At 42.9% G+C, this 132805-nt stretch overlaps 1 protein-coding gene across 5 annotated transcripts; it reads right to left on the bottom strand.

The window, feature by feature from the left end:
- Nucleotides 1-12074: 12074 nt before the first annotated feature.
- On the bottom strand, nt 12075-107151 carry BICD2 (BICD cargo adaptor 2). Of its 5 annotated transcripts, none has more exons than XM_075762608.1 (9): nt 106676-107151; nt 57163-57375; nt 35867-36019; nt 32983-33435; nt 30419-31438; nt 29174-29325; nt 17420-17630; nt 15738-15813; nt 12075-14215 (listed from the first exon to the last, which is right to left on the bottom strand). In XM_075762608.1, exons 1-8 carry the CDS (start codon nt 106913-106915, stop codon nt 15766-15768), a joined length of 2490 nt encoding a protein of 829 aa, XP_075618723.1. In that variant the 5' UTR covers nt 106916-107151; the 3' UTR covers nt 12075-14215; nt 15738-15765. The 5 variants fall into 5 exon arrangements, with proteins under 5 accessions (XP_075618723.1, XP_075618724.1, XP_075618726.1 ...); XM_075762610.1 differs by having other exon boundaries at nt 12808-14215; nt 17465-17630; XM_075762609.1 differs by lacking the exon at nt 15738-15813.
- Between the last annotated feature and the right edge of the window lie 25654 nt (nt 107152-132805).

Raw genomic sequence — 132805 nt, 5'->3', positions numbered from 1 at the left:
CCAAAATGGTTAGTACAATGTCTATGTAATCTATTACTAAATCATCCAGAATACAAACATACATCCTTTAAAAACAGATTCTCTTCCTGAGACTGCTAAAAGGATCTCATACGATAGCATTCTTGAATGATCATTTATAAACATTTCAAACCAGCCATTGTCCATTGCTCTTCTCACAGACCTAGTCTATGTGTTATCAGAATCTTGATGAATGCAACGGTATCGAGAATTACCCACAACTTACTCCGGCGGCCCTCAGAGCTGCCCTTACAACCACATCTGAATATGGTGATAATTACAGATCTGCCCGGCTCCTGACGTGGCTTAGCTAAGTCAGAAAGCAGAGAGAAAGGTCTGCATAGAGCTCCTGCCATGCAATGATGTGCCTGTTTTCTGGCACACGGAAGATCTTGTGCTGCATCTGTCCCCAGGAAAGCAGGTAAGTAAACCTGATTTATTAAAGCACAGTCAATTTGCATTTCCTGTCTCGAAGGAGTCGGATAGCCAGCCCTCTCATAGAATTTATTGGGTAGGCTGAATCGGCATAAGAATCTTACGTGACCTCGTCAAAAACAGTTTTTAAAATCTAATCTAATTTATATACTTGTGTAAAGCCTGAACTTCCTTGGAAGTCAGAATCTGTGAGTGGATTTTTAGCCTGAGGACTTTTATTGTCTAGATCTTTATTTACTGAATTATAAATTTTCACCTGTGCATACATTGTTGGATATACTTAATAGATAAGAGATGTTAGACTATCTGTTTTTCTTTATACCTGTATTTTCTTAGATGTCACTGTAATGAGAATAGGCAGGCTTTAAACAGCGTGGTCTTAACTAGGCTTAAATACACCAACTATTCTACCACATGACTTTGCTCATGAGGGAAAAAATACAATTGAAAATGAACTACAGACTCAAGAGTGGAGTTTCTGGTGGAGTTTCTTTATATCTCTGAGAGAAACCAAGTCTTTCCTGGGGCGCTATTAGCCTTTAATTGTTGATTAATTAATAGAATTATTTACTACTTTTGATGTAGCAGGTCCATCTCCTGTTGAGAAATGACACCAATTTTAGCAGGTATGCCACTGGAATTAGTTACTGTAGTTTCTGTATTAGCACTAGGCAGCAAAACTTCATGATCTAATGAAACTAGGCTTGTCATTTTGGTACTTAGAATTCAGTTACCTAGACCTCAATTTGCTCAATGTTGTTTTTCTTCCCATTATTATGAATAACTGAGTAACCCATCTCAGACTTTTCTCCACCGGTGTCCAGAAAAGAGCAAAACATGTCTGTGTGTAAATCCTTTCTGCAAAAGAGAGGAAGACTCCACCTCTGTGAAGACTGAACCACTAAAAAAGGAAGACGTGGCGGTGTTAGTGCAAGCCATTAAATTTATGTCCTTTCTGTGTATTTATCAAATTCCCTTGAAACATTATCTGGCCAATTTTTGCTAACATCTCTATGGACATCCAGATCTTACCATGATTCAGTAGCAAAGTTCCATCCTCTTTTTCTTGCCTTCATACCTTAATGCTCCTCATGGAAGTCTAGGTTTTCATTCAGTCTTATCACAGAGACAGGCTGTTTGGCACTGGGGGCTGGTTTTTACCAGATGGTAAAAGCATCTATAGCATTATTTCACTTTTGTGAAGAGCGATAGTAACCAAAAAGGTACACCATGAGTTCAAGTCCAGTGCAGAAGAGAGCAATCAGCTAGACACATCTTTCTTCAGAACCTTTCAGACTAGTTGATCATGTTGAGACCGGACACTGGATTTTCCTGCAGTCATTGAAAAAAGGGAAAAAAAGATCCGTAAGGAAATTGCCATTAAAGGCATCATAAGTCAGACACACAACCAAACCACCAAAGCACGTAACATTCCATAAGCAAAGCTATCCTGCCTCTGAGTGACTCGGTGCAGGGCAGAGCCCTGAGCTGACAGGTACACCCTTCCCAGTCTGTACGTTGAAGCAAGCTAGGACAGAAACAGCAAGAAGCGACCAACGAGGAGACGAGAGATGCAGGAATTCACCATCACTCCTTAACAGAAAGTAGCTCGGGGGTGGCCGGAAGCCCAACGTACTTCTCCCATCAGTTCTAAAACTTTTCCTGATCAGTTGCAAAGCAAGAGCAGATTCCTGGTTCTCTGACTCCTAAAAATAGCGTGATATCCCAAACAGTGATGGCATGACAAGGAAGAGAGCCAAAGCACAACACAGCTTCTATAAAATTCCCTCTTTAAGTTTCTTCTGTCTGCCATGCATGTGTGGCCGTGCTATCCATTAGATAATGAGATTTAGGATTTATTTCAATAGTTTTAGCTTTGTTCCTCTCTGTACAAAGGGACTCGATGTCTGCTGCAAGACCCTCTGCAGTGCTTGCCTAGCTTCTTACCTTTCACAAAGACCCTGCACAAATGGGTAAAGCCGGTAAGCGATGAGCTGGAAGTACGTAGAAGTACTCACTTACTTGCAGCCACCTCCCCCAGAGCTGGCCACTGCCTGCTGTACTCACCCGGGATGAAATCTTGGCCATGCTGCTTTGTAACGGTGCTCTCAAACTCGGGACAAGGTCGGGGAAAGTGGAAGATGCAGACTGTGCTCTTGCTGGTTGCCAACCACTCTGCCAAGCCTGGTGTCCTAACGTGCAGCTGGAAACACAGCTTTTGCTGGCCCACAACCCATTCCTACTAGACATTAAAATTAACAGGCAGGGCAGGTTCCTGGTCACGGCAGGTCCAGCGCGAGCCCAGAATAGTTGATTACGTGGCATACCGACAAATGGCACTGACTCAAGAACCAAGCCGAGTTGCCAGAGACATCAAAAAAAAAAAAAAAAAAAAAAAAGAAAAATTGCTTCGCGCTTGTGGTTCCATTTATTGTCTGTCACGTGATTCTTAGGGTAATCAGTCGCAGCAATGGTAACCATTCGTAAAGCTTTATGTTCCAAACCTGCCGAGCTAGCAGCTTGTCAGCAGAGCAAGAAATACATTCAAGATGAGCTGTGAACAGCCGTGGGGAACACTGGCAAAGCTCAACAGAGATGGAAGCAGGGCCGGTGGGGGGGGAGGCGGCAAGCGGCAGAAGAATTCTTGAGACAAAAGTCCAATCTTTTAGCGTGGAAGAAATGTGACGACGTTTGCTGTGCCCGCGGGTCCCGTTGGCTCAGCAGCCGGAGCCCTGCGCCGCCATCTCGCGTGTGCTGGGCAGAACTGCTCCACGCGGAACCGTCCGGCACCGGCCAGCGCTGACACCACGCGTTGGAGCACAACGAGCCCACCCCTTCTACGGTTTTTTTTACCATTTCGTTATGAATGGACGTACGTCACATGGAGCTGCGAACTGGATCCAAAGCTTTTGAAAGTGCTCGTTGCAGGAACGTAATCTTAACCTGGAATTAAAGAGTTAACGAGGGTGAAACAACCCTTTACAGGACTGCCAAAAGCCAGAGAGAAGGAAAGAATTACCAGGGCATCCAGTCTTTTCCCAGCGAGCTTCAGTGAACTTATTCATGGTTTTAGCCTTTCAAAATATTTTAATGTTCTATAGGCAAGATCTCAAAACCGGCCACTGGCACTAAATTGCAGGATTGGCATTTGGGCTTCTATAGTTTTTTGTTGGTTTTGGGGGTTTTATTTTTTTCTGTATCCTGATACCTGGAAAAGAGTTCTTGGAAAGATAGGAACAAGATTTATCTCCCATTCTGGATTCTCCTCCCTTATTTTAAACTATAGTCAATCTTATTTCACAGAGCTGAGATTAAAGAGAGCGAGCTGTTCCAGACGGTTAGCAGTCCCGTAATTAACAGAGCATGAGGGGGCTGAAGTGGAAATTTGGCGCTTTCAGCACAAATGCCACGTAGAAGGAAAAAAAAAACAAACCCCTGTTCAGATCTTCAGTGGTGGCCAGACTTGTAAAGAATACAATTTAACAGGCACCTTCATATTGGCCAGATCCTCCAGCCGTGCTGCATTAACTGAGCTGCTAGTACAAATTTTAACTCATCTGTCCAAATTTATGCCTTGATTTGCTGGGCACTAGGAATAAAACCCACAGCCAGTAAGGTCAAAGAACAAGCATTCCTGTCAAGTCTTCAGCAGGCAGGTGTCCTGCCTCTTGCCTCCCCTCTAGCCTCTTGAAGCTCACTTGGAAAAATTTTCTTCACACTACTTACTTAAACCAGTTTTAGACTGTCCAGAATAAAATGAGAATAGTTTTGTTTTGATTCAGGAGCCCTAGTAGTCTGTAATTCCACAAACCCTGCAACCTTTTTTTGTAAACCACCACAGCAGACTTACAACAGCATCCGCACTCCCACGTTTTAGCTGTGCACCGAACGCAGGCCAACGGAGGGACTTCTAGCGCGGATGTTGCAGAGGTGCAAGCTCTAAATGAGTAAGGTAGAGCTGGGCACTATGTGGTTATCGCGGTGATACCACAGCTGTGAATATTAAGCTCTAAAACACTCGGGGACCGACTGCCACGTCACCCAAACCCGTTCTGCACTGCCTGGCTTTCTTGCCTCTCCGCCAAATTGCCTGTTTCTTTCTATCCGTGACTTTCTGCACAATTTCCAGAGGGTGCTAAAGGTCGCAGGTCCCCCAGCCCTCCCCAGACTGTGTCCATCACTAGGATAAGGTATCACAGTGTTTGGGCTATTTTAGCTTTGGAAGACGCTGACTTGGCTGGTAGCTTTCCATAGGCAGCTGGGGCAGCAAACTCAGCTCTCTAAATAAAACAACAAAGAAACTAATTTAGTTAAAACCACACTTAAAAGCAACCTAACACAAGGCTAGTCGAGTCTAGCTGCGTACACCTGATATTGACATCCAAGTAAGTAGAGCTGTACTCAGATTGGCTCAGATATTAATTAGAAGAAATATCTTAATATACTTTGATAGGAAATCATTCTAAGAACTGAAGCTTAAAGAAAGAAGATTGCTGCAACCCAGGAGCCTTGGATGAGACATTCTGAAACTACACAAACGCATTCAAATATGCCAGGGAACATATTCCTCTCCCACAGATTCTCCTCATTTTCTTGCACTGTTCTCCCTTCTGTAGTCTCATGTGCCTCTTCCTAGCCCCTGCTGGCTAATAAATGTGCTAGCCGATCCCTTTAAGATGGAGAAATGCACACTACGCAGTCTGTACTACCAGACTACACTAAATTGCCAGCTGCTTTTTTGGAATTGAGTTGTTCCTAGGCTTTATGCCAAACAATCCCTGCCCACGGCAGATCCAGCTGCTCCAAGCTGCTCAAGAGTCCATCCTAATCCATTGCTGCCATTTTTTCCGTGCTGCCTCTTTCATATTCATAGAATCATAGAATCACAGAAGAGTTTGTGTTGGAAGGGACCCCACAGCCCACCCAGTGCCACCCCTGCCATGGGCAGGGACACCCTCCACCAGCCCAGGTTGCCCAAAGCCCCATCCAACCTGGCCTTGAACACTGCCAGGGAGCCAGGGGCAGCCACAGCTTCTCTGGGCAACCTGTGCCAGGGCCTCAGCACCCTCACAGGGAAGAATTTCTGCCTCAGATCCCATCTCCATCTCCCCTCCTGCAGCTTCAGGCCATTCCCCTTGGCCTGTCACTCCCTGCCCTTGGCACCAGTCCCTCTCCAGCTTTCCTAGAGCCCCTGTAGGGACTAGAAGGTGCTCTAAGGTCTCCCCGGACCCTTGTCTTCTCCAGGCTGAACAACCCCACCTCCCTCAGCCTGTCTCCATAGCAGAGGTGCTCCAGCCCTCGCATCATCTCCGTGGCCTCCTCTGGACTCACTCCAACAGCTGTGTGTCCTTCTTGTCCTGGGGACCCCCGAGGTGGACGCAGCACTGCAGGGGGGGGGGTCTCACCAGAGCGGAGCAGAGGGGCAGGATCACCTCCCTTGACCTGCTGGTCACGCTGCTGGGGATGCAGCCCAGGACATGGTTGGCTTTCTGGGCTGCAAGCGCACATTGTCCCCCAACACCCCAAGTCCTTCTCCTCGGGGCTGCTTTCAATCTGTTCTCCACCCAGCCTGTAGTTGTGCTTGGGATTGCGCTGACCCACATGCAGGACCTTGCCCTTGGCCTTGTTGAACTTCATGCGGTTCGCAGGGACCCACCTCTCCAGGTCCCTCTGGATGGCATCCCTTCCCTCCAGCGTGTCGACCCCACCACACAGCTTGGTGTCGTCGGCAAACTTGCTGAGGGTGCACTCGATCCCATTGTCCGTGTCACCGACAAAGATGTTGAACAGTGCTGGTCCCAGTACCGACCCCTGAGGGACGCCACTCGCCACCGTTCTCCACTTGGACATTGAGCCGTTGATCACAACTCTTTGAGTGCGACCATCCAGCCTATTCCTTATCCACCGAGTGGTCCATCCATCGAATCCCTGTCTCTCCAATTTAGAGACAAGGATGTCACGTGGGACAGTGTCACATGCTTTGCGCAAGTCCAGGTAGATGACGTCAGCTGCCCTTCCCTTCCCCACCAGTGCTGTAACTCCATCGTAGAAGGCCACCAAATTTGTCAGGCACAATTTGTGCTTAGTGGAGCCATGTTGGCTGTCACCATTCACCTTTTTGTTTTGTTTTGTTCTGGGGTTTTTTGTTTGGGTTTTTTTAAATCTGCCTCATGCTTACACCCTTTCCTGCCCCTCCCTCATTTCTCCTCCTGCCACTTCCCCTTCTCTTCACCCTTACAGAAACACATCGGTTTTTCTACGAATATGTATTTGGGATTAGACCAGCTGCTTTTCCTAGCCTTCTTCTGCCTCCATGAAGGTAACATCCCTTATGAAACAGAACACCGGTGAAAGCCGGCCTTCAGGGGAATGGGAAAAGCAGCAATGGCAATTTTGCCTCCTACAAGTGACACAGAGATGGAAGGAGATGTATTTGTTGCCCCTTTGCTTGCAGATGTTCTGTTAGGTTTCTCAACAGTCCTGAGCTCCGTAGATATGAAGCAGCAGCAAAAGGGACGGTCTCACTTTGCACCTCTGGGAAGAGCCGTCCAGATGAGAATGAAGAGTCTAAGCCCAGTCGGAAAAGGACTCAGGAAAGCTCATGATAACAATGACTCTAAGGGTAATAAACAAAGGGAAGGAGAAAAAGGCATGTATTCTTACCATACTTTCCACCCCCCAACCAGCTTCTGCAACTAGATTAGAAAGGCAGAACACGAGCATCATCTTTAGCTCTCAGCCCCTCTCTGGGCTGGAATTCCAGTTCTGCTGTGGACTGTTGATAACTTACGGGGGTTGCGAACGGAGAGCCCAACTGCCTATTTTACTGAGTCGATGAAAGATACTTTAGCCTCTGCATAACAGCTCTTAGAAGAAATGTTCTCAGCTATTCCACACCCTCACTGTTCCAATTAAAGGCTCACCAAGCTTTTAACAAATTTTTTTTTCACAGAAAGTAAACATTCAATCACGAAAGATAGGTTATTTCACGAAAACACAATACCCAGGCTTTCATCCATATTGCACAAAGGAAAAAAAGTAAAAGCCAAAGATGCAACCTTTTTCTCTTCCCCTACCATTCTAGTATTGTACCTAACAGCAGGAACTTGAGAAAGCCACAAACCCTACAAACCACTCTCAGTGATGCAGTCAGGCACGCAGTCTCACTGGCAGCCTACAGGAAGGTGCAATTCAGAGACATCGAGAAGGCGCCACCGTCTCTGACGAATTGCTGGCAGAAGGTGAAGTGAAGTAACAGAAGGTGCTGGCCGCAGTGAAGTGCACTGTGAAACAGCCAACAGGTCTTACAGAGTAAGATGGCTTTGCTTCTGCAACTACAAACCAAATTACATGGTGCCTGAAGAATCAGATTCATTCTTATTCCAGCAGGTTCCTAAAGTAATGTCAGCAAAGGCCCAAGCTGGCACCCAACGGCTGCTCAGCAGCTTGCACAAACCCAACAGCAGGACAAGAACCTGCAAGAGAAAAGCAGCGCTCACGGTCGCAGCGAGGTCTGAAGGCGTCAGACTTGAAGGCCAAGGACTCCCTAACCAGGGAGAACAGACGGAGGGCAGGGAGCCTGGTCTGGCACTTAACAGCGGTGGCACAGTGTGGTCAGTTTTCTTTTGACCCAGCTCTTTGAGCGTGGTGAGATGCACCACTTCATCTCCAGCTCACTTGGGTAGCCGCTTCATCCTCCAGCATGACAACTTCTTCAGATACACTGAGAGAGTCGCACACTATTCCGAATCTGCTCCGTTATCTGATTTGTTATTCAGATTAAAGCATCTGGAGTCAGGGAGGAGTAAACACCAGCTTTTACCCCAGCAGAGGCGAAGCACAGCAAACCGCTGGCATGGCAGGCTGCAGTGGTGAGTAACTATCGGTGCTGCACCAACCAGCAGCACCTGCAGCTAAAACCATGCAGGTGGCTCTGCCAGCAGGTGCTGGGTGTTGGCTGTCCTGGTCACGTTGGAGCTTCCTGTTTGACTCAAGTATTTGCACTAACAAAAAAAAAAACTTGCCACCCCAAGCATGAAAAGCATGCGCGTGCCGGCTGGAGCCGATAGCTGGGAACTCTGTCCTTATGGAGAAAGACAAAACTACAAGGAACTTGCTTTTACAAACTGAATCTTATTTTTGAGAGCTGTTGCTAAATAACCACACGACTACCAGGTAAAAAGAATACTTTCCGCATCCTAGTAAGGCACAAGTTCAGACTATTCTTTAGCTCCAGGTAGGATCACACTTCAAAAACCTCCTCCCAAAGCTGCCAGCAGCAGAGGCTCAACAGTCTTCTCCCTGACGGAGATGTCGGTCTTCTAAATGGAGAGACATCAATGCTCAGTCTCCAAGGCTTTGATAATTGGGTTAATAAAGGCTCCTTGTTCATTTGGCGATAACAAGATGCTAATGTTCTACTGCTGGATCAAATACTTTACTCTTTATCCCTTGATAAATCCTCGAGCTGCATTAATTTGAATTCCAGGGTAGAAGCCATACAAGAAAACAAGCTAAATAACATTTCGGATTAGTAGAAGCTGCCTGAATGTTTACTCAATATAATTTGGAATTAGGATACAAACTTGTCCTAGTTAGGACCAGTCTTATCACCAGAAATTAAAAGAAAAATGTTTGATTATGAAATTGCCAAATGGAGTATTTTCCCTAGCTTTGAGTTAGCATGCACCTGAATGCTGGGAGATGTTTTAGCCTAAAACTTCTGTGTAAAAAACAGGGAGCAAGGTTTCAAGGAGAAGATAAAGGAGAAATTATCTTTTTAATGTACTAAAACAAAAGTTGTTTTTCCTTCTCTCCTGAAATATGGCGATTTGTAATTTCTCAAATACATTACTGTTTGAAAAGCAGAAATAATCAGTTTCAAATAATATAAGAAATACTGTTATTGACAATAATGGATTATTTTAATAATTCTGCTCTTTTAACATGTATGATCTCTTTAAATCTGTATACTAAATCATCAGTTTTCAAGTTTCTCCCGCCTGTTAAGCATGTTACCTATTTTAGCACAGGACATTCACAACTCAAATGTCCATCTGCTGGAATTTTAAAAGTAAAATCACAGAGATATTTTAAAAATATAAAGTTGTTCAAAATTCTTGCAACATAAAGAGAATTGGGCAGATACCTCTTTGGCCCTTGCAGAGTGTCCTTTGAACCCGACACGTGATTCAGTAAAACCCCAGTTAGTATTGGTGGGTCCTGCCCATAAAGTCATTTGCAGCTTAGTTAACCAACTTCAACTCTTATTGCTAAGCTGGTGGAAATCTGGGTGTGCATACTTAGAACTCACTTCAGCCTAGCTCCAATTCACTTCGTCTATATGTAGCTAACCCAAGCTTTGCTTATATATGTAGCCTTAATCAGCAAGTAGTACATTACATAGATCATCCTTGTTAAATATCAGTATATATTAGGTTTTAAGAAAATTTTAAACTTTCTCTCAGCATAATCACAAAAAAAAAATCAGCTTTCATTTTCCTGCTCCCACTTGGTGTTTTATTTTTACTTCAGAAATAGTCTACTTTAGTATCTAGAACCAGATCCACCTCATTTGTTTGTTGAGGGTTTTGGGTTTTGTGTTTTTTTTTTTTTTTTAAAACACAGTTACTGGATCTAAGACATTTTACAACCACTTCACTTGATAATTCTCATCAAATCTGTTGATTTAGTTACGAGCAGCCTGTCCCAAAGTCACAGGGCTGGATAAGGTAAGGCTGGCTGAAGTAGATTCAACGGATGAGGATCAGGTCTCAGAACACTTCAGAGATACTGTGCTCAGTGTACAAGGGAAGAAAGTTCACTCTGCAGCTGCGATATCTCCCTTCTTCTGGGAATTTGCCTTTGCAAATTCCTCCTCCTTTACTGGGAAAGGACATTGACTCTCTTGGAAGAAAAGAAAGGAACGGGATGAAGTCATCTTTTGAGTAGTTCGTACATGAGTGTTTTTCCCAGTAACCACTAAGGAATGTTTGCGTGAAGCTTTTATATATAAACATTCAATACAATGCACAAAATAATCACGTGCTCAAAATAATCATATTAACTGGCCACTTTGCTTAGTTTTGAGTTCACAGAAGTGATATTTATAGTTTTTCATTGTTTTTGCTAAGTTGTTGGGTGGAAAAATACCTTTTCCTGGTCCTGTAGTTCAGTCTACATCATCAGCCTTTCAAAAACACAAGAATGTGAATATATTTTTGAAACTGTAACTGCCATAAATATCGTGTAGCTGAATTTTACCATCTTATCCCGGTGGGATCTCCAAAAAGCACCTGTGTCTTAATTTTCTTCACCTTCATCTCACAAAACTAGGTACATGGGGACCTTCAGGTCTGATTATCTTTAGGCATCTGAGTACAAGTAAAAATCCGCCCTGTTCGTCCTTTGGGGAGTTAGGACCTTGTTTCCAAGCCTTACTCGCAGGACACAAACGATCACTGCTGAATTACTGACCCCGTGGCGAGCAGGAGTGTTCTATTAGCTGGCAGATTCCTTTCCCGAGACTCAGTACAGCAACATCTGCAGCCTGGAATGTGGCTGGTGACCCACCCTCCCAGCTCAGCACCCGCCACGTTCCCTCCAGGCACTGGATTTTTTCTACACAGAAGAGAGTCAAAGAAATTCACGTTTTAATTAATAGCCATTCACTAGACAAGCTTTTAAGCTAAATAGTCTCCTCTTTTCTTATTTTCTTACTAAAGTATTTTTGAATCACGCTGGTTTATATTTCAACAGGTCTGTTCTTGTTCTTCTGTCATTTGCATGCATATGTATTTATAAAATGTTTCTCCCTGAGATCACCCTGCAGAAAAGGCTCCCATTATAGCGAATGCAGAACTATCCATCAGGGCAAGTCTCCTAGCAAATATGTTCTGCTAGTTTACCGCACACAATTCTACAAGTATTTTCAATGCCCGAGTAAAACCTGTCATATTGCTCTCCAGTTATATTATAAATTGATTAGCTGGTGTAGTGGAACTGACTGCTACCAGGTATATAAACGATAAGCAGAATGGTTCTAGGAATCCTACCTGGGGACATAAGAGTTGTTAAACTATAGTATAAAACCCTATTTAGTATTTCTAGGGGACAATATCAATTCAACAATCCAGGAATATCCTTGTATTGATGGAGCAAACCTTAGCCTCACCCTCAGACTTTAAGTGTACTCCTTCAGGGTGGTTTTTTGTGAGTTTATTTGTTAGTGCTACTGGATAAACATCATCTTAAGGCATTTTGGAGAGTATATGAGAAATTAAGATGTCATTTCAGGAAGACTTGTCACCACTGCCTCCAAAAGCACTAGTCCTACCCTCCCCGTTCCTGCACTGGCTCTTTGGTGATAGAGATTAAACCAGTCTGGGCAAGGCTAAACTGCTCCGGGAAAATCTCGTGGAAAAGCACAGAGGATGGTTCTCCCCAAATATGAGCACAAAATTCATTTTCTAGTTCTGCAGCAAACTTAAGTTTTAAGTTTTCAGTTTCTCTCAGATAAAAATTAGTATTTATTTAGCCCCCGCAGTTAAAACCGCTTAGGAAGAACGACTAATTGAAATGGCGCCTTCTTAAAACACAAAAACATCAAGCAGAAAACACGATTCCTTTTATCTTTTATTGATACTGCCAATGTGACTACCTTTACGCAGGCAGATTGCTTTCCTACATTAAACACTTCTTTATTAATTTGGAAGTAATGCTTTGCCCTCTATGCCTCCTAAGGTTACCCAATTAACAAACAGTTATACTTTTAAAGAAGTTTCCGCATTTTCTCTTTAACGTTCCCCCCCGCCCCCCGATCTGTGTAAAGGTTACTTGGCAAGAACACATGCATATGACGTTAAATGGAGACCAATCCACCACTAAAAGGTAATGCACATAAAACATAATACAGTACTTCGACATCATTTCAAATAAATACCCACATACAAATGTAGTAATTTTAAATGCAACAATATTTCTTATGAATCAATACTGTAACAGAAGATGGAAATATAAGTCCCCACATCTAGGAATAATAATGCTTTTTTCCAGCAAACAGAAATCTTTTCCCCGCCGTCAATATTATTTCAATTTGTACTTTTTTTGAGGAGTGGGAAGGCTCCCCCCCAGCAAGTACCAATTTAATCATCCGTGTGAGCCTCAACAAACAGTGGAGAGATCGGTACAGCTTGTTGATGCGCTTCGCCGTTTCTGTTTCCTGAAATTACACTGATTAGATACAACATGCATGAGAAGATATCAATGTTTTGTTGTTCACATTTGCAAACAATACTAAGGTTAACTGCATCCACCACCATACAAAGCTAACGTAACGTCAATATTCCTGATATGTCCTCTGTACTGTTACCACAAATGTGTTAATACGTCTTGCTCATTTGTTCAACATGAGTCCATTTGGTTCCCAAAGTGTATTCAGGTTTGTTTAGGTTTGTTGTTTTTTTTTTTCTCTGTACCCCTGAATTTGCAAGGATTTGCACGATGAAATATCATTGACTAACAGAATTTTTTACAATTCCTTGAATATATAATCTCTATAGTAAGACTACCCATTAAAAATGTGCGAAAGGGGAGTTCACTTTGCACTTATTGCTCCATGTCTTTACTAAATTCCAAACAGCCATTCCACTTCTCCTAAGTTACAGGACTTAGACTAAACTATCCTAAGAGTCTCCCTTAAAATTATTAAAGGCACTACTGGCAATAATTAATGACAGAAAGGCGCTGATATATAACACCCTATCATTGACAACTTTAGAATTTTTCTTTCTAAATGTACCATAATTTGGCACAATAAAATGAAAAAGTAACAAAACAATTCCAATTTGGAATTTAACTGGTATAGTTGTATAAAATTCTGTTAATCAATAATACTTCAACTTCCTAAAACCCAGGAATTCTGGAATTCATAGGTAATACTACTTATTTAATATTTTTCAAGTGCCTATTACTGTTTTAACCAGAGCAAAGTCAAGTTTTCTTCTTGTTACATTGAACTATTCCTAAGAATAATAATACAATATGAAAAAAACCCCAGAATTTGAATACCCTGGATTTCTTAATGAACATGGCAGTTTAAAAAAAAAAAAAAAAAAAGAAAATCAGTAATTTAAACATATAAAGCTTAACATTTTATAATAAAAAAGCTGCTGAAGCACAGCACACAGTTTAGCAGAGCTCCTGTTTTTTGTTGAAACTCTTTTCTAATCACAATCTAGAGCTCCCCCCCCCAAAAAAAATCTCTGCCACATGCTGATGTAGAATTCAAAAATCACAAGCCCGAACTGGAGAGAGACTATGAGCACAAACCACTGCATTTATATAAACTCTTCTACATAAGGAATTAAAGAAGCTAAAGAAAAATATGAAAATATCAAAAGTGCACAAGTTTAACAATCAGATAAAAAATGAGCATCTGCAATGAAATAAGAAATTCCCCCATCTGAACATTTCTAGTCGATCATAAACTAATACGGTGATCATTACATTTGAAGTAGGTTTCTTCAGCACTTGTAAGTTTTCTTACTGCAGCAGCACTTATAGGTAAAGCTTGTTTGTTTTATAGCTTCAGACATAAAGGAAAGTTTCAGGTAGTATATAGGAAAAGGTGTTTTCAAAAATTAGGATCGGGTCAGTGGTTTCCATTCTTTGTGCAATGGGCTACCACTTCTAACCACAATGAAAGAGGCTAAGAAATGCTGATGCACTGTTGGAAAGGCCTTCTCCAGGGACTACTCTACAGCTGAAAAATGGAAAATAAAATAGCATTAGAAAAAAAAAACAAACCAAAAAACCAGTGTTTATTTCTCAATTAAAGAACTGAAAACTTAAAACAATATGCTGCAAAAGCAGGTTAGTTGCTCGAGGGTGTCTGTTAGGTCACTGGGGTAGAAGCAGCCATCCATTATAGCTCAGAGACGCTTCCCATGCCGATGAAACGCTTTATGGGTTTAACCTGGAAGCAATAGCTTTGCAGAAAGAAGGTTTCTTACAAGTACTGAATAAAGCTTTGCTGTTCAAGCACAAGTTAACAGCAATGAATGTGCAAGAAACGTTTTCAGTGAAGCTGTAGGTTCCCCAGAAACATGCAGGTCAGTATATCATGCAGGCCAATGCAGAGAGTATCGTTCACAAGAGCCTGCTTGCGCAGAGGTAGGTGACGGCTTAGGGAATTTTCCATGCTTTATCCCAACCCATTTAAAGTGATGTGAAAAACGCCCAGCACGTGTACATTTCAAGAAATTGTTAATCCAGAATTACAAGACTCAATCTGAAATATTATCTAAAAATGCAAACAGCAGGATCAAGTCACCTTACCACCATTCCTCATTTCTTTTTATAACAGGTGCTAAAAGAAGTTAAACCATAACCTTGACAAGCTCACGTAGCAGTCAGGTTTCTTGGCTTTTTTGCTTTTTAAAGATCCACAGAAATGAATGAAGATGGAAATGACTACCAAGACTATTGGGCTAATTGCAAAATGGTTCATACGTGGAACTGAAAGTGTGAGCCAAGACTGATAGTAATAGTCACCGTCTGGTAACATTGAAATCTTTATAGAAAGTTCCAGTTAATTTGAAAAAAAAACCTAACAATGCATTCAATTATTTTCTCCAATTTACCTTTTTGCTATTAGTATTTTGCAAAAATACTGCCATTACAGACACGGAAGCAGTGAAAACTGTTATTAAAGCTCCCTACCATAGTGGAAGCAAAATTGTAACTGTTTCTATTGGAGCAAAGAAAGTTAGCACTCAAATGCCTGCTTTTACAAAGTATTTTTAAATTACACTTAACGCAGGAATGAGAAGAATAAAGGCCTTCTGGAAGATTGTGCAGCAAAGAAGAGAAAGCAGGATTGAAAATTGTTAAAAGATGTCTCGCTTCTAAAATATCAAACCTGCTAGTTAGCAATATTAAAGCTCAAATTCAGGAGAATTCAGTGTTTTCTAAAAAAAGTAATAACAGATGCACAGGGCCTAGTTTCTAAAGCCAGAATTACTACTTGCTTAAACTTCTTGAGCAGTGATGTTTGAGCAACAGATTAGATTAAATCACTCGGAGTTTTTTCCTCCTCTCAATCGGTAAATGCAATTCTGCCACTGGACTGCGGTATTCTGACCTTCTCCAGCTCTGCAGCAAGGTTTCTACAATTCCATGTGTTTAGTCTCATTGTATGAATTTAGAAGTCTTTTCTTCCCCTCCCTCTAATATCTGGGAAGCCAAAATCCCACGTGGTTTCCCCTCACTGTGCTCCTCATTACCTTATATTAGTACTGTGATATCTCCTGACTACTTATAGGCAGAGCGGCAATGCACAGGAAGCAAGCTGCTGATCATCTATAAGAAATGGTAGTGAGATGAGGCAGTACCACACCAGGAATATCAGAATGGCTTTATAAAACATCACTATCAAGCCGACAACTGTGCAGTCTCGCATTGCTTTTAGTAATACTATAGGCATACAAAATTATTTGAAAGAGTACAAAATGAACAGGGCTTTACATTAAAATAAAGTTTGAGGCTAGGCACTTTAAAACTCTGGTTCAAAGAAAAAAAGTGTGCCTCTCTGTGCTCCACAAATTTTCCACAATTTTAGAAGCAACATTTTCAATCTTTGTCTCTTTTTAGGCACCAATTATGAAGTACACTTTCATATTATCAAACATATTGTAATTAAGTGGCTAAAAAGGCCCCTTAAAAGTTCAGTAGCAGACAACAGTTTATTTGTTTTTAAGGATTAATATGTATACTAAGCTACTTCATAAATAATTATTAGTAGGATGATCTGATTCAATTTCCTGTGCCTAGAATGTAGAGCCCTGTGAAACATGTGCTTGCATAAGGAATGCAACATCTTTTGTGTATTTAAAAAAAGTGATCAGAGCTCTGAAATACTATCCTATTTAGGTTAATACTGAAAGCTGAGAAAAACTGGTTTGTGACTGACAATACTAGACCATAGTCACGTTAATTCTACACATATACGTTGTGTGGCTACAGTAATATATAAAACAGATTCTTTCCAAAGTGTTACGCTTGCAAGGAGCAACATGAGACCACAAAGATCCTTTCAGGACATGACACTTTTCCACAGCGTAACTTCTTAAAGTGGAACTGTCTACCAGGTAGGATCCAAATTCTTAAGATTTTTTTAAGTTTTATATCAGATGGGGTAAATATTGCATATTTCTAATAAAAATGTGCAATTTTCTTCTGGTTAACCCTCTGAAGAGAGGGAAGCAGAGAGTAAATAGTGTACCCTACCGAGTTTTTTTTTCCTAGCTTTTATAACCTATAAAAGCTTTAAGGACTTTGGTCAGTGGTGATGTGACAGCAAGTTCTTACTATCTGCCCCAATAGGCAAATTAATTTTGGTTCCAGTTTCAAAATGCTCTGCACTTTCAAGACATACCTCTAATTTTAACATTTGCTTTTCACCACTTCTTAAGCCACAATAAGAAGGTTTACTGTTTGTTTCTGCCTGTGAAAGCATTTATTGAAGTATGCTGCAACCCTGGAGAAAGGATCACATTTGTGCTATACAAACTACTATTAGTAGCACCAGATATACTATATCAGGTGTACTCTTTTAACACTTACCATAAACAGCAAAACCCATACGTGTTAATTGTGGAAAAAGCTAATTCCTTTCCACTATTAACTTGTTAATAGCATCCCCGTCCTTATGAATTAGTTACAGTTAAGACCACCATAATACAATTTGTATTACCTGGTTCAACAACATACTAGTACAAGTCAACTCACCGCGACATTAGATAGTGGGGATTTACGCTGACAGTTACAGCATAAGATAAGATGCATAATATGATTTTTCTACACGTCTGTCCTAGTCACAATAGATTTTGTATTTCTCACTACAAAAAACCTGGTTGTTCAGGACAGATCCTTCAGACCTGTCTCCGCAGGACCGAATATGACTTACACTAGGGTTACTGCTCTTGGCTTTGGAAGCAGATTTTGTGCGCACCCTTTTGGACTGCTCATGGTCTAGCTCCAGATGTTCCAGGCGCTGGGTCAGTGCCAGTTTCTGCTGGATAGCCATCCGAAGCAAGGAGTTCAGAGTCTTCTTCTCATCCTCAGCTGCTGCGAGCTGCCGCTGCATTTCATCCAGCTGTGTGACATATTCGTCACATCTGCAACGAAATACATCAATCTTTAGCAATCCTGTTTCCATCTATAAAAAATGAATCCCTTGTGTCTGGCCGACGTTAGCAGAGTGACAGCTTTGCAGTTGCTTGTGTACACACTCTTTTAAATAAGAACTTCAACCAAACCTGCAGAAAATCACCATTACTTTTCACTGGGGCTCTTACAATCCCACACTCAGGACTGATGTTCACACCTTTCAAGATGTAGTATAATTAACAGCATCCTTAGATAATGAAAGTATGGAGTCTGACATAAAAGTACTCATGCCTAAAGATTAGTAAGATGTCCTTCTGTAGTGAGTAGACACAATGCAGTCAAATTACTGTTGTCTGTACTTACACAGAGACTACAACAGTTCTTAAGCTTTAGGCTGGAAAGGGAGCCTGGGCGAGCAGCAGGAGTGCTGGGAAATGACCATCAGTAAAACAGCTGCTAGTGCTGTTTGATGAACACCTGAACTTTGTAGTTTGTTACTTTACACATGGAGCCCAAATAACAAATTTCCAGTGGTGACTGAAAAGCATTGTTAAAAATAAGCATCTTTCATAACTCTACTTTAATTTACTCCAATTCTGGATGTAAAAATTCTATAAATAGTTTTTTATTACTGTTTTCCCTATAGCAAGTGGTCATTATATAACTGCTTTCGCTATCGAAATTAATTTTAAAACAATTAAACAAAGGAGCTGAGCATACTGGTAACCCTGCAGGGGAAGACGTATGAATGCCTGCAAGCTGCTTGTCTACAGTCGTTTTCACTGAGCTCAGAAGCTACTTAACTTGCATAGTGCATCTTGAACAATTACAAAAATTAACATCTTTACATGTCGATGCATATTTACTGCACATAGAAGACCAATTATGAGCATGGGTAGAAAAATAAATATTCATAGGTACCAGCTGGCATTTACAATGGCCACATCTGTAAAATACAACTTTTTCATAAAAGCAAAAAATACAGCAGAGAAGTTCCTTTTAACATCAAAATGGAAAAGCCCCTGACTTTAAGGGACATTTATCATCATTAAGTCATATAAAGCAGACTGGAAAAAAACCACCACGGAACAAAACTGCATTCACATGCAGATTCATCAGCTGTGCTTATACTATAAAGTCCTGAATTCTGCTCTCCTTGACTTCAAATGCCAGGATTAGACCTATATTCCTAATCATATTTGCTTGGGAAGAAAAAAATGGAGAGACAAAAATAGAATTTTATTTTTGAATTCATACGGAGATTAAACAAAACCCCAGAAACATCCATATAAAACCTGCATGAACCACAACCACAATGTAGGTTAGCACACCAGAGGGTTTTGAGTTTAGGGCCACCACGTGAGCGGGAATCTGTCTGCTCAAACCTCTGTGCATCCTGCTCTCGAGGTCATCCCAGTCTCTCTCATACTGTGGAGCACAGTGTCCGAGGGGTTTCTCTTTTTTAAAAAACAAACCCAGGAACCTTAAGCGTGCCAGAAGCCTAGCACCTGCCCTCTTCTCCTCATAGCTACATGGACCTTACCAGGCAAAACCAACCCATACGCCTCAGTGAGTGGAAGCAGACCAAGGGCCCAATCTTACCCCATTTACCATCAGCGCTAGAGAGGAACACAGACTGAAATGACCCTAGAAGTCCAAAAACCCAAAAATAAATATTGTGGGCATTACCGTCCTCCCCTCTTATGGAAGGCGGCACCAGCCCCGAAATGAAGGCATGGCTACAGGAAGGAATAGCTCCCAGCATCGCTGTAACCCTGTGCCCTGCTGCTCCAGGTTGTCAGAGATGCGTTTTCTTCACTCGGGGGTGGCAGCCAGGCAGGGACTAAAGATTGCCAGGAGGCCTGAGGGCCATGGGGGTTTCCCTCCAGTGTTCAAACGCACTCGTGGCATTTGAGGTGAAAAGCACAAGTCTGGTTATATCACATGTTACCTTCCTGCTTTCTTTTCTACCCACGCCTCAAACCTGATTCCTTCAAAAGTCCTCTACTGCTAACCAGGGGAATGTCCAGAAAGCGTTACCAATTCCTCCAGGAATGTAACGCAATCGCTTCAGCAAAACATGACCTGACACTGGAGTGACCTGTCTCCATCACCCTTGTTCCATTCTCAGTTATCACCCTGCCAAGAGATTTGGGCAAAGTGAAATTATGGGGAGGTTTTCCCCCCTTTCCCAGCTCCCTTCTTTTGGGAAGGAAAAAAAAAAAAAAAAAAAAAAAGAGATGATGAAAAGAAAACAAAACCATTGCAGTGGAGCAGAGCAGGGACTTCCCACACGGTCTTCCTAATGTCCCTTAATCCTCTTCTCTAAACGTTTTTGGTATTACTGAAATGCCTCTTGATCGCACAGTCAGTTGTGCCAAACCTGACAGCTGACTGGTACCACAGTGAACGCTGCAGAGCCCAGAAGACAGTCAAGTCATTTGCACGTGAGCCAAGCTACAATTAAAGCCACGATTTTTGACTCCAGAAGGTTATTGTATCAAGTCATTATCTCATCAAGCTTTCTGTTAGTGCAAAGGTTTGAAACATGACTGTCCTTAGAAATTACAAGGCATTTACTATTTCAAATATCTAAACACGCCCACCCCCCCCCCCCCCAACTCTATGCAGGGAGTTTTTCCTTCCTTTCCAACAAAAAGGAAGCGTTATCAGTAGCACCCACGCAGCTGCAGTTTTTATTGTACCTGTTCTCACATACAGGAGAGGACTGGGGAGAGGCAGGAGGGTTAACTACCATGACTACACGCCATCACGCATCCCCAACCTGTTCTCCTGACCTTTAAGTCACATGAAGTGATAAAGCCTCAAACCCAAAAGGTCTTTCCGTTGTACGATTTCGTTTGCCACGTGCTGAGCTGCTTCCCAGCTGGATATTCAACGCAAAAAATCATTAGAAGGTCAGAACAGACGATGTCTTTGTTTTAAAAACACCTTTGAAAGAAAATAATCGAGCTTTCATGCTTTAAAGAAGAACATGAAATTAGCATAAGCCTGTTGTACATCTACACTTTTGCAGTTTTAAGTGGATAGTGAACAGAAAGCTTTGATGTTGCCTATTTTCTTATGACTGGTGAGTAACAACAAGAAAAGGAGCTTAAGGAAACATCAACTAGATTTTTAAAACCACCACCAGCTAAACCAAACATCTACACAGAGGAAATAGTTATTCTGAATGTTAAATATGAGAAATAAAAATGAAATCCTCTAAAACAATATCTGAAGCCAAATTATGGAAAACAATGGGTTGTCTTGTTTTCAAAAGCTGCGTACCACTACTTCTCACAAATGCCAGTTGTGCCTTATTTCTACATACTGTTTCATTTAAGCTTTAGCGTGTACTATATTTAATAACATTTAAAGCTAAATTCACTACTGAATCAAGATCTGTTCTGGGAAAAAAAAAAGTGACATAACCAAATGCACCTGGGTATAATTATATTTCTCCCCCCTCCCCTGCAATCAATGAGGACCATACCACAACTTCCAAGAAAGCAAGACAGATATGACTGAAGGAAGCCTCTTGAGAGAAACATCAATCTCAAGAGATTAAATTGTCAACCTACATAAGAAATTAAAACATGGAGGATTAAAACTACAATTTTTCAGCTTTATTAAAAACTGGGAATCATATTAGCAGAGCAGCAGTTAAAATGACATGTAAATGAGCACTGACTGTGTTCGGCTAGAAGATATATTAGCCACCTATTTCAAAATGAATCTTTATATTAGAAGTTAATATTAAAGACTAAATTTTAACACCTTCCCCCCACCTCCCCTTTAGCCCAACCCCTGGTGAAAACCAGCTCATCTGTGGAGAGAGTGACGATTCTGCGTTACCAAAGGAGGGACGCCGGGAAGGTGATTACGGCAGTAACGAAGCTACTGATCCTTTCACAGGGTGGGCGCTGTGCAGCAAATGAGATGAGCCCCTGATGTACCGCAGAGCTGTGCTCCTCCGCACCGGGGTCAGAGTCAGAGCCAGTCTATACACAGTTGGGGTGTTTAAGTGGAAGAACACAGAAGGTTGTTACTAGGGACTGACAGCAGAAAACAGCCATGCCTTCACAAACTAGATCGTCACTATTGTCTAACCCAATCTGTCTGAGCTGGCCTCCTCTGCAGGAACTCACACTGGGTAGAGTTTTGCACCCCCATAAAACCAAATACCTTTGTTGAAGCGGCAGCATTCAAAAGCCTAACCCCAGATACGTGTGCTCCAGGCAGGCGACTCTGCCGTGTGTCACGCAGCCCTGACGGCAGCACCAAGGCCCTCTGCCCCGTCAGCATCTCTGGGCGTTGGTAGGAAGCGTGCTAAACTCATCTCTCGCCTTGCTTTGCACACTTTACAACTGAGTTGTATATTTGAAAGGAATAAATGCTGGGGCCTTTATTTGTATAAATCACTGTGATTTTCACGAAAAACGGAGAACAGTTTACAACCAGCTATAGTTTTCCAGAACTTTTATAATCAGCCATGTGTAATCAATGTCTGTTAGCAATAGCTATTAAAGAAAGTCATCAGACCACAAATCTCTCTTGTAGTTTGAAACATATGGGAAGAATTATCTCCTGCACTGAGAGGGAACAATCAGCCCCACATTGCTGGACACAACAGTTCTTCTAGATTTCCACCCATGAAAACTGTCAAGGAGAGATCAAACTTTTATAGCAAATTCCCTCCTCCTAGAATTCAAAAGAAAACTCCTTTTTTTATATTTAAAGGTTGAAGTCAACAATCTTATGCCACTAAATCAGAAGTAATTTTAAAGCAATTGCATGGGCAGGACATCTTTCCCAGTTCTTCACTGAAGGGGGGTGGCAAGGGGTGGAGGATCTAATCCTGAACTCTCTCCATCCCTCTCGACCCTATACTGCTGAAGCCATGCACACGCTTTGGTTTTTTACGGACTATGAGCACTGACACTTGCTATTAATTCTCAAACAAAACCAAGACTCACCTATCTAAAACACTACAGATACAAATAACCGCTGCTGCAGTAGTCTCCCATATCATGTATTTTAAAGTAACTCACTCTCCGTTTTGATTAAAAGGCCAGACAATTTACATAACAAGAGCTGGTATTGTCTTTACTCTGAATATTTCTAACGCACCGCTATTATATTACAGGAACGCCTCCTGTGTTTTACTCTCCTTAACAGTAGGCATTCGAACAAAGCACCAAGGCGCACAGGAACTAGTGACGTGGACGCAGCTACTTCAGAAAATATCTGGGAGAAAAGCACAAACTCATTGTTGCAACCCAAGTCCAGGGTCTGTCTACAAAGGGCACCTCCACCAAGGTTGAGTCTCAGCGTATCCAGTATTACTTGTAGCAGACATTTTAACTGCCAGGCACATTTAGAGTCTAGAGCAGGCACATCAGTGCTGCAAACAAGACCCTGTGCAAGACCTCACTCATGTTGTTTTGCAGCGCGTCTGTGAGACAGTCAAATGCCTTTGTCTGCCTGATGTCTCCCTGCTTTCACGTGGGTGCTGGCAGCCCAGACATTTTTCTCTGCAGACATCATTCATCACTTCTAGATCTAGCACCAAGAATAGGAGGCAAATGCTGTTACTCCTGTCTGTGAATCCCATTCTGGAAATTTTCAAAGTCACATTTTCTGTGTCTGGCTCCTCTGAGCATTTATCCTATGGGGTATTTTTAGAGAAGTTGAATACTTCCACTGTGTGGAGTCCAGGATGAAGACCTTTCAGCTACAGTTCTCAGTCCTGTAAGGACTGCACTGTTCTCTGCATGAATTTAAACTCCTTTATATTCTGCAGACCTTTGATGTCCACAAACACAACAATATTTTCCCAAATGCTTTGGATACTTGGAAAACAGACAGAGCTTGTATGATTCTGACCTGACGTATGTATTCCTTTGAAACACCTTTTTTCCACTAATGAACAACAGCTAGCTGCTAGTTTCTTGAGTGTAATCATGGTTTTGTCTCTTTATGATAAGCACCATCTTGTAATTTTAATCTCATGTTAACATGCTGTCAGTCTTTCCAGTGTTCTAACGCTTGCCACTCGTCCCCTCACTGACTTGTTGCAGGTTTGTCTCTTCCTTTATTTACAGTTTATGGAACACTGGAACATGGGGATAGCCATTACTTACACCTAGACATAGTTGTTCTCTGCTTTTCAAAGTCACCTGCTTCTGCTAGATTTCTTAATTATTGTTCTATCTTTATTTTAGAGGGATGAGAAATGTCTGTTCTCTTACTATCCTCGCTTCTTCTTAGACTCTGGAAAAGAAACTGAAAATACACGAGCAGCAAAGTTGAGAAACCTATGTCTTTAATCAGAGGAGTGAAGATGTATCTTAGGTCATTTGTCAGAGCCAGTTTAAGTTTGTCAGGGTTTATTAGGACAAATGCAACTTCATGTAATTGTTTGGTTTTGTTGCCTGACCCTAAGCAAATAAGCTATCAAGGAGCCACCTCGGCTGTTTTTAGCCTGCTTTACTCATCCATGGCAAGAGTTTGGCTGTAATCTGTCACACAGGAGGTGCTTCCAGAGAGAAGAGATTACGGTGTCCTTCTGTGACTGCGCGTAGTACTTAACATGCAAGCTGAAGAGACAAGAGACTTGCAGGCTACATCAAAAGGCAGAAAACCAGCAGAAAAACAACACAGGAGAAAGGTGAAAAAACCCACGCTGTACTTTCATTGTGTATGGTTTCTGCCATTTTCTATATTTAGTAGAATTTTTGGAAGGATGCTTACTCAAATTCTAGCAAACCAAACTCAAGGTTTGGACTAGCATAACATTGTGTTTAAACTCTCTTCCTGTCCAATCCATGATAGGCTTTTCTCAGTGCATTCTTTTCTTGGCCGTGAAGTGATGGCCATACTGGCGTCCTGCTCTTCACCTAACCATCCTTTAAGGACTTTATGCTGAATTGCTAGTTTATGAATCTGCGTAGCTGTGCTTCATTATCACTTGCAGTGTATGCTGGAAACTGCAGATTCAGAGGTCTTCTCCAAACAACTAGCAGAAACCTACGGTCTTCTCACTCCCTCCTTCCTTATTGAAAAGTTAAGCTCAACAAGCCTCAGGCTTTAATTCCAACCTGCATTTTTCTCATCTGTTTTGATACAGCACTTTTTCCCCCCGTAATTAATTTTAAGAAACCTCAGCTCTAATGCACTTGCAAGTTTGAATGACAAACTGCTTACAGGCAATCTAGAAACATACCTTGACCTACAAGACAGGAAACCATGCTTCATTCCCACCCCAAATCATTAGCGGGGAGTTTCATTAGGGTTTTCATTAAAAAACAGGACATATGCCCTTCAAGTTCCTTCAAAGCACCTGGGAGAAGCTCTTTGTCCGCAAAGGAAGGAATCAGTCTTTCTTCTGACAATATTTTAGAGGAAGATGAATTCATTTATCTCAAATTTGCTACTAACACCCCCTCCTCACACTTAACTAGGGATTTATATTGTTCTGTATTAAAAAAAAATAAAAATCTTTCAATTTTCTTAACCTACTAGATGAGAGTTAAGAAAAAATTAAGCCTACCATAAAATATTTTTGGAGGTGAAATATCGTTGCCAGGAAAAACCAGCAGCGGCTCCTGGCTCTGTACTCCCGATGCACCACTTTGAAGTGACCTGACCACCACCAGCGGTACCTGCCTCTAGCCTGGGAATTCCTGTTCTCACTCTGCATTTTTCCTTACTTGGTGCTGTTAACGCAGGGCACTGGTCACAAAAATACTCAACAAACACTTTGAAAGTAGCCCCTTGGTTCATATATGCTCGAACAAAGACCCGAGTGAAATGAGTTGACTACAAATATGTGCTCTTTGTACGTTTTTGTTACAGAAATACAGTTAAAAGTCAGAGACAGTTAAATCTGAGAGTAAACACCGCATTTTAAAGACTTATTCTGCCTTTTGGAAATTTCCATTGAAGATTTTATTTGAAACCAAACTAGTTATTAGTTTATACTGTCTAAGGTAAAAAAAAGTTCTAACATGAGTGGTTTGTGGGCAGCCATATTTTCTTTTGCCAATTTGCAAGGATTTATTCTTTACAATACAGAACATACCTACCCCAGATATTATTGTAGCTCAATGTTGCAAGTATACTGTAAAAGCGACTGCTTGCTTTACGGTGGTCATTGCTCATCATGTGAATACAAGATATTATGTTTTAAATTCCTAAGTTAAATACATTCATAACCCCCTCAAAACAGTAACCACAGCAGTACATTTTGTACAATGAATTTTGAGAAAGATTATCTTGGGAAATCTTCTTTCAAACAGCTACTCCAGATAGCAGGTAAAGTATAGGAGCCAGATGGTATCCATAAAGGGAAAGAAGTACCACTTCACATCTTGTAAAACAGCTGAAGGCTGCACCTAATTAACAGTCACTGCGTCATTATCAGTCCTTGTTTATTTACATTTTGCAGCACCCAAGGTGCCTGTTAGCAAGTGCAAACCTTCTTCAGAAAGTAAAACAATAAAGATGTTCAGCTTCTTTTCGGATTTTAAATGTAAAAGTGATTGCTTTTTTTTTTTCTGGTGATGAGATCATTTACTCATGAAACATCAAAATGTTTCTTTGTAATACAGTGATACATAAATAGCTATTACAGTCTAATTAAGCAGATAAATTCCATTTTCAGCTCTACAGGGCAGAATGTTTGTACACACAACAGGGATATGTGTGTTGATTAAGAAAATCTGGACTTTACCAGGACAGCTATTGCATGTACATCTATAGTACATTATGCATATATATGCATATTCCTTTGTACAACAGCTTAATTTTAGGCGTACAGCGTTGTCTAGAGTGCTGCAGCAGTCCCTCAGTGCTGGAAGCTGTTAATCTGTGTTTTGCAAGCCTGCCTTTGTCTCCAGGCTGAGGTCTTATTATATTTTCATTACTTATTAAAAATAGCTGGTAGTATTGTCAAATTAGTGGGATTAACCTACTTTAAAAAGGAAATTAGGTCAGTTACTATATTCATGCCCAGCCTTCAACTCACATGTATTGTTACAGCTCTCTTGCATCCTACAAAATGGGCGGTTTCCTGTGGAAAACACAGGTCTGCGTGCGGCAGTCTGCCTCACCCCACGCTCGGACACAACACTGAAACAAACATGGTGGGGTAAAGGCCCCGTCACTTGTTCTTCAGCTCTGCTGATACAAACCTGTTGGCCAGAAAAGAAACGCGACTTACTGTAGACTGTTAGAGGTGCTCCATTAGTAGGTTGTTTGCGACGGTGAAGACAAACTGGGCTGTTACATACTTCTGATATGTGAAACGCACCTAAAAATCAGACTTCAAAATTTTTTTGAGGTTATCTTCACCAACGCACCTAGGAACACCCCTTCCAAACCTACCTTACCTGACACGGAGGCTTAGATGAAACCACCACTGACAGAAGAAAGGTCTCTGCCAACCACCAAGCCACCGATCCTCTCTGGCCGGAGATCTGGCGGGGGGGGATGGGACGGGTGACAGTACCCTACCTGCAGTAACAGGTCTCGATAGCTACCCTGGCATCCGAAACACTGGGCACACCAGGAGAAAGAAGCAATTTCATGCTGTGTGCAGCTGCCACTGTCTCAGGCTAGATGCTTATCTGCCATGCAGCAATCAGGAATGCAAGTACTCACAAGACGAAAGGCTCAGCAGATCCTGTCTCCACTCACTCCATCCTTACTTTGCTCTTGGCCCCTTACTTTTTTCACTACGGTTACTAAGTTCAGGAATTAAAATTGTTCACTGAGGCCGGGGAGTCTGTTGTGCATCCCCAAACAGATGGCTCCTGCCTCTGATCAACCACAGCTCCCCGAGAGCTCCAGGACAGAGCTCTTAAGTCTGTTGCTTTCAGAAAAGCTTTTATTCTGCCCCCAATTTCCCCATGCCAAGGAATCCTCATAATTGTCTCCCCAGTAAAAGGACAAGATTGACCTCTAGACAATACACCCACAGAAAGGCAGAGAGAGAATTATCCCTCTGGTGTTTTCTCTGACAACTCCTCCTCTCCAAACCAGTTCACAGTCATTCCCTCACTTTCACGCTGAGGCAGGAAAATCAACATGCAGGGAAAACATTCTGCAGTTACATGTAATTTAGACAGCTAGCTATCTGCATGTAGGAAAAACAACTGGAAGTTAACAGTATGCTTTTTCTCTTTCCTTTCACCTTTAAGCTGATCTAAAACTAAGAGACAGCAATTTCTGCATATTAATTACTGTCTAGAAAAGGAGAGAGAGAAGAAAGAAAGTAGGACAAATCCAGACTGTACAGGGCATTCCTGTCTCTAGCACAATGAGCTGCCACAATTCAACCTTTAGCATTCCTTGGTATCTATTTCTCCTTTCCATGCGTACCCACACGCATAGATATTGCTGAGAAAGGCTGAATCAGCAGGAAGCCCAAGATTACTCAAGGAACATGAGAGCTGCTATAGAACCACCCCCACAAGAGACCAGACAGGAAAGCCTCAGGAATCCTCATAAGCATGAGGATTATTCCTTGTGATTCCTTACTATGGTACTTTTCGGCAGATGACAGAAAGAAAGCCTTTTCTGGTTTTTGGTGACTTTTTTTTTTTAAAAAAAAATCCAGACAAGGCAGAGAACGAAGCAGAAATGTAGCACATACAGATTCCCCATCCCCTTGGGTTAGCTTAAAAGTGTCCAGGTTACATTAAACAGCATCCTTTACAGTCTCTTTCGTCCATCTTTGTTAAGCAATGCACGGGATGCGCAGGCAAATGAACATTGCCGGGGTGTCCCTGTGAATCCCACCAAGCTCGGTCTGACAACTTCTAGATAGAGCTCGTTCTCTTCCTGTTTTCCAGGATCATCTCTGCACAGGAGCCACCTGAAGGTTTCTCAGCTGTGAAGCAGATCTGGATTTTGTAACATGATGTTGTTGCCTCAACATTCCCCAAAAGAAAAGTGTAGACTCAGAAAGAAATCCGTGACAGTAGCTGTAAGCAACACGCAGATCAAAATAGCATTTATCACTTCTACTGCACGTGACATGTCAGCAGGTATTTTTTGTCTGTTAACACCATAAAACACAACTAAGAAGCAGAAGCAAGTTACAAAGACATATGCAACCCAAATCAGCTAACACAGGTAAATCAAGGGACAGATGCCAACTGCAAGATGGACAACCTAAGAATAATAAGATGTTTGCAACAGGTTTACTTTTTTCTGGATCATTACAGGTCAGAGTCACATCTTCACTGTGTAATAAAGGCTCATTTTGCATTAAGCGTCACTCCTCCTCAGAGTTAATGCCTTTAAGAACCATGGATAACCTCACTCCCAAATTAAATAAATACCACCACCACCACAACTTGTTTTGTGGCAACATACTATAACCCTGGCATTTTCCTCATCAATCGGAACATATCGCAGACAAACACTGTAAGCAACGAACTTGGAAAAAGGCACCCACCCCGTCACCCTCTGCATGGGTTGGTGGGCAGGACGTTCACACAAGCAAGGAATGACATTTTTGCAGAGTTGTTATGTTCTTTACCTTGTAGCAAACATTGCTCTCAGGGAAGAGAAGGTAGCAGCATCTTCTTTCAAAGCCTTCAGCTCATTTCGCAGCTTCATCATTGTCTCCGTAACCATAGCTTTCTCATTTTCATACTTGCTTTTTAAGTTGGCAAGGGCTACCTCTGCAGTCTGTTGTTTACCAAGAAGAACAGAAACATACTAGTTAATGAAACTCTTCACAAAGTGGCTGGCTAAGAGATTTCTAGTCACATAATGAAACATTTACTTTGTACTGGAATCTTCAACTTCTGGTCAGCTTTTCTTGTACAGATTAAATAAAATTTCATTTTTGAACACTGGAAGCAGATCAGACATTTAGGTGTCCCACTCCCATTAACCGCACAGCAGCATCCAGGAAGTTACAGAATATATATTTAGTGATACCTACCTCCAACTACTAAAAGAAATTAAACTTTCCCTACTTAACACAAAGAACAAAAAAGTCTATTTAGTATCTTTATATTTAAATGCATTCATCAATTACTTGCACAGTTCTCTAACCCCTACAGCATTTTGCCTATCTGACATTTTGGAACACCTTTATTAAAATGTGCAAAAGAAAACTGAAAGTATGTATGTATTTCTTAAACAACACTATACTTTTTTTTTTTTTTAAGACAACTTCAATTTGCATTACTTTAACTTTAGAGGAGACAATGAAGCATGTCACATAGTGTCTTAATGGCAGCTGTTTTCACCTGTTGCACTGCTAATGTGTATCAAATTGCACGGCCCAATCCCCAAAGACCAATTTTACCTTTCGCCCCTGTTATTTTGACCACGTTCTTATATCACATCCTCATCTTGGAAGGCTTTCATTTATTTTGCAATTCGAGAGAGAAGAGTACGTAAGTTTAAGACCTTTAAGGGTAACTACTAGAATTCTTTCAAGTAGAAAATAAGATTTACCTTTTCATTTTAAGTGTCTTACATTAAACATAATCCGATATAATTCAGATGGGCAGTAGATTGAAGCTACCTTAAGCTTAATAAAAAGTCTCATGACAAAAGCAAAAGTCAGTTAAAGCCCCAGCACTCAGCTTTACAGCAGGAGAAGCTGTGTGCCTCTAACGAAAAAACCTGCTTCAGCCTTGCACCAAACAGCAGCCACAAAAGCCCCGCTGAGCTGAGGGTATGGCAGTATGACCTCCAAGCAAGTTCTCTTGTGTTTATGACCTAATTCCCTGACACTATAACCTTCATGTCTATAAGACCCGGTTACCTGTTTGTTGGCTTTCAGCACAGTTCTCAGAGTTGCTATCTGTTCTCTCTTGGTACTCAGCAGGGACTTCAACTTCAGGATTTCTTCCATGAGAGCTTCCTTGTCTTTGTCCACCACTGGCCCAAGCTCTTGAGTGGCAACGCGCTGCCTAGACAACTCAGTTGTTCTGTCCACAGCAGCCTGCAAGTGTTTGATCTGATCCCGGATTATAGCAATCAGGTTGTAAATGTTCATTGGTTCCTTCCGAGGATCTGACACGGGAGATGGCAGAGATGATACTGGAGATGGGCTGCTGTCACCACTTCCATTCTCTGCCTTTCCTAGCTCTATAGTTAACAGCCCTTTAGAAAGAAGAATGGGAGACCTTCTTCCCTTGGTCTCTGGACTACTGCGTCCACCTTTACCTTCCTTGTAGTAATCCAACATCACTCTGTTTGGAGTTTCGTTGTTGCACATGCAGACATGGTGGTATAAATTGGCCAGTTCTTCACTGAAGGTGACTAGCTCATCTTGAGCCACGCTGAGGCTGCCTTGTGTTTCTCCAGCAACATCACTGACTTTCTTCAGCTCCTTCTCCAGTCTGGCCACCTGTTCTCTATCGTGCCTGCTGGATTTTTCTAGTGAGGTGATCTTTTCAGTGAGAGCTTGGCTCTCAGTTTCATATCTAGTCTTCTCTTCCTCATACTTAGACTCACATTCTTTGTATTTGGCCTTAAGATTTTTAAGCTCTTCTTTTAGGTCAGTAATCTCTGCCACAGCCACTTTGTACTTGCACTCCAGGATCTCTGGCCCATTGATGTCAACTTCATAATAGTCTCCATCTTCATGGCTATCTCGGTCCTTCTCATTGTCAAGGGCAGACTGACGTTCCTTGCTGACCTGGAGCTTCTTCATTGCGTTCAAGTTTTCTGTGAGTCTGCCAACTTTCTCATGCTGCTCTGAGAGGGCCCCCCGTGTATTTTCCAGCTGCTTCTGAGATTCCTGTAGCGTTGTTAACAAGTTCACCTTTTCTCTTTCCATCTGAAATTCAAGAACAGAGACATCTATGTAAAGGAAACTGTATCACTTAAATGGTTTTATTATAAGAGACAGCAACTTAGCCAAGGTCCATATGGTTACAGAAATCCGATCACTTGCACATTATGGAAAAGACTAGCTTTAAATTAAATGAAATATCTCAAGCACAGTGTTCCTTGCCAATTCTTTCTCATCTCCACTCCAAAGTGGATTTTTAATTTATTTTTTTTTTAAACACACTTCTTCCATAGCTGATGGTCTCATTGTAAAAACATCCTTTCAGCTGAAGGTAACTAAAGTTTATTGTTGTCTTGCAAATTATCAAGTAAATATTAGAAAACATGCAGCTAGTCTATGGTGGAAGCTTGCAGCTCCATGAAAGACTCGGAAATACTGTGTCCTGGTTTCAGCTGAGATAAGAGTTATTTTTCTTTCTAGTAGCCACTATAGTACTGTGTTTTGGATTTAGTATGAGAATAATGTTGATAACACACTGATGCTTTAGTTGTTGCTGGGTAGCTGTAGTGTCTACACTAAGCCAAGGACTTTTCAGCTTCTCAGCCCTGCCAGGTGCACAAGATGCTGGGAGAGCACAGCCAGGACAGCTGACTCAGACCGGCCAAAGGGATATTCCATACCATATCACGCCATGCTCCGTATAGAACGGGGGAAGCTAGCTGGGAGGTGGAATTGCTGCTTGGAAACAGACTGGGCATCGGATTGTTTTCTTTTCCTTTCGCATGTGGTAAGCCACTGCATTTGTGCATCACTTATATTATTGTTATTACTATTATTATTATTCTCTTCCTTTGTTATCCTATTAAACTGTCTTTATCTCAACCCACGAGGTTTTTTCCATTCTCCTCCCCATCTCCTTGGCAGGGGGAGAGGGGTGAGAGGCCAGATGGTGCTCAGTCACAGGCTGGGGTTAAACCTTGATGTACTGAAACTTTTAAAGTTTCTCCGCTGAAAAGTTCTCATTTTGAAAAAATCCAGCATTTTTTTCTACAATATTTTAGAACACATAAAAAAAATGCTTGACAAAAATAACTTCAAAACATTTCTACGCAACACAAATATGCACCTTGTTTCAAATTCTCCGACCTCCCAATACTACAAATACAACACAGAAATGCTTAGTACTGATTAAAACTTGATGTTCTTCAAACTAATTACAGAAAATAGTTATGGTTTATAGAACTCCTTTTCATAAGGATGACTGGAGTAGCTATCAATTTTTGAAGAAAATACAATCTTTCTTGCTAGTGACACAATGAAGTAGACACAGCATGTACTGCCCAGAAGATGCATTACAACTTTCCTCCAAACACAGGACATGACTGCTAGCTTCTCTGCATTAAAAAAATCTCTATGGTTTTCAGCTGACAAACATTTGACATCCTCAAATTCTAAATCAATCGGAGCCTTTACAAATATAGTACATACTGTATGGTGGCCACACGAGATATTGAAAAGACTGAAATTGCAGCCCAAATAAACTCTAGCAGCTATGTGGAAATACACAGCTGTTCAGGAAACCCATTTACCTGTACAAGCTGTTGTTTCAGCTTCTGGATTTCAGAAATGTTTAATTCACTCAGAAGATCTGAAACCAGACTTGGGGCTGGAGGGAAGCTTTCATTTTTCTTGGGTGTTGATGTACTATTCTTGCCATTGCTGAGTTTGCTGAGGCAGTTTTGTTCAAATCCATTCATGATTTCATCATTATTGGGCTCTGTGGCTTCATCGCTGAACTTCAGTCCATCCAAAGAGATGTTCAGGTGGCTGTTGTACATGGAGTCATTGATGTTCATGTAGTGAGAGAGCTCCTTACGAAGATTGTTCTTCTGCTCCCGCTCTGTCTTCAGTGTCTCTAAGGCCTCCTCAAGCTGGCGTTCGGAGATCTCCTTCAGCCGTATGGCATCTTCTAGCTGGCTGTTGAGAAATTCTGTTTCCTCTTCAAGCCTTTTGATTTCATGTTTCAGGCCTTCAAACTCCACCTGAAGATAGACAAATGGAGGGGAAAACCACACCCTAATGAAAATGCCTGCCTGCAAGATACCAATAATTTTACTTTTCAATGTTTGATTTCACTAAATACGGTGAGAATTTTTTTTTTAGTTCTGGAGTCTAGTTTTGGCACTATTGACTGTCAACACTGCTTACATAATTTACCTTCACAGAGACCATGGAATAAAACTTCTAAGCAAATCATCGAATGAGCTGATCTATTCCAGCTTAATTAAGACAGGCAGTAGATACAGCGTGTTATACAGAGGCATCACAAAACAAGCTTTCTTAGCACATTATGCAAACCATTTCTCTGTTTGATTAACAAATTCCCTGGCCAACCTTCCCACAAATTCAAGCTCAACATTTCCAAAACCCAGCATCGCAAAGCTATGCTTTGACACTCTGCTGCACTGCTGTTAGAATATGCCACCGGGCTTAAAACTGTTGGGACGCACCCAGCTATCAATTTCTGCTTTTATACATTCAAAATATAATCTTTTATCATTTCTGTCATCATCATTTCAGCACATTTTGAGAGCGCTACAATTCAGACTCTCCACTTCAGACTCATATTGCTGCTACATGAAATTTGATGGCATGCTGTAAGTTTTTACCTGTAAAATTGCGGGTTTTTTTAAACCTCTCTTGCACTGAAATTATGAACACCAACCATTAGTGTAAAATTTTGAATCTCTTGGGGGGGTGGGGGGGGAAAGCCTAAAGAATACCTTTTGCTTACCTTGAAAGAAAGGAAAACATATCACATGATATATGACCCTATTTATTTTTGCCAACTCTAAGGGAATTTTAGATGCCAACATACACCAGTCTGGTAGTGCTGAACCACACCCAATTTAAAAACCAGGAACCGCTCATGTTAATTCAGTTTTGCAAGCTAAGCCTGGGAAAACTTGATGACTACTTCTAGTCATGTCAGTGGGATAACTAAAGCTTAATAAAATTCATCAAGTAGGATTAGGACAAGGTAGAAAATTAAATAATCCCTTACCACAAAAAGAATTAGCTCTTGGTTCTATATATGTCCACTGAGCTCAAATATTTAAGATTGCAGTATATTTTGAAAGGTTCCAGAATACAAACACAGTAGTCAATAATTACCAGCAACTGACAAGATAGCATCGGAGGTTCAGCCTGGCTCAGTCCAGAATGGCAGTATTTTTGAATATCGTTATTTTAGAATGTGAACATGGAGCTGGGAACTTTCACTTTCTCCTCTGAATACAATGTATGAGACAAAAAAAAGGTAAAAACCAAAAGTAGCCAACTACATAGGTTGGATTGTACCAGAGCACTCTCTCTTCCAGTCTGCATCTACAGCGTAGTAGCCCCTTCATCCCTATTGCATCATGCCACGGCACCCAAACCAGCATAATTAGACTAAATATATTCAGGTGAGAACAGGTCCAACCTGGAACCCCCTTTTGGGCACATCAGTGAGGGCAAAGTGATAAACATTGACATAGAGTTTCACGTGGAGATAAATGAAATGCATTCAATATCCCAAATACCTCTCTCGGTAGGGCACCTTTAATTCAGAACACTGGGGATCTGAGGCAAATCCTAATAAACTTTTGCTATGTGGTCACTACAACAGGTGGTATTAACCCAACTGTTTTCTTCAAGAGCTTTGTTTCAGGAATCTTATACCATTTTCTCAACTGAACCTTGAGTTTTATTTATACAATGAGACCGACATGTACCTGAAAAATAAAAATAGCAAGTCCCCAATTGATAGATGAAAATAAGTAAACTGTGCCAAAGACCGCATCTACTCTAATTACCTCAGCAAATGATAACTCAGGGAAATTCTTGAGTTGTTCCAAAAATGTAGTTTTCTAAGATTCTGAAAACAGCTGGAACTGTGCAATTAAACACAAATTTTCAGAAGAGCAGTCACACAGGTCTGACAGTATAGAGCTACTATAACAGTAGTCCTTTTTTAATGAAAGTAGCTAGAAGAGGAGTACAGAACTGGAGAGAGAATGTAAGCGCTACGTAGCAATAAACGCGTTCAGAAATACACCCAGTTGCACATACTGTAGAAGAGGGATGGATGGAGAGTATTGCAAAGAGACATTGAAAAAATAGCGTAGTAAAAAGACTAAACCATGTATCAAAGCAGACTGGTAGAGACTTCTATATGAGAGACAGAAGGCAATGGAAGGAGTTGGGAGGTCAAAGTAGTCATAAGACTTTATTGCTTCTATGTATAAACGGTCAGAAAGGACTTAAACATTTTGGGACAACTCTTGGTACTAAAAGATAGAGCTTATAGTCTCAAAAGTAGTACAAACATAGAAAAGAAGTGGTTGGATGTTCAAACAAGACAGAACCATGCCATAACACAAGAATTAACTGGTGCTACCAAAGCAATGCTCACTATTTTGAGAAACTTGCCTGATTTTGCTTCAGGACAGACACTTGTTTCTGGAGACAGATGTTTTCCTCTTCGAGCTCAGTGTAGTCTTGCAGCAAACGTGCTTCTCGGAATTTATACTCCTTAATATCATCTCGCAGACGGGCCCTCTGGATCTCCACATTCTGATTGACCTGGAAAAACAAACCCACCCCAAAAGGATGGTGACTTGATCAGCTACAGTTACATTTCAAAATGTTATCTTTCCTTATGTGCACTAATCAGTCAGATGCTATTCAAACAGAAACTTCCCCCCCCCCAGCCCCGAAATGAAGTTACAGAAAACCAAGTAATTCACACAACAGATTTTGTTTTCTCACTTCTCTTACAAATTCTTGCCCTTGACTCCAAAAAAAGTTAACGAGCAAGCACAGAAAGCAGCATTCACACCTATGTTGTCTCACTGGCTGTAACCAACAGACAAGAGATTTCCAGATGAGAAGCCAATGCCTGAATCTGTTAACACTTAAACAAGAAGGGCCTTTTCACAAGAGAAAGACTTTTTGCACATGGTATTTGCTGCTGCTTTTCAACAGACCTTTCCTTTATGCCCTTTTCTTTATGCCCAGTGCAATAATTTGGAAATACGTTCTAATGAATCCTTTTGGAGAGAGATACTGAGTTAAAGCTCAAATGAAGTCCAAGATCCTCGGTAGAAAGAAATAGCAACTGTGGTTTGACTTAGAAAATGTTCCCTCCCCTCAGCCTCAAGACTTATGCAAGACCTTAAAGAGAGACTTTAAAAAAATAACAAAAAATACCATTATTTTTTCAGGATAGATAAGAAGTAAAAATCAATATATTGGAGTACTATGATCTTTAGATCTTTTGTGAATATACACAGGCACTTAAATAAATTGAGCTAGCACATATCCAGCTATGTGAATGGCTCACTGTGCTTAGCTCTATTATTTTCCAACATTATTTTCTTCAAGTCACACCTTTAGATACTTAATTAAAAGAAAGTGAAAAATATGTTCTAAAACATTAGCAGAAATATCTTTGGAGAAAGGCAAATATGCCATATGGTTGCCTAAAAAAATAGTATTCAGATATTTTAGCAGCTGTAATTATGAAGTGACAGGAGGGTTTTCCAAACAGTTCTAAATCATGAGCTCATGTTTGTTTTGAGCTGAAAGAGGCAGCCTATCAATTCAGGTAGTTCGGTTATGGCATCTTATTTCTGTTTTTATCTATCCAGCAGCCTAGCCAAGATGTGCTCTGGTATACAAACTCAGATTCCCTTAGCGTTCTCCACTGCTGCTTAGAAACAAGAATGTCAGCAATGACTAAAATATGGTCTCAGTCCTCTTGTGAGTGTGCAGCAGGAATACGCAGAAGGAATACAACAGGTATCAACAGGCACCTACAAAAAGGTAAGAGATAAAGGAAGTATTTGCAGCAGGAGCATATGCCAGAACTTAAACCTGGCACATTCTGAACACAAACTCGGAATCGCCTGCAACTGCTAAGACCAATAAATTTAAATTATAGCTCCCTCATATGTCAAGTAGAGATTACACTATATAAACTTGTCTGCTTATTTTTAGCAATGAAAAGAAGGGCACTACTTCCCAGCACACTGAGAAGCTAAAATAAATATTAATTTCTGAAAACAGACACTACGGTACAACAATGCAAATGAAAAGTTGCTACATCGCATATTCCACGCCTGAGCAAGTGTTGGCTCTGTCTTTGCACAAACCCAGGGCCACAAGGAAGGATGCAACGCCGGTAGCTGAAGGCTACAGGCTGACATGAATTCACATCTTAACTTCTTCTCTCTTAACAACTGCGATGAAGACCTCTGCCTTTGGCAGAAAGAGCCTCCAGCCAGATAATCCAAACTGTTTAACAGTTAGGATTGCAAAAGGCTCTTGCATTAAACTGAGTTTCATACAAATTAGGAGATCTTATCTGTAATTTTTCCCATTCCCCAGTAAGTGAAATGCAACAGAAGACCTCCCACAAAGCCACTGGCAAGCTTCTCCTCCCACCATTCAGGTTGCTTTACTCCTCTTCCTCTCTGGATGATCTAATCTTTGCAGAGGTCAATGCCTGGAGAAATCATTGGAGCTGGTCTAGCTGAACTAGAAAGAATGGTTTCTGTCCAATCCTGCCTGTTTAATTCAGAGCAACAGTAAGAGCTCATTATTTAATGTGAAAGTTTTTTTGTGCTCTCTCTAGCATGAGAAAAATCTTTCTATTTCAATGTGTACAGGAAGGCCAGATTTAAAAATAGCTCCCTTGTTTCCTGACCAGGGAAGGAAGATATAACCTAAATTTATTGGCTCTTTAACAAGCTGTACATTCAGTTTGCTCTTAGCATTTTCTCGTCAAATAAATGTGTGTGCTTGCAAGCTGCATGGTCAAATTGGGTGCCATGCTACGTCATCTAACTGAGCAAATGGAAGGACTTTTTTCTGCAGGCAAGAGAAGCTACTGCATCCTTCCTTGATCAGATTTTTCTATTGCCCATAAAGAAAGCAGTATTCCTGTATTTGAAGACAGACACACGTACATTGCACACGTTCTCTCAGGTGGCGTTTTACACCTCCTCGAGTGCATAGACAAAGTAAGATGATCTACGGATGAGGAGTTTGAATGTTTCTGTGACTCTTGTTGCTTCAGTGGCTTAGTGGCTTCTTCCCTGAGCAAGCCCCGAGCACAGGGGGGAAGGGGAGATGGAGCACCAGGGCATGCCTGGCTAGGCTCTCAGCTATACCAACAGTCCCACCTCCACCCAACACGAATCACATAGCTCTTATAAAATATCATTACCACTGTGTGGAGAATTGATGGCCATCAAATCCCGTTGAGCATTCATCTACCTGACAAAACCCCTCAACTTCTCAACCTAGAGAATATTCTCGCTACGCAGAAGCCGCTCATCCACCCTGCCCAGGAAAAGACTGTGATATGAAAGTGATTTCGCCTCAATGGCCGTAGAGCACTCTGCTCTTGCTGCTAGAGAGCTTGTCTTCAGTGTTTTCATCCTTTCAGCTTTGCCTCAAAGAGTTCTGCGAGGCGCCCCTCCGAGCAGCACCAGTGCTAGAAATAGCAGGGATTTCCTCAGGACCAGTTTGAATCCGCCCTTGCCTGCATGTCAAAAACACAACCACTGCCCCTCATCGCTGCCAAAGAGCCTGTTCCTCAGCACCTACTTTTCTAGTACATCTCAGCATATAAAGTTATGTATAATTTGACTCTGAGAATTAAAAAATCGGAGAAAAAAAAATCCCAGGCAGCTGGTTCCCTCCTTTGTTTTGGGCACTGCACAGCCTGACCGGAGCTCAGCCGCCAGGTCCCCAGCCCGGGGCTGATCTTGCAAGCAAAGCTGTAGCACTAGCACAGTTTCTGTTACCTTGAACTCCACCAGCTCATGAGGTCACGGGTCAGTTTGAGTTCCCCACTGCAGTAAACATGCTCACACCTAATTTCACATGTCATTATCATCAGAGTCAAAACCTACTTTGCCCAAATCTATTACTAATTGTAGGATCAGATTTAATGCTTCATGCAATAAGTATTTCTAGGTATGATCATTCCCTCTTGTGTTCTTCATGGGAAGAATCCACAAAAAGAATGCAGACTCTTTGGAAGAAATACAGTGGAAAGGACAGCAGCTCGCATATATTCTGTTTCTGGAGGGAGAAGAAAACCATAGAATCATAGAATCATTTTGGTTGGAAAAGACCCTTACAATCATAAAGTCCAACCGTTAACCTAACACTACCAAGTCCACCAAAATATTACATAAAATATCATCTCTTAGACATTTTATTAAATACCAGCATAAGAATTGGGAAGATCAGTCCTGAGATGCTTAAGTAACTTAGTGCCTTCTTCAGCACTTTGTTGTTCTGAACGCTGCCTTCATACTCACAGCTGTCACTCCAACCTCAAAGCTACATCACCTACCCCAGGTACGGCCGGGCAAATTAAGAACTCACAATATGGACCATAAAGCTTTTCTATGCACAAAAAGAAAAATTCAAGGCAATCACTAGACATTAACACAATTAACAAGTTACATTATTTAGGCTACAAAGACCAGCAAGTTGTGTCCACAATTCACAGCTGCCCATCTGATTTTAATTGTGTTTCCTTTGCACATGTGAGGACTGGGGTCCTGAGGCAAAGTATGACATAACTGTGTAATTAAGGGCTGGGATATAAAATACTCCTAGAACAGAGCCAAGTTAAGGTTGCATAAGAAACCCAAAATAATCTTCCCCTAGTTCTCAAGTTACAGGCTCTTAAATAATTTTTTTGGTATTACAGATATAGAACAAAACACTAATGGTTGGCAGGGGAAAAAAAGATGAAAAGTTCCATTAGATCCAACTGTTCATTATATACGAACAGGAGGTTCGGAAACCTGTACTTTCACTACTGCAATAAAGATCACCCATGTCACAAGGCTGTTGGTAGCCCCTGGCAATGGGCAAACACTTTGGGGCTGCAGAGGCAGACCAGCAGCACCTTCTGGTGATGCCCTTCTTTGTCTTGTCTTCTTCAGATGCTGGAGCTACATGATCTTCTCAGTTTTAAAGTTTTGCACACTCTGTTCTTACGGTAGAAGAACCATAGAATAGTACAAAAACATTATTCATTTATTTATGCAAAGGAGAAATGTAGCCTGGCTCTGCTTCCTCATTCACAGGAGAAACTGCCTCCAGTCCCACCTGCACCTATGTTATCACATGTGCACATGTACTGCTGCAGCATAAGGTGCTCCTTTGTACGAGGAAAGATTTATAAAACACCTGTAGGTACCATGGCTCAGGCAACCTCAAGTTGGAACAAGAAGCAGTTTTATTTCCCATACAACCCCTGTATAAAATTCAGGCTATACCACAACAGACACACATATCCCACGCATTGAATGCCGGGAAATGAAAAGTCTGGTGGAGCCCGACAGCCAGACACAACTACACCTATAGCTGTTTTCTATATACATAAAAACATGTAACAACTACCACCCCAACCTTGCATTTCAGACATTTGTTCAGCCTTCAGCTATTCTCACTGACATATGACAGTCACAGAGTTACTCAAATGTGGCTATCAAAGCTTTTATACTTTGACTCAGTTTATGAGCCACAGACATCCCTTTCCAGCCCTACACAACAGAAATGGACCATCCTTTGGATACAAATCTTTGGGGTTTTTTCTAATTTTATCTAGCATCTGTGTCCTCCCTCTTCTCCAAACACTGCACGTGAAATTACTAAGAAAATAGTTCTTACAAGTGACAGAAAAATCAGTGGGCTCTCAGCAGTGTTTTACAACACAAACACATTCAAACACATATTGCAAAAGACAGACTGCGCAAGCAGTAGAGAAAGTCACTGCCTACATCAGTCGGACTGTATTTTCCAGAATTCATAGCGAGTGGTTTTGGTGTCTTGTTCACACAAGCCCACTGGAGAACAATAAAGTAGATATTATGCTAAACTGTAGTTTGGACTCTTCTCCACTCTGTCGTTGGAAGTCAGATCAGGACATGGTCTATCTACTGAAAAGCTGCTTGACTTTCTAAGCCTTGGTGTGACTGCAGACAGAGATAGATACAAACAGGGAAGGAAAGAGGAAGGCAGAACACTGGTCACTTAGAAGCAGAAGAAATAGTGTTTTGTTTGTGTGTTTCAAAAGCAGAGTCAAGCTTTAATTGCATTTCATACAGGGGAAAAAAAAAAAAAATTACTGAGCCAAAAAACCCCCAAAAGACAGATGACTCCTATCTCGGTCAAAGTCTCCCTTCCCAGGTGCCTCTCTGAAATATTATTTCACTCTGGGAATGGGAAAAACCAAACAAACAACAAAAAATCCCCCCCAAAATCTAGCAGTGGCAACTGCAGTCAAAAGCAGGCGAGAAGCTCCAAGCCCACCAGTGCAGCACTTGTTCCAGTGCTCTCTCAGGGGTCTGAACAATGCTCAGATGCTGCTGCAAGCAGCTCTGCCCTGCTAGCACAGATACAAGCCTCCCAAATACAGCACTGGGAACACCAGTGTGAGCACCTGGGGTTGTTCTGCAACTAACACTAACAGAAAGTTCCTCATCTCACCCCTTTCAAGGTTTTCCGTCACCTGGGACAGGTGTATACCCATATGATTTGGAGCCACTGAGTGAACCAAACCTGATTTCTCTTTCCTAGCAGAAGTTCGAGTCTTACTTTTTTTTTTTTTTTTTTTGACTAGGAGACAAGATCTGAAGAGCTCTAATTCACCCGAGACATGCCCAGTGGTCCCAAGCACAGTCAGGTTGAACTCCATGACAAATATCCTGTAGGGAACAAAAATCAGAGATGGCAGGGAAGAAGGTGGTACATGTGCAATTCACGGCACGTTTATTCTCCTGCAGGAAAAGGGGTGAAGAACATTCTAACTATTTATCATGACTTATACATAACACTCCCAATAGCTCTCAAGCGTTAATGGAAGATATGCACCTACACTGAAACCTTGGTAGCAAATGTGCGCAATTACCTGGGTTTTGGTTTTGTGTGGGGTTTTTTGGTGCTTTTTTTTCACCTGTCCTCTCATTGTCCAAACACTCACCCCATGACAAAGCATCTTACTATGGATGCATATGTCTGTGATTAATGCTGGGGCACCACCCTGCTAATGTACTCAGCTCAAGATTTATTGATTTGGGGGTTTTTTGCAAGCCATTATATAAAATACTTTGTGAAGCTGTGACATTAAGGATGGGTTCATTGCAACACTGGAGAACAAAGAAATGCACTGTCATGGATTTCTTTGTTGCACAATATTAGAGAGACCTGAGCTGAAACTCAGTTACTACAGTGCATCCTGGAGGCATTTAAATCTCTTATAACTACTTAATCAGCATTAAGTTTTGCTACAATACGTATGTCCTATTACTTAATGTGTTATTTGCTAACTATCTGTTCAGCCATTTGATCCAATTCAGAGCCAAATCCAAAGCACATCCCCCAAACCCCTTCTTTGTCAGGAGGGGGGTGAACACCTGCACACACGGGGCTGGGATGGGCAAAACACCACTTACTCTGCCTTCAGTCCCTTGTATAAGAATCCAGCCCCGCTCTAGTACTGCTCTCCAACTGCAAGCTTACAACGCAGGTGAGGATAAATACACCTCCCCTGACCCACAGGGGCTGCCCCCCAAATCGGTGGTCTTTGCCCAGTAGTTCCCTGGGCGCTAGACACAAGGCACTGTCTGGCACTGGTGCAAGCCCACGGAGGCAGCGGCAGCAGCACGATGTCTTCGCAGAAACAAATGGATCAATGGTGCAGGAGAAGCTGGGAGGACTGGAACGAGCCTTGTGATCAAAAGCTAGGGGCACTGATAAGTCTCAACTTTTAAAAGACAACTTTGAAAATCCATCCAAAATAACCCATTTTAAAACCGGAATAAGTCAGTTACTGTTAATGGTCTTGTTTCCAAACAGCGATCTCACCACTTACAAAACTGAGCCACTCCTGAGCTCCAGGAGCAGAAGAGGCGACCCCGCTCCCTCTGCGTGTTCCCAGACACACTTCTTCGGAGACAGGGGCTTGTCCCGCTGCAGCGCCGGGAGGGCCTGGGCTCTGCACCTCGGCTCCAGCTGAGCGTGGGAGTCTGGATGGAAAACGCCGACCCAAACTTAACGCCAGTGTTATGAATGGCACTGTGCAACGTTACTGCAGCCTCCCCCTTCCTGCACTGAATCGCTTGCTAAGAGCAGTTAAACTCCAGCTGCTTTTCAAATCTCAAATCTAAATGCTTGGCAGCCTTCCATGTCCTTCACCGCCACAAAGAAAACATTTAACCCTTCCAAGGCCTGCCAATAAACTGTTAGGTAGCTGTCCTCTTTCACCCCCAGAAAAGCTGGCGGAGCCCAGCCCAGCTCTTGGGAGGGTTGCTGCCACCCAAAGTGTCCCCATGCAACTGCCCGCAGAGATGGGTGACGCTCACCAATGCACCCAGCAAAAGCTGCATGCCTGCCGCGTCGGCTAGCGGGTTCTGAAGGGTCTGCTGTGGCTGTGTTAGTATTTTCAGATGCTAATGAAACAAGCGTGAGGCTGTTTCAACAACCCTCCCCCAAGCTGAAAGGGAAAGGAAGAAAAGAGCTCAGTCACTGAGACAACAGCTCTCTGCGTTCAACAGCTTGCCTGTCATTCCCCCAGGTTTGCGAGGGCACAGGGATGTCATCCCCTGGGGAACAGCTGAACTCAGATATACCTCTAGGAATATCTGAACTCAAGCTCCAACTGCAGTAATTCTCCCTACAGATGCAAACTAGCAAGGGACTGGAAAGGTGAAGCACCCTTCCAGGAAAACAAAATGAACAATAAACCAGCCAGACTTACCTAAAAGCATAAAGAGCCTCTGCTGCCTCTTCTGCAGTTTCATCTACAGCCCACACTTAGGGGAATAAAGTATTACCAAAGATGTATTTCAATCTAAGTCACATTTAATTTTTTTAAAAAGTATACTGTAACATCACACACAGTTTTTTATATTTCATATTAAGACTGCTTATTAAAAGCTAAGAAACAAAACCAGTCATCCCCTATATCTGCACTCTTTAACAGAAAACAGCAATAAAACCTACAAATGAGATATTGCTCTGCCTGCAGAAGCTGTGGTGGCTCTAAGGAGTTAGAGAACAAGAGATCACAAAGCAAACTTTGAAACAGTAATTTGCTGAAATTGATTTCCAATCCTTGAAAGCTCTCAGGGTTTCGTTTCCCTACTGAAGCATGTAATCTGGACTCCTCTGATGCACTGGGTCTCTTAGGAGAGTCAAACACATACAATCCACTGCGATAATTTGGTAGCAAACTCCAAACAGACCAATTTCCCTACCTAGAAATTGGCCTCCATCTCTGGTTTCAGGAAGACACTTCTCCTCTCAAAAGCAACCATGGTGCTAGAATACGGCTCACAACATACCCACAACAGATGTTTTTTGGAGAGGTAACAATTCACCGTCTGCTGGACCTACATGCTGTGGCTCTCCCAGGGAGCTGACCCAACTCCACGCCCGCTGCCCCGTGCCCTGGCCCTGCTGAGCGGGAAAGCCTTGCAGAGCAGTCGCTGCCAACGCTCCCGGGCACAAACGGCCTGGGGACAGAAGCAGCGACGGGCCGACGAGCCTGGTAGGGAAGCAGCCGGGAATCCCTTCGGGAATCCCTTCTAATGCCATCGGAGCTTTCCTTGCCATCATGGCAGTCCTGAATAGTCTCGCTTGTCCCTAACCAGGCGAAAACGAGTCTAATGGTTCAGTATTTCCATAAACCACTTTGTCTAGCCTACTTATAACTTCTACATACTTTTCTCCCTAGTAAAGTATTTTTGTTGTTACTCTTGGTTTTTGACTTTAACATCCTTCTGTTAATCACTGATAATTACTGACTCAAAACCTCCCACTTCAATGATGTTAGAGAAGAACTACTCCACGTGGTGCTCTATGCTTCATGCCTACAGTCCAGAACTGCAGTTTTACTCTGCTGTTATGTCCCTTCACAAATCCGTGTTAAGTTTGCCTCATCAGAAATGTCCACAAACCACATATTTTCAATAATCTTAAGTACAAGTTTCTCCTGTTAATTAAAGCCTGCCCTCCTCTGTTACAAGGTCTGTTGGAGGCTCATTTATTTTCTTACTCATACTTCTTACTCTAATATTAAAGGTCTATTTTAAAGTTTCTGTCAAACGTTTCCAGCAGTGAGACTTTCTTGGGCAGACTTAATACTACCATACTGTGGCAGCGGCCCAGGAGCAAGTTTATGGGACTTCAGCATTAGATACCACAAATATATCAGACTTAAAAGAATTTACAATTAAAATAATATTGACAAAATGTCAAAGTTGGTACAGCTATCAAAGATTAGAAGTCTCCTACTGATTTAATTTGGCCGTAACTAATTTATATGTAAAACATGAGATGAAAGCTTTGGCTAAATTCATACTCCCAGCATTAGTGGCCTACTTTCACAAAGTGCCACACCTCCTGGATGTGGAAAACGCTTAGTTTACACCACCCAATCCTACCGAGATACAATCATCTCAAAACCACTGGCTTAGAGCTCCATCACTACTTCAAACAATTTTAATGAACTCCCAAAGGAGTTACCTATCTAAATTAATGATACCTATTATACCACTTTATAAGTACCAGCGGTATATGAAAGATTTTGCTTACATTTAGATTATGGAAATGGTGGTACTTTATAGAAAAGGCCACGGAATAAAGGAAAATGCTGTAATATTTAACAATATTATATGGGAGCTTACAGAGGCTGGATTAAAAAAAATATAGAGAGAATTTCCCTTTACAGGCACAGTACTCCTCCTGGAGTACAGCAGAGGTAAAGCAGATGTCTGCCAGCTCCAGGGGACCAGAGGGACACGGTACAAGCCACGGAGTGACACCCATTCCGCGCCCAACTCGGAGAAGCACCCACCAGGTCTGCCCGTGAGTTCGGAGCAGCAGTCTTCCTCTGCTGCTGGGGCCATCAGAAACATCCGAGTACTCGGCAGCTGTAGGAAACCACGCAGCTCATGGATGCAGTAAGCTCTGTACTGTGATTCTGGATTTAAAATAAATAAATAAAAAATCTTATCTCTTCTTCTTCCTGAGCAAGGTCTGCTAATGGCACAGCCTTCGCTCACACAAACAGCCAACTTCAGGCAGCGTCTTCCTCTGTCTGGCTGCAGGAACAGCTCCTAACACCGGCGTAGTTGGGCTCTAGCAAGGTTCATGCTGTCAAGCCGGGACCACTCAGCATTCCCAATTCAAAGTTGTTGTTTTCTAATCTACCAGCAACACTTTCCAGTAACACTTCACACACAACCCACCGACTTGCACATGTACTGCACAAATTGCAAGTGTCTCTAGTGCAATTTTTTTAAATGAAGTTGTTGTGTGTATCTTGCATTAAACTTAACCACCGATGAGAGAAAAGGATCAAGTGCAGAGGGATGAAAAGCAACAACAAAGTAGAAGAAAATCAGTGTGGGCATAACCGAGCTGCTGTGTACCACAGCCTGCAGGTCTCTTTTTCCAACAAACTGTAGGTTACAACAGGAGTGGAACCCAAGCAGCTCAGATTTGCTTTCAGCAGCCTTGTTTACCACTTAGCAGAACAGACTTTAATAACTTTCTGATGACTTAATACAATTACTTCACATATATTATGACTAAATGATGAAATCTCCTTCCCTTTTCACAGTTGTACTTCAGACAGTGAGTTACATCTTGCTTGTATTCTACAGAAATAAACAGATGTGGGGACACAGCAATTGGATCTTCGTCGAACAACGGCTAAATGCTGTTTCCAGAGATTTCCTTTGTCTCTTGTCTGTTATCTTACAGCTACAAGCAGCTTCGAAAAACCAACACCACCACTGGGTCAGCTGTTCCGAAGGTATTTACACCACAGCAGCCTCTTCCTTGCAGGACACTCTTCGGACAGAGCAGCCAAGTTCTGCGCACAGAATACGGTACAGTGAAGTTGTATACCAGTAATTAGCAAGACATTGTTTTGTTCACAACCGCTCGCACACAAAGTGCACACTCTGTGCCTGTTATAAGGCCACTGACCTATATTTCCATAAAGGAAGAAAAAAAAAAATAAAATCAATCTTTGGCCATAGAAAAGAGTAGCACACTGCTCTCTTTCCATAAAAAAGGATTATTTTCTCCTAAGAACTACTGTGATATATCACACTAAAGTTATACTGTATACAAATTTGTATGTAGGCAGCACTGGCAGCAGCAAACCAGAAGAGTCCCTTTGTCATGAAAAAAGCTATGTCCATTGACCCCATGCTAGTTTCTCCTCCCACAAGAGCTTTTGTCAGAGTTCCTCTGATCTCAAATGACTGAGACATTGTGAAGATTAAACAGCTATGTTAGAATAATCACCAGAACCTACACTGCCATCATTAAGACACGAAAAGGGCAAGTTTCCATCCTAGATTCTGCATTTTAGGGCAAAATACCATGACAGTGGAAGTGGCAGCACCCCATTCTTGGAAGCAGTTGTCAGTGCCTGTGCTGACACGACCGTCTGTATTGTTAGTTGTTACAGTTAGTAACAGTTAGTGAGTTGTCCCAACACATATCGCTCCTACAGCTGCTATTTTCACATTGGGCACACAACTGTAACACCACGAACTTCCTTAGCTACTCTCAAAAACCAGATCCAAAACAGTTATCAGGTTGAAATCATTCATCTTTTCAATCTCTGCAGCAACAGAGGGTCAGGATAACCCAGATAAGAAAAAACGAGGATACCTCTCCAGCTTCCAGACTTAAGCTACCCCACGGAGAAGCAGCTTGGGTTTCATTGCGTGCGATTACTCAATACCTGGTTACTCTGTTCGATATTTCCCCTTCAGTCCTGGCTACACCAGGAACAGCTCAGGCCAGCGCCAACCCGGCACACAGCGCACAGGTAGCTCTGGTTCAGTGAAACACCAACTGCCCTGGGTTTCTCTCATCTGCTCAACTTCTAGAGCAGCAGATACCTCCCTTTGGGCAATCAAATGCTAAAAAGTAGCAGGGGTTAATGAGTTAGCTACACTCACTAATGAAATAAAGGGAGAGAATACTAATCAATGTCACTTAAATTTGGATCCCCTCCTTCACCTGCAGATGATCCAGTGGGCATTTATGGGGAGCAGGGGAAGGAGACTTTATATACTACCACCCCAAACTTAATTCACCTAAAAAAAAAAGAAGAATATCAGTAAAGTACATCAAAACTAAACTCGAAACCCAAAACCTAGGGTAAACAAAAACAAAAAAACCCAGACTTTAATACAGTTGCAAGAGCAGCAACAGCACAGCAACGTTATTTCTGATCCCACAGGCACATCTCCTTGCTGGCTCTTTGTGCTTCTGCCCAAGCAATGTTTTATCACAAGCCACGTTTTATAATAAATCTCAGGGTGCAGTTCAGAGTCAGTTTATCAGTGCAGAACTACTAGGTGGAACAAAGGAAATTTTTTTGCAAGCAGATTACAGTACTGCTTTGAGGCATACTGTAGTACACATTCTTTCCTAAAGAAAAAAAAAAACAACCAACCTGACCCAAACAAATCTTGGCTTGGATAGATTGCCAAGGGCCACCTACTTTAATGGCAGCAGTGCCAAGCACAAAACAATCTCCCTGCTTCTGCATCTGAAAAATCACACTACAGGCAAAGCGGAAGTTTTCCCTCAGCATGGCAGGGGGGAGGGAGCGAAGAACAAATCTCTTTTAACAATTTGCAAAGTAACTCCAAGTGACCGTTTCACGGATTAGAGCATTTCCAGCTACTCTTTCAATTGTGCATATAGATTTTACATCTGCTATAAGATTACAGCTGCGTATGAGAGACTGTGTCCCTCCACTGCTCCTGGTGGTCAGAAACCCTGGGCAGACTGAAGGTGCTGATGAAGGTTGTGAGGAGCCCTAAGGAGAAAGCCTCATCCTGCTATTTCTGCCGCACCGACCGACAGGCACCCAGCAATTTCATTGTAACAGAACAATGAAAAGATCCCCCCAGCAAGCATGCTACCGGGTTAATTCCCAAACAATAGCGCATCGTGGAATCTTAACTGCTAACTGAAACTTTGAGAATCATTATTTAGAGTTTTATAGTGTCAGAAGAATTTGTTTTACTATTTCTTTAAAATCTGAAACCTGAAAATACACCGAGTTTAAATGGTGACTTTCAATGCCTCCATTTTCAGTATTAATTCATTTTTGGACACTGAGTCTCTAGGCAGCAGCCATTATAGCAAGGGAAACACTGTTGTTAACATCTTCCCTCTGAATATAATCAGTGCACAATGACAATAGAGAAATCACAAGCAGATGCCTCCTTGAATACGTGCAAAGCACATCAACTGAATTTCCACGACAATTCATCTTCTTTGGAATGGATTTTTATTATGTTTCAAATGAATACAAACACTATGCAGTACTTCCTTTCTCTAAAAATACGCAGATCTCATCATCCTTTTTTTAGGGAAAAAAAAAAAAAGGAAACAGTTTAAAAATCAGCTTCAATGACAGTAAAAAGGTGGGAAGAAACCAGCTGCCATCTGCAGCCATCTGCAGCATGCTGAGCCAGCAGCGTGCCGCTCTCATACTGTTATTGTCACCTTTGAACTTCCTGCACTGGAGAAGAGACAGGTGGTTTTTTTTCTAAAATAAAATGATACTACTCACACTGTGACCCTTCTAATTCTTTCAGTACATTAGAGGACAAGAAATCCAGTCCTGCACATGAATTTGGTGGGCTCAGTACCTTCAAGACAGGCTCGTCAACTGCTTTGCTTTAAAAATGGAGCTTTACCAATCTGCAAACAGCCACTTTTACATTTGGAGCGTGTTCAGCAGCTTATTTCCAGCCACACTGCTCACTTCAGAGGTAACTCTCTTTCAGTGTATTTTAGCATTATTTAAATGTGCTTCTGTATGCACGGTTCAAAACACCAGCAATGAATCAAAGATTATCTTCTATAGGCTGCAGTGGGGTATTATTTGAGCATTACACCTGGGCCCAGAAGGGACCTAAAAATCCACACGTAATCAGCTCTGCGAAAGACTTTGTGCTCAGAGGCTTTTCCACTGTAAGTTAAGGGTTGCCATGGGATCCCTGAACAGGGAGAAATGGGAAAGAACCATCTTTATCCTCAGTGTTACACTGAAAGCCGTGTCACGCTGCTGCCTTGCTCCCAAATTCAGTGCTGATGAACACATCCATTTCTACAGGCTTTCAGGACGAAAAAGACAACGTGCAAATGCACCTTCCTCCTGCAGCCTTCCCCATAAAACACGGGAATGGCAGTAAGTGAGGTGCGGTATCAACCCTGCAGCCACTCCTGCAGACCGGACAATCACACCACCACCCAGAGCGACCCTCAGAAGGTCACATTTGCAAATCATCAGGCAGAGCTTGCCTTTTTTTTTTTTTTTTTAAACCCAAAATATCCTTTTCCTCACAACTCACCAGCCTACAATCTGGTCTTATAAAAGTTTTATGCAAAGCACTCAGCTTTCTCACATAATTCTGCTTTCCTGTATTTTTTTTTCCCCAGCAACTTGACTGTCTAATTGGTCCACCTGCCTCTGCATCCACCTCTCCAGCTCCGGCTCCCCCTGGATTACACTGGCAGGCAGCTTCATTCCGTACACAAGGCTAAAGCATAAAGCCACCCACAAAGCCCCACTACAGAGGCTTTCTACCAAAGCTCACCATAATCTGCAATGAAGAGATGACTTTTTTGGTTTAGATTCTTAAACAAAAGAGCTTGCTCCTTGCTCCTTGTCAACATCCTACCCCAACCCTCCATTTTCCAACTCTGTACCTCCCTCCTAGAGGCAAGGTTTCTAGAAAAGCCTTTTTTTTTCTTCAGAGCAACCAAAACTCTTACACTGCCAAAAGTCCAAGCTCCTTTGCTCCACAGCAACCAATCAACTTTCAGAGCTTTTCAGTCTCCTTCACCCCAATTAATCCAAATATTACCACTAAAGTCATCTTTCTTCCCTTTGCTTCAAGTCATATTCTCCATGAAAAACATGTCTTTTCCCTGCCTTCTACATTTGACACCGTTACAATACCATTCACATCTCTGACCTCTTCTCCCGTTCACACTTCTGCTTTCCAAAAGCTGCCAATCCTCCTCTGCTACTGTCCTTTCTGCTTGGAAAGAACTCCTCTAGAGGTTAAGCAGGTTTTTTTCTTGCTTTCTTTTCCAAGATTCCTATTATGAAAGGGAATAAATCTTGCAGCACTTTCCCTTCTCTAAACTGTTCGCCTATATATGCAACATTACAGATTAGACACTATTTAGAATGGGGAAGGTGGTTTACTCTACACCATGCAAGTGTGTATAGAAGATAAGTGTTCTACGAGCATATTTTTGCTGTATGATTAACATTATTTCAAGTTTCTTTGACCTTTGCAATATATCCAGAAATATTAAGCGATAATGTTGAGAATTTCATGATTCCGTCACATTAAAAATGTATCCCTCCCTCCATTTATTTAAAAAGGGATAAACGAGCCCTCTTGATTTGATACAGGTCAGACTACATGAACTTCAAGTCAACAATGCATTGTAATAAACTACTTGAACACACTTTTGGCCGCTTACCAGTAATGCGCATTCTGTAATTTAGAGCACAATAAAATGTTGTGTCTACTTAATCTCTTTCTTTAAGCATGGCTCCCAATACAGCTTTTAGGGAAGGTAGAACATGGAGGCTTTCCTTCCTTCGCTGCAGGGGAGATCCGCTGTGCATTTTCCTGTACGGGTTACCGGTGCATTCAAGAGGGAGAAACAGAAAGCAACACAAAGGACTATTCAGCATCTTAGCTATAAATCCTAGTGGGAAAGAGAAGTGTAATTGTAACTTCAGGAATACGCTTCCTTCACTGATGATGTTAAGGAAACCTGGAGAACTTCAGCAATCAGATTACGGTGTATTTATAGAAGAATTGTCAGCCATCATCACTCTGAGCAGCTAGGGTCATGTCTAACAAACAAATTTAATGGCCTAACATGGTGAAAACAATGGCTCTGAAAAATAAAACACTTCCTAGCAATGAAAACAGTCAAATATTGTGAACAGACCGTGTCCTGGGCTTCCCAGCAGTGTCTCTTCCACCTCTGTTCACGCATTTTAACTGCAAGGCCCAGAAAGGTGATACAAGCACCTGTAATATTGCTATGTGCAAGGATACAGAGAGATGACTGTAAGCAATTACATTACCACGCAGGTAAGGCAGCTGTGGTCACAGCAGCCTGATCTAATGCAGTGTGTCTTACGTTTCCAGAGAAGATCACCTTCCACTTGAAGTTGTCCTAAGCAGAGTGTCAGCAATTTCTGTCTGCCCTTCAGTGAAGCATTCAGAGACCAAGGTCTAGGTCTTCACTGAAGAACAAAGATGTCAGGGCTGGTTGGGTAGTTTTTTAGGTTTATTCTGAGAGTGTAGGTGAACTTGATAAGCTGTAAACTTAGTTAAGGAAATTATCTACAGGATTTGACTAGAGCATGAGTGTTAAGTCACTTGAGACTCTGGAAAAACAAACTCATGACCCTTCCTCCGATGTGAGGCAAGAGAATAGGATGGAGTGATAAAACGATCTTTATAGAGGTCCTCATGCCGGGTATTCCTTTTCTCTAGGGTTAAAAAACAAACAACAAAAAACCCCAGGAGAATAAATTGTGTGTCTGTTTGACACAGACCTGAAAAATCCCAGCATTATCAACAGAAAAAGAGGGAGAGTGTCCCCTGCGCGTAGCAGGGCCAGGTAACTGCACGGTGTTCATTATCCTTCAGATTGATACGTACTTTCTTGATAAAGCCTATCAGTCGATAATGCAGACCAAGAAAGTTTATTCAGCACAAACCTCAGAAAAACAGCTTCTATTATATAGCCTTGGAGGAATGAAATTACTCATATGCTGCTGGTAGCACATTTTAAAAAAACCCACAAGTTATTTAGTACATATTATATCGCACCACGTCATGTCAGCTATTTTTCTTAGCTAATGTAGAAAAGCACACACATTAAAATATATTTCCTTCTTTAGTTTACATAATCAGAACAGAACACCTTTTACTTTCCTGGGAAAGAATTGCTCATTTCTATACTGGGCACGGCTGCCTCATGACTTCACAGCCAAATCACCCTTTGAAATCTGTTTTGGTGCCACTAAAACACAGGAGAGATCAAAGAAGATTAAAAGGAATGGCAATTAGCAATTACTCAGGAGCAATTACTCCTTCTAGTGACTCTTCCAGGACACAGAGCTGCTGAGCTAGCCAATGACAGCAGTAAATAAAACCTATAATCTGTAACCACCCTGTTGGCCTGTCTCAACAGGCCAAAGTTAGATAATTCAACAGAAAGCATCAAAACCACTTGTGTCTGCTACAGCAATTCCAGGTGCACCGAACGTCACCCTTCTCCTCCCAAAACCTGTCTGTGCAAGTGTCCTGAGAAGACATGAAAGGAATGACAGCATCCTAAACATGCAGTCTTGAATGCCTCCCAACCAATGTGGGTCAACATCTGATTTTAACCCACCATCACCGCTGCTGCCAGCAGCATCTCAAGAGGAGCTGCTGCCAGATGCATTTGACCACCTTCCTTGTGCCACTATTAAGGACCGAAAGGATTATTTAAAAAAAAGCCCCAGCAACAGTAAAACTCTGTATCCTATCAGATAGTTACAAAACAGCAGATAAAAACTTTTGCAGCCAGCCCTGACAAGCATATTTCCCACAAACATAAAGCAGAGATTCCACCTCAGTTGATTTCCTGACTTTTTTTTTTTTTTTCCTTTCCTTTTAGTTTTGACAGGAGGAGGCCTCTGCCTGGCCAGAGGACACACAATCATTTTCTACATCCTTCCTCTTAGGTGGATCAAATCCAGAACGGTTGCAATGGAAGTGAAGTTTCCTGTTCCCCTAGACATCTTGCAGTTCTCTCAACAGGCAGTAATACAGGACTTCCAAAATACACACTATAAAGACTAGATCTGCCCACAAACATTCTCTACAACAAGATGGAGAAGAGCCACAGTAGTTTTTCTTTCATCAGCAGTCAGAAAAAATGAAGGAAGGAATTTCCACTATGTGTCTGTAGTATAAAACAGTGGATCATATTCCACCTTCATCCCCAACACTTTCATTCTTCACAGCACAGAGTCTCCCTGGACTAATATCAACATAAAACTTTTACCATGAGGCAGGCTAAAGCTACGCACAGCAACAGAGACTGGGGAAAACCAGGCTGTTCATCTTGTCACTAGCTTACAAGAGCCACAACATGTTCTCCTTGATTTCTCTCACACAATGCTTTCAAATTAAATTTGCTATTAGATCTACAAATCATCACAGGAGGCCTGTGTACATCCTCCTCTTTCCACTTACCTGCACAGCAATGGTGAAATAGCAACTATTTGAACTTCTGCCACTTTCTGATGCATCATGCAAGAGAAAAGACAAGTCCCTGAAGATGGTCATGTTGACCTGGCCTTTTTTGTGGGCCAGAAGGCTGATATCTCTGTTCACACACCCTGCCTCACTGTTTCCTACCAACAATTATAAGGCAATTCTGCCCAAAATGCAACACACAAATAGGCATCTTCAGAGGAAAAGAATCCCAAACCACACACGGTCAATTGGCCCAGATGTCTTCATTTTAACATGAACGCTTTCATGCCATTTCTTTTCTCCTCCTCACGTCTTCACCCCACCACAATTTACCAGCAGCAGAAGCAGCAGCTAGGCTAAAAAAAGGGCAAGGAAAGAACAACATACATACTGAGATGACACAAAGCGACAGGTAGAGAAATCCCTAACTGCAAAGTTCCAGTTATTTGTCACATTAGATTTTGATCTTTATTTTTCTTTAACTGAATTCAGTTTCCATTCAAAGTTTGAGATCAGTCACATCCAGCTAATTGTTGTCAGCCTTCATTTCCAGTCAGTTAACTAAATGCATCTTCCCCCGTTCAGCAGAAAAGAGCTAAAAAAAAAATTTAAAAATTAAAATCTTCACCAGAAACCTGACATCACTCACTTCCACTTTTCCTGCACTCTTCAGTTCTCACTGGGATCCATCTCACATGAGCGTGTTTGTGCAAAATGGTGTGTGGGTGAGGCGGAAAGACAAAAGCACAAGAAAAAACCCACCCTAAACCCTTGCAAACTGTCAGCTCATCCGAGGGCTGTGTAAAGCAAAATGCAGCTCCAAGCAAAGGTGGCTGAAACGTGGCAGTATCTAGAAGGAAAAAAATCACCTTCAGCTGTAGTGACGCAGAAAGCTGGATTGAAATCTGCTGATCAGCATGCTTTTGAGCGGCGTTTGGAATCCGTTACGGGCATGATGCTGCCTCTGGGGTGGGGAGAGCTTTACTTTTAAGCTGTTCTTAAAGGTTAGGAAATAAAGACAAGAGCTGTGTGTGTGCTTGCAGGGACTGGTTCCTTGCCTATGCAGAGCACATGGACTGATTCCAGCTCTGTCATCCCACAGCCAGGAACCATGAAATTAAAGGAGAGCTTGACAGACCTGTTTGATCACCTGTGACAGTTTGCCCCACAAATCTCCTTCTCTGTTGTACCCCAAAAGAGAGGTATTATTGAACCCCCACATCTCCACAGAAGTAACACGCAATTCCTCATTAATTTTACCACCAAATATTATCCACGTATTTGTTACTATGTCCTAAAGAAATTAAACGAGACATTTCTGGTTTTCAGCTGTGGTCACGTAGAGTACATTGAGATCAAGACATGGGCTCTTCGATAACCTCCCTCCTGGCAGGAGAGGCCAGCCGATTATCTCAGGGCTAGATGAGAATAGTACCCAACACTTCAAAGGAAGGTGCAAGAAAGCTCATGAGTAATAACTGCTGATTGTTTGCCACATCCAGCTGTGGCTTACAGTCTCTCTAACTTTTACCCAGTCTAAATTTAAGCAATGGTTTGAGCTCTCAAAACAACCTTTCCTGCATCAGTGCCACAAAGACTCCTGCTGAGCTACAGATTTCATAAGTAATGAAATAGGCAGTTTCAATACTAAAACAATAAAAGTTCAAAAGGTACTTTGAGGTAGTAAGTTAAGCAACATATGAAAAAGTAAAAGCCATCACTTTCATGATGGAAAACACAAGACTATAAACTTTACTATTATCCTTTTGTGCAATTCAGTGTTTCGTTATGCTCCCACATCCTTAGAAGTTATGGTGGGAAAAGCAATAGAAGGGGAAATTATGCCCCAAATATTTTGCAGCAAGAAAATTTGTACTGGAAGTAAGGCAGAAAAAGTACAGCCGAAGCATCTCTGTGCTTGGACTAAACAGATTCCTCTGCTTTTTGAGACAGCAGTTCTCAGACTGAGTGTACTGATGTGCAGGACCCACAGCTCCAGCGTGGCCCACACACCAAGTCATGTGTCTGTCAAATGATCTGGGACACAATACAGTGTCACTGCAGAACTAGCACGTATTTGAACAAGGCAGAGTGAATTTCTACTGGGTAGCACCCTGGGCAACAACAGGCTGGTTCAATGGATGGAACCAGAAAGCTAGATTTACTGTACTGTTGGATTACAGCTTCGGCTGGATGTAACTCCTTGCTGAAGTCTCAGAGAGACAACCCATCTTAGCAGCAGCCAGTATTAAGCAGATATCAATCAGCTCAAGAATCTTCCTTGTTTTGGTTACACAGCACAAGAACACATAACCTCAATACAAGCTGTGGTACGCACTGTGCACCTTCACTCACCTCTTTCAGTTCCTGTGCAACAGAATTAAGGCGTTCATTTTCAGACTGGGTGTTGGCAAGGACATTTCTGAGCTGCTTCAGTTCTGTCTGCAACTCCATAACCTTCTTCATGTAGTACTCTTCCTTGGTAGCTGATTCCTGAATCAAGGTCTCCTCTCTGCTCTCTCCATCTGCTGCAACCTTCTTGTGGTTGGTATGGGCCTGCCCAAAAGCCTAGGACAGTCAGAAAACAAATCTTTTATTAGTAAACCCAGAATTTTGCATAAGTAATTTTTTTTTTAAATAGTTGAAACTATTGACCCTCATATTTCTTTGATGCAAAACAATGCAACCTTTTTTTACACCATCCTTTTCTGGGATCAGACCTTTAAATGTTATCAAGTGGTCAAGGCTTTTGAAAGTAAGATGCAGCACCCAAACACTGTTTTGCGATGCACAGGATACTTACATAGAACCTCATATAAACCCTCGTGGGAGGGACCCTGCAAGATAACCTGACACTTTTGCATTCACATATTCTCTATAGTTGGGTCAGACTCACTTCTGCAAAAACTGAATCACTGAAAACAGATTTAGCATTAGCAGCCTGTTCCATTTCTTTGGCTGGGAGCACACTTACTGCTGATCCAGCTATACCAAAGAAACATATCATCCCCCTCAGCTGCTCATTGCTAGAGATTACTGCCCCCTCAAACCTGCTAACCCACTGCAGCCATAAGCAAGCGAGGTTAGCAGGGCTACTCCGTAACCAGGTTAAGCTCACGTGGGTCATTCTGTCCGAAGTAGGTCAGCAGACGCTCACCCCACCAGCTCTGCTGCCTGTTCTTGGAGACGTCATCGCTAACAGCGTGCCAGTGAAGGGGCTTAGAGGCAGGTCACAGATCTAACCTCTTCAGCACAGCATGCCTCTGTTGAGACCTGACATTCTCAAGTTTTACCTCCTCCTGCTTCTTCCTGGAGGCTTTCATTTTGCTTGAAACTCCACGAGCTGGTGCTCCTAGCAGCGGTGGTCTCCAACACACAAGCAGGCTGCCCGTACAGACCTCCCAGCCGCTGGACTGCAGCCTTTAAGAAAGCCGTCAGTGGCTTTTACTAATAGATGTTACAAAGCAAAGAGTAACATTTTAAGTATCCCATCCAAGATATATTTGGAGTTTTCGGGTGCTGCAGCATCTATTGGGATGCCAGTGTGCATACAGCAGGTTGCCAGAGCCAACGTTAACAGCAGGCATTAAGCCAGGTCAAGGACAGATCAGCATCTCATAAAACTCCTTGTCTAGTTATGCATTACATTTCAATTAATCATCTTTTGCTAGCTCTTCAGAAATAACTGTCAGCACAGAAAAAAAATCTGCTTTGAAGAGAAGCACATTTCAGTATTTTATTACTTGTGTATATTAGACCAGATGTGGTCTTAATAGTGCAGTAATTATTGAATATACCAGGGCTGAAACAGATGACTGAATGTGCTAGCTCTTCCTACAGTTAAAGACATCTACATATTGCTCCCACAGTTAAAGACATCCGCATATTGCTCCTATCAGATTAAATTTTATTTCAGATAAGCAAGTCAGAGATACAGGAGACAAATATCCATTGAAGAAATTCTAGCCAGATTCACTGAGATGACCCAAGGGAAATTAAAAAGCGTCACATTTCAGACAGAAAGTAAAGCGCCATCTGTGCAAGTCCTTGTCAAATGAGTTTCAACAAAGCAGCTTAAAAGCCTAATACCTAAGATCTCCATAAATGTTAAAGGCATAGCAAAAAACATGCAAGCTTCTCAAACACAGTATCTTTTTTTTCCCCATAAAGAACAAAGATCCACCTTTTACAGACCTGCATTTGTTACAAGTCTCTGACACACGGAAGGGGACTCGGGATATCCCTTTGCCCACTGAAGTGGCACCATTTTCTTGGTAGCGTGATGCCAATGCAGAGCACGCCGAAGCTCAGGGTACTCAAAGCCACCTCTGATCAGCCAGACAGCAGAGTCCAAGCATGATTCAATCAAGTAATTCAGTAATACCGCTAAGGGAGAAATTCTTGAGAATAGTGACTGATTTGCTCTTAAAACATTCGATGCAGATGCTAGGCCTTGGGTTTCTCTAACAACTGATGAGAGAACGTCATCGTTTTGTAGAAGCCACTATTGACAGGGAGTATTTTAACACAGCAAATGGCATAGCAGATGAGATTGGGCTTTTTTTTTTTTTTTTTTAAATCCAATATCCTGTCTTCTACAGAGGCTAATGCCAGATGCTTCAGAGAAAGGTGCAAGAAACCCCATAATCTCCCAGAGCTGGGGACTGCCTTAAGCCTTGAAGCAGGATGCTTAATGTGTATCTGGAAGGGCTATTAACATTGTTACCCATGTAAAATATCCCCTTATTTCATGGGTTTATGCATTTTTGGCCTCAAAATCCTACAGCAATTACATTCTGTATTTTAAACCATACTCTTACATGACAGTTTTTTGTCAGTTTACAAGTTTCCCACATTTCCATAAGAGAACATTTTTTTGTCAGAGACGTGAAGGTGTGTTGTTATTCCATGATCCCCTGTCAATCACTCATTGTTTTCAGAGACTTCCATCACACGCCTCTGTTCCCTCATGAAGGTGAGGTGAAGTTCAGTAAGTTATCATCACTTTTCCGTTAAGAGGTTTCTTCCATGTCCTAAGACAGTCAGACTCCCTTTTTAGAAACTGCCTTTTGTTATGGCTTGGCCCAAATGGCAAGACTAACCCAACTGACCAGGAACAGCAGATGTCAGCTCACATAGACCAACTGCAGAAACGAGCTCATGGATCACCCTTACCAAAGGATGCTGCTATTCTTTGTGGGCTCCAGTTATTTCTGCACAGCAAGGCTGTTATTTGCTCTCAACCAGCAAGCTTGTGAAGTTTCAGCAGAAACCCTGCCATTATCATGATGGTATTACTGTCCCAGGTCAGGACACAGGTGCAGAACCATAAGCGGACACTGACACTACACAGAACACAAGAACTCTTTTTAGAAGACATGGTCATCAGGACAGGCAGCCTGGAACAATTCCATCTGGGTGGATTTATAAGGGAACACTTAAAAAGCACCTCCTTTCTAACCAAGCTGCATTATCTCTCTTGTACATACTTTGAAATGACCTCATACATTCATGTTACAAACCATTTTTATAATTGCAACAGCCTATGTGAAACAGGAAATTTAACTGTAACAAAATTGTGCAAAATTACAGGGCAATGCAATTACCTTCCATGGCTACAGCCCAGGCCTGTTTTAAATCAAGCTATTACAAGGAAAACTGACTTTTTACTGATATGCAGGAAACCCATAAACCTTCACATACCCAGAAGTCCAGCATCTTACCCATCCACTTTTGCTTCAACATTACATGAAACACAAATAGAAGTCAAAGTTACTCAGCTCTTCCTCCTCTTCCAAAACCTCTATTTCTATTGACTAAGGTACCAAAACAGGGAAGAAAACTGTTCAAGGTTATATAAGAATTATACTCTTTGGAGTATAATCTCTTCACAGAATAAATGAGTTTCTGACAACTCATTTGCACATACCTCGCTGGACAGGGCTGCAAAGCATCATGTTCTGCTGAACAGCTGCCTCAAGGAATTGCAACAAGACACTATCAAGGTTCTCTTCTTTCAGATTTCCCAAGGTCAGGCGAAAAGCAAAATCAGAGAGTTCATGAACCAAAATGCTATCTTGCTATTTGGTCAGCTAGATGCACTCATCAGTACATTGGAAAACACTTTACACTACTGCACAAAAGGTACAATTAGCTTCCATTTCTCTCTTCAGAAAGCTGCATGAGACACAGACCGGAAATCGTCCCTTCATTTTAACACCATCTGAAACCAACCAAAACCAGCCTCCACCCCAAACTCACACAACCTCAGATTCTGTACAGCCATTGAAGTGACGCTGGGGAGAGCTCTTTCGGAGCTAGAGCAAAACCAGTACAACCTCAAATCCTCTACTGCCTTCTGCAAAGAGCTGGTGTCCCCAAAGTCCTGCTGAGATCTGACACTAGTCCCCGTGCTGCACAGGGACTGCCAGAGGCTCTGGGGGCTGCCCCACGCCCCCTCCCTGGGCACTCTCCGTACCTGCTGTCCTACCTAGCGTGCAAGTCGAGGCACGCACTGAACAAGAGCAAGGATGTAAAGGCAAAGGAAAAGCCTCAGAGCTGCTTAAAGCAGATGCACTGACAAGGAAAGAGTCACAAAAATCCCATCCTGCCCCCTGCCCAAATGTTACAGAGGAACAAACAGCAGTAATAAGATAAGAGGATCTCCCTCTTACTCGGTCAAAATGATGGGGAAGCTCCTGTGGCATGGAAGAACACACCCAAGAAAACAGAAAACAACAAAAGTATTTCAGTGCAGTAGTTTCATAAGATAAGATGCTTACAAATTCATTTGTCATCTAAAACTGAACTAAAATGTTCTCCATTTAAAGAACTGGGGGGGCAGGGAAAGACAACTGCTTATACATGATTTGAAGGACTAAGAAAGAGGGAGGAAAATCTTAGAAGGGGCTCAGGGCTCCATAATACAAATCAACTTCTGGACAGTATGTGTCATCCTAGTAACATTTAAAATTTTATTCCTTCAGATCAAAACAACCCACACAACTTCGACTGGTAACAAACATGAAAAACTTGGGGGTTTATATATTTTTTATATATATGTATTTCTTAATTATTATTATTCCCCCCCCAAAAAAAAAAGTTTGCTAGTGTAATTCTTCAGCCTGAACACAAGCCAAAATTATCTTTTTTTAAAAAAAATTTACCTTTTTTTCGCTTTGGTCAGCTTATCTCACATTCTTCATTTGTTATGACAGAAACAGTTGAGAATTAACAAAAGAAAACACAACATATTCCAAAACATGCATCAGAAACCAAGGTCAGATTTTCAAGGAGATGCAAGTACTTGCTTAACCAGTTTATACATAGCCTAGAGCCAAGTACTGGGCACTGGTTATCATTCCACACAACCTCACTGAGCTTGCTAATGCCTCTTCATACACAGGACAATAAAGGATCATTTTGTCCTTTTTGAAACAAGCTGTCTGCTGTTTCATCACAATGCTGAAGTAAGTACACAGCTTATTCTTGGGAAGAAAAAAACCCCACAAAACTCTCACATACTGATTGCTAACCCCAGTTGGTCATGAGTTACTAAACAGCCATCTCAGCAGCAGGTAGGGGAAAAAAGCATTAAAACTATTAGTGATTTTAACGTCTACTCTGTAATTGCTTAAAATTTGCATTTACATATACTCATGAAGTGAAAGCATTGTAAATTTGAATACATCCTTCTTAGTCTACAAAAGACTTAACAAGTGCACATTAGAAACCCCACATATAACAGTAAATTGCTTTTAACACTTTTAAATGAATGCTAGCCAAGGGTATTCTCAACCTTTAACTGGCTTGAACACTGTGCTCAAGTTCACTGAAAAACAGGTCCTAGGAGGGAGCCAGGATGCCCCATGAATTACCCCATCATCTCCTGGGCAGGTTAAGGCTGAAGCTTGCAAGACAAAGCTCTCCATTTTAATACATTCTCCTCCTGTGCAACATTCAGGGAGGTTATGACACCTCTTCCTCAGCTTGTCAAGAACATCAAACCTTTCGTCAATAAACACAAGTTTTGAGTGTTTCTAAAATTTTCCTCTCCATGTGTGGGCGGAGAGAAGGACAGATGCCTTGGTGAACAGGGACAGTAGCACATCTTCCAGTGAATGACACATACGCTGCCAAATTCTCATACTGTGCACTAGTTCTCTTTCCTTAAATGAAACCAGTTCAAGGACAAAGTAAAAGGGGGTAAGGTAACATTCAAGTAAATCATCAAATTTTAACCTGCGCACAGGTCCTGCTTGCTTGCAGTCCTTAGAGCACGTAGATTTCAGAGTTGGTGAAAACAGACATTGAGCAGAGTCTAAACAATGGGCTTAGGTGGTTTGGGATTTTTTTAGGGTGGGGTGTTGCATTATAGTATTTACAAAATCCTTTACTAGTCAACATGTGGTACCATATAGAGCACACGTTCACTGTTGAGAAGCAGGATGCTCCTGGCAACCAAGCTGTACATATCCACCAAGAGACAGCAAGGCGACGAAAAGACTAAAATACAGCGTGGTTTTGTTTCTGATGCTTCACAGACCTAAAAATTAAGCTGCTGTTTCTAATAACGGATAAAGAAAGCTTGAAAAAATACCAACACAGAAAGTATCAATTAATTTTTGAATCAAGAAGAACATCAGAAAGAGCCAAGTGGCAATATTTGACCTTAATGTCATTAGCGGGTGGGCAGAGACAGAACTCAATACAGCTGCAAGGTCTGAGTCCTGGAGGCAGACACCCCGACAGACTCCAAACACAAATTCCCAAGATAGAGGTCTACGTGCAAGTAAGTGATCCTGCATCCCAGTGACAGAGATGGATCATGTGATAATGTCACTAAAAATCAAAAACCTTCATTGGTTTACAAATAAATGTTTCAGTGGGATGCAGCCACAAAAAGCTTCCCAAGGAAAGGTGATGTTGCATGCCACTGCATCACAATGGAGAGAGCAAGTAAGAAGCAGTACCAGCAGGTAAATGATGGCCATCCAGCTAGTCAATCACAGACCCGGTTAGAACTGAGGGTGCACAGCCCACCTTCCATATGGGATGAAGAGGCACCTACGTGCCACTTTGTGTCCTCTTAACAATTTGCTGCCCAAAGCAATGAGCCTGTGGCATTGCCAGTCCAGAACTACAGTTGCCTGGGCCAAAGGGTTCACTAATATTGACTACAAACATAAGGTGTAAAAGGTGTCACTGGCTGCAGCTGCTTATGTATCTGTAGACGTATGGAAGAAATGGGAAAATAAGATTCTGAGCCTAATGCTGGAAGCAGAGGACAGACACTAGCTTTACAGCTACAATGCTCCAAACTAACAGAAGCAGAGGAGCAGTCAATACAAAGCCAACACTATGCCAAAGACCACTAGCATTGTCCCCGGGTTACCTCAGGAGAAAAAACCATCTAACCCAAAGCCTTCACTGATTAGGATCAGGGACTCAGAAGGAGTCACACAAATCAAATCACCTGAAACTGCTGGGGACATAACAAACACCACTGTCCTTTTAGGATTTGTACCATTTTTCAAAATGTTGGATAACTGATGCCTTTGCTACTAATAAAAATTCACATTTCCTTCTTTTACAATGCACAATAGCGATGATGCCTGATGCCCGCATCCCCCATTGATGGGTAGGGTGCTACCTCCAGAAGTCCTGGTTTTTCAGAAAACCTTCAGGGACATGCATTACAAACAGCATCCAGACTACAAACCATCCAGGACCTACAAGCTCCAGCTTGCTTTAGACATGACAAAACTCTAGTAGTGCGGTTTTCAAGATTATATACTTTAGAAGCCAAGACTTAATTTTCCCCACTATAGAGAGCCTAAAACCAGAGATGCCCAACCTTCCTTTGTTCCCCAAGCTGCTCTGTTTGAGCCGCCTTCTTTGTGCTGGAGGTTACTTTGCTATCCTGAGGGGTCAGGTTGCTTTATTCACATAAATATGGAGCTAGGAAAGCAGATATAGTTATATGCTCTCTGCTTATCACAGATTCCCAGCCAGCATTAATGTATCATACACAACCTCTGGATAAGATCAACAGCATATAAAAGTCGTAAGTGTCTCGCAGACATTTCTTGCTATTGATATTGAATTTTGAGGATGCTTCTCTGCTTATTCCACAAACCTAGTATGATAACAAAAAAGCAAAGAGACTTAAAAAAAAAAAAGGCAAAGATCAATTTTTCAATCCTGCTATTTATCTGTAACTGAAAATGAATCAGGGAGAACTATCACTGCAACAGAAAAGAAAAAGAAATGCTAGCTTTAAGCCAATGTTTAACCACAAATCCTTCAACTGAATGAGAGCCAAGATTTTAGTAATATATTTGCAGCAAAGCAATTAACATTTTATATCCAACTTGGAATGCAAGTTATGTGCATTTCTGGAGTGACTACAAATTTGTTTTTAGCAAATGCCTAAGATTAAAAAAAGGAAGATACAAGTATTTCCATAAAAATATGAAGAATATACTGTAGTAAATTGCTACAGGACACAGAATCAGATCACTAGGACGAAAATAGCAGCAAGACTGGCCATTTTTGCACATAAAACACAGTAAAAACATGCAAGCGTAGAAGTAAAGGTCAAGACATTCTGGGAAAGTTGTTCAGGCACTGGGGCTTAGGATGGTCTCTACTTGTTAGGGATTGCTACCCTGTGCTGGTAGCACAATTCTGCATCTTCCTAATGCTTTTTTTCACATGTTGGTCATTGGTGGAAACATGCTGGACTGAAGAGACGACAGATCTGATTCAATATGGCAATTTATTCGTACTCCCTTACCCCCTCTCGTGCTCAACAGCAAAGTTAGGGTTTTTTTGTTAGTGACTAGCTGCTCTTAAAATTTCATACTCAAGTGCCATGCAAAAAACCCAAACAAACAAAAAACCAAACACCAAAACCAAGAATAGGCACAAGAGAGCACGACAGGGAAAAATAAAGCAGAAGAAGAAAAAAATCAAGCCACCCATCCCGCAAACAGGCCCACGGTGACAATGGCCACGGAAGGGCATCATCTGCATGAGAAGTCTCCCGCTCAGTCCTCACCTCTCCCCAGCCTCCAGCCTCCCTGCTCTTTCCCTCCCATTTTGTGATTTGGGGGAGTTTAATCTCTATAGGGCAGTTTTACCTTCATAAGTACAGGCTGCAGCTTTTCTGAAGAGCTGTGTGTAAACCCAACTTGCAATTTGAGTTTAAATATGCCTCGATCTTATTCTGAAAAGCATTCCTCATCAGGAAAGCCAGCCAGGTAACACACACGCTACAGTTACCTTTGCAAGCAGTTTTCAAATCGTACCAGACAATGCTGGAATTCTCCTCCCTCTGCGTGAAAATCCCACGTTTTCATATTCTGCTTGTAGCAACTTCATTTTAATTATCAATATGTCTCATCAACATTAAACTAATCGGGACATGTTAATATGCATCAGAAGATTCATTAGCACTAAAAGCCATTTGAATTTTTGTTCGTGTTTCTGCATTGTCAGTCTGAATTTAATGACAAAATTTTAACACCAGTTCAGCTCCTAATTCTTTCTGCTTATCAGATGCAAAATAAAACAGGTTTTCCATGGCTTCACCAAGCACTGCACACTTTTCATAGGAACAAATTCATTATGACCATAATGTTCTAAAATAGTGATAGCAAAGTGCAAAACCACTGTTCTGAAGAGACTGATGCCTCTTTACAGGGAGCAAGGAATTTAATAAAAGGAGGTATTACATTCCTTTTGTGCATTGCATTCATATATTTTAAATTTTCCTGTGAAGTGGCCATTCGTGCATTCTTCAGTTAATAGACCAGTGCTTTATCTAACAGCTTCTCAGCAAAGTCCTTAAATGAACGCACCAGACTTGTATCAGAAGCCTAAAAGCTGCAGTGACACAAGCATTTTCATATGCTCCCATAAACATCGCAATCCTTTGAGCATGACCTAATCCCACTGACTCAGTCCCTCTTGGCTCCCAGTTCCTTCAGCTGGTGACCAGGGCTGACAGCAGCGTCGGCATGATGGAGGGGATGGATGGCTGGGTATGAAAGATGCTCATCTCATCCCTCCTTCCAGCAACAGCCAGCTCAGCTGCCCTGCTGAGACCAAAGTCCTTAATGCCAGCAAGGCTACTGAGCTCCTTCACATTACTTCTAAATCGCCCCAGTACCTCTGACTGGAGCCTTGCTTCATCTCACAGACCTCACTGCTGTTAAACCTAAGCAGCACCAGGGAAGCTGCAGCCCAAACAGAACAGGCATTTTGTGCCATTCTGTCACTAGAAGAAAGTGCCCTACAGGAGCTGATGCTTTCAAGAGACTTAAATTTGAGAGAAAAAAAAAAGAAAATAAAACCTCCCAAAAACAAACATGAGGTTTTTGATACCACAATACAAGATTTAGATGACCTCTGGGTCTTGTGTTGCATGAATTATTCCTGTGCAGGCTCCTGTTTGTTTTCCTTGGAGATGTGAGGGCAGCATGGCAGAGGAGAAGGCAGCTGCACAGTTCCCCTTCCCCAAACCCCCAGCCACTGCAGCCCAGAAGGGACGCTCTGGCAATGCCAGAGAAGAACCAGCCAGGAGGGCCAGGCTGGCAGCAGTGTGGGCAAGCTCCAGCGCTCCTTTGCTTCCATTCGAGCTGAGCCAGTGCGATCATCAGACTTACACAAGATTTAACAACGCTTCAGGTTCAGCCGGAAGAAATGCAAATACCTTAGAAGATCACAACATTCTCCCTCACAGATTAGAGGGACATTCCACAGATGATTTAGAACGATTTTTTTTTTAATGGTAAAATTACACTGGAGCCTATATTTAGAATATATTGCTTCAGTGCACTGCTGCTGGGATGAAAAGATTTGATGATAAAATTCTAATTTGGCCTGTCAATTTAGTTAGCTAGACACTTAAACTGTATTAACTTGCACAGTCCAGAGGGCTAAATGCAATTGTGCCTAAATCAATAGCTAAACAACAACTTTACCTATTGTTAGAAGAGCTAGTGGCCAGGTGTTGGCCATACTGGACACAGCTGGGAAGGGGCTGTAGCCTCCTCTCTTCCCTCAATAAATATTCCTTTGATATGACCCATCAAAAAAAATAAAAATCTGAGGGATAAAAAACAGGCTAAAAGGCGGCAGTGGAAATGACTCAGAGCAATGCAGGAGACACTCCACTTAAAATCACCAGCACTTGACTTCTTTTGTTCACAAAAAAGAATGCTCCATTTCCATTGCTTTTGTGATTTGGTATGTAGGATCCTCTTACAGGTATGAACCAAGGAGTCTAGAGGCTCCAAAGGGACTACTGAAGCTAAGAGTTTGGCTTCAGGTGTGGAAAATGCTGAAGCAGCTAAGAATCAGTTTGCTTCCAAAGTGAATTCATGTGAAAAGGTGTTAACATGACAGCTCTTGAGTCAGGAGATTTAGAAATGCACACAAGATCCAGCATGAGGAGCATCGACAGCATTAGTTTCTCCTAACAACCTCAATCTGCAAATTATACTTAGCCATTTCAATTCTTGCACCTCTGCTCCCTCATTCAGCAATAAACCTTGGACTCATTAGCATGCAAAGTGTTAGAATTGGGACCACCTTAATAAGCATAGTCAACTCAGGTAGCATGAGCTAAGCAAGTGTAGGCAGCAGCAGCGAAGGCACTGTCTTTTCATAAAAAATTCATCCCCAGGTACAGAATTCAACCTGACAGCTGCTTGGGGGGGGGAGGGGAACCCCAAACCCAAAAACCAACCAACCCAAACCCACAACGCAAATAATTACAGCAAAAAATACTGTGAAGATTGTACTGCAAAACAATCCAGTCACGCTTTGTCTGTGGTTTTTTTTATGCAAAGAGGGTAATAGCTAGATACTGCAGGACTAGAAAAGTGCTATTTTGAGACTTTTTTCCTAAAGAAACTGGAAATTTCTTTGGACACTTGTAGCTGTGCTCCTTCGGCACTGATTCCCACTAGTCTCCGACATTCAAGCTGGTTTCTTAATTTCAAAGTTTTCATGATAAGGACACTTGGCCATGTGAAAACCATCCCTTTATTTCATAAAGGCCACATACCAGGTATGAAGTAGCAATTATTTCTGGACTCTCTTGACCCACAGTGACATTTCTTGGGCTGTTTCATCCCATTACCCCATTTTCGAATTAAAATTTGAGGCAGCTCCTATCCTTCTCGTGGTACACAGATAAAACACACTAAGGCAGGGAAAAGATTGCTCTCCGTTGTTTAAAACATCTACCTAACGTGTCATCTCACAAAACAGCCCTACTAACACCACAGGGACAGAGCAACACTTTTGCTCAGGCACAAAGAGAAAAATAATCATCAGCTATTTTAAATTGCCCTAGATTGACCGCATGTCCTGCTGAAACTGTACCGTCGGACCAGCAGGGACCAGGCAGTCTGAAAACACGTTGAGACTTTTCCCCCTGCCGTTCCCTGGTGGGGCACGCAGTAGGCAGGCTGTCAGGCCAACCACGCAGGACCACTACTGGAAGCAGCCATCAGCCACAATGGCAAAGGCAATCCCACAGTGACCTGCCCTGCAAATGGGTCAGGCTGTCACGCAGAATTCATAGGAGCTTCCCCATGATCTGTTACAATTAAGCCAGGCACTCCTAGCCGGTAGCTCTGTGCTATTATGAAGAATAAGATTCAAAAACTGGTCACCCATTCGTCACACTGTGCTGTTCCACCTGTGGCACATATACCCATCCACAGACTGCACGGGATTGTATTACGTGTAATGCTACGCGATACAGAGTGGTAACACATTTTAAGAAAAGGCTGTTGGATTTCATGTAAGGTAAGAGACTTCAGGAGGATTAAGCATCTCTGAGATGGCACAGGGAATCAAAAAATGACAGCCCAAGTTAACAAATTCATGCTGCAGACTTTAGTACCTCAGGTCTATTTTCTGAGAGAAGACTTGCATGATCAAGGCTCGCATTAAACTACAGAAGGGTCTCCATTTACTGTAATATACACACCTAACACTAGGGAAGGAATTACACACGTATCTTGGAATTCTGCTGCTTTCAGAAGATGCTGGAACAAGTGAAGTGACAAGCAATTTACTGAGGCTTTATATGTTACCTGTAACATTTTTAAGTTCTTTATCAACCTGGAAATTCAACTGTCACAGAAAGGAAGAATCATAGAATCATAGGATGGTTTGGGTTGGAAGGGACATCACAGCCCATCCAGTCCCACCCCTGCCATGGGCAGGGACACCCTCCACCAGCCCAGGTTGCCCAAAGCCCCATCCAACCTGGCCTTGAACACTGCCAGGGAGAGGGCGTCTACAACCCAGGAGAAGAGTTACAGTCCATTTTTCATGAGGGAAACTGAGACACAAAGAGGTTAAAAGCTTTACCCAAGGTTAAACATCAATCAACATGAGAGAAGGAATAAACCCAAAGCCTGCAGACTCTCCTGACCAGGCACCTTTCAACTTCATTACTCTGCCTCCCTACAAGCAAATACCTGCATTGAGAATTTATTCCTGCTAGCACACTTTATCGCACAGTAGTATCTAGCTATCCTGCCCATGCCTGGTCACCACAGCATTGAGCAGACAGTGTGTAACATGCAGAAAAGGTGATATATCAAAGTATCTGTGAGGAAGTACCAAACAGGTTTCTTCAAAATGAAATCAATACACTTCCTAAAAAAAAGAAAAAACCTCAGAAGAAAAACAGGAGGGAAGGAGTCACTTGATCTGACAATAAAACTAGTAACATACAACATATGTGGCAATCCAAATTTGAACACAAACCAAAAAAGCCCTTTCCAAAATAGCTTGATAAAGAGTTGCAGAAAAAAAAAATTTTCTACTTACACACAACCCGTCTGTGTGACCTAGCTCAGTCCTATCTTATTACTCGCTTTTGGGATCATTTTTTTGTCTTCCTTGTTAGTCAAATCTTGCACTGAAGACTAGAGAATGAATTCGAGAATGATGCCAGGAGGAAGATTTCACTTCAGAGGTCAAAAGGCTGGTCAATAATGTGACAACACCAGCTTGCATAAAACAAGATCATCAGGGCAAATGTAACCCAAAATTAGCACAGGTACAAAGATCTACACTAGAAAAGGAAAGAGTGGGCCAAAATGAAGGGAGAGAAAAATCCTCCTATGCTGGTCATGCTGTGTTTGGGTACTGCCTTTTCCCAACCAGGAAACCCACAAGCTTCAGCTGTCCTGGCTAAAATGATCAGAATTCTCCTGTCCTTATCCCAATTTCATCCCTCCCAAAGATTAAAAGAAACATGCCTCAGGAAAAAAAAAAAAGAACAAAAAAAAACCCCCAAACCCCCAACCAACCAACCCCACCACCAAACAAAAAAACCCCAAACATCCCTGCTCAAAAAACCACTTGCCAATATTAAATATGAAACCGAATTTTTGCAATTGCTCCCCTTCAGAGAGTCTTTGTGAAGAAAGTTAAGTATTAACAGCTCTGAGTCTCTAGGAGACTGGTTTTATTCCCAGGTCTGCACTACATTTCTCATATGACTGTTCAGACAGCCATTTCATCACTTTCTCTTTCAGTTTCCTGACCTACAGTAGGGAAACAACAGTCCCAATGCCCTGCAAAGTACAGGATAGTAGTAAATCTACAAAAAAAAGAAAGGCAGGAACACAATGAGTAAGTTTTGGGTTTACACTTCAGCTGTTGCTCTCTTCCATTATAAGAAGCAGCAGGTGAAACCAACTCAAGCACTAGTCCAAAAACATACTTATTTCAAGAAGAGATTTATACAGCCAACACAGGAGGAAGGACAAACTTCATCTGTGATAACGCCCCAACACTTTTATGTTTTGCAGCAGTTTTCAAAGGCAATCCTTGCATTAGTAAGTTTTCTTCATTTAACTTTGTTAAAAATTCAAATTGCCAGGAAGAGTACTTACTTGTGGACTTCATAATGAATGCGAGAAGCTTGTGCTCACTCCCGACTTGCACCCTAAGTCTTGACTAGTATTTCCCACATATTTCCATATGATCACACTACTGGCCAAAGGCCATCTCTTCAGAATCATAACCTACAGGAGGAGCAAATTCACGTTATTACATCCAGAATCAGATGACTGCCTGGAAAGTGATTATACAAGACAGTATTTTTTTTCATTCCAATTTGATCTTCTGTTCTCCAAACAGCACCACGATGCTCATGAAAACCAATGCATTTCTGTTATTCACCAGCTCCCCCTAATTCCTCAGACAATTACTTCAATAACCAGTTTTCTGAAATTAAAAGGCAATCTTCAAAAGTATAAAGAGGGGTTTGAAAAACATAATGAAAATGGGATCAATCCAACACCATAAAAGTATCCTTGCAGCAAACTATGCAACTCCTGCCGCTCGTGAATGCCCTGGAGTCAGAAGGTCTCATCACAGCAGGCTCTAATTAAGCACTGTCAATTGGAAGTGAGAGGCAGGGCATGGCCAACACACCCAAGTGTGCACCTTCTCCTCCTTTAACCTTTTCATAAAGGAACTGTGCAGGGAAAATAGGGCACCAGCGTCCCTCATGCTCATTTCTGCTCAAGTGAAACCTACATCATCTGTGCATGTCCCCCAGCAGTGTGAACCCGGCCAAGAAGCATATTCCTCCCCATTTTCCAGGCTGCGCACCCAGTCGCATGTGATGCTGAAATGTCAAGGAGCGAAGGGCAGTCTTTAATAAATGCCACGCTGCCCTTTTCTCTGCAGAGAAACACTGCTATATGAAGCTAATTGTACTCAACAGATGAACCAACTTTAGGCATTAACCCTTGCTTTCAGTCATTCAGAGATGTTTAAGAGCTGAAGCTTGTTATCAGTCACATTACTGTGTATGGTGCACCACCACAAGCAGACTGGGACATGCACAATGTCGTCCTCCAAGAGGCATGTTAAAAAGAAGAGGAATTAGTTTCAAACTCATTGAATAGAAAAACAGGCATAGGTACAGGAGAAAGGTCATAACAGAGTGGATTGAAAATAATCCCTTGCCTTTCTCAGTACGGTTTGAAAGCACAGCTATGTCTGTGTGTGCACGTACACGAGGAGAGCAGTACCACTTACATACCAGCACTAGAGTTAACACAGAACAGAAGTGCTTGTTCACAGTTTGTGAGTACTCTAGTAGATGCGTTTCTGCTTCTTCTCTGCTGAAAAATCAAGCAGGATTTGCAGACGCTGTCCCTTTTAGGAGACTATCATTAGTGAAAAAGAAGGTTTTGTCCATCAAAAATTAAATAGAACCCAAACCCTCAATAAAAAAAAAGAAGGTGCAGTTAATCAAGATGTTCTTTTTTTTTTTTTTTTAAATAAGGATAAAACACATGAGACCAAAAATCAAACAAGGCATTTTCCTTCAGTTGTTCTTTACAACAACTCAAAGAGATTTTTTTCCCCTTCAGAAGACTTTGTATTGATTAGCAGAAAACACCATGCACCCTACCCTCCTTCAACTACAGGCACCAAAATGTGCTCAGGGTACAAACCTCTCCTTGCAGTGTCAGTGAGCAAAGCCAGCCCTGCCAGTACTCATTACTGTCCATTCTGACTTCCAAGGGGAGGGACTGGAGAGCTTGGAGTTAAAAGCCAAAGGACATCAGTCACAAGGCATTTCACTCATCGCTGTTCCCTCCTGCCTGGGGGAGGGCGGGAATTGCCCTCACCCCAACACCCTGCCCCTGAAGACGCAAACGCCAGTTTTGTTTCACAGCTCATGCTATAAAATCAACATCTGTATCTTCCCAAAATGTGTTCTCTGGCACTCACGAGCACATGCTACTACTGATGTGAAAAAATACATTTGCTGACAATGTGGAGCATTTGCTCAGCCCCCAGTGTCCTGCCCTGGGGACTATTAGCAGGACAGAGCCCCCATGGCCACATCAGACCCTGCCTCCACCGTTAGTCATCTTCCTGGGAAAGCCACCCAGCTGCAGCTGCTTCAAAGCCTGCCTGCGAGTGAGCGGCTAACCAGCAGCTGCTCTGGGTCTTCTCAGCGACTGGAACCGGCATTCATCCAAGGTGTGGGGTGGGTTTGTTGTGGTTTTGTTCTGTTTTTAAGAAAAATTACTGTAACCGGAGCAGGGAAGGAAAATTAGAAGGCCCCAAATGCATTGTGCTGAGCTTAAATTAGAGAGGAATAGCTGTTTTGGTGTGTGTGCATTTGCGCTTTCTTATAAATAAAGAAAAGGAGAGCATGTGGAGGCAGGAAGGTGAAGGGGAGCAATACAGAAGTCAACACAAAGAAGTCCTCCTTTCACGACAATGTCAAGCCTGATGAGTGAAGGACAAAAAAAATTAAAAAGCTATCCTGAGGCATCTTTCTCTCCTCTGCATCACAACAGATCAATGAACTAACGGTCTTGTCTGCTGCAAGCAGACATCTGCACAGCTCATGACCAGGCCTCAAAAAAAAAGAAGGACGATGCTGTAGATGGAGATGTGTGGGATAAGGAGTTAATGCTGCTGAACATCACCACTATTTAGTAGTTTGAGAGCAGAAGAGACTACAGACTTCTACTCACGAGCGCCAAGGGTGCCCTTCACTGCCCACTGGAGTATCAAAGCACAGCTAAAACTCTCATTTTCCAAAATCACATTGTGGAAATTTTGATCATCAATTGCTGACTTTTAAATTGTTCTGCTAAATTGATAGAATGCTTTATTTGTACAGGTCAGTTCGCAACATCAGTTTGATTCTGTTAAGCAGGCCATCGGGTCTTCCTCTTGCCCTGCTGTCGTGGTTTAACCCGGGCAGCAGCTAAAATACCCAACACAGCCGTTCGCTCACTCCCACTCCCCGCAGCGGGATGGGGGAAAGAATCGAAAAGGAAAAAAGTAGTAAACTTGTGCATTGAGATAAAGAGAGTTTAATAGGACAGAAAAGAAGGATTATAATATCAATAATAATGATAAAATAATATACAAAACAAGCTATAAACAGCACAGTTTCTTACCACCTGTAGCCAATGCACAAGTTAGTTCCTAAGCTGCACCACCTCCCTGCCCCCCCCCCAGTTACAGCAGAACGTGATGCCATATGGTATGGAATATCCCTGTGGCCAGTCGGGGTCAGCTGTCCTGGCCGTGTCCCCTCCCAGCTTCTTGGGCACCCCTCGCCTTCTCATTAGCAGGGCAGCGTGAGAAGCTGAAAAGCCCTTGACTGCTTGGCAACAACTGAAAACGTCAGTGTGTTACCAACATTATTCCCATCCCAAATCCAAAACACAGCACTGTAACAGCTGCTAGGAAGAAAATTAACTCTATCTCTGCCAAAACCAGGACACCTGTGTACAAATCAAGAAGCAACTGCATACAGATTATGAACAATAGCATCCTGTTAGACTGTCACTCTCCTGCAGGCACTTGAGCTGAGCAACCATCAGGAGTAGCATAAAAAATGATAGTATAGAAATTTGATGTAGGTATTACCTACAATGAAATAATTTTTAAAAACCTAAAACCAAAATCAGTGATCTATTAACATTACACTAGATCTCTGGCAGCTGACCACAAAGCGCAAGTAGCTAAAGTCCATTAATAGTTCTGAGAACATATGTGATGAACCTTCAAAGGAGGTAATGGACACTAGAAACATTAGAAAAAGCCCATTCCTTCTTAAAGTGTTAGCTCTTTACTTAAAACTGAACAACACCAGACTGAAATTACACACTTCTTAAAGGACAATGTAGGGTTATCTTAAGTACGTTCTCACATAGCCTTTGTTATAAAAATTCAGGGAATAGAAAACTTCATCAAGTGCTATTAAACACAAAGATACCCATTGTTGTTCAGGAAACAGCTGATTAATAATCACTGGAAACTGAGCAAATGCATCATAGAGGTGCCTCTGCTGGCAGTATTGCTTTCCTTCTCATCTTTACCTTCAACGTAAGAACATAGTTAATACTTGCCTCACTGTCAAATTAAGATTCAATACCATTAGCAACAGCATTCCCTTCCATGCATGTGCCTTTCTGTTCTTTTACATTTAGCCTTATGTATTGTGCCATGACACCATTCCCACAGAGTCAGTCAAACCTTTGTTACATCTAAAAACTTCTGCAAGGAGATGAACGAAAAATCAAATGAGAACTTGGTCCTCCAAACATGTGTGACTGTATTTAAAGTTATAGTTAGCTGACAAAGCAAGGAGATGCGTTATGTCCTTCACATTAGGCAAGAATGGAAATAGTATAATTGCATCCCCACGCACGCACCTCTAAGAAAAAAATTTTTGTTTATATTGGAACATCTGCAAACAGTTTGACTCCAGTCTGGGGCATATGCAGTGAGAACGTGTGTGGCCTTGCCAGAAGCAGGTGTGGGCGACTGCCCCCATGGCAGCCTCCATCTCCAACCCAGCACCAAGACCAGTTTCCTCCAGAGCCCCAGCCCACGCTCAGACTGTGGCCAGCCACCATGTGGGTGTCAGTACAACCACACAGACCTCAGCTCCTCATTTGTTCCTCACCATTGTGAAAGCTCTCGCATTTCCACAAGTTTGGGAACAAGCTCTTTCTCCCATGCTCAAATATCTCCAGGGGCCAAATGCAAACCTTGGCTAAGCAGCAGGAGTAGATTCACAAACACCAGCTCGCCTTTGATCCAGTGCCTACCGGGAGGTCACAGGGCTTTTCAAAACAATACATCACTTGCTATCATGCCAGCCCACCCCATGCACAGTCACCAAACGCATCTTCCAAGAGGTGACGCAACGGTGGAGATTTGTGCACGCTCCAGGAAAGAGCCCAGCCCTTGATCTGGCTTAGATTTTGTTAAAATCATGGTTTATGCTTTCTTTAGTGAAAGCCCAAATTAATACACAAAATAATTCTAGATTGTGTTTCTACAAAGTTTTGTGATTTGAGTTGGCAGAGTCGAGAACATGGAGCAGGATTAGTCCTTCTGGAGCATCACAGCAGCACGACCCTGCGGCAGAGCTCATTTACTGTTAGGTGTCTGTTAAGTACTAGACTGTAATTGGAGGAAATGAAGTGACATTGCAGAAATTCAGAGTATCAGGCTCCTCTTCTACTCCCATTAAAGCCTGCTGAACGTCCTTCAATGTGATGGGTTAACTTAACAATCGAGAGATGTTGCTACAATATTATGAACTACTTTTCTATGAAGTTAGCGTAAAAATAAAATACAAGATATAACACCTCATTCTCACACAAGAAAGATTACTTATTAAATATGAAAACAACCTGATTATGCAACCGATGTTTAATTGCAGAGTTCTACAAGGTTGACCAAAAATTTAAGTTGGTGCTGAGGAAACTGCTCCCTGGCTCAGCACCCAGTCCCAAGAAATTAGACTTAACCTCTCTCACCTCCTCTGCTCCAACCCAGCATTTGCAGTTATGGAACTGAGAAGAATATTGTTTTAACTGGGAGCAATCTGAGCATTTAGGGATAAGAACACGCAGCTTCCACTCATTCTTTAATTCTTGGTAACCAAAGGACCACCCACACGCAGAGAGCACAGCGCTAGAGGCCTTGTTCGTTCGCTTCAGTAGTGAGACTTACTGCACTGTGGAAGGTTTTACTCCCCAACAAATGATCTTTTGTCTACATGGCTAACAGTGAGCATGAAATTCTGCAGTAATACTCATGTAACTTTTTTCTTTTTTTAAATACAATAGTTAACAGGCATTAGCATCTCATTGCACGAGGAATCCTCCTGATTAAGAGCACTGCTTGCCTGCTGAGTGGGCACCACCCACTCAAGAAACAACAAGAGGAAATAAGTCACATCCTGCAAAACATATTTAATGTAAAGCTCATTACCCTGCTGCTTGTTGAACAGGCTTCCTCTGGTATGGCAATAATAGATGCTTTGGTGACCAAGCCCTGGTCCACAACGAACCAGAAATACGGTTGTATAAACACAGCCCAGCACTTATAAAATACCTGTGAGTTGTTAGCACCAGAATGAACCAAGACATGAGGCACTTTGGGGGAAAATAAAAGGCAAAAAAAAATCTCAGAGTAATTATTTAAAATACCTAAGCACACTTTTAATCACTGAAGTAGTAAAGGAGACTGAATGGTAACTGTGGAATCACTTACTGTGTTTAAGTTACCTGTGCTCATGTGAGCTCACTGCTCATTTACCTTGTACACAGAGAGCTTTATAAAAAAACCAAACCCTACTAGTCAGCGTTCTTGGTCTTAATGATCTTCAATCATTTTGACACATGCAAACAAGACTGCACAAGGCATATTGTCCAATATACCATTAGCAGCAATTTCTGCACTACAAACCCAGACCTTTTCTTGTTATCTTAATAGCCTTTTCATTAAAAACTCCTTACACCTGAACAGGAAATTTATTTTCCACTTAGAATCTGAGCAAAGGCCCAGAGAATTTAATCCAACTATATTGCATAATCTTTTGTGTTTAACTAGTACAGTATTTACAACAAACACCAGATGAGTCTCTTGATTCCATGTCACATTTTTTGCTTGCAGCCTACATCCAGGCTTCACACTGAATTACAGCATACATCATTCCACTTCATTGCTGGTTATGGGTGCATATTGTTTAAAAAAATAAACATTAGACACCAAAACATTTGGGCCTTTATTTTAAGGTTTGAGTTAAAGAGCAACAAGAGAGCGTGAAAAAAAACCCCAGCCTTCTCCTCGTAACACAATTTCTACAAACAGACAGTGGAGAACAACTGCCGACTGCGACAGCACAGCCAGCCAGGTCACTGGTGTGCACCATTTAACGGGAAACACACAGCTGAATCAGTGTTCGATACAGCTACAGGGAGTGCTGTCGGGGCACCATCCTCAGATGTCTAGCTGCTAGTGATAGCACTGTCAGAAATGATTCAAAGGCAGGCTTTTTTTTAAAAAAAAAAAAAAAAAAAGGCGGGGGGGAGGACAAATGCATTTCAATTTACACAACTCCATGAGAGACTTTCTGGAGGAAAGGAAAGGATTAGGGAATAATGAACTACAAAATACAGAAGAAAATGAAGCACTGCTGCATTACTTAACGTTGGCAAACAGGAAGCGAAGGCTTCCTCCGTAGCACATCCCTCCCCACGGTCCCATCAGCAGAGCAGGCAGGCGGGGAGGAAGCAGCCCCACCAGACGACACCCCAAGCGCACTGGTACCTATTTTTACTTGGCCCCCTGCGGGTTACAGCAGTTGCTGCTTATGTCAGAGCAGAATGCCTGTCAAAAAAAAAAGAAATAACATACACTCTTCTCGCTGGCAGACGGAAAGAGCAAGAGGTTTTGCTAAAACGGGTAGCACAAAAGACAGACCTGCGCATCATCACATACGTGCTGAGGCAATTCCGGATCCCACCCCTTTGTTCAAGCCCACTCTAAACAGCATCCACGGTATCCAAAGAGACTGCACCCAGGCCCAGTTATCCTGGGATGTGTTACTGCTCTGTAGCCATCTCAGGGGTCCTAAATCACCAAATTCTTATCAGACTATCAGCAGCAAAGCAAGTGCTTCCTCTTTCTATTCAAAGATTTAAATATTTCCCATACTTCTACTGATTTATGTTCATTTTTGTTTTGCACCTTACGAGCAAACCCACAGTCTCCAAAGCGCAGACTTCACAATACTGTGGGCTGCTTTGGCACCTCGCATGTAGATTCTTTCAAGTGCCATATCGTTTTAATAATTAGAGGACGTCTGCAATTACTATCATCAGAAAGATTCCTGCTTGCTTTTTATGCCCTTGGGCCATTCCTTGAATGGCTACAAAGTAAATACTTACTTTATACTATAAATATTTAAAAAAACCCAAAACATTACATCAGATTCATTTTCCTCAGTTTTCTCAATACATCATCACTGTATTTCGAGATACCTATTTTCCATCTACCTGAGGAATGATAATTAGGTATCCTATCTTGTGTACAGACCTCAGAATTTATCACGGAGCCCCCCTTTATTATTCATAATAAAGATGTCCACGTTTGGCACCACATAACAAGAGGTGGCTTAACTCCTGTTATCACACAGGCAACCACAAAAGTCCAACCTTCCAGCACTGGGCTTTGCTCATTAATGTTGGGTTCTTCAATTACAACAAACAACTGCAATTCTGTAGAATTTTAAAGAATCAGATAGGAACACCGAGACACTTTAATACATTGATGAAATCAACGTTAACACAAGCCCATTCTTTTATTTCCTTGACAAAAAGGCTTCAGCACCTTGACATGTAACTGCATCAAAAGGAGCCACAAAATTCCAGGGAAAGCCAGAACAAAAGGCATCCATAACATTAACCACCTTGACATTCCAAAACAAATCCCGAGGTCTTTTTTTTTTTTTTTTTTTTTTTTTTTTTTTTTTTTTTTTACAGCATGTATAGTCTGCCTTCATTCTTTGTGAATTCCTAATGGGTGTCAGAGCTACACATTAACTAGTTGTACCATGGTATGGTACAACTTTTTTCTCTGCCTACTGAGTAACCCCGAAGCATCACAGGCACAATTTAAGGACCTTTGTAGCTAACTATTGACAAATACAGTTCTTGCCATAACCAGTCTTAATTGCTGGCTCAAAAATGCAACTTTAGAACAAAGTGTTTCCTGTTCCCACTACCCTCCCTAAATTTTACACCTAGACCTTAAGTTCTGCTTTCATTTACAGGAATATAAGTGGAAGATGGTAAAGATTTAGACTGATAAAAACAAGTATAGAAAATAGACCATATCAGAAGAGATACCTAGTCTTCATACATTTTATGCAGTTAAGATTCTGTTTGTATCACAGAAAGAAACAAGCAGTCAGTATGTTCAAAATCTTTCCCCGATTTGCAAATATCTGGTAGTGATTTCTTGCCTTTTTTTGTACCATTGCTGGTTTTAGTAAGACAATTTAAACAGACCCAGGAAGCCTCACTCAATACAGATGCTATATTTTTTTCTGTGGTCGGTGCTAAAAAAAAAAAAAAAATTTCATCAAAACAAAGTCTCCATTCTTCAGCTCTTAATAATTTTAATAAGCATCATGTGCTGTTTAGAATTACAAAAAATTACCACTTGCAGGCTGTGAATGCAGAGGTCCTGCTGCTATGAATTACAGATCCCCATTAAAAGCATCTACCCTTTAGTGCTTGCCAGTCTTCCAGCTATGCAAGGCCCTTGTGTTTAAAAATGTTGAGCATTCCTTAAATTAGGGCCCTCCAAACAACCGAAACCATGTTGCTTTATAGAATCTTGCAGGCCCTTTGGCCAATTCATTTTTCTTCAATTAGATCTAAATTTAACACAGACAGAGGCTTACAAATTTTCAGTTTATCTATTACCCCTAAAGTACAGAGCTCTCTTCACAAGGCTTTAGCAGAACACGCACACACAAAAAAATGAAATGCCATCGTTAACACAAAGGATCTTCACTAGCACAGAGCTGCTGCAAAAGCAAAGCCGAAGCAACGTGAAGTCACCCGCTACAGACAATGTCCAGCTTGTCCTCTGCACGCAGGATGCCTGTGACAGGAGTCCTCGCCGACCACAGTGAGATCAGCAGCCAAATATAGCCCAAAGGCAGTCTCCCTACTGTTGTAGGTCCTCCTCCCTGACAATACAGCAGAATGGCATTGATCCAAAGGGATTGCATTCAGACATTAAAGCTTATGTTTTGTATCCCGCCTCAACTGCAAGGGAATAAGGTTGCTGGAAACACAAACCGGTTACAGTAAGAATACAGGTGAACAGCCAAGGAAGCTACAAGCTAGAATGCAAAACACACAAAAAACATGCAGACAGGTTCAGGGTACACCAAATAGTAAAGACTTTATTAGTAGGTATTGGATTTCTATTTATGAAATATAGCTACACCAGAAATAATCTTGTGCAACAGCACTCAGCTGGCAATCATCAAAACCACACAGCCCTTCAAAATCAGTCCTGCAGTCTTAAGCCCCTGTTAAGTGAGCAGAAAAAAGGTGACAGGCAAGTTAGCATAGAAACAAGGAGAAGGTAAATTAAAATCAACTCATAGAAATTCCATGACAGAGGCTACACAGTCTTGATTTTGGGAGGAATTAAACAGTGCATGCCAGCACAAAGATCACCAGAGCTATGATTATTCCTGGCAGCCACTTTTCAGAGCTGCTCTTCCCTATATTTACAAAGGAGGGCATATCTCCCTGAAGTTCAGTCCCATACATACAAACAGCAAATACTGGAAGTGACTTGTAGCACCTCAGCTGGAAAGAATTGGTCTTTGCTCAAATTGCACTACAGATCATAATTAAAACTTATGAGAAAAAACAGATACCGTGCCTCAAAACTGGCCAATTTATCAGCCAAATACAAGTTAGAATGTGCCTGCACGAGTTTCATGGCAGTTACTTCAGTTAGATACTTCCCCCTTCCACCAAAAGATGTCAGTGGGGAGAAAAAAAAAAAATCCATTTCTCAATGGCTTTCCAAATTCCTTTTATTCATTTATTATTTACTTCTAAAAATAAAAGACAAGACCAGTCAGCACAGTCCATGCATTGGAAGTTCAAGTCCCAGAGTTTACTCAGCAGTTTGTTTAGATGGATGCGACTCCACTGATCACACCAGACACACTGTGGATTTGCCCTCAGCCAAGTAAATGCCAGATCATACAGCGCGTACCAATAAGACGGTGCACACCTTGCACCCGACGGGCTCCTATGGGAAACAACATGCCACCGAGATTGTCAATGAGGACATTGCAGTTTCAGCTCCTGGCAAAACAGTGCCACTTCCATTGTCATTGCTAAGTAGTAGCTATGAGAATGTGATTTAAGGACAGACACAGACAAGGATTTACATGTTCCCACCCGCGTCTGTGGATGCTCAAAATTAGTCAGGTTGAAGAAGATGGTGGAAGAGCAGAAAGAGGATTGAATGGTAAACTTTTTACAACAAGTGAGGTGTGGTCTAAGCTTCTACCCAAGAGCAACTACAGCTCTAAGAAAACTGAAAGCCTGTTATATATTTCAAGATTTTTGAAAAAGAACAGTTTAAAACACAGAAGCTTCTCCATTCCACCAGGACAAATTTAAGCTTTGCCCAGGGGAGAGGAGGAAGTGAGTGAGTCTCCATCATTTGCAAGACAGAGCTACTAAGTACAACCGGAGACTCCTTGTCTAGCTACCTCATCGCACCAAGGCCCAGTGTCTGAAATCAGGATAAACTCCAAATTCTCCAAATTGGATGTAATCTGAGAAACCCCAAGACGGTCTGTGAACATAGTCTGTTCCTGACTTCAAAAAAATTTCAGAGGAATTGTCATTTTAAAAAAAAAAAAACCCACACCAAAACCCAAAATGGGTCTTCAGAGGGGAAAAAAACCCAAAGAACCAAACACCACCAACAGTCAGTAGCCTCTCCTTGTCAGCTATGTAGCAGCATGCAAGCGACAGGCAAGAGCCAAGAAAAAGCTGTCTTTAGACTGCAAATTAATGCTACACAATCACAGCCTACTGAAAACAGACCAGAATTATTTAAAATAAGTGACAGGAAAAGCCTGATTATTTTTGGTAATGCCAAAGAGGGTTTTTTGTTCATGGAATCATAGAATTGTTTGGGTTGGAAGGGACCTCAAAGATCATCTAGTTCCAACATCTAGTTAAAAGACTATAAATAAAACTCATGTAGATTTTTAAATTATTGGCTGAACTGTACAACGCCTCAACAAAAAAGGAAACCATTTAAAAAAAAACCCAAAATCTTTAAAGTTAAAATACACATCAAACCTCGCAGGATTCAAAACAGAAAAGATGGAATTAACCAAACTCTTCAGAGACTTGCTCACCAGACATTTAATACACGCAAAGAGCAGTGTAACTACAGTTAGAAGTCAACAAAGATACAGACTGTTACAACACAGTCCAGAAGAGTGTCTTGAGAGTCCAAAGCCAAGGTCTGAAACCTGAAGTGACACAAGTGCTAGCAGGGATCCGATGAAGAGCAATAAAGATGTTCAAATAGCAGGATGGATCTACACACTGCGAGAAACTGCAAAAAACCTTTACAAAGGAAAAGAGTGGATTAAGCAATCCAATTTAGCAATCTGTTCAAAATTATCAAAGACAATAATCTACGCTGTTACTTTATTCCAAAGCTCCAGACATTAAAAAATAAAAGGCAGTAAATCAAGTCCGTAATTTTGGAGTCTTTGAAGGATCAGTTACAGCTCCTAAAATAGCTGGTGGAATACATCTGTTTATAGCTCAGTCAAACCATAAATATATTTTGTATTTCATTAAGGAATTAATTTCCAACTAAGAAGACTGAGACTTTGTACCTATATCTAATGAACTGATTTTCTCCCCCTGCCCCCCACTCCAGACAAATTTAAAAATAATTACATTTGTTTCATCATTTCAGGAGATAAGAATCTCTCTTTTGCTGCCTTGCTCCGTGGGCAATTGTTTCCAACTGTAAACTTAGGTACAAAGTGCTACTTACGCAGATCCAGTATGATTGTACCTCCAATGTGTAAAGGTGCGCAGAACTCCGTGGTTTGCATGGCAGACAGTAAATACAGCCATGATGATAAAAGTAAAATCCTGACAGCAAATAGCAGATCCCAAATTGCTTGTTAAACAACACAAGACAAAACTGCATACGCAGAAGCCTAATAAAAAGAAGTAAGGGCTAAGTTCAGACTACCTCTTTTTTAGCAGTAGTAATGAAGTGATGGCAAAGTATTGTTTAAAAATGAAAAGGAAGTATTTTTCTTCCTCTGAATGAATCTCATTTTATTTTCTTGTGCTCACAGGTTCATCACAGCCCTGATTTCAGCAGGGCAGGAGACTGCAGCAAAGCAGAGCAGAGCAGCAGGAAGCACGGAGGAATGTTTACATTCCTCAGCAGTGCTCTCACTGACTTCCATACCCACTAAAAAGAAACAAATGTCATTATCAACTTTTAAAAAAAATGCATATAGGAAACTTCATTTAAGGTTTTGGACATGTGAGGGAACTTCATTTTTTAACTGCTGCAAGGTCTAATTCAAAGGGCACTTTTCATCAGCATAGCTGTTCAGCCAGCTCTTTGGTTTTGCTTGTGTTTTTTTTTTTTCAGGACAGGGGATGCCTGTTCAAGATTTTTACTGTATATCCAGTCAGCAGCCTTTCACGTGGGTGCAGCCTGCTTTCTGAATACTTGCTACAGATGGTAGCTGCCAATTGAAAACCCATCTTTAAACAAGTAAACGCATCTTTACTCAAGTTCTGAACTCACATTTAGTAGGAACATAATGCAGGTTTCATTGCTGTTAATTATAATCCAAACATCTGGATAAAGGTTCAGCTGCCTAAGGTCACCTTCCTGAGGAGGTTATGTATTTGAACCCATCTGCCAGCATCCTAGCAAGAACCACCAACTCTTACACTTTGGTGAGACCAGACTATTTCAGGAGTCATCTAGTCCGGGAGCCTGTATACACACTAAGACAGCCAAAACCAGGTCTGGTTTTTGTAGGAGTATTACAGACATTTCTATATCTGGTCATAAGTGAACAGGAAGCAAAAAAAATCTTATATAACGACAGATGATTTTATATAATAATACTTTATAATACTACAGGATTTCAGATCCTATTGCTGGAATCATCCCACTGAAATTCCCCAAATTATTCCCCCCCCCCCCCCAGGAACTTGTTGTAAAACATGGAATAAAAGCAAGCTTCTGAACATGTTTTACAATAGCACATTCACAGATGAGCCGGGCACAAATTTGTGTCCCCATTCATGCCCCCTCCCTCCTTACTACTCAACTGCATTTCCTTATTTAAGAACCTTTTTAAAAACAAATCCACATATTTATAAGCAAATAAACTTTTGATTGCAGCTTGCCCTACTGAGTAATTCACCTAAAAAGAGGCATAAAGGCCTAGTGTTAACAAGTGATCAAAAGGCAGTCCCCTCCTTTCCCCAAGGGTAAAATTTGTTGCATATCATGTTTATTAATCCAGATCAGCAATCCCAAAAGAGAGGTCAAAAGTTAACCCCCCTCCTTGCTGATTTATGTTGTGGCAGTAGCCTTGTGTCAAACAACAATAATTCAAGCTACAGTTTTATGCACAGTTGCCTTGATTAAAACAAAGCAACCCAAAGCTGCCAGGACTGCTTTCTTCGACATAACCCTTACACCACGTACAGCCAGGGGTGGCTGCCAGCACGGACCCAGCACACACGGTCGTAGGGAAAGTCATCTCACCACCACCACGGCAGCCAGGATAAGCACTTCAGCAAGCAGAAACTTCTCCCAAGTTTCAAACTAAATGCAATTCAAGTGGTAAATAACTCCTCCACTTCTCCATATCCCCTACTGGAGATTTTTGAGTGAGACCTACACACACAGACCAAAAAGTTTGAGTCCTCTCAACAGACAAATTCTCCAGACCATTGTTGTACGGGTAGTTGGACAGTGGCCCAAACAATAAGCTGTTTTTAGAAAACTGGGGATTCATCCTCTTATGTGGCATGAGGGAGGGATTTAGCCTTAATTTAGCACCATTTAGAAAAGATTACCCTTTAATTGCAATAGGAGTTGGCAGACATGGGCAGCAATGAAAAGCCTTTATCCTGCAAAGCCTCCAGCTGGCCAGTGACAGCTCCACGGCCAGAAGTGGAGAACCACCCCAGGCCATCCCCGGGCCGCCAGGACCCACCAGAACCGAGGGAGGGGAGGTGAGGGGCACCCGGCGGTGGTGCAGCTGCCAGCACCTCTGCAGAGTCAATGGCGTCCAAAGGAAGACACAAACCCCTCATTCATCGGCATGCAAATCAGGAAGAGCCTGCGGTGCTGAGGGGCAGAGAAGCTGCCACCATGCAGAGGGAGGAGCCGCGGCCTTTTGAAGGGCTCAGATGTAAATAAAACATAGGGCCCAGACCTGTGGTGGCTCAGCTCCCGGCCCTGACTGGTTCGAGGGAGGGATGCTGATTTCTTCCGCCTTGGAGCCAGTCTGGCCGTGTCAGCAGAGGCACCTCCCCGCAGGCCTCGGCTCACCGTGCCACTCTGCCATTCCCTGGAGACAGCGCGAGAGGAACCGGGCTGTACTTAGGGCAGCCAGAGCTCTGCCGGAGCAGATGCACAACATGTCTCAGGTGTAGGGTTGCCAGATCCCTGCCAAGATCCAGTAGCTCGTGGCCACTCAGGAGCCTGTTACAAATGTCATCTAATTTAGAGCAATGCTAATGCTCTTCCAGAACAGGGTCCAGGAAAATTAAATTCTTGTTCAAACAGTTTTTCCTGCAACAGTAATGCCTGTCTTACATCTGTGCTCAAAAAATGAGCTGGAATAATCCCATCTTAGGCTGGCATAGGACATCCCGGAGCTTACTGCACACTTTAACTCAAACCAGTTATTTTTAACTCAAACCAGTAAACTTTTATTTTTAAAAGTTCAATGAAAAGTAGTAATTTCTATGCATAGACAAGGCCTTAAGCCAAGATGAAACCTCCTCCCCCTCCACCTCTTACCCATGCCTGGCATTTCTGATGGCCTCAGGCCTGAAAGATGATGCTACTGCCCAGCTGGGTGAGCCCTGTAAAGGTACTGGGAACCAGGGAGGGGAGAAAGGGGCTCTTCAGCAAGGACGCTGGGAGCTGGAGATGGAAATTGTCAGGAAAGGACTGATCAGATGAGGAGTTGTCAAGGGAGAAAGCAAATCTTCTAAGGAGGAGGCAAAGAGCATGTGTCCATGGGAAAAGAGAAGAGAAGACAGTGGCACAGGATAACAGTGGCAGCAGGGAGATCAAGGGAACCTGCACGGCAGAGACAGCAATGGAGTTCAGGAGGAAACTGAGGAAGATGAACAAAAGGCAGGAGGAACTAGGAGTGGGGAGACACGAGCCTGTAGCTGCTCGACCACATTGCCCTCAGATATGAATGGGTAGCCAGCTGTCCTCATCCCCTTCCTGCTGTAACTGCTTCCAACTTTTCAGCCTAAGGCTAAAAATCTGCCTCCCATGCTGGTCTCCACGGTAAAGATCAAAAAGCATGGCCTCCAACAGAGCTGTGTAAGCCCTTAAAAATATCACACATTAACCAAATCTAGTTAACCAGCAACTGTCAGAGATACAAGTCCGTTGAGGACATTACTTCAGTCTAAGTCTTTATAGAAAGCCAACCATGTCCTGGGCTGCATCAAAAGATACATGACCAGCAGGTCGAGGGAGGTGATTCTGCCCCTCTACTCCACTTTGGTGAGACCCCACCTGGAGTACTGCGTCCAGCTCTGGGGGCCCCAGGACAAGAAAGACATGGAGCTGTTGGAGAGTCCAGAGGAAGGCCACAAAGCTGATCAGAGGGCTGGAGCACCTCTGCTATGAAGACAGGCTGAGAGAGTTGGGATTGTTTAGCCTGGAGAAAAGGCGGCTCCGGGGAGATCTAATTGCGGCCTTGCAGTACCTGAAGGGGCCTACAGGAAAGCTGGTGAGGGACTGTTTATCAGGGAGTGTAGTGACAGGACAAGGGGTAATGGGTTTAAGTTAAAGGAGGGTTGATTTAGATTAGATGTTAGGAAGAAATTCTTTACTGATAAGAGTGATGAGGCACTGGCACAGGTTGCCCAGAGAGGTTGTGGATGCCCCATCCCTGGCAGTGTTCAAGGCCAGGCTGGATGAGGCTTCGGGCAACGTGCTCTAGTGGAGGGTGTCCCTGCCCGCAGCAGGGGGGTTGGAACTAAATGATCTTTGAGGTCCCTTCCAACCCAAACCATTCTATGATTCTATGATATAGGACAAGGAAATGATCCTAGTCAGGACGTGGAACAGTGTAGTGTTAAACTAACCAGTATGTGAGAACTACACTTTTTGTGTAGTTTTCACGTATGCAAGCAGATAATTTCCGCCCTTCTTTCAGCTGCATCAGAAGCTACAGAAGAGAAAGTTACTAGTTTGAAATACTCTGAGTTATTTGAGAACAGTACCTGACTTGAATAATTGTGTCATTTGCCCAGGGCATTCTTCCCTAAACATTTAAGTTCCCTTCAACACCAAGCAACCTGGCATTGCACTCAAAAATGCCTTGGAAAACACTTTAGAGGAACAAACAGGAGTAGGGTTTTGACTTGCTTGGTTTTGTTTTTTAATGAGGGATCCATTTTGCAGGTATATATTCAGAGTGCTTGTGTAATATTATCTAGCCAAATAAACCACTGCAAAGTACCACGTTCTTGGCACGCTGATAGAAAGTTAATTGCTCTGCCACTCTCCCCAGGACTGCACGTGAAGCAATTCCACATGCGCTGGTGCTATGGCATGGATGCTAAAGTTACTGCCAACAGACGATCGAAAGCATCTAACTACATTTAAGATGTAATGTGCTAAGAGACAACATGTTACATGTAGACAGAGAGTGGTCCTGGAAGGAAACCAGACCCCGAATATGCAATACATATTTAATGCAGTCACACAGCAGGGACACAGCAGATAGACTGAGATGTTTACAGTGCCATGGAGTGCATTAAGCTATACCCCTGTGTTCAGCTTCATGAGTTGCTGTAAGACATCTCTGTTCACGTTTGCTCTACTCTGGTCACAGAGAGGTAATTTATGAAAAGTGCATTTTCCCACTCAGAAAAGTAAGCAAGAGAGTATAGTAAAGAGCAAAGTCAGGACTGAAGTAAGTTTTAAAGCTACATTCTTCAGCCTTTCAGAATCAAACACATGGCTCTTCTTAAGGGCATGCTTAATAGCACGCTACCCACCATTCCTTGGATCTTATTACATTTATTTCCATTCACTGCCACTGCTGCCCTTGCTGTTCATTCTGAAACAAACACCAGGTTTGTCTATACGCAACTAATGTCTAAAGCAAGATATTTCAAAACCAAACTACAATCCCAACACAGAACTGAGAGAAGCGGAGAGCCCCATCTTGTACTCAGTGACATACTGAAGCAGATCAGTTTTATTTTTTAAGACAAGGAAGAATTCTCTGTCTCTCCAAGAGCTCATTTCACATTTAAAGCTGTAATTTGGGCAAGTTGATTTGTTGCATTATAAATAGACACTGTTTTCAAGCACACGAAGGCCTCAAAGTTAAAGGAAAACTAAAGAAACGGAGTAAGACGATTTCTAGCTGTCCCCAGAGATGTTATTCAAATTCCTCAAATGTGGCTTTTCCATTATTACAGTGGTTTTCTGCACTCCAAGAAAAAATAGAAATTTCAAGACACTAGATCAGTAAGTAAGTCCAATGGGAAAACACTATAATTATGCTCTGCTGCAACACCAGTTCTAAAGGCAGCATTAAGACTGATCTTAAAACACAAGAGGAAGAGTTAAATAATCTGAGACTGTGCACTGGAGAGCATTCACATGCACACAGACACCAAGTACAGGGCTGTTCTAGATAACTCTGGCAACCTTTTACAAGTGAAAGCTAGCTTTAGGGTCTCATTGAGCCAAGAGGCAATGGAACACAACTCAGATCTGCATGAGCTCCACATTTTGTGGAGGCTCTATTCCCTCACGCAGCAGTGCCTACTGAAGATTAAGGCCACATTCTTCATACAAAGCCTAATATTATGTGCAGTAACACAAAGCTAACACATGACTAACACAGCATGGTACTATGCAGCAAATAGAGAAGCCCAGGGCAAGAGAAATACTTTCATCAAATTAATCACTTTCTATGGAGATGACCTTGCCACAGAGGAGAACAATGATGATAAGATGAGAAAATACATTCCTTGTGAAACACACATAGAAATACAGTGTCAACCTTAATGCTATTTCAGGCCTATTGTGAGTGAGTACAGGACAGGCCTGTTGTGAAAATAAGAGCATACAGAACCACCCTGATCAAGAAGAGGCACAGTACAGCACGGGGTCGGGTCGATAAACGCTCTCTGAGGCTGCTTCTCAGAATTCCCAGGGCCACAAACCTTCAAAAGGAACAGATGCCTCACAGGGGCTTCACCAGCCCCGAAAGCCTGCCCGGATGAGCCAAATTCCAAGAGACATTCCCCAGCTGCAGTCCCACACGCTGAGGAGCACGAAAGGAATGAATGCCTTACTATGCTCCCTGCAAACCCTAACAATGGGGAGGTCAGAGGGAACATCAGACCAATTTTGATGTTAACAGACTTTGTGTCACATTAAAATGGTCCATTTGCTTCAGTCCCAATAACTCATTTATATTTTAGAGCGCTTGGCCACACAGGCTAGATTAGAACCACCAACTACAAACCAGTATAGCAGTTAATGTAAATCCACCCAGCTTTCATTCTTGCAGACATACCTGCAGATATTAGCAGCTGTCACCACATTTCTTACTGTACTCCTGATGTTTGGTTTCTACCTGTTTCCCAAGTCAAACAAGTAGGCAACAAGAAACCTTTTGAGACATCTATCTTCCTTGTCTCCTTCCGCAGGGAGGATAAGATCAAGCTGATTTATTAGTAAGTCCCTGGGGAACACTTTGCTGGGCAAGTTTTCCTCCAAACTTCCAGGCCAGCCCGACGTTCAAGTCCACTGTCCCAGCAGCCCTGACACAAAGATTACATCCCAGGCCTCAGAGGGGCTCTCACCTTCCCGAAAACCTCACAAAATTCAGAAAGGAAGACTCACAACCTAAGATCCATACTTCAAGCCTGATTCTACTGACTATAGACAGTCCTAGGTACAATTCCCCTCCAATTCATCACTATACTCACCTCCACTGCAGATCCAGGAAGACAGAAAAGTATAATCAACCATGGTTCACATGGATCAAAATTAGTCCTGCAATACAGGATTTCTCCCATCCCAGAACCTCACAGAAGTTAAAGGTGACCCATAATTCATAGACATCATTCTAGGAGTTTGCAAAATAGCAGTTTGCAAGGACAGAGGGTAGAATGATGCAGAATACATGAAGACAGGTGGTTTCAAAACTCCTGAACATGAGAGTGATTAGTAGGATCACTTGAAAAACCAAAATGCAGGAATAAAACTCTAAAGCCTGTGAAAGGCCAGACACTGACAGAAGACAACCCATCTCTGCATTCCTTTCCTAAGAGGTAATGCTCCAAGTGTCACAGCAGTCAGCATTCCTTCAGCCCTCTCAAAATCCAGTCAAACAACTAACATATCTCACATGCACCACTTGCTAAAATCTAGATTCAGCTACTCAATCCTTCAGCAAGTATTCACTGCCTAAAAATAACTGGAGGGGGGAATCATAAAAATGAGTTCAAACTTGAGAACTGTATCCCGAACTATGGGGAACATTATAAAGCACAGTATGTAAAAAAAAAACAAAAACAGAAAAACCCCACCACCAAAAAAAACCCAAAACCCACCAAACCAAAAAACAACAGTGACAAAACCCCCCAAACCCCCAACTATATATATAAGCAGCAGGATTACAGAATCGCAGAATAGTAGAGACTGGAAGGGACCTCTGGAGATCAGAGAGTCCAACTTCCCTGCTTTAAGCAGAGCCACCTACAGCGGGTTGCTCAGGACATTGTCCAGTTGGGCTTTGAATGCCTCCAAAGATGGAGGCTCCATAACCTCCAAAGCAAAGAATAGAAAATGAGAAAATAAGTTAAACATGGCACATTGTGGTTACTTATGTATGTGCTATGGTTCAGTCTTTAGTTTTTATGGATTGTTCTGTAGCAACACAAATACACTAAAGGCTGGAGCTAAACAACTCCACAGCTGGATCTGTTCCAAGTGACTCAAATGTGCTCTTAAAATATTTCTATGATTACTGAAGGATCTTAGAACAGGACTTCATTGTAACCAGTGGGGGAGGGGAGAAATGTTTTAAAACACCCCTACTCCCCAAACGCTGCTCTCATTTAGCCAGTTAAGTGCAAGCAGTCTCATTTCCCAGGGATTAGTTTGGATATTTTGGCTTCAGCCCACCTTTAAACAGCTTCCTGAATTGGACTCACAGTAGAGAACATAGGCTGCACTCATGAAAAAAAAAAAAAAAGGTACTAATTACCCCTAAAAGAAGAATCTTACAAAAATAGCTGCCTTGTATTTTGCCTATTGAGTCTGAGTCAAACATGGCTGAAATGAAGCCACTGAAAAAGCTGCAGGTGGGAGCTAGCAGATATTTGCCTCAAACCCTCAGATTGCACTAGAGAGCCCAATGAGCACACACACGTTCCTACCAGTGGATGCTCCTAACCAGCATGGCCTGAGCCCTTTCCATCCATCCCAGCCTGAAACCATTGTGAGGGGAACCTCACTTACTCTCATGCAGAAAGCACAGTCTCGTATCGCGGTTTAAGTCAGCCACATGCTGTTGTGTGGCAGCTTCCCAGTGGAATATCCCCTTCTTGCGCTGCTGTTGCTCACCCTTATAGCACCCAGCATGCTCACGCAAGATAAACCACCACTTGATCAAGAAAAGACACACAAACATCAAGCTATTACCATGCAAATCTGCTCTAAGATCATCATCAGCTCTCCACCACTGACAAACTTACCTGTCTTGCAAAGATGAACTTTAATTTGAAGTTGGCTAGTATTTAGAAATAGTCACAAGAGAGTGAGACAGCTCTGTTGTTCCGACATTATTATCCCAGAGCAGAACAACATTCCTTCCTGCTAACTATGCTTTAGACAAAGTTGCCTGGGCCAAAGCTTACCATGTTCTTCTTAAGAACTTAAGAAGAACTTAAGAATTATGCATACACTTGTATATCTGGTACTGCTATAACACACAGAAATTATCATGCACCATTTATTATATAAACCCATACAAGACAAAACATGGCACACATGCACAAGTTACAGCAGTTAAAATGTTAGCAATTACCATGTGTAAGAAAAATATGACAGGCTTGTAACAGGTTAGTAATGTTAAATTTCAAATAAACCCCCTAATATTTCTTGTTTTACTGTAAGCCTTCACTTTTTAAGACCTTTTGGTAAAAATCATTCATGAAAAGAAAAAGAAGAAACTTTATAAAGGTCACATAAAGTACTCTGCTCTCCAACTGCAGCGATTTCACAATCGGCAATAGCAACAAAACAGAACCAAAGCCCTGTGGGTTTACAGAGGAAGATACAACCAAAGACAGGAAGGGGGCTTGAGTCAGCTGATGGCTGTCGAATCGAGCAACCACAATTTCTCCTTGTTGCTGTGAACAGGCAGTGGGGAGCTCAGACAGACCTACCCGCCACCCATCCAGCTGTGCAGCTTAGATTACCCCCACGCTCAAAGATTCCCTTTCAAGTCCATGAAGGCATCCTTCACCCCCATGAAGGGTCTTGAATGCAAAAAACACAGAGGGGTAGGCAGGAGGGTGAAAGAAACAGATCCTTGGAGGAAAAAAAACAACCCTACAAAAAAAATTTTGTTCTCTTTTCCATGTATTCCCTTTTATCTTCTGAACATAAAGAAATTTTAAGCCAAACTGAATTACCAAAAAGATGCATATTAAGAGACTGAACTCAGCAACTGTAGCCAGAAGGGATATGAACAAAAGGGCCAAACCATCATGCAATGGGCAAGCATGGAACGATGACTGAGAGCCAGGAAATGAGAGGCAGCTCTACAACTACCCAACTCACTTTTAGGAAAGATGACTTAAAGTCCTTTCACGGATCCAGTGAAACTCTCCAGGAAAGTTTATTTGGAAAGCAGACACAACACCCTTTTCAAAACTTAAGAAGAGCAAGGGGGAAGGGGAAAAAAAAGAAAAGAGAGAGAGAGAGAGAGAGAAAAGTGAAAGGTATCACACCAGCCTGCAACATCCTCCACCACGACAGCTCCAGCAAGTTTGTTTCTGTTGAACACAGAGCTTGGGCAGTCATGGGCAATGTTTTGCTCAGCGTAAACAAGGATTTAAAGTTACTAGCTCCTATCTCATTTTCACTCTCCTTACCACCCCCTCAACTTGCAGCTGCCAAGATCTATATAAGATAATGATTTACACATTCTTTCATTATACATATAAAAAAATGAATGATCATAAACATCTTTCACAATACATTCTTAATAAGAGCAGCAGATTGAATGTCTTTTCTTCCTGTGTTTAGCTATTGTATGTGAAAAAGAAAGACTTGAGCTTTTTCAGTCTTCTCAAAGTGCTAGAATTTGCCAAAGAGTAAGAAAGAAACGTTTCCACAGAAAGTAAGGAACAAAAATACGAGTAGCTGCCTCCTGTTGAAAGATATTCAATACACATCTATGCCTTATTAACTTCAAAATGTAATACAGAAATCTTCGTTGTTAGTTGTGTGTCATGGGGAAATTTGTGTTTACAGTTAGGTTTGATATGCTCAAAGATATTTCTCAATGCAGTTCACCAAGGTCACGTTAAACTAGCCAAGTCTACCCATTTGGTATTTAATTGCTTGTACTGTAGTGCAAATGTGAGAAAAAGCGCTATTCTCATGGACTGCATTTAAGGGAGTTTTATCAAAAATTTCTTAAGTGCATTAAGTTTTACTTGAAAACATATTTGGAATTTCAGAATGTATTTCCTTTCTCAAGAAGGGTAACAAGAATTAGAAATTCAAACTCTAAACAGAATTAAAGAAGGAATACATGTTAATTTAAGATTAAACTCCAGTAAAACATAAGATCTAAAATCCCTTTCCTTCAATTTACTTTCTTACCAATTTAATGAGGGAAACATCCTTAATTGCCTCACTGATACAGTAAGGAAACTTGTGATGCTGTAAACTAAGGATGCAAGAGGACAGTTTAAAACTAAGTTTGTTGTTTTGAAAAGCAAATGAGCTATTCCAATTCCATGAGGTTTTTGGCCGTTTCCGAAAGGAGAGAGTTCAACACCCTTCCACTGGTTTACATTTATTTAAAACAGCTGTGCTCACAAAACAGCCATTCCCATTTCCTGCCCATAAAACATTCCCAGCCCATTTAAAATAAAGGATGGAGAAAAACAAGACAAAAATCTGGTGCTGCAACTGCAGAACAAAATCCAAGTATTTACGAGGGTGTCTCACTGAACTTCCACACTGCAGCACGCCTGCTCTCCCAGCAAACACCGAGGCACAGCTCCAAGGAAATGCTAGCACATAATTTTCCTGTTGTAGGGGAAGAAAGGTCATTGCAGCACTGGTCATTAGGTTTCAGTGTCCGTCCGCATTCCCATTAAATCTCCCATTTTCTAAGTAATTAGAGCACAACATAGACTGCACTTTTCTGCTGTTTTTAGAAAGGTTGCAACAAAGGCTCTTTGAATGCACAAGCCTTAACTCAGATTAAACTCAAAGCAGCTACAGAGTTAAGGGCATGATTTTGTGTATGCATTTGTTTATATTAGGGACTTAGGAGTATAAACATCTGTACATGGTTAGATGCTCAGTTAACACTTCAGACATGCAAATACAAAACCATCTCACAAGTATCAGAGGTCTTAAATTATTTGGCCTTTAAAACATGACTACTGGAGTCATGGAATCCATCCTCTTTGGGAGAGGAGAAGGGGAAAATGCAAGGGCAGTTCAGGTACTTTCTAGCCTCTGTGGGCGCACGGAAGACACAAGTCAATCTAAGTCTCAATTCCTCCTTCCTCTATCCTCACTTCAAAAAAATGTATGCATGATTTATTTTTTTTAAAGGCACAATTCCTGATGTTTGGTGTTTAAGACTGGCAACACTGCCAATAAATAGGCAGTGCACAAAGCCAAGATTTTGTCTATGAAAAACTGTATTTGAGGCTAGAGGGGCAGCTTTCTCATGTTTGTCTCCCCCAAACAGGTTTGCTGCACAAGTAAAGGCACAGATCTCAGCATGTCCTGTGCAAGCCCAGCACATGGCAGAAAGGAGGCCTTAATGTTTTCTTAAGTCCCTCTCGCTTCAGTTTGTTTTTCAAGGCAAGACTGTCGTAACTCACCTATGAAAGAATGTCATATTGGTCTCTGTTCCCAATGAAGCCCCAGAGGATCTCGTCACAACTGAATAATCAGATGTTAGAGGGATCTTACTAAATAGGAAAAGTAAATTACAATTCTGCCCTCATTGGCTCTACGTAACCTTTGTAGTTGACATGTGCAGACAGGTAAGTGCCTTCCTGCCCACCTGAAATGGTTTTGATGACAAAAATACCAGGAGGAAAAGACCATTATACCCTAACACAGCAAGCTGAAAAATTTAAAGATACAAAGGAAAGAAATTGTGAGGCAAGACTAAAAATAAGCCCAGTGTAATACTTGAAATTGCAATCTACTGTACCTATCTTCTCCTTCCCATCAGGAAGGAAAGGCCCTCACAAATACACAAGCAACACGTAAGAAACCTGCCATAGCAAGGGGATTTTCCAACTTAACAAAGTGTTCTGGTTTTCATGAACTTGAAGTTAACTCCTTTACACTATTTAAATGCAGATTTCATACCGCTATACAGTATGCTAAAGATCCCACTTTCACATTAGGTTTACTTGTTACACGTAAGACAGATTTTTACATGACAGGATCTCATTCATCTCAAAAACCAACCAGCCATTCAAATTTAAAAACAACCATCCATATTGTTACAAAAGACCAGAAAGCTGGCCAACAAAAGCTAGAGCAGTCGGATTTATTTAAGATCACAAAGCTGATCATTCCATTATAATTGGGAGAAAAGAAAATCAGCGTATTTTTCTAGAGGACCAGGCCAGGACAAAGCCTTCTTAAGGGTACTAATGCTTCATACATTTGGTCACACTAAATATGTTGCTGTATTTGAAATGCAAATTCTTCTTCAAAACTATCTGCTTACCACTACAGCTGTAAGATGTGGGAGAATATCCCAGCACTGCTGAGTGACAGAATGAAATGTGTAAAATGGACTTTTGCAATGAGAAATGTCAGAGATTGAAGCCGCAAAAGTTTGAGGGGGAAAAAAAAAGAACCACATGGAAGAATAGGTATTTGATTAATGACACTTCTTGTAGGTCAAGCCTTACTTTTATTGACATTACAGCTGATAAATTATGTACATTTGTATCAATTTGAAGGAGACAGAAGAAAATTTGAGCTGGAAACGAATAGATCAATCCCTGTTCCTCACTTCAAGAGAAATTATTTATGTGAAAAAAGATTACCTGATTTCAACAGCCAAGAATATTTGATTTTAACTCCTTCTTGGTTAAAAACAAACACTTTATGAAAGCACCACCAAAAGGGAGCCGAGTAGAATTGCTTGCACAGCTGTTGAACACAGCACACTAAGATGCGAGTCAGGCTGGAGCCTTTATTCACATAGATACAAGTCTCAGAAAGCTACCGGATTAAACTGTACCAGAAAAAAGTTTAAATCAGAACCACTGATGGATTATTTCAGCTAAATCAGAGATCAAAATTTCTTTAGGGAAGTATGTTTTGGCAAAATAATATTTCTTCTTTTGACAGTACGTACCAAAGCCAAAGGCACATGCTACATGACACTGCTTTTTTCTGCTCATTACCTCTGGAGACAGTCACATTCATCCTACGATAGCTGATTCTCATTTCAAAGGCCAGAACGTCCCTTCCAAATGAAATCAGAGCAAGCCACAAAATAATTGTACACTGACTGCTTGAAAATGCATTGTCTCTGTTTCCCTCCTAACATCATGCTGTCGCAAAGTTTCGTTCTCTGCTACTGGCAGGGCACCCACTGCCAAGCTCTAGCAAGAGCTGGAGGGCTGGGCTGGACTACAGACACGTCACGATGCTAACCCACACTGGGCATCACAATCAAACCTCTCCCTCAAAACACACAGCCTCGTGCGCAGGGAGTGCAAGAAAATCCTTTACACTTTAGAATCATCTGTTCGTGCAACAGAACAAGCTCCAAACAAACATCATCCATTTGAAAACAAAAAGAATGTTGACCTTAGAGACAAAAATTGGATGTAACAGATGCTCTGTGCGTAGGAAGTAATTGTTTGGTTTTGGCAGGTTAGATGGCAGTTCAAATGTCTTTTTAGTTTGTAGCAATACTATAGAAATAAGCTTATTCATCCATTAGGTCAATACGCTTCTCTGCCTTGGAGCCAGAGCTAAACTGCAGGACCACTTCTGTTCAGCACTGACAGACAGGACATGCAGAGAGACTTCCTAATGAATTTACCGTAATACTCCCTCATTGCCTACAGCACAGCACTCAGTACCACTCCATTAGCTTGCTAAGATCCAGACTGCATGTTGGCAGCAATTAAGGGGTGAAAACAAAAGATCTAAAGAGATGAAGGACCATGGTGTACCGCAGAGGCCGGGCCACACAGCACACCACCAGACACGCTGTTCATTTCAGCGAGAGCCGTATGGGTCCTAACATGCCATGTTAGGACATGGCATGGCCACTCCTGGACCCAAGTGCCGAACATGGCCACAGGACTGCAGAGAAACCGTATCCATTCCCACACCGCGCTTCAACTACGTTTGGGCCAAACATTCCCAATTAGGCCTGCGTCCAGGCACACGGACCCCAGAGCCAAGCAGTGTTCTAAGGGACCCTCTACACGCTACGCGGGTCCCTGCTTGCCCAGGGCCCTGGTGGCAAACCCATCTGTTTTACGGGCAGGATGGAACACAGCTTTTAGCAGCTTCTTCAGGTTGGTCCGATCTACCCACTCCAAAGTGACGCCTGTCTATGGGGTGAGCCTGACAGACATCCAGATGTGGAGGCAGACTCCACTGCCTGGTGTGTATTTCAGCCAGAGTAGGGAAAACAGCTGGGGAGAGATGAGGGGAAGGAAAGCAGGAAGAAGGAAGGCAAGAGCTGGAAGAAGGGGAAAATAAGAAACAAAGTCGCAGTTCTGCAGCTATGACACTCAAAGCTTCAGCTATTCTCTGAAATGGAGGCTCCTGCACTAATTTGGATGGCAAAGTTTATTTATGTCACTTCCCTCCGCTAAGGTTTTGTGGATCGTATTTCAAACCCATGTTATATTCCTCGGTTGCTGGGTTACCAGATCTGAACAAACAATTCTCCGCAGTCTGCCAAAAGCACAGAGAGAAAGCAAATGAATGCCTGGAGGATGCATCACCCTCTGGAAGTCATCTTACGGCCCCACGCTGCTACAGATTAGTCACAACCTCACATACAGTAGAGCAAAAGAGGAAATGGTGAATCCATTAACCGCAGGGCAGCACACAGACCTGAGAACTGCTATTCCCACCCACTCGTCCCCCTCCTAGGGAAACTAGGCAATTTTCCAAATCATTAGAATTTTCTTTCGGATTAGAAAAAAATGGTCCTAAATTCAAAGGGGTAAATTGTGCATTAACATCCCTGAAACCAGCGAGTTTGTTCCAGCAGATGTTGAAATGGCAAGCAAGAATCTTGATTTTAAATGCGTAAGCCATGGGTATCGCTGTAGCAGAGCTGCACGAAAACCCCCATGTGACAAAACATTGATGACCGTAGGCTTGAGACTTTCAGTTTCCAGGCAGGATGTCTGCCGTGTCAGGGGCTGCACAAATTTCCACTTCAGGGGTGCAGGAACACACAGCCGTCGCCCACGTAGCGGTGCCCATCAGAGGCCCTCCCAGTTCACTCAAGCCCTCAGCAGTACTGCTTTGAGGAAATCTTCCCCTGCAGCAGCTGCAGAGAGAGGCTGCCAGCATGCAGTAGTTGATTCGGTGTTTCTCCTGCCGAGACCATCTGTCTCCTGCTGCTGACCCCGTCGCCGTGCTCTCTGAGCACCCCTGCAGCCCTCCATCCCACATGCAGAGCCTCAGCTCTCAAGTGCCCTCATCCAGGATGGTGCACTGAAGGACGCCAAATGTGAGTCTCTAACAGGAACAGCTTATTTGGATAAAGACAAAAAGCGTTGCAAGAGAGACTACATCCCAGTGCAGACCCCTACCATAACCGCCAGCCTGACAATAATGCTGCTGCCACTGCAGCATCATCAGAACTGCTAATTCCCAGCAGTCGGACAAGACGGACCCACACACGCTGTGCGGGCTGCAGTTCGTGCTGTTCAGGCAGCAGTTTCACCATCAAGCTCAATAGCAAGACTAGCTTAAGATGCTCCTCTTGTCACCTATTTGCTGCTGCTACAACACGCTCTTGGTGAGGTGGTACGTGCGCAACGATGTGCAGTGTGCCTGTGACACTGACTGTGCAGAGAACTGACTTAATTCGAAAACAAAAAGAAATTTGCTAACAAAAAAAAAGAAAGGAAAAAGAATAAAGACGAAAATTTGGCTCAGTTCCACAGTGCAGTTCACTGTATCCCCTCCACCAGGACAGCAGGCACCCAGCACTACTACACTTCCAGGGAAAAAGCATGTAGTAAATGCCCCTAACCACTGCCAAACTTTTGTTTCCTGAAACCTTGGGTTTAATCTAATGTAGAAAATTAGAAACAAATTATCTAATGTTTGCTGGAGGGTCAGGGACAGCTCTCATTCTGGGCCAAGGCACAGACAGACAAGCATCACAAAACAAAAATAAAACATCACATTTCACCAAGATCCAGCTCTCAGCTGAGACTATAGCATCTCAGGGAAACCCACTAGTCCGGAAACATGGGGTTTTTAAAAATAATTTAATTCCATTCGAAGGTCCTTACTATTCACCCAAATATTTATGGATCTTCTGTTCCATAAGGTATAGTGACTTTTATTGGGGCAGGGAGGGGGAAAAATAAACAAAAAACCAAGAAGTAAATTTGGCAATTTCACAAGAAAATAATCTGAAACTGTCACTTTAAGAATACTGGCAACACTGACAAAGAAAATGAAGTTAGCAACATGAGGTCTTACAGGTTACTACTTCTAGTACAGCAGGAAAAACTGGAATGTGTAACTTTTCAGGTTTGGGGTTTTTTTTCCCCAAAATAGGGATGTGTAAGAAAAGCAGCTTTTTCAAAACACAGTACTGTCTATACCACGGCAGACAACAGATTACAGGTGGCTCTATTCTTAATGTAAACCAACTATGATTTATGAAAATATAAGAAGCTTACACAGGAATATTTTGCTTACCCCAACCACAGGTTTCAGTTTGATTTTACGCTAGAGACAGCAATTCTGTTCTCTTACGTTTCAAGTGTAGCAGGTGTTGGCGTCCAAGTAACAATCACCATTAAATCCACAATACAGGTTCACAGAAGTATAGCTATTTTCCATTAGTATGTGCAAAACTGGTATCAGTTCCCCATCAATTTGTAGTTGGACTTTTCTCATTCTAGATTTAGATATGTATAACCAGAATTAAATGTCACCTAAGCTGGTCTATTTAAAAAAAAAAAAAACATTTCCTTTATTTTATGCACTAAACCCTTTTGTTTTAACAGTGCTGGAAGGTTAGAGGTAATCTCAAATATCATTAAGGACAGGAATCAATATTACACTTGAATATTTGTTAGGAGGCGGCTGCAGAAGTGTACCTGAGGCCTTAGAGGCATTACTATTGAACATCATTATTTACCATGATTAAATGGAAAGACCTGGCCAATCCAGCAGTGAACTACAAGCACAGAGGATTTAATCCCAGCCTGCCACTGGCTTGTCAGGTGGCTTTAGTCCAGCCATTTCTTTCCTCTTTGCCCTTATGTTCCTACACACAAAATGAGCACAGCAGTAGAGAAGCACAATCTGTAAAATGCTTTGAAAGTAGATAAATCCAGCGAGGAAAATCATTGCTACTTCAGTAACCAGCTTATATGTCTGTCTATAAGTTATACAGCATTATATAAGGTATACAGAAAAGGGAACAATTTCTCCTTCGCTTTTGAAGGTGTACAGTTAAAACATTAAACCAGTTTGGATGAAGTATCACACATCCAATTAACTGTTACATATTTAAGTGCATTAAGTGAAGCAAAACTTCCATCGGTGATCACAGATATCGTACACTCCACCTGAACAGGACATTCAAATAAACAGCACAAATATTACAGCCTGGGATGTATTACCTCAGTTGCATACTACGTCCCACTTTAGCTTAAATGGGAAATGAAGCAGCTCAAGGTGTTATTTGAATGCTTCTTTCAAAGACAGCTTCCAAGTCTATCCAGGAATCCTCTGCAGAGAATTCATGTCATAGCATAAAGTCAATACATGATCTGTAAAGGCAAAAAAAGGAAACAAGAGCCACTGCCACCCTACAAAGAAATGAAGGGTCATGTACAGATCGTTGCTACTGTACCTTGTAAGCTTTTTTTTCCTTCCTTTAAAAACTGTATACAAACATATACATCACATCAACTGTGATGTACTGACACATGCTTTTAGACTTTAAGGACAGCCACAGTCCACTTGCACACTTCTACATTATTACAGAAATAAATAATTCATAATATAATGCCCATGTTTTCCAAGGGATTTAAATGCAAGTCTACCACCACCAATACAGCACAACCACCTAATCGGAAAGGAGCTTTGGACAGCAGCCAGTTTCATAACTGAACTAATAGTTGGTTATAAATCTAAGTGACATGTCAAAAGCAACTCAAAAGTACTGAGCAAAGCAGATAACACCTTTTCCAAGGTAACCTTCCATGCCACATTCCCCTGCAAATCATCAGGAACACCAATAACCGAATCCCCAGACAATCACTTTTGTGAGCTGGAGCGCACAAAGAGCTGATCTAACATCTTCCCCAGAAGTACAGAAATCCCGGTGCAGGTAGGCAGCCCTGTAATTTATACAATTAGCGCCATCGGAGACAAAGGCTCACAGGATGACTTAATAGTTGAACATAGTCTACAGAAACAACTCTTTATTATTTCCTCCTAGAGGGGAAAAAATAACAATAAAAATTATACGAGTACAATGTAATGTAGTATTCACTACAAGAAAGCCAGTATCTTATTTCTCTGAAGTAGGAGAATCTGTGTTATTTATCTATAATTTTTAATAAAAGTTTGAAATCCGTTCCCTTTTACAAAAGCAAAGGTGGGACTCAAGATAACCACTAAGTTTACCTGGGTAAACAGTTTGTATGTAAATTTAGTTCTCTCAAATGAAAATGACAGAAGAAATGCAGCACAAATTACCATAAAAGATATGAGATCGCATCAGCACAAGCAGGTAAAAGGCCAAACTCAGGGAAGAGCCAACAATTTATCAAGGACTCAAAGAAAGGTTGGTGTGGAGCCCCCGTGCAAGGTCAGGACAGCTCCTCAGCTTCACCGGGAGGACCTGAACTGCAAATACTGGGTGTACACAGACATCTTTACAAAATGGCATATAGCTCCAAGGAGGCCATCTGCACTTACTAAAGGGATAAAATTGTGGAGGTTAAGGCTATGAAGTTCTGCCACAATCGGGGATGGGGAGCAAGTAGGAGAACCTGCCCAGAAAGCTATGAAAGATCTGGTGACTAACAGAAAAGCCTGTACTTTCAACAAACTATATGACAAAGTTCCCACGCTCACAGCCCATTTACCTACGGTATGAACAGGGCCATGATAAGAGGTGCTTCATAATGTTAAACAAATTAAAGTATATCCAAATCCACAACACCCAGTAGGACGGGAAACTTAGTGCCTGCACAGCACTCAGCATAACATGGTCTTGGGCTACCAAGGTCTCCAGATACAGTAAAGAAGAACACCACAAGATTTTATAGAGACTAGAATTGCTGTATTTTAAAAGGCTGCATGAAGTCACAGTTAAGAAGCAAGGGATGGAAAGCACTCCTGTTCTAGTCAGGCACACCACCATCAATCCCCTGCCTTCCACAAGAACAACCTCAGGTTGTTCAAGGTGGAGTCTCTTTGGGTTGGAGCTTGATATGTGGCAAGTCTTGTATGCAACGGTCCTCTAGCTGAGCTTGGGAAAAGTGAGAAGTTGCATCAACAGCAAAGAAGATAAACTCCCCCTCTGAGAGCATGCTTCATGCATCTGCTAAAGGTTTACAAGATCTAATGCAGACCAGATTCCTCCACAGCATCACAAGAAAGCTAGCGAAGCAATGCTTTTGCTAGTTAACCTACACAGGGAAGAGTCCTCAAGCTGTTCCCAGAATTGTTTGCCTCCCAGGTTTTGACTTAATTACAACGGGACACGCACACACAAAGCAAATCCTTCAGAATGTTAAAAGCATAAAGGAGTGAATCATTGCTGATCCTGCCATTTTCATTTTTTTTAAAATCTCTTTTACAAGCAGCCCTAAAAGAATGAAAAGAAGTTGTCTTCAAGCCTTTTTCCATCTGAAAGCCAGAACACGTAATGCCCAAGTGTACACGGCACAGCCCAGTGAATAAAGCGCTACCTGTGACTGAGGCAACCTGGCTTCCATTCGTGGGTCAGGTACTGGCTTGCTGAATGAGGTTGGGCCAGTCCCTTTGCCTCTGGATGCCATGGTTCCCATCCCACCTACCAGACAGGTTTACTGACTTTTCTCTCCCTTTAGCACAACTCTACTGCTTTCGCTGTCTTTCCAAGAGTGCCTCTGCCCTTGACTTTCATGTCACATCTCTGCTACTGTATGCTGCTGTAACTGTGTTGGTCTCAAGTGGCTTTAGTCATAGCAGTGCATCAGTTCAGCTTGCATATTTAGTTAACGAGTTCATAGCCATGTAATTCAAAATAATTAACCTCTTTTGCTTACGCTCGTTTAACATGATAAAAGCAGAATAAAGCTTTATTTACAAGAGCAAAAGACAAGATGCAGGAAGTGAGGGCGTTCACAGATTCAGCTGAATTTGTACCAGTCTGTTTACAAGTATCTACTTCCCCTTTGAAATAGCATATTTTGACATTACTTCAATTCCATTTCCAACCGAATGAGCTAAACCAAAGACCCATCGGATGCAGTTTTCACCGGTCAAATAAATCCACATAAATTCACCCCTTAGGCTGTACCAGATCTCTTGCAATTAAGGCAAGGCCTAAATCAACTGAAAAGGAGCACAGGGTTTGCCTGCAGAGAAACAGCCACCAAAATAACCAAGGGTACAGGCAGATGAACAACTTCCCATGGGACATACTATGTAGTAGACTGGCAGGGGATCAGCTGCGCTCTCATAAGGAGAGCTAACCACTGGTCTGCATAGTCTGGCAAGTCGGTGCCCCTCTGTGCACGGACTGTTCCCGAGGCAGCGCTTTTCCCGTGTTCCAGATCTGCAGAAGACCTTGCACAAGAAAAACTTACGCATCAGTTGACCTAAGAAAACAGCATTTCTTCTGGCAAACCTTACTCTGCCGTACAGATTAGATGAGATCTGAAGTTTCCTTTGCAAATAATAATTACCTTTTTTTTTTTTTTTTTAAAGGCCAACAGGGAACTGCACCAAAACAAAGCTGCGTGAACTAAAGCCCGCTATATTATTTTCCTGGCGGTCCGCATCAAGGAAGTCATTAACACCAAGGCAGGATGTCTCCCTCCACACAAAGCAGGCATGTGACAGCCACCTCGCCCTGCCCTGCCCTGCAGCGCGGCGCCCCGGCCCCATGCGAAGCCCCGGCCCCCGCCCGCCCCCGCCGCGCAGCGCCGCTCGGTCCCCCCCGCGCGGAGCGGTGACACCGCCGGGCCGGCGGCTACACCGGGGGCAGCCCCGGGGCCGACCTGCTACCAGAGCCTGAGGCAAAACGGGACGGGAAGAGAAAGAAAAGCATTTACCCGCTCCCCTCCCACACCCCCCCCGGGGTTGGGGCAGAGAAAAGCCTTTTTTTTTTTTTCCCTTCTTCTCTGTTTTCCTTTCCCGGTCCGAAAGGTAACGGCAATCGTCTCTGAGTTGTCGTTTTGGAGAAGGAAGGGTTTAACCGCGCAGCTTAGAGCAAGGCCGAGGCCTGGTCGCCGTCCTCCAAATTCTGCCGGGGGCGGGGGGGGGGGGGGGCTGTGTGTGTGTCACTGACTCCCGACCGCCCCACAGCAGCCCCGGGGCCGCTCAGCCCAGCACCCCCCGGGCTCCGAAGACGGCCATCTGTTCCGCTCCCACCTTCCCCAAACCGCCTTCGCCCCCTCACCCGCAGCAGCACCTGCCGCCGGGCTGCCCGCCGCCGCCTCACCTCCTTCAGCTGCTCCATCTCGGTGCGGATGGTCTCGTACTCCAGCTCCAGCTCCTCGTACTGCTGCTTCAGCTGCTGCTTCTCCTCCAGCACGGCCAGCCCGTACTCCGCCGCCTGGATCTTCTCCCGGGTGGTCTCGCCCAGCTCCTGGAAGAGCCGCTTGATCTCGCTCCGCAGCCACTCGGGCTCCGACTCCATCACCAGTCTGGCGTACTCCTCCTCCTCCATGGCCAGCGACATGTCGGCGGCGGCGAGGGCGGCCGCCGGCTCCCAACCGCCGAGGCGGGCGGGCGAAAGGGCGAACGCGCAGCCCGTCTGCCGCTCCTAACAGCTCCGCGGCCAGCGGGCGGCCATGGCAGAGCCCGCTCGGGCTGCCATCAACGGGCGAGGCGCCCGCCGCGCTGCGCCGCCGATCCCCCTCACGCCGCGCCGCCGCCGCTGCGAAACTCGCCCCGAGCGCCGACGGCAGTGAAATCATTCAAAAGGAACGGCCGGCCCGGCGCCCCGCGGCACGCTGGGGCCGGTAGTCCGCGACCGCCGCCGCCCGACGGGGCGAGCCGCCCGGCGGACTACAACTCCCAGCATGCATCGCGAGGGGCGGTGGCGGCGGCGGCGGCGGGGTTGGACAGCGACCCCTGCCGGGCCGCGCTGCGGGGCCGCGGCCGTCGGGCGTGACGTGCAGCGGGCCCGGCCTGTCCGCCCGCCCGCCGCGAGCGAACCCGAGTGCGGCGGGAAAGGCACCAACACGCGCACCCCCACGTCCCCGGCGGCGGGCTCCGTGCTAACGAGTGCTTCACGGGCGGGGGGGAGCCAGGAGGCGTGGGAAGCAGCTGAGCACCGTGCGAGGCGGGCCTGGCGGCACCCGCGCGTGGGGGCAGAGTGGCGGGTGCGGTGGGGTGGTTGCCGTTGGCCAGCGTGGAGGGTATCGTAGGCCGCACCGGCGTGGAAGGAACAACACGTCGGCACGAGAAGCACTGGTGTCGGCCCCCAAGGCCACGCACGAGAGCTGCGAGTGCCTCGTTCGGTGTTTCGCGTCTCCAGTGCGGTTCCTGCTTCAAGGAGTGCTCCATCCACCCACGGGGAACAAAACCCGCCTTCCCCAGCGTCGCCGTGAGGATAAGGACATCCACGGGACAAGATGGTCGCCCACTGCCGGACTGCCCAACAGAAGGAGGACGATGCCACACCGAGTTCAGCTGGCATAAATAGTTGTGAGACAGCAATACTTGGGCAACTTTACTACGCTGCTTGAGAAAGGAATTGCCAATCTGGCAGGGAAACGTGATCAGCTGTTGCTACAGGTTACACCGTTGGGCAAGCGTGGTGGCAAAGGCAGAGAAATTGGGATACTCATTTGTCCAGCACAGGTTCTAAAAGGTAATGATAGCTGAACAGAGCCAAATGCCTCTCTTAGTTGGGCCATTGTGACTCCTAAGCAGCTCTGTAAAGGCGGTGTGACTGTGGCCCTGCTTTACACCCGGACAGGGGAGACGACTGCTTCACCCCCCATCAGCAGGAGAGCCCACCTGGCTCCCCTGCTGCTTCGCCCTCCTTCAACGCAGCAAATGCAGCTCCAAGTTTCTCCCAGTGTCAAAGGTAACTGGTAATGAACTGGTAAGCAAATGCCAAACATAATAAAAACAATTACGCGTTTGAGCACTCCACAAGATCTAGAACATAAAGCAACATATTTACTCTCAGCTGCAGGGTTTTTTCAAGATACTTTCAACTTCCGCCTGTGTTCATCACGCTCTGTCCTGGTACATATAAACCCTTATCCCTTTAATAAACTGTATAATGGCTGAATACTACCTCTTAGTCATGAAACCGCCTCGGCCAATTTTTCTTCAGAGCCCTGGCGCTGTCGGGAGCTCCCCGTGCCTCATGTGCAGGGATGTATGTGTCCCGTGAGCACTGATGTGACACTCAGTCACCTGGACCTAAGAAATAGCAAGCTGATGTCCTCAGCCTACGATGAGTATGTGAAATTCCTTTAGCTTTTGATTCTCAGAATGCCTCAGAGAAGTTTTTCTGTTAATAGCAAATAACTATCTGCTTGGCCTAAGCTGGAGAATGCTCACATACCCTGCTCTGTAATCAGGGTATGCATCAGTATGGTGTCAGGTTTATACATTCCTCCAAAGCCATCTCAGCTGTGTGTGCCAAAGCTCATTTAAAAGCCACATCTGTTACTTTTAGCCACTACCTGGGGCTGCCTGTGATCTCACATCATTTTCAACTAGTGCAAGACACACTACTGCTGTCAGTAGACTGGACCATACGGCAGCAGGACTGTAAAACCTCCAGGCAGCCCCATTTCATGTGAAATTATTGAAATATGCTTCTCTGCTGTTACCCCCTAGGAGAACTGGTAGGCTGGCAGAAGCTAAGGACACAGAGGAGAACATCTCTGCCTCACACTGGCCCAGTCATGGACTGATGGAGAAGAGGGAAGGCTGGTGGGTGCAACTGCCACATTGGCTTTCCCTCCTCCTTTCTAACTTCTATCCAAAACCTGAGACTCAGCTGTTTGGTTTGGTTTTGTTTTGTTTTTTTTTCAAGGGATGTGCTGCATTGGTAAATTCTAGTATTACATCCCAAAGGGACTGTTAAAATCCGGGTAGTTACTTCATCATGAATTATGCAGATTTGGATTTGGATACTGAGAGGTGCCTCTGACAGGTGTTCTCAGTGGGAGAAGGTGCATTGGATGAAGAGCAGAGTAAAGAGGTAGTCAGAGTGTCACTGAGGGTCACTTAAAGTCAGTAATATTTCCTCAGAGTTACTTTTAATCCCTCAATTTAGGTGTCCCTGGGAGTTAATGGGCCATAGCCAACGCGCTAGGGAAGCAAAAAAAGTATAAATGAGGTGTAAATTAACAAAATCCTCTTCTTCCAACTCAAATCTTCTTCCTCTGTACTACAGTTCTGTGGTGGGAATCTTGCAGCAGCTCAGAATTCCTTGAAACCCACCAAGGTGGGTGAGTGACACAGAGGCAGCCCCAGGCCTGGCAGGGGACCTTCGCTGGACCTCATCTCCTAAAATCCTGTCCCAGGCACACTCAGCTGAAGCGGCGGGGCCATCTCCTCTGCCTGGTCTGCTCAAGCTCTGGTTGGCCTTCAAAACAGTGCCTCCCCCATGGATTTATCAAGAAATGCCCACAATAAAGTGACAGTGGCTGCAACTCACCATTTCCAGATGAAATTATTGTGAAAACAAAGTATAATGCTATTTCCAGAAAGCTGAATTCTCATGTAAAGGTGTCTTCACTCTTTTGCGCTGGATTTACGCTGCCGTACCACCACAATCGTCACCATGCGACCTAGAACATTTTTAGGGGGGTTAAACATCCTGACTCTTTTTTAAACCCAAGTTAGGAAAATAAAAACATTGTCTCTCAGATTCTCCTCCACACTGTGTTTTTAAGTATTAGGATTTCTTCTCAAATCTGTTGCCTTTTATGTTTTTCTTTTGTCTGCCCCTGCTAGGTAGCATTGCTAATCCCACCCATTTACAACTGCTTCATCAATAAGATATTTTTGATAATAAATACTGGCTTGTTTTCTTTTGCCTCATACTTTCTGAGCCTTTATTGTGCTCATGTTTTTCTCTGCAACTCTGGACCCAAACAAATTAGCTACCCTTCGGTGCTCCTCCCTTTCCAAAACTGAAATCTCCGCGTAATGACTTGCTCCTATGACACAGAGCTTCAGTCCACATCCTGAGTATCGCTGGGCTTGCAATTGTGAGACCTGACCAGTTTTGGGGATTAACAGAGATGAGCTGATCAGCTCATCATAGCACAAGTGACTTCATTGGGTAATTATTTGTTTTCTAGGTCATTCTTAAAACTAAGATCTGTTGCTGGGTTTCACACTTTGTTATTTTGATAAACTGGCCAAGATGCAAAGGCAAATATCCAGCAGCAATTACAAATACCGCAATAGCTATTTCAAAAGCATTTCTGCACAGCTTTAGAAAACTGGAGTGGCTTGTCAAAGCTAAGGTTCCCATCATCGTTCAAGGTGATGCAGCATAATAAAAGCTTCTAATGAGTGCACGACTGCAGCCTGGCCCGTGCCCATCACCTCCTCCTGGGCACAGGCTTAGCTGTTACCCCACCGATTCAAGGCATCATGGCCAAGTGCGTTTACTGTGCTGTGAGCCTTACGCAATAGATGGAGAAGGCAGACTGTCAGGTCTTTTTTTCCTGCTGAGATTTTAAAGCTAACCACGCGGGAACCATCTTGAATACTAAAATAAAGTTGGATAGTGTTCTTGTGGGAGTTAACCCACAGAATTTTTTTTTATTTAGCATTGCAAGAAGCCCTGCAATGCTAGTTTTATTTAACCTGAGTCCAAACCCCAAGGCATGTAGGCACTCTAATCCAATGCTGCAAAATATTCAGGTATCTGCAGGCATGATCAGCTTCGAACAACCTGAATTTTCTGATAATTCCTGCTGAATGAATGTGGAAAGTCAGCCTAACCTGTGCCTAAAATTGGGATGACTGCAGACGTGAGAATCCTTAAAAATGCCTTTCTTTTTATATCTTACTTTGAATTAGTTCAAGTGTACCTAAATAAGGTGGTGCAGCACATCATTGTTTCATTCTCCTTTTATCCACTGCATTTGTGTACAGCTCAGCTATAGCAAACATCAGAACAAAAAAATCTTTAAACTGGCCCTGAAACAGCCATAAGAAACCCAGGTGAGCAGTCCCCAATTCCTTCTCTTGTTTTCTATTTAAGAAAAGAAAAAAAGAATTACTTCAGGGGTAAGAACACTTTGGGACTGGCTAGATATTTAGGTAAGGTATAGTAATGACTGTTCTTAAATGAAACAGGCTTCCAAATAAGAACCTGAAAGGCTCAGGTGGCTTGAAAATATTTATTTTCGAGAGTTTGGTGAGTTCCTGGCAGAAAGCTGCTGGGGGTAACATCTGCATGCAAGGAATGAGCAGAGGAATTAAGAGATGTTTGTCATGAAACAGAATTCTGAAGATGTCTAAGCATCAGAAATGACAACTTTGGACATTTAGTGGAATGTCCAGGCTGGATTTGGGAGTGTACAAAAACCGCAGGGATTGCTCCTTGACCCAAGTGGCTGGATGTCCACCTGATAAGCACTTGGCCCACTGTGAGAGCTGCCAGGGAGGAATGGCCGGAGTGTCCGAATAACGGCATGTCTGGCATACCGTCTGCTAGGCGTAGCAGGGAGCAGATGCTCAGGATAACTCCTTACTCTGCAAGGATGGAACAAGCCAGAGAGGAAGGGAGGAGCTTCCCCCCTCAAACATCTCCCTGTTTTCTCCTCTTCCCCCCTGCACTGCAAGCTCCGCATCTCCCTCAGAGCCACTTACAGCTTCTCTAGACCATGCTGTGCTCTCTTGCTTTTCAGCATTTTGTCCCTTGGTCTCAGTCCCCCGATGAAGCCCCTCCTGTACATCTGCAGAAAGGCCCACGTCATGCCGGGTGGTTGACCTCTTCTCAGCTGAACTGCAATAAAGGACCACGTTTATGCTTCACTGCTGAAAATGTTCCCTTTTAAATCATCTTTGCAAATCTGATTGATTGACGAGCAGTAAATGAGCTGCCATTCCTCACTCTCTTTTGACGAGGTAAACACACTCTTAATTTGGATTTAAACCAAGCCTGTTTCATTTTAGATAAATCATTTAGGCACATGTTTAAACTGAAGCAAAACAATAGCATGCACAGCAGGGTGTACCAGTATAACCAAGCTGATCACTGCAATGCTGTTTCTCTCTCTTTTTTTTTTTTTTCTTTTCCCCTCCATCTTCATTTTTCTGTTATAACTCAAAAGGGTCCCAGGTGCCAAAGGTCACCTGCAGGGGAGTAGTATGGTCATGCGGACACACAGAAATGCAGCATGTCTTCGGCAGGGACAGATTTTGCTTTTCCCTGTAAGAAATATTTCTACTTACTTACTTCCACCAGTGTGAGAAAAGAAGTTTGTATATTTTCTCTTTTCTCATAAACTATGGAGTGAGGCGCAGCCAGAGCCTGCGTTTGCGGCACTGTTACGTGCAGCAGGAATTTCACTGAGGGCAGTTGAGTTACTCCAAATTGATGTGATATGGGTGAAATCAGTGGGTCAGAGTTATGGCCCTAGAGAAGATGCTCTTATAACACCAATGGGACGCAGCAGCTTTGGTGCCTTTGAAGAGCGTTTTGCAACCCCCTGCAATGTGCCAGAGGCCCGGGAGGTGCTGGCACCTCCTCCTCCATCATTTGTGCTGAAGAGCTAATCATCTGAGAGAAACAGCGAGGCAGCATTTCTGCTGCCATATGATTTCCTCACTGCTAGTACGTCTTCCTGGCAATGCCAGTTTTCCTAATATGAAGCAAGCCCCTGGGAACTGCATCAGATCTGCTTTTGATTCAAGACAAGGCTCATAGAAAAAAGTCACTTCCAAAAGTTTCTCTCTACTTCTAAGCAAGCACACTTCTGTGCCACCTCACATCTGGGCTGGAATTTATCTGTTTTGAATAACTTAATGTCACTCAATAGATGACCGTAAGTTTAAAATAGAGCATTTTCCCCAGTCAGGGAAGCCAAACTGTAAATTGCATGTCTTGCTGATGCATTCACCTGCGCATTGTGCTGCTAAGTAGCTCAGCAAGGCGAGAAATGGCTGTTAGTCCTTCTCTACTTATTTTGCCCTGTGCTAAACATAGTATTCCTCAGTGCCAATTTTCTAGGTTAGATTGAGGAAAAACTTAAAAAAAAAAAAAAAACCAACCAAACCTAACTGTGGCATTAATTTCATTAATTTAAAAGCTAATCAACTAAATAATTCACAGTAGGTCTGAGCTCATGGTTATTTTCCTCTGTTATGTAAATATAAGGGCCCTCAGTGACAAGAGCATCAGGTTTAAATAAAGAAAAATCAGCAGGCTGGTAGCAAAGCAAAGTTATTGCATTTTAGAAAGGGGTGGAAGCACACAGAGAGGTCACAGCACGCAGGGACAACGCTGTCAGCCAGCCAGCTCACGGGTGGTGGTATCCTGAAGGAAACAGTGTGGTCCAGAACCCCGCTGAAGAAACCCCGTGCTTTTAGCACTGAACTAATGAGTTATGGAACAGGAAGGTACTGGGTTTTGGAGAATGTTATTTCAACTTAGGCATTTTGGGACTTCACAGATTTCACTGACATCTGCTATAATTCCTGTATTAATTACTAAGAATTTGAATTCTTGTTAAATTCATAGTACTTCTAATTAAAATGTTTTATGAAAGCAAAATGTATCATTGTGGTCAATGTCAGCAGCTGGTAACTGAGGCAGGGCTCAGCTTTAGCACTTGGAAATATTACTGTGTGGATTTAAGACTGTAACAGTAGGTTCCTATTTTATACATCTGGTTAAAAATAGACTTATACCTTTGTCCTTAGTCTTTGTCCTTTGATGTCTATCCCTCTGCTCTGGCCTTCAGATAAAGCTGCCTTTCCAGAATTGATTAAAAACACCTGCTATCAAAAAAAACCCCAACCCAAACGCAACCAAAACCCCAAATCCAAAAGAAGGCAACCTCAGGCGACCAAAAAACCATCAGACATATAAAAAGGGATAACTCTAATATGTTGGTATGGGCAGCATTTTCGCTGGATGTTATAAAACCCACAATTAAAATATAGTAAAATGCCTTACTACTCAGTTCAGAGCCCCCATGGGGGGGCTCAGGGAAACAAGGAAACAGAGCACCGAGTTGATTGCACCTTGTTAACTGTAGCCATTTAAACAACTACACCTTAATGGAGTACTTGCTGTAGCTATTGCAGTTTTATAAGTCTGAATTATTTTCCAAAGAAGCTTTTGTGTATCTGCAAAGCAGATGCAGAGGTGTACTGGTGCAGGGTGTACACTCACAGGCTGCGCAGCAGGCGTCTATTCACGCTACGTACAAATACAGCTGTACTGTCTTCACTGGAGATACTACTGGTGCACAGCAAGAGTCAGGTCCCTTCTACAGAGAGACTTCCTTAAAAAGCAAGAATGAGCCTACATTAACATTGATAAAAAAACAGAGGTGCAGTACTTCAGAAGCACGTGCTTGTACCCAGCAGTCAAATTCTTTGCTGCTCTAAACATAATTAATTCCATAGAGAGATAAAAGCAGACATGCCACCGCTTTTCCTGAGCAATGTCTGTGGGACTAGATGCCTCCGTCCATAGTGTCAGCCCACCAGACTGGCCACTAGAAGCGTGCAAGGGAAGAGGTACGCTTTCCTTTTAGCACATGCCCCATAGTAGCTGACCAGGGCTCCCCATATGACGGTAGGCTGTCAATAACACGTAAAAAAAAGAAAACTGTTGGCAAAAATAAGAACAAAAGTGGAATTAGACTTTTGCTTTCTTCTTCTGTCAGGAAAGACTATAGGCTGGCCTATAAGCTACATCTTTCATCATCATATCTGGAAAAAGACTTTTGTAGTTGGAGGAGAAGAGCTGGAAGCCAGAGATAGCCTGATGTGAAACCACATCCAAAGATCCGCAACCCTCTATCACCCTGTCATGAAGAAATTCACACTATTATACAGGTAACATCATTCAACATGTAGCACAAATAAAAGAAATGTTAATGGTCTTATTCTTGACTGGAATACCTGCAATTCTTAGAGGCAGTAAGGAATGCAAATTATATGGTAATTATAGCCCATGATTACAATGAGAAGGTCCACTGACAAAGTGCTACCATAAATGAAAACCCACGTCACATATGATGCCAAGAACATAACAAGCATTCCCCTGTTTCCATCTAAGCATACCTTCCACGCAGATATCCCATACATATCCCAGATCTGTCACACTTGAAAAAGATGCTCCACATATTTGTCAGTTCACTGAAACTAGCTGTACTTTTTACGTCATTGTGGCTATTAGTTTTTAAGAGTACAGCACTTATCAGTATTTCACCCTTATGTTTTCTCTTGCAGCCTCTGTTTCTTTCCCATCTTCCAGAGCTCTTCTTGCTTCCTGTCTCCCCCTGCTCAGCTCAGTGCACGGGACCAAGTTTCAATCACCTGGAAAGCTCCTCTTTGTCCCAAACATGCATGGTCCCTGGTACGCAGCAGTGCCACTCACAACATTTCTAAACCCATCAGCCTTGTCTTTATGTGTTAGCACTGAGTCTTAAATTCCTACTGCTGTAGACCTTTTGCAGATGGGCAAGTAACGTCACATTGCTTCCCAAAGACATTCTTATGGAGAGAAGAGTAAACCAAATGTTTTACTTGGCCAGCTGATTATCTACTGCTGTGTAACATCTTTCAAATGGCAATTTATTCTAAGTATAGAATCATAGAGTCGTAGAATCATTTAAGTTGGAAAAGACCCTTAAGATCATCAAGTCCAGCCGTTACCCTAGCAGTGCCAAGGCCGCCACTAAACCATGTCTCTAAGCGCCACATCTACACGTGTTTTAAATACCTTCAGGGACGGTGACTCCACCACTTCCCTGGGCAGCCTGTTCCAGTGATTGACAGAATAATTCAGTGCAAAGAAATAAACATTAAGAAAAATTAAATAAACCAACTGGAATCATCCAGTTGGGCTTTGAACATGTATTTAGGAATAAGGACATGTCAGAAATTAGGCCCGAGCTACAACCAGAGAAAGCAGAGTTTTGACCAGAGGTATCTGTCTCAAACTGCAACACTGATTAGGCAAACCACAGCCCAATTTCTACAAACAGTTCTGTATTTGAATAACTTCAAAGACCTTATTGACATGAGTAAAAGTCCATACCTAAGTGTCTGCATGATCATGCAGGAGTCAGCATGGCTGGAGAAATGTTTAATTTTGCTCCTTAATAAATGCTAGTCCAGTGAGGAAGGGGATACCATCTCCCATAACCAGATAAAAGCACATTAACTTGACATATGTCATGTCATTTAACTTAAAACTAAACCAGCCTAAAGGAAATTATATATAACTCAGCGTAGTTTCTTTTGTTACATCGCACACCCAAATGAAATGTCACTGCAGGACTGACATTTGTTTGGATGTTAACTCTTGTGCTCTCCACAGCACGTCCTGTGCATTCTGTTTTCATTTAGGGTACCTACAAAGGGGAGGGGTTGTTCTTCTGTAAGAGCGTGGAAGAGTCCCTCTTACCAGACAGGAAATCTGGCTTTGAAAGTGGCCAGTTAGTAGATTGTGTCTTTTGTGGAAAAGGTGAGTCAGACCCATGAAATACAAACTGCAGGTAAAAAAGCCCTGAAAACGACTGATGGGCCGAAAGGTATGCTTTGCATTTGCGTGACAGTGTTCAGATAAGGTTCACAGAAATACATAACGATTATTTGAATGTTTGATATAGATAACTACTATTTATATAGCTTGATAGCTATATGGATAGACATGTAACAACTGTGAAGTATAACACGTTTCACACAGAAGTGTACATGAATTCCTGGGAATGGCTCTGGATTCTGGGTGCTTTGTGTTTTGAATTTCCACTCCAGCTCTGGATGTGCAGTGGGAGCTGCAGATATACAGTAAATCCAGCGAACAGAGGGACATGCACCCATAAGCCAGGTACCAAGAATGCGTTTTGAAACTGCTTTTTGGCAAGTAGTCACAATGCACTCAACTAGGAGGAAGTCCAAGAAAATCACAATTTCCTATTCTAATCTCTAGAATACTCTTCTTAGCAATAAATGTAAAGAAAAAAAAAGTGTGACTTGTTTCAGGGACAAGACTAAAATTTAATTTCATTGAACCCTTCAAATAATATATCCCCTATCCTCTCTAGTAGCTGGATGACTTGTCTGCTTTCTGGAGAAGGAAAAATACCTCCTTTCCCTTCTCTATAGCACATCACATTCCCCAGACAAAAAGATTTTTTTACCTACCATGGTTTTGGTTTGGTGTAAACAGTCAAGCAGTAACTCAAGGTGATGCTCACCAACAACGCGCCCGCTTGGGCGTTGCAGCTCAGTTATCTGAGGAGAAAGCTGGCCGAAGCCAAGACCCTGCTGTTATTTGTATTGGGTGACCCAGCCACCCCTGGAGCCTGTACAGTAAGAGAGAAATATTTCAAAAGTAGACGGAGAAATGGGACCTCATGCAGTACCTTTGAAAATCTCTCCCCAAAGGCGTAACTGAAAAAGCCATTAATGGGGTAGAGAGCTTTCATTATTCGAAGCGTGTTTATCGCATCACTTTCCCCTGAGGAAAATAGCACCCGGCTGTGAAATAGAAGGCAGTTAATGGATTGCAGCAGCAGGAGCAGGAACTAAATGTATTTTCTTCTCTTCTATAAGTACAAAAGAAAGAAGAAAAGAGCCGGCACAGGCACTACCCATGCAGGCTATCTGCTGCTCCAGTTCCCTGGACAGCGCATCAGTTTTACAGCTTCTCACAGAGCTTTGCATGTAACCAGTGCAGATGCTCTGCCCTGGGAGAAGGATTGTTCCTCCCTGAGTAGCATTGGCTGAAAGACTCACACCAAACGGCTGTGCACAACGATATCTGATCAGGCTGGAGGAGACTTATTGGTCCAGGGATAGAGGACTTAGACAGAGGGTCTCTGGGGTGCAGGCTGCCCCTCTAGCCTCTCCTGCAGGCACAAGACCTGCACCCAGCCCCGGGTCACAGAAGGGCAGATTGGAAGGATACACCTGGGGGGTCGCAGTCCAACATCTCACTGGAAGATCAGTTCACCCATAGCTTGGCTCAGGTACTCCCAGCCTCTCTGGTAACATCTCCCACTTTGCTGCTTCTGCTTTAGGCAGAACTGCTGGTGTGCAATGGCCTCTCTACCATTTGCCCAACTGCGATTATAGATTGTCTACATCCCTGTTAAAGGAACCCTCAGGCTGCGCATTTCATTTCTTCAACTTGCACCGTGTAGAAACCTGCCACCCCACCGCCCCAGACCGGCCCCTGAGAGAAGCCGGTACGTCCCCGTGCGCAGCAGCTGAGCTCTGGCCATCAGTGAAGAGGCGTGCCAGGCTGGAGGCTCACGGCTGACCTTGCTTCAACAGCTCTTGCCAGCCAACTCCACTGCCAGTTGACCTAACAGGGAGGAGAGCATGATCCTGAGCCTGGTGCATATAATTTCTATATCTTGTTATCCACGGCTTCTTTCCCGCAGAATAAAGGCAGGATATCCCCTAACCGAATTACTCATGTGGCGGTGGCTGTTACCCTGGCGCTGTGGCACAAGCAAACAGAAAGGAAATACTGAAGTGGCAGTGTAGGAAGGAGAAAGGAGAATGGATTCCCCACCCAAACCTTGGAAGGTGAGGCAAAGCCAGGAGGATTCCTACTTTTGGAAGACTCATACACATTTTTAACAAACTAGCATATACAGGAACTGTAATTAGGTATCTTGAGGTCTTCTGCTGACTTCGAAGATACCGACCAGAAGGTTGCAATTTGCATAGAGATGTTTGCATTTATTCCCTTTAGAAAAGAGCTGAGATTGAATCATGAGCATCTTCAACCTGGGAACCAATGTCACGCTGAAGGGAATACTGAAGGATGAGGTAGGAGACGACAGATTGATTGAAAAAGTATAAACCCCGTGGCTTTTATGTGCAACGTTAGAATACAATATAAAAATGGGAACATAAGCTGTATTTATTACATGGTCCAAACACTTATCATGTGCCAAAATTCGCTACACAAATAAAACATTTGTGGCGTGAAATGAAGACTCTGTTTGTTTTTGCTGCTTCTGTAAACAAGCAAATACATTGTCAACTGCAAGCTCCCCGGAGTATATATGCTGGCTATAGACAGCTATGTCTGCACATCACTGTTGCAGATTTTTCTGTGCCAGTGATTAAGCTTGGACAGAACTGAAACTTCCACATTTCCCCAAATACTGATAAAATAAACAGCAAAAGAAAGGGATGATTTCCCCCAGTTTTTCTGCCTACTTCTGCAGCAGGCTCTGGTTACGATGTAATTTCTCAATGAGAAGATCTGAGGTGAGAGTGAGCAGTAAGAAAGTCAATTAGAAAATGGAGATTTGTGAGGTATCCTTGGAGACATCTCAATAAGACCATACCATCGCCTCCTCATTCCCCTACTTCAAGAGTCCGTACTCTACTAAACTATTTACAGACTATATAAACTGAGTGGAACCAGAGTGTTTTGCAAAACAGATGCTGAGGTTGCCCTTTCCTCTTTCTCTGCTCCTGGCAGGTAGCTGATGTTTCCAGTGAGACTGATCCCATGCAGCTATACTTGCGGGGCTGAATTTCTCTCCTATTCAGGTTTTTCTTTTTCCTGCCGTTCCCTCATGTTGCTTGCCTGTCCAGTAAACTTTTAAAAGGCCCAACCCCAGCTTTAGATTAAACACTTGCAGTTGACCATAACCTCCTTTACGAGAGATTTGTCATCAAAATCCTTAGCTCAGCTCCTGCCATAATTCTTCCTCCCGTGTGGTTACATTCCTCATATTCCCACTTCAAATGCTTCACTGCATGACCCCTCCTTTGTTACCATACCTAGGCTTTATAAATATCTCAGGGCACGCTTATTTTTTGCAGGTTTTCTGTCTCCCTGTCACTGGATCATCAGGAGCAGCTGGGCAAGCAAGGCTCACCCACCCCAGCTTGCTTTCCTGCGGGATCATCGCAGCCACGCAGCACCGTGACGTTTTGAAATACATCCTCGGCACTTTGCTTGGGCAGCACAGGGGGAACTGCTGCTACACGCAGTCAGACCTTTTGGACTTGTGCATGTGGACAAAGTCATGTTTTCAAAGCCTCTGTGCTCCTGGGAGCTGGATTGTCTCTCCATGTGACGTGGCAGCCATTTCCCACTCCCCTCTCTGTCCCCCTTTTCATTGTGCTGACGTTACAGTAGGAAAAAAGAGAAAAAAGAGAGAGAAGACAACAATTTTTGTGCCAACTGGGTAGCCCAAGAATTTGGGCAGAAATCTACAAAATGCAGCAGCTGCTGGTGGGGCCCCATCCCTGGCAGTGTTCAAGGCCAGGCTGGATGGGGCTTTGGGCAACGTGGTCTAGTGGAGGGTGTCCCTGCCCGCAGCAGGGGGGTTGGAACTAGATGATCTTTGAGGTCCCTTCCAACCCAAACCATTCTATGAATCTAGGATTCTATGATTTCCCTTTGTAACTGGGTACCTTGCACATGCTCCTAAAACCCTTTTGCTGTTGTTAACATTCTTGCTGCCAGTGCCAGAGCTTCTTGGTTTCACTGTTATTCCAACCAAAGTCAAGTCGTCCACTATCTAGTATTTGTTATGATATCTATTTGGAGATAACGGGTAGAGCGACGGCCCTTCCCGGCTCCCTGAGACCGGCGAGCCCCAGCTGCCAGGACAGGTCTCCTTAAAGCTGCCGGCTAATCCAAAGTACGGGAAGGTGGGAAAGCAAACGTCAGAGAGGACAAACCCTGGTCTTGCACGCTCGGAGAGGGAAGCTGCAGCTGCCTGTCATCACAGAAGGAACGCAGGTGGAAAGACGGTGCTCAGCAGAGCAGAGTGGAAGTGGGAAGACCTGACCAGTGAGCAACAGCTGCGTTGGAACAGAGATGCCTCCACACCTACTTTGTTGAAAACCAGTAGGTCTTGCATCACTATAAATGGGTTTAATCATACGTTCAAGTGCCAAATGATTCCTCCAAATATTTAGTTACTAAAAAAATAAATCCAAGGAAAAGTTTGTGGGTGCGAGGTACTTCAGAGCAAAGTCACCAAAGTTAATCCTCACCAACTGTGATGAGGACAAACCTTTTTTACCCGCGGACTGTGAGCCTTCAAAGTGTTTTGCTAACATTTTTGACCTATTGCTTAATGCTCCTCTCTCTGTCCTGTCAATAACTAAGGAAATGGTAGCTGTAACAAGAAGGCTGCCTTAGATCAATGATGGTGTCTATTGTACGTGGGTACGGCTCTTGATCTTATCATTTTTTTCCAGTCATGACACTTGTATTTTATTGTTTCAAGCACAGTTTTAGCAGCACATGGTGTTCTTCTATAGTAAAGAATCCGATGCGGCAGACACAATCTTGACACAAGCAGAGATTTGATTTTTTTTTTCCCTAGAATAAAGACAGCCTAAGATTATAAGGGATTTATTCAGGTTTTGGACAAAAATAATCTTTATTTGCCACTGATTTTGTAAAGGCAAAAATGTCATATAGTAGTTCTTCTCTCTCCCTATAACATCATTGATTCAATACACATTCACCTGGCTGCTTAAGAGCATTATTAACTGTAATTTCTTCAGAGTAATGAGATTTAATCATCCCTTTCATAATTACACCTACTCCCTAGCCTCAGGGAATTTCTGATTGAAGGTAAGCATAATCCGACCTGAGACAAGAGTGCAGGAAAAAGAGGGTGTGGAGATTATTAACAAGGAGACAAAGGTAAGAGCAATTGCTCCAAGAGCCGAGATTTTCTGGAAGGATTATCAAAAAAAGAAAAATAATTTAAGTATAGGAACGCAGGACGTACCAGGGGAGAACAGGGCAGTTATGACGGAAGTAGCAACTATGCAGTTCCCAGAGGTGGCTGTAATAATAACTGACTGTTGTCATTCCCTGCCCTCACCGTTCACGCGGCACTAGCGGAGTCTCTGTGCAGGTCTTGTAACACAATGCCAGGACGAAAGGTCCGGCAGCGTGCCAGCCCTGGGCAAATGAGTGCCTCAAGTGTGGTGTGGGTCCCCCTCGCCGTGCTCTGCTCCGATGGAGCTGAGTGCACTGGTGGCAGGGCTAGGCGGATGCTAAGGGACTTTCGAGGTGGACTTTTGTGGCTTCTCAAGTCCGTGTGACGTTTCTGTCCTTGTGAGGGGCAATCCTGTACATGCCCTGTGCAGGCACCAGGGAACACTTCCATCTAGTGGACAGTCTGGCAGATCTAGGCTATCTTGTACCAAGGTCTGGGCCACAGGCTCGCTTTGACTTCTCACCATTTTTATAAAAAGTTCTTTGGAACAGTGGTATCCAATTCTTCTGCATCGATATGGTTGGGATCAACTCATCTGGGAGAAAAGCTCTCATGTTTCTACCTGGGTATCCAAATTCAAAAAGTTCGACTTGATAGCATAGGTCGCCATGGATGTGATGCCTTGGAACGTAGATGGTTCATCCAGGAATGCTGAGGTAGGGTTTAGGTATGGCTGACAGGCTTGAATAGGTTTTCAGCTTAAGCCAGATCATTTCCAAACCTAATTCCAGTTCCATCAAAGCTAATTCAAAGTTTAGATGAACTAGTAGATCAGGGAAAATTAGTGACCTGCAGGCTAGGTGAAAATGAACTTAAAAGCTTCTATGCTATTCAGTATATGTAGCCTATGTCAGAGAAAAACCCCCACTATCTTTCAAAGTGTTAAAACTCATTCTGGAGAAAAAAGGAGCACCCTGGAAATACCCAAAGGGGGTTTTAGGAGAAGTTTTTCACATCTCTTCTACACAACAACCACAGTAAATCCCAGAGAAACAGTCTGTCAGCATCAACACACTTAATGCAGATTGCAAGAATGCGTTGGATGCTCTTTCCCTGTTTTTTATGGCTGTGAGGATTAAAATGTAACATGCTATTGCTAGGCACACTATGTATTTCTGAAGTCCTCTTCTATTTCAAGCCTCTGTACACAGATTGTCAAAAGAAATTAAAAAACCCCAAACAAAACAAAACAAAATACCAAACCAAAACCCCAAGCCCCAAATACCCACATCCCAGTCCATGAAGGGAGCTAATGTCTCCATCCTCTGTTTTCCAAAGAGCCTTTTATCAGCGTGAATCTGACAGTTGACTTAAGGTGACCTCTATCATCTGCAAGGAAAAATCCCAAGAAAAGAGCTGAAATTGCTGATGAATTAGCACAAATACTCAGATTACTCTGGCTTGGGAGGGGGAGAGGGGAAAGGGAGGGATGGGGGAGATATATATATATATATCTCTCTATATCTTCAGATTTCAGCTTTGCTCTATTACTCAAATCAGTCTGTGTAGCCCTCAAAATTACAGTTGCTAGAGCTGCTACCCCATTTCATTTTGACCACTGCCATTTTAAATGCTGCTCTTCCCTTTACAGACAACCATTGCTCTGCCCATCAGTATGTGAAAGCCAGAAAGTGCTATGGCAAAGGAAAAGCAACTTCCAGGTGTGTCACGGATGAAGGTGTTTGACATGGTTACAATTTAGTCACTTCAAAATTTATTGATAGTATAAAGTAAATCAAAGTTTAAATTTCAGCAGCACTTAATGTTTCACTAACTTTAAAGATTTACAAATAATTAGTAAAATACGTTATGATCAAAACAGCGACTTAATTACAGAGTCGAAGATGACAAGACTCACAGTAACTCACTATAAGGTATCTCAAACCAAAGTTTGTAGATACGTACGTACAAACACAAAACATGCAGGTCCACGCAGCCAGAGGGAGATATTTGGGCCAGTGCTATATGTCACCCGCAGCCATAAAGGCAAACGTCTGTATTTAAACACGTGTGTACGTAGAGCGGTGGATGGAGGAAGCCAGCGCATAGCGACGCCGTCCCTCTCTGAGTTCAGAGCACGCGCTCACGACGCACCGGCATCCCTCCGCGGGCGGCAGTTGAGGCCGGAGAAGGCTGCCTTCGCCCTGGCAGATGATTCTCGCCAAGTTTGGTCCCGAGCGGCGTCCCAGCGTGGGGGTGGGTGGGGTGGTGGTGCTGGTCACAGCCCGCTGGGATCCAGGAGAGCTCCAAGGGTCTGGCTTAGAATCGCTGCTTACAGGGGCCGAGATAACTGACCTTGGTCAGGTACTTTCCACTCCGGCCCAGCTCGGATGGTGAAATATTCTGGTACTTCCCCCAGCTGTGCAGACTCAGAACTTTCCTGGCATCTCCCCTTCGGGCCACAGCCGAGGTACAGGGGTACCAGGCCGTCAGGAGGTGACCAATCGTCACAACCGGTCCCAAGCAATGAGGGAGCAAGAATGTCATGGTTCAAGCACAGATGTACCAGGGAATTCTTGCTACCAAGTGAGCAAGAGACACATTAAGGGGGTGCCTTTACGGTCTGCTCTGCTGCTCAGGTATGCGGCTCAAAAAAAGGGGAGAAATTGCGCCAAGTACCGAGCAGCTCAAGGGGGGGGGGGTTGCACCACCACAAGGTGGCAAGCTGCCACCCCCAGTGACAAGGGACCTTCCTCCATCACAGGCTCCCGCAGCAGAGCTGACGCCCTCCATCGCTCTGCCTGCGCGGTGCTGTCCTACGTGATCCACGCAACGCTGCTCTAGGTCTGGGGGAGCAAACCTTTAAAATAGCACGCACACCCCACTTGCAAAAGCACAGATGCGCAGGAACTGCAGTGCTAGCAAGGGCAGCGGTGAGCGGGTAAGAAAAGGTGAAGCTGAAACAAGATACGAACAGGGAAACATGGTCCCAAGCAAGCTGCATGGACCGTGTTTCTGGGTCTGAGCTGGCACCAGGCGACGTGGTGCATGGGGCTGAGTGATTCCAGCTGCCGGAATGCGCCAAGCTGAAATAAACATACCAGTGTTTCAGACTGGTGGGCTGGCACCATCTAGGGATTAAAACAAAAATATGGCTAAACTGAGGTAAATAGCAATGGCAAAGGATTAATAGGTTCCACGTGGATTCCTCACCCTTCGTTCTCTGGTATGTATCAAAATTGTCCTTAAAGTTGCTGTGGCCTTGAACACAGAGTTTAGGAGCTTCTTATTCTACCTTCAAAATAAGCCAGGAAAGCCCGAGAGGACAATTGGGGATCATGCTGGCTGGAGTAACTTGCTGGGAGTTTTGAGCATGTTTACCCCAATTCATATACTGGTGGGAGAAATAGGAAGAGTGTATATTTAGCATCTCTCTGTCTTTAAGAGGAAATTATCTCTGTAAATTTTGAGTTTATTATTAAAATTTGAAGGCTGTTAACAAAAGCAAAAGTCTAGAACAAGTAATTTTGAATGATTTCATGATTGAAACAGCTCCTGCATCTTCTCCCAGCACTTCAGCTCCCAGACCGTGCTGCAGACAGCCCATGCAAGCAAGGAGCATCACCTCAGCAGCTCTCTCAGAGAGGTTTGAGGAAGACCAGAAAATTATGAAATAGAGAACGCAATAGACAGCTAGTTTGGCCAGCATGGATGAGCTTCCAAAATTTAGGCCAGAATTAACCAAGTTCAGATGATTTGTAGGAATCAAATGACACAAAGCTAGCTCTCCCTGCTTCTCTAAATATGTTTGCTCCAAAGAGTAAGGAAAGCTTGGAGAAACGCAATTTATGCTTCTCTGTCAATAAACTGTGGAGGCAAACAGCACGTCCCACTCCAATGAGCGACTGCAGTAAGCGTTGGGGGGAGGCCAATGACTTGGTTTTGCAGACCAGGAATAAGGTAGGCATTGATGAAGAGACGCTGGAGAAATTGCCAAAGACAGAGAAGTTTAACAAGATGGTCTGGAGGAACTGACATCAGGTGAAAAGCTTAACACCTTGCTGGCAGAGATGCATGGGCTGTCCCCCCCAAAATGAGGAGCAGTGGGAGGGTCACCTATATCCTATCATGTGTTCTGAAAAATGTGGTCAGAGATTATTTGACCTGGGCGTCCAAAATGAGGGATGATTAAAATCTGCCACTTTGCTTTAGCTCCCTCTCCCTAAATTAGTGGTCAAAATATCCCCTGCCTCCACAGAGCTGAAAATAAGATGTTGTAAAGCACGGGTGCTTTACTGTGCACCACAGCCAGAAGGTAATTCTCAACAGTCATCACGGATGCAGGAGGTAAGACTTGAGTCACCCACTGGCAGTGAAGAGAAAATTAATTAAGTACTTAGTCATGTTTGCTCGTTGCTGCTCTCATGTGTTCAGCGACAGGCACTTCCCTCAGGAATCCTGGAAAGTCGCACAACGTGCAGCAGCTGAAGGCAATCCTGGGAAAGCGTATTTTGCAAGAAAAGTTACTAAAGCTGACAGCCCTCCTCTGCATTACAGCTCCCAAGGGAACATTGTGTACAGGAATCTGGAAAGCATATACAGTCCTGGATCAGCAGATTTTTAACAGCTAACGCATTTCCTGCAGCTGCACTGCAGTGCTGCCTGACCTACCTATACACCGCAGGGATCTTCTTTCCCAGGAGCTGGCGTGTGATTGATAGGCTGCAGTCTGCTGTGCCTCTTGGAAAGCGAGTGCCTGCACTGAGAAGTATCAGGGTCTTCTACACATCTAAGGGGGAACAGAAAACCTGTAGCTATGGCAGAGGTCTTGCCATTATGGGGTTAATTAGGCATTAACAACTGAGTTACAGCACGCATTTTCTGGGGATTAACGACCATCTGGGAGAAACCGATGGCCCAGGAAACCCTGATTATTAGAGTTTAACGCTTGTCCTTTCTCAAGGTCATTAGTACAGCTGCGGGGTATGGCTGGATGAGAGTCCAACTGCCCGTCCAAAGACCCACGCCGACCCCTGAGGAGTTTGTGCCGGGCTCTGCAGCTCGTGGTTTGTAGCCAGTTGCTGGTAAACTGATACTGGTGAGTATCAGTTCGAAAGCATTCGGAAACCATTGTTTGAATGAGGGGTAAAATGTTCACAGATCAGGTACCTTTTATTCTTTTCAGCTTATAATATCCATCAATTAATTTGGTTTACGATAAAGGTTTTTCCCTCGAGTTCGTAGCGGCTGTTTCGCTGGTGTCAGTCCCCAAACGTGCTGGTACTGCAATGTCTCAGAGTCCTGCCTGCCGTACCTGCCAGTGAGAGGCGTTTCACAAAAAAAGTGGGAATTGCAGGATAACCTACCAAAATAGGGACATTTTTCTTGCTTTGCTATGAAATTGGAAGGTTTAGATATTCAATATTTTTATACACACACTTTATATATATATATACACACATACATATATACATACAAAAAGAGGAAGAGAGAAATGATGCAATGATGATGAGGTCCACAGAGGTCTGATCATTCTGCACCTTACAAAATGGTTAGATTATGTTCTTATGTTGCCACAGCTTCCGAAGGCAGGCGATGCACCACGGCTCTGCATTTTCAAATAGGCTTGACAATTACAAACATCTTCTTCCTGTTCCTTTCCTTATCCTGAAATCTGAATCAAGGAAAACAAAATTCCACCAATTCCTTTCTGAAGTTAGTATTATTTTTACTCTCTCTCATGTGTGTAATTCTGAACCCACCTATAAATCATTTTGCCTCTCTATCTCTGCAGTTCTTCTGTACACTTGGCAGTAGGAAGCAAAGGTTTCATGGGGCTAGGTAAGCTGAGGTCTTTTCCCATGTTCCTGTTGGCATAGAAACTCCTAACACGTGCATATGAATATAGTCCTTCCACCCTACACTAAGAAACATTCACCAGATGGCAGTCATCTGCCACCAAGTGCCCAGTTAACAGAGCTCTGTATCTCTTCCATTCTTAACTAATCTCAGTTTTATGTCATTTTGTGTCTCCATCCTCAGCTCTTAACTGACTTGTGTGAGAGAACCTTTGCTCCAGCCTATAGACCCATGGTACAAAGCTGCTGATGCTTTCCCTCTGGTCCTGAGCTCCTCTGCTTCATTAGGATGCCTCAAAAATGTTCTGGAGGTGCTTACGGGAGCAGACGAGTTCCCTCAGCTGCCCTTCCTGTCCTGCTGGAGATTAAGCCTCTTGTTCCCCTTTCTGTAATAGAATCAGCTGAAATGAATTTGCTCTGCCTTTTCAGCTGCATCCATTCATCACCTGCTGCATTAACTGAGACACCAAAGCAGTTCATCCTAGCAGGACTCTCCAGAAATTATCTGAAATTGCTTTTCGCTCGACTAATTTAAGTCCCTCAATTGTTTCCAGTCAAGCACTTTTCTGAGTTTCTTTTTGAAAATCAGAATACTTTTTTTGTTTTGTTTTGGGTTTGGTTTTTTTTTTTTTTTTTAATTCCTTTGTCCTTTATCTTCTATTTTGTCATTCAGAATTTTATTTCAGAACTGTTTCACCTCGCCCTCCCCACAGACAGAGCTACTACTGGGCACTGCCACCCACACCTCACAGCAGAGTCCTGAATCAGTAAGAAGGGGTAAGAAACTTGACAGTAAACTTGACAGAAACTTACAGTGTATTTGTAAACCCCATTAACCCCATCTGCTAGCACCTACCAAAAATTGCACGTGTAGCTTGAACACACCCACTTTCCATACTAGTGAGGAAAGCGTGGCTGAGCAAAGGGAATAAGGCGGCTCCCCAGACTGACTTCTGCTCCAGTGGTAAGCAGCTGGGTAGTGTGAGATAGTTAGAGCCCGTTCCTGCTTACTCAGAAGCAGTAGTGGTTTGAGAGAATGTGAATGGGTCACATCAAAAGCAAACCCCTAAACCTATTTTTTTCCCCCCCAACAGAAATGAGCAATTGAGTTTTAAATAGCCCCAGACTTTAGCAAAGCGTGTGTTTGTCCATTACTTGGGTTCAACCTCTAGGTACAGACAAGTCTGGCCTTCAGCCCAAGCGATGCATTCAGCTAGCATCCTGCTCCATCATTATTCACTCCAGCTCTTGCCTTGCTCACCAGAGACTGAAAAATTCTTTTATGATTACTTAGCAAAATTACATGACTTCAAGTGTTTAAAACCCTGGACCTTTCAGTATATCCTAGCTACTGACAGCACTGTTGGACACAACTGTCTTGCACACAGTAATTCCCCGTGTCTGATAAGGCCACGCGTGGGCAGGCTGTGCTCGAGGGGTGGGGACCAGCATCTTTCACTGCTAAAGAGTTTTTGTTATCATATGTCCATAGGGCCATTTAAGTATTGTCTCCTGTATAGCATATGTGTAGTGTATGTCCTAAAACCCTTAAAGGCTGAACCAAAACCCTTCGTGCTTATTTCTCCATGAGGCTGCTGAACACAAATAACACATTGTTGTGTTATCGGTTATAAATCTGTTAAACCAAATAAACAATTATTTTCAATATTATATTACTTAAAGCTTTTCTCATTTTTATTTTAATTGTTTGCTGAAGGTCTTTAGAAGTAAAAAACAGGAAGGAGGAGAAGGTCAAGCAGCAATACAACTAACCAGAACATCTCCCCATCCCTCCTGGCATCCTGGTCCCACCGTTTCAAGGGGGCGCTTTTCTAGCCTTCGTCTTTATGGACTGAATAAAATTGTAACTATTCAACTAAGCATAGAAAATTACAGCAAGTTCTGACTTTTTGAATGTCTGATACTATATTTCATTCGTCTCTTTTAAAAAAAAAAATCAAGAAATAGATTTGTTTTAAGAACGTAAGCTAAAATAGCTAACACATATTTCTCAAATTCTGGCAGAAAAGAAGATTTTATACCTTGTCTCTTTGTATCTTGTCTACTATGTCAAGGTTTTGGTCATCCCTGCCAGCCTACATGCTTTCCAGAGAGTCCTCCACTCCAGAGGCCTGTAACATCCTAAATTGCACTGACTGTCTGTTTAGAGCAATTGCATTAATATGTGACAAATGCAATTGCTCAAAGTGAATGTGGTGGGTTGACCCTGGCTGGGGGCCAGGTGCCCACCAGAGCCGCTCTATCACTGCCCTTGTTCACCAGACAGGGGAGAAAAAGTGCAACGAAAAGCTTGTGGGTCGAGATAAGGACAGGGAGAGATCACTCACTAATTATCGTCATGAGCAAACCAGGCTGAACTTAGAGAGGGAATTAATCTAATTTATTACTAAGCAAAACAGAGTAGAGGAATGAGAAATAAAATCAAGTCTTCAAACACCTCCCCCCACCCCTCCCATCTTCCCGGGCTCAACTTCACTCCCGGCTTCAACCTCCGCCCCCCCCAGCGGCACAGGGGGACGGGGAATGGGGGTTACGGTCAGTTCATCACGCGGTGTTTCTGCTGCTTCTTCATCCTCGGGGGGAGGACTCATCGTTCCCCTGCTCCAACATGGGGTCCCTCTCACGGGAGACAGTCCTTCACGAACTTCTCCAGCGTGGTCTCTCCCACAGGGTGCAGACCTTCAGGAGCAAACTGCTCCAGCGTGGGTCCCCCACGGGGTCACAAGTCCTGTCAGCAAACCTGCTCTGGCGTGGGCTCCTCTCTCCACGGGTCCACAGGTCCTGCCAGGAGCTTGCTCCAGCGTGGGCTTCCCACGGGGTCACAGCCTCCTTCAGGTGTCTCCACCTGCTCCGGCGTGGGGTCCTCCACGGGCTGCAGGTGGAATCTCTACACCCCCTCATCCTCCCTCCATGGGCTGCAGGGGGACAGCTTGCTTCACCATGGTCTTCACCACGGGCTGCAGGGGAATCTTGCTCCGGCACCTGGAGCACCTCCTCCCCCTCCTTCTGCACTGACCTTGGGGTCTGCAGAGTTTCTTACATCTTCTCACTCCTCTCTCCGGCTGCAAAAGCTCTCCCTGTTTTTTCCCTTCTTAAATATGTTATCCCAGAGGCGCTGATTGGCTTGGCCTTGGCCAGCGGTGGGTCCGTCTTGGAGCCGGCTGGCATTGGCTCTGTCAGACACAGGGGAAGCTTCTGGCAGCTTCTCACAGAAGCCACCCCTGTAGCCCCCCCCGCTACCAAAACCTTGCCACGCAAACCCAACACAGTGAAAAAACCTTAATGTTCTGGAGCTTACTTATTTTATTTCTTTACATTGAGCACATTCAAATAATAGTAAAAGTCTTGGTGTTATTGTAACATAATTATGAATAGTAAACAACCTCTTTTTTGCTTCCTATTCAATCTTTGCACTCTATTTGTGGTAAAAGCATCTACCTTCAAGCACAGCCATTGAAACATACAGCAGCTTGCATTTGCTCATATGGTTGGCTGGAGTAAATGGGAGAAGGACTGTACTAACCCTAAATAGCACAGCACTAGTTGCAGAACAGATGCGCTGCTCTGTAAGGGCACAGAATGGAGCAGTTCAAGCCCTGGTTTTAGATTTGTTCGGTTATCCTGAAGTTGTGCAGATGTAATCGAGATCTTTCTAAGCAGGAATATTCAAGATGGTAAATCTCCCCTCTTTTAGTTTAAAACCATTAGCCCTTGTCCTATCGCAACAGGCCTTACTAAAAAGTCTGTCCCCAGCTTTCCTGTAGCCCCTTCAGGGACTGGAAGGGGCTCTAAGGTCTCCCTGCAGCCTTCTCTTCTCCAGGCTGAACAACCCCAACTCTCTCAGCCTGTCTCCATAGCAGAGGTGCTCCAGCCCTTGGATCATCTCCGTGGCCTCCTCTGGACTCGCTCCAACAGCTCCATGTCCTTCTTGTCCTGGGGACCCCCGAGGTGGACGCAGTACTGCAGGGAGGGTCTCACCAGAGCTGGTTTAATTTTGACCCAAAGCTGGTTTAATTTTGTTACTTTGTATATGTGGTTGACAGTGGCATAGCATTGAGTGAAAGGGGGGAGAAAAGATGACATACAATCAGGGCTCATATTCAGTTTCCTCAAATTAGTAGAAGGTTTGTTGTAATTTAACATGGTATAGGCAAATCCAGGCAACAGGACCCCTGAGCTGCCTTGGTGGATGGTATAGAAGGCTGTGAGGCAGATGACGTACGGGCTGGCAGCTCTTCATAGGGCCAAAAAATAAAAATCTAACTTTAATGGTAGAAAACTTAGATACATGTTCTGACCACATACATGCTGAAATACAGACAACAGTAGAAAATATTTAGGGGCCATAACACTTTGTTGTTCACCTACGGTGCACTAGGTACCTGCAAAGTTGGGAACTGTCTCAAGGAAGCCTTGGCAAATCACAATTTGATTCGTGTGTACATAGAAAGTAAGAGCCCATCAAAGATATTCTCTGTGACAGTTTCTTATAAAGGTTTCTGTTTCCTGCTGAAGAATTCTTGAGAGAGGGAAAATTGCCCGAGAAAGGACAGCTTTATCAGGTCTCCATTTTCAGTACACCCAATCTACACAGGACTTCCAAGCAAGGCTTGATTAATGTGGCACATCCTACTTTCTACTTAAGGAGATAAAAAGATAAGATGCTTGTTGTTATTTTTAGTCAGTGACTCATTCTTACCTTGCATCTATTTAGAAATACGGAAAGAGAAACAAACTGCTTCTATGTCTTTTGGGGGGTTTGGGTGTTCAAAACTAGAAATAAAAGATATTGAATCATCATGCCAATTCATACTTGGTCTTACTCTAGTTCACTTTTGATGTAATGGGTCTGAT

Source organism: Balearica regulorum, chromosome 10, assembly GCF_011004875.1.
Source record: "Balearica regulorum gibbericeps isolate bBalReg1 chromosome 10, bBalReg1.pri, whole genome shotgun sequence".
Classification (NCBI taxonomy): Eukaryota; Metazoa; Chordata; class Aves; order Gruiformes; family Gruidae; genus Balearica; species Balearica regulorum.
The sequence above is the reverse complement of the archived record's forward strand: the minus strand, read 5'-3'. Positions and strand labels throughout refer to the sequence as shown.

Excerpts from the sequence above, each read along its gene's own strand:
- BICD2 (XM_075762607.1), bottom strand. The coding sequence starts at position 106,915 with ATGTCGCTGGCCATGGAGGAGGAGGAGTACGCCAGACTGGTGATGGAG. Across the intron at positions 29,326-30,418 it reads TGCTGAAAGCCAACAAACAG|ACTGCAGAGGTAGCCCTTGC; the intron begins GTAACCGGGTCT and ends GGTAAACAACAG. Across the intron at positions 17,631-29,173 it reads AGAGCAATGTTTGCTACAAG|ATGTGACGAATATGTCACAC; the intron begins GTAAAGAACATA and ends ATTTCGTTGCAG.